A 144,179-nucleotide genomic window follows, 5' to 3' on the forward strand; every position below is an offset into this window, starting at 1 on the left:
AAAGATTCTTAAAATAGAAATTGAACTATTGAAGGCATGTTTGTTTCTTCGCAAAAACTCCTATGACACTATTTCAAGAGTTAATTTCGTGATATGAGTCTCATATCCGAATATGTTATAATCAATCCTCGTTTTTTAACAACATGATTTGTGCACTGTAAATAATAAATTCCATTATAAATAACAAAATTTATTGTAAGACTATTAACAGCGTGTGGCGCACGCCGTAAATATTAACCTTTAACAGCATATATACATATAGCTCGCCATTGAAATAACTATTTATGGCGTGCATTTTGCGCTCTAAATAATGAGTTCTATTATAAATAACAAAATTTATTGTAAGACTATTAACAGCGTGTGGCGCACGCCGTAAATATTAACCTTTAACAACATACATATAGCTCGTCGTTGAAATACTTATTTACGGCGTGCATTCTTTGCACGCCGTTGTTTGTATAAGCTATAATAATATTAACAGTGCACATGGATGGGCGCGCCATCAATACATCCATTGGCGGTATGCTTTTAATGTGCGCCGTCAATGCTCCGCCGCAGAAAGTCTTTTTTGTTGTAGTGAAAATTAAAAAAATTATGATGAATCATCACCAACAGCCATATTTTGCAAGTGAAAGCATCACGAGAAAACATTGGATGAAGATCGAACATAAACGTCTCGCATAGACATAGTGTAACGCTTCCACCAATCTAACATTTGACAATGATCAAAGCAACACCAGTTTCTGAAGATTGGTTTTGAAGGAATATAACAATTATTTGCTAAATATATGGAAAGTACATATACATGACAACGTGTGGATACATTTCACAGATGTTGTGAAATGAACGTTTGATTTTCAAAATAAAATAAGTTAAATAGAAACATTTAACCAAAACGGGTCGTCATTTGATATGAATTTATTCATTCTGAAATAAATTTTTTATTGAAATTTAGGAAATTATTAATTATATATATTTGTTTAATATGCTTAAACTCAAACAATATTCGAGCAAAATTATGAGAGTTCAGGCTCCGATGACAAAACTTGGTTAGTGTTGAGAGACCAACCGAAATGAAAAATAAGGTCATTCATAAAATTCAGAGTTCAAATAATAATATCAAGAAACTGAAGAATATTTATGGTGAATCCTCTTCATATTATTTCTCCACACGTTCTAATACACCCACCGCCGATGAAAGAAACGATATACAGGAATTGGGTAAAAACATTAGACCAACGAGGAGAGTGAATGTCTTCAAAAAAGACCATGAAATGAAAAGGACCGAATGCTTCAAATGTTGTGGATTTTCTCCAAGAAATGAAAGAATGAGAGATATTATATTATGAAAAATGAATTTGCGAATGATGCTATAACAGAAAAGTTTTTTTCAAAAGTTGAACAAAATATGGAAAAAAAGTGAGATATGAAGTTGAGAGAACAAGAAAGAAATGAGATGAAACAAGAAAATCTAATCATGAAAAAAAAATATATAACGATTCAAACATGAGTGATGTTCAACGTAAGTGTCATATGAAAACACGAGAAAAAATTCTTCGTAAACGATTCAGTTAGTAATCTATTTAGTTCATAGTTTGTTATATTTAATTATTTTTAATATTTAATTGTGTTTAAGTTTTTAAATTATGTGAATTTTTCTAATTATATGTAATTATTAATTATGTTTCAAAATTTAATTATGTGATTGTATTTTTTAATTATTTGTTTTATAAATGACAAATTATTAAATTGAACATATAATGAAGTTAACAATGTGAACATAAGTATGTCATCTCACCCTTGAACATGTTCTTATGTAACCACTAATTAACCTGAGAAAACAAATATTTTTTAAGGGATATATTTGTTATTATTTTAAATAAAAATAAATTAGTATCAAAAGTGATTTTTATAATTTTTTTGTAAAATTTATATAAAAAAAATAAAAATCATTTTTTAGAGACCGCAAACACTACGAACACTTCGTTTCACTTCTTTATTTCAAATTTTAGTTAATTTTTCCGTTACTCCAAAAAAAAAGTATAATGTATTATCCACAATGATTAACATAAACGAACAAAATCCGCTTGCAAGCTACTCAGATCTCGGCTCGCTGAAAAACTCGTTTGATGTTGTTCATTAAGCTTATTGAGCTGAGCTCAAGCTCGACGATTTTATCTAACCAGCTCGAGCTTAAGATTATTCGGCTCATAAGCTCACGAGTAGTTCGCGACCTCGTGCTCGTCTTGTTTATGTGGCTCGAGCTCGACTAGTTTGTCAGGCCTTGATTGTACAATAAAAATTTGTATTGTCCCATATCGAAATTTGAGTGTAAGAATGTGATTGAGAAACTATAAAATAAGAAGTCTAACACATTAAATCATCATATCTTAGAATGCTCAAACAACTTAAAACGAGTTTGTTTAATGAGCTCGAAAATGAGGTTGTATAATATAATATACTTTATTATTATTATTAAATATATATTATTATTATATATATATATATATTTATATATTTTATATTGCAAAAGAGAGGGGGTGGGGTGGGGACTATATCCAAACTAAGAATGTATTGAATGCTGAGACTATAACCTTACAAAGATCACGCATGAACAATGAAGATTTCATAGAATTGTGCTAAGATTCGGACATCATTTCAACATTAAATGATGCAAATCTTTTAGATTTTCCTCTGAGATATTTAATATAACTAATCGTGCAATCTTTATTTCATGACTAATTTTTGCACTCTTCCTTTTCTAAATCGGTAAAATAATTTAAAAACCAAATAAAGTCACACAGAAATAACAATACAACAAAAAGAACTCTTACATCAATGATTGAGTGCGATAATTGTCACCACATATTTAATCAACTGAAACTTATTGTTTGAGCTATAAAACAATTTATAAGATTTTAGTCATATTGTAAATACAAGTTATAACTTTTAATAAATGACCAAAGTTCAGTCTTATATTAATCCACCCCAAATTTTTTTATTTCAAATTTCAACATATCTGTGTTTAGTGTTTCCTAAATGAGTAATATATTAAAATTTCAAATGTTAATGGAGTGAACAAAAATTTTTTTTTAAAAAAGAAGATTATTAAAAATAAATAAATAAAAAAGTTACTCAAAGAACAGATAAAATGGCCTTTTGCCAGTTTAGGGATTGGAGTTCTGACTGTGTAATCGTGCTCCAATCATCAACTCAGAAAATAGGATTTCCATTTACTCTCTTTTTTGAGCGAAAACTTGTACGTCTCGTTCTGTAGCGATGGTTATTATGTACAAAATATTGGTGTTATACGAAAAATGAAAGATTATATTGATGCTAATTTTAAATCACTATGACTATATTTTGAATTTGATCATGCATAGTATAAAAATAGAATCTTAATGTCTAAAATAAAAGTAAATCTCTTGTGAGATGATCTCACGAATCTTTATCTGTGAGATGAATCAACCTTGCCGATATTCACAATAAAAAGTAATCATCTTAGCATAAAAAGTAATTTTTTTCACAGATGATCTAAATAAGATATCTGTTTCACAAAATACGATCCGTGAGACCGTCTCACACAAGTTTTTGTCCTAAAACAATAGATGTGTGATATAAATCGACCAAGTTCATAAATAAAATAAAAAATAATTATTTAAATAAAAAAAATATTTTTTCATGAATCGAATTATATATTAGATTCATATCACAAAATCGATCGTTTAGACACACTATGGTATTCTATATCCTTTTATTTGCGATAATAAAAGAATATTTGTGCAAGTATTTGTTAGCAACAATCAGAAATTAAGAATAAATAACAAATAAGAAAACACTCTACATTAGACATTGTACAATACAAAATTAACAAAGATACTGTCCGAGGGGGTGAAAAAAAAACAGTTAAAACAACAAATTTACAACCCAAAAAAGAGAAATATAAATTCCTAAAAAAAAAGGGAAAAATAAATAACTAGACGGAAAAAAAATAGAGGAAATGTCAAAGTAGTCCTTGCAGTTTCGCCCTCCACGATTTCATTCTTCGCATTTTCAGTCCCCAAAAATTGATGCTTTCATCTTTGGTACACATCGAGTTAACAACTACTTCATTTTCTTACTTGTCCGGAGCTATATCTTTCCCAGCCGTTGATCATCCTCCATTGATCGGAAATATCGCGAGCGACTTTAGTGGCGTCCGATGAAGCCCCGAGCAGGCCTCTTTTGGTGAAGCCTACCACATACAACCCGTTCTCTCCTTTCCAACCATTAGGGAAAGGGGTCTTAGGCATCCCATCTTTTGTGAAAAAATCACTACCCTAGAGTGTTAAAGAAGAACATGGTTAATTCTTGATGAACCGAAGTGGAGAATCGTCGCGTAAAACCGAAAAAAGTAAACACAACTCTTGGTTTACTTAGTTCACACTCCTGCACCAAATATATAGACACAACGCAGAATGCCAAATGTTTTATGATAGTTGCACATCATGAATAAATTGCACTGATTTTATTTTATTTTTCGAAAAGGAAAAAGGAATGAATCCATAGAGATTTCCTCGATTTGTGTAGCGAATTTAAGCAACGTTTTGTATATGTAAGATGGAAAGAGATGTATGCATGATAGCGAAATATGATGAAAAATAAAATAAAAGTTGAAGAATGTCGTATGAATTACCTCTAGCCAGCTAGGAACATTGCTCTTGTAACCAGTTGCTAATATTATTAAATCAAATTCTTTTTCTTGCCCATTCATAAATTTGGCCCCATTTTTTGTTACCTCCTTTACCCCTTCCATCACCTACAAAGTTAATATTTGTTGTTTTCCAGTCAAATTCAAGAGTTTACATCATGATACGAACTTTATTTTCCTAAGAAATTTACCTTAATCTCGCCGGATTTGATGTACGACAATGCTCCGACATCGAGTACCGGAGTTTTTCCAGTGGCGTTTTTTAGCTCGATCGGGCCGGTTTTCGGTCGCCGAAGGCCTAATCTATCTGTGTTACCAAGAGTGAAGTTTGCTACTACTAAGAGGAACTTGTCCACCATTTTTAAGGGAAGCCATTTGTTTAGAGTCATAGCTATTGTAAACGTAGATATCCCAAACATCTCCCTCGGTAGAACGTGAACCTACATTACCGGCCATAACGATATATCATATTTAGCTGAAAATTGAATTTAATAATTAAAGTCACAAATAATTTATTTTCATAGAATTAATTTTTTTAAAATTTATTCATAGTTTTGTAAATATAAATTTATGAAATGGAAAAATTATATTGTATCGTCGGACTAAATTATTGAACTCGGGCTGTAAAACCTTTGTACTTACTGAATTTCTGACCACCATGTGAGGACTTGCATTGAGCCTACAGAGGTCTAAGCTAACTTCCATGCCTGAATTTCCACAGCCAACCACCAAAACCCTCTGGTTTTGAAACTCGGAGCCTGATTTATACACGCTGGTGTGCAAAACGGGCCCCAGAAACCTCTCAATCCCATGAATCTCCGGTACATTGGGCTCGGCATTTTCCCCCGTCGCAACAATCATCCATCTCGACGAGTACAGAGAGTCTTGAGTTCGAACCCTCCAAAACCCATTCGCGGAATCAAAATCCGCGCTCAAAACGGCCTGTTTGAATTTCGGCTCGATCGAGAAGTGCTTCGCGTAAGACTCCAGGTACGAAATGAACTGGATCTTAGTGGGATATTTGGGGAAATCATTGGGGAAATTCATCAGCGGGAGCTGGCAGAATTGTTTGGGAAGATGAAGCTTGAGTCTATCGTAAGTTCTTCGCTGCCATAACGAAGCTATACAATCGCTTCTTTCAAGTATCACACAAGGGACGCCATTATCTTGGAGGCATGCTGCAACGGCTAGGCCCGAGGGCCCTGCGCCTACAATGACAGGTCCCGGAACCCATTGCCAGCGTAAACCCTCTCCAGTACCGTCTTCTTTGCGAGAACCCATGTATGAAAAAGAGTCAAACAAGTGGAAAAAGATGAGACTGGGTATTATTTCCGAGTTGCTCTGTTTCCACACTGTGAAACGCTGTGATTTTTCACCTGAGAAAGATTGACGCTGTGCATTTAAAGAATCAGACTGGTTGTTTGGTGCAATTTCAATGCATGGTGGGTGGAGTCCAGAGGGAAAACAGAGAGTTTTATAGGAGAATGGAGGCGTGAAGGTTAAGAAAATGATTTGATATTTGCTTCAGTTTCTCGAGGTTCTTCTTCTTGTTTCTGCAGGTTTTAACGGCAATTGACAAATGGGATGCAAAGAGAAGACATTAATGCATTTATGAGTTTACTGTCTCAAGAATTTATAGGGCTGGAGTTGTGACGAAGAGCTTCAGATTTTACTTGTAACTCACTCTCTCACTTTTCGATGCTCTTCACTCGCTTTTGTACAAACTATTTTTAATTAATGTAATTTTAATTTTTTTTGTAAAATCAGTTTGTTAAATCTTATTACCTGATACATAATTTAAATATAGCAAAAACTTGTATGAGACGCTATCACGAGTCGTATTTTGTGAGACAAATAACTTATTTGGGTCATCCATGAAAAAATATCATTTTTTATGCTAAGAGTATTATTTTTAATTGTGAATATCGGTAGGATTGACCCGTCTCACAGATAAAGATTCGTGGACCGTCTCACACGAGACTTACTCATTCAATATTATATTAAATATATAATAATAACTTAAATTACTTGAATATTGCTGACAAGTACACTTTAATTATAAATTATGTAATAAACATGCATGGGGATTGCAATGTTCAATTACATTCTTATTGTTCTAATTTTTTCTTATAGAGAATTTGCTCAATCAAAGTTTCTAGGCTTACAAAGAGTCCTAAATATATCAAAAAATAAAAAAGTGTCCTAAGAGATATTTTACTCATTGATAAAAAGTAACAGCTAAAATTATTATTTTTTATTGTGAATATCGGTAAGATTGATCCGTCTCAAAGATAAAAATTTGTGAGATCGTGAGAAACCAACTCTTAATAAAAACAACCTTAACCTTTTCTAATACTATTTTGAAGAGTCCTATTATAAGCAACTCCCAATGAAAGTGGGACAGAGCAAAATTATCCAATATAAACATACTCTTTTGACAAATACCATGTTAGGATTAAACTTCTAATAATTCAACTACTCGAAGAATTGCCAAATTTAATGTAAGCCACAAAATACATCATCAAATTCAATTATATAATCATAAATAAGTAGACATAGGTGACAATGGACGATAATAAGTAATCCTTAGGAGACATACACGTTGAGAGGGTTCTCCCGTAATGTACAACCCAGCTCGATTGTCCATGATACATATATGTTATATCGCCACAAAGAAACTTCAATGACGTAGATATCGTATTTTTAGAGATAATTATACACGCAACCTATATGACATCGATATTTTATAAAACTTCATAGAAAAAAATAATAATCTATCAACTTCTCGCGTTTTCAAATATTAAACACACATATTTTTTAAAACATACACGTACATGAATCTACATGCTCAAGATTTAAAAATATTAATAAATCTTTTTTCATGAGATATTTTCAACTAAATCCATATTCAAAAACTTTTTTTTTTTTTTGAACTACTTGGATATTGCAAAACAGAAAGATTGGACAAGAAATCAGTCAATATTTAAGTAGTGAGAGTACGGCGAGAGAGAGAGATTAGGCATGCAGAGAAGTTGTGTAGGGTGGGGGGTTGGCGGAGAATTAAGGCGAAGTGAAGTTAGCGTCAGTTTGGACGCACACGAAGTTGGAGTTGGAATTCCAAATTGATGTCACGTGACATCATCCTGCCGTCACCCACACTGCAAGTCACGTGCCCACTCTCTGACTTCAGAATCTACCATTTTCCATTTCAAGATTCTCTTCCACTCCACCTATTACCTATTGGATTGGATTTCAAGCCCTATCATATCATATTTTAAATTTTTTTCCCAACGGTTAAATTCTAATATAATTTATGTGATAAATGTATAATATAAAATTGAGTTTGTTTTTAATGGAAGGATTTGATTGGTATGAAGATATTTGCCTAAATTTAGTATATTCAATAAGACATCATATTGTATATAATCATGCAAAATGTATATGTAGAGACAGAGGCGGAGATACATGCAATTATACTCAGATTTTAGCTCGAGTGGTCCAATTTTTTTAAAAAAAATTTATATGTAAATTTTGTATATTTTTGTAGAATAATATGATATTAGCCCGAGTAAACCAATTTAAAATATTAAAAGATTCTATGGGTTTAAAATTCTATCTCAATTCTAAAAATATATAAAATTTACATTTAAATTTTTTTAAAAAAAATTGGACCACTCGATATTAGCCCGAGTAAATCAATTTAAAATATTAAAAGATTCTATGGTTTAAAATTTTATCTCAAACAGAATCATATTTTTGACTCCGCCAACAGGCAGAGAAACAAATTTAACCGGAATTATTACATGAATTTGGTGGTGATCTCTTGCGAATTTCCTTTGTACAAAACATGGCTCGGGTGAAAAAAAGACTGAAGGGACAGTCGCGTGCGTTTTTAGGTGAAGAAAAGGACACGTGTCGAAAATCATATTGCTGATTAGTTTCCCGTTTTGGAAAATTTTGACTGTGGGGGTCCAACATCAATGCTGGTAGTAGTCTTGGGCGAATCTCAGCCGTAGGATGACATCGGGGATCACATCACATGGAATCTAGTGTTGATCAAACGGCTGCGCCCTGCAGTTGTACCGTGCCCGATGTTGACAAATAGTTGATTTCGAGCCCCTTTTTTTTTTAATTTCAAATACTAGAATTGTATTGGAAAGAGTTGAGAGTGGTCAAGAGTGAAGTGACGCCCTCCGATAATGGATGGACTCGCAATTTACTTCATTAATCGAGATTCAAGACTTGAATTTCTTTGGCCTTGCTACGGTGCTTATGGATCTGGACAAGACGTAACGACCGGCGTTTCGAGATATTCGAACTACAAATATCGAATTCTACGATGGGTGTTATACATTCGAATTTTTGCGAGAAATGAGAAAAAATTACATAGGGGGGAGTTGGCGACCAAGTGGCGTTGCATGCGTAGCTGTTTGGTGAATGAGCGTGTTGCCAATCGAGCGGATACCTTGGAAACCACCTTGGCATATATGGAGCTGTGACGAGTTTCCAACAAGTTCTAGCCTTCTCCTCGGTGAATATGTTTTGCTTCAGCTATAAGCCTCGATGAATTTCCAATCAAATTGTGTGATTTTTAAGTGTTAATCTTTAGTCGTTACTTGATATTAATTCCAAGAAGTCAATATGTTGCAATAATATAACATGTATCATATATATTTATCTAATCAACTTAGAATTAAACTCACAGTAAGTTATTGTAGGATCGAGAGATTGTCACTTTACCAAAAGCTATGGCTGACGGTAATAGTGCAACTCAAATATTTTAAACTGCACATCAGCTCAAACACAAAAGTTCGATCATTCTTCCAACATTGACAATAACTGCTCCAAACAACTTTCCTCCCAATAATTGCACTCCTTGCAATCAATGAGAATCGAACTCACGACCTTGGCTCTGATATCAATTGTTGGATCGAGCGCTTACTGTTTTACCCAAAAGCTGTAGCTGGTGGTAATGGTGCAACTTAAATCTTTTAAGCCGCACAAAAGCTTAAACACCACAGTTCGATCGCACTTCAAACAGGGCCAATTATTTCATCCAACTGTTATTTTTCAAACACAAAAACTCTCTCGTGAGATGTCCCAAAAACTCTCTTGAGATCGTCTTACATGTTAATTTTTTAAGATATTTTTTGTTAGTTATGTTTTAAAAAAATATTGTATAATATATGCTGATTTGAGTTAAAATATTCAATCCATGAAAAAAATATTATTTTTTGCTATAAAAGTATCATTTTTTGTTAATTATGTTATCAAGAAATAATGTAATATATGCTGATTTGAGTGTCAAAAATTATATTGTGTAATATATGTTAATCTAATGAAATTTTTTATTTTTTTATGTCAAAAATATTACTTTTCACTGTAAATATGAACTCGATCGACCTATCTAAAAATATTGATATATGAAATCGTGGTGAAAGAGACCTTGTTACGATAGAAGATAATAGTTTAGAGGAAGTGAATGAACGGTTATACAAACTATGTCAAATAATGCTAAAATTAATGTTGTGCTGACAACTCGAGTCAATATTTCAATTAAATTGAGTAATTTAAGCTACTAAAATCAATTTTTAAACGCGGAAACAGCTCAAATTATTTAGTGAGTATGATATATAAATGCAACAACTCAATTTACGCGAGTTGACTTATCAGCACACATGGCAATCTCAACAGCACAAGTAAGTAAGGAGTTAAGAATTTGTTTTATGGGGGTTCGAAGGCTAATTTTTTACGTCTCTCATTTTTCTCTTTCCAGAAGGATTTCGCTTGAAGATTTAATCGGTACAACAATTTATACAAACCTACTTCAACTAACATCCCTGATGAGTTGAAACTCCTAGAACTCTTTACTTCAATTTGATATGTTCAGAAACAGAATTCTGAAAGTTATAATTGATTCTCACAATACAATAACACTCGTGTATAAAATATAAATGATAATACGAAGTGCACAACTTTGATTCTTGATCGATCCGATGAAAAACTTTGAGTGTGTGAAAGAACAACTTAAAGCTGAATCTTTTGAGAGATGTGTGATCTGAATGTTTGATGAGGTTGGATAAAACAATAACAGTTGCGATATAGGATTTCAGTCTTGATGCATTACTTATTTGTAGGTGTTGGTCTCCAAAATTAATAAATATATATGATACTCACAGATGTACTAGGTAGTCGATAATTTTGCAGATATTGTCACGTGTCATTATCATGACATCGAATAAAATAATGATCAATTTAAATTTCTTGGACACTGGTTGAAAAAGATAACCAACATATCTTCTCTCTTTTGTCATTGCTGACAACTTTATTATAAACTCGAAGATAGATTGTTTGTCTTCAGAGGATGTTGACAGAATGATCTCCGATTTAATCTGTTCTGCTCAAACAGCTTGATTCAAGTCATGCTGATTAAAAAAACCCTATCAGATCAAAAAGTTGAGCGGCATGATTTGTCTATTCAATAAAGCTTGTAACAATATAGGTTGATCATCACGCTTGTAGTCTTGATCAGTTTAGTTTAATGATTTGCATTAATATAATATTAAGTTATATCAGTTTAGTTTATGATAACCAAAACTTAGATACATATTTTATCTTAACAATTTCTCTCTTTTAGGTGATGTGATAATTAAGTTGTCTATTATTAACAAAAAAAATTATTAAAGGAGTTTATGTATTAAATTTTCTAATGTGCAAGCAAATATGATAATAAAACATGAAAGTTCTGTAAGAATTATATCTCGTGGTTTATCATTTCTTGAATGGTTGATAAGAGAAGTGGCTTGGTTTGTATGTGCCAAGGGTTTTCATGTACCCTATCAGCACAACCTCTTGCTTCTCAATTCGATAGATAAGATCGGCAGTGTGTTTATTTTGAATGTGCTTGAGTTCAGAAATTTGACTCGAGTTCATGATCACAATCTTGAGCAACTCGGTAGTTGCTCAGTGAGATTTGTTTTGAAGAGTTCAAGGTCCAAACAAGATGTCATAAGGTCTGCTCTCCGTCCAATGATTTTGTTATGCATATTGATCATTGATTGATGAACGAAATTCATTTCATCGAATTGTGGATATCTGGATCATGTCCTTGGTATTGTTCTTGAAACTTGGGAGGTGATATTGACGGAGAAATGTGGGCCAGCTCAATTCCAGGCGCTTCAGATTCTGAATGAGTTGAAGTGTTTGCGGTTCAGGATCATCTGCAACTTCCTTAGTTGGAATTTCGTTGATTTGAGAAATAAGTTGATGGTCTTCTTCTTCTTGTGCTGGTAGCTTTTGTGGAGGAGAGGTGTATCTTGGAACATATTGTAAATAATATCTTCAATGGAGAGCGGAGAAGATGTTACAAGCTGTTGTTTTCTGCTGAGGATGTGGTGGAGAGGAGTCTGAAATAGATTCAACTGCTACCACCTTTCGTAATGGGACAACTGCTGTGGTAATGGTGTCAGTGTCTCTTTGTTGCTGTGATCTTTCTCAAAAGCTGTCAGCTCGATCACTATGCTGCTGAACCTCTTATCGAACTCATTCATTGTCTCACAGACCTTCATCTTGATGTTATTGAACTTCTGAATGACTACCATCAATTTGTTCTCTTTCATATGATATTTTTCTTTACAAAGTTGATTTAGTTTCTCTCAGATTTCTATATGAGATGAAAATGTTTTAATTTTACTTAACATTTTTTAATCTAAGGTCTTGAAAAGGATAATTTTGTAACATTGTCCAGATTTTCTTTCTTCTTGTTATAGGCAGTTCATTTCATTTTTGGTTTCTCTATCATTTGAGGAGCATTGTTTGTTACAACAATAATTGTATTTGTTTTCATAGTCTTCAGTCTGTCCATCAGTGATGTCATACCACATATCATCATCTTGAATAGATAAAAGTGTCCGCATTCAAACCTTCCAATCATCATATTCTTCTTTGGAAAACATACAAATTTTTAAAAAAATAAACAATCAATATATCTCATATACTCAATCAGAATAAACCAATGTGATACCATTTGTTAGGATCGAAGATAAAAATTTAGATATAGGATGAATGAACTGTTATACAAACTATGTCAAATAATATTAAACTTAAGTTGTGTTAACATTTTAATTCAATATTCCAATCAGACTAGGTAATTTAAGCTATGAAGATCAATTTATAAGTGAGAAAATAACTTAAATTAACTATTGAGTATGATATATGTAAATGCACCAACTCAATTTATGTGAGTTGACTTATCAGCACAGATAACAATATCAACACCACAAGTAACAGTAAGTTACAACACAAGTAAAAGTAAGCAAGGAAGCAAGAATTTGTTTATGGAAATTCGAGGATAAGCTTATATATCTCTCGATCTTCTGTTTACAGAAGCTGTTTACAGAAGGATTCCATTAGAAGATTTGATCGATATAACAACTTGTATAAACCAACTTCAACTCGGTTTAACAACCCTAATAAGTTGAAACTTCTAGCACTCTTTACTTGAACTTGATATGTTCAGAAACATGTTTCTAATAGTTACAATTGGTTATCAAAATACAACAACTCTCATGTGTAAAAGATAAATGAGAATATGAAGTGAACAATATTGATCCTTAATCGATCCGATGAAAAATTAGTGGTGTGCAAGAATAGCTTAAAGATGAATATTTTGAGAGATGTTGTGTGATTTGGATGCTTGATGTAGATTGATAAAACAATAGCAGTTGCGAGAGAGATCTTCAGTCTTGATGCATTCTTTATTTATAGGTGTTTGTCCCTAACATTAATAAATATATACGGTACTCACAGATGTATTGGATAGCCGATAATTATGCAGATATTACCACGTGTCCTTATCGTGTTGCCAAATATAGTAATGGACAATTCCAATTTCATGTACACTAGCTGAAAGGGTAACCAACATATCTTTTATTTTGTTCTTACTGACAACTTTATTATAAACTCGGAGATGGTCTGGTTTTCTTCAGAAAATGTTGAGAGAATGGTCTTCGAGTTGATATTTTCTTCTCGAATAGCTTTGTTCAATCACGATGATGAACAGACTCTATCAGATTGAAATAGTTGAGTAGCTCGATTTTTCTGTTCAATAAAGCTTGTAACAGCGTAGGTTGATCAACACGCTTGTAGTATTGATCAGTTTAGTCTAATGATTTGCATTAATATATGCTTAAGTTAAATAAGTTTAATTTATTATCACCAAAACTTAGATATAAAATTTACCTTTTAACACACTTGAAATATAATCAGTGGCGGAGGAGAAGTATGGGCAAAGGTAGACAATTTCCCGGAAGGAATTTTGACCAAAATATTTAGGTAGTCTAGCCAAACAAAAATATATCCAAGTAGGAATTATAAAATTCTAATCTAATAAGGTCTCCAACCCAAAACTCTTTTTTAAAACATCTACTTCAAATCTTACTAGATATTATAAAATTCTAATCTAGTTAAAAAATATATCCAAGTAGGAATTATAAAATTCATGTGCAACCCATCTACTTCAAATCTTACTATAAAAAAGAATATTCTCGAAATATTCTTTTTTATTTGATTTATTTAACTTTTTTCTTATTAGATATTAAATGTGTATTTTTTTAAATTTAGAGATATAATTATATTTATATTTGATATAATTAATATTATATTATTAATAATTGCGATAATATTATTAAAATGTTTATCGATCTTTTATTATATTTGCATTTAAATTATCTGAATTCGAATTCGTTTTTTTATTTTAACTATGTGCTTGAATATATAAATATTATTCAATAAATTTGTGTGTTAAATGTTTAATTATAAAATTATGAGGGAATTGGAGCTGCGCTACTATTGGAGAAGGCCCCTGCGCCAAAAGGGGTTGGAGATGCTCTAACAAACATGTTAGTATTTTTAATTATTTTTCAATTTCAAGCTGTCTTCCCTCCTTTTCTTGGTGATATATTTCATTTTCATGCATGCTTTTAATTTTTGTAATTTTGAATTTGATCTTGATAGATAATATTTGATTTTGTAGCTTATTTTATTTTATTTTTATCTTGAATGTGGTTAAATCGATTGGTTTAAAAGGATTTTTATTTTAGTGTGAATATTTGTTGAGTGACGAATGATTGAAAAGTTCACAATAAAATGTATACTTGAATTTTTGTGTTAAGCTCTTGCAACTTGGATGTCTTTATTCAGCTTACAGTTTTAACATTACTGAAATAGAATAATGTAATTTTACGACTTTGTAATTGATCATATGAGCTAATGATTGAAATGAACAAAAAATAATATTTCTAAATTCTAGGATTTTATTCAGCGAATTTATTATATGTTTCCAAGTTCTTCGGCAAAGAAAAAAGTTTATATTATATTCGTTTTGATTTAAAATAATATTTTAATTTGTACATGATTATGAAACCAAAAGTAAAAAAAACTATTGATAATAAATGATTTAGACTAAATATAAGTTATCTTTTTAATTTCATGAAATTTTTGTATTTTTTGGGCAGATATTTATTTTTATTAGTATCTTGATTATAATATTTTTTTCAAACTATTTCCACTTTACAGCAATCTTAAAACAAGGTTTTTTAGGGATATAATTCATCAAAATACTTCATCGAGACAAAATTTACCCACATGGTGAAAAGCTTCTGGCTACGACCCTTGATATAATAAATCAATTCGAAACTTTACTTAAGAATTTAATAAAACAATAGACTCTTGAAATCAAAACACTAATAAACGAGAATCATGTTGCATGTTGGGAAAAAAAACACAAAAACTAGCTAGTTAGCTATTCACGGACGATCCGGTCGATCAGTCGATCCCATTCGTGAAGCAGTGCTGCAGATTGTAGATCCTATACATATATATTCTTCAAATGAATTATGAAAGCTGAGTACCACGAGCGACTCGCAAGGAACCAGCCCCCACCTGGAGATTTAAAGTTACAAGAGAATTTCGTTGGTAGAATGATTATTGACAGCTTGTATGTATGAATAATATTCTCACTACTGCCGTGCACAGTTCTCTCCATTTGTTGCGTATATGTTGGTATCATGCCATGCAAGAACTTCTTTAATTCTTTTAATTGAGTACGTTTTCCTGCAACCCTTGCTTCAATCATTTAAAATTGTTCGTTTGTTCCCAGCATTTGTTTGTATTATATACACCAGCAGGTTCGTTCAACATATGATACAATGCAATTTGATACCACCGAAAAGGAAACAAGGTTCTAGCTAGCAACGTCGATCGGCCGTTTTAGCGTCAAGAGCGCGGTTATTAACGGCTGCCAAAAGTTCTTGTGCCCCAGTTTTATAAGGGCAAAAACGTATGTGAAACGATATTACAGGTCGTATTTTGTGAGACGGATCTCTTATTTGGGTCATCTATGAAAAAATATTACTTTTTATGATAAGAGTATTACTTTTATTGTGAATATCGGTAGAGTTGACCCGTCTCACAGCTAAAGATTCATGAGACCGTCTCACAAAAGACTTACTCTTTTATAAGAGCTCCAGCTAGCTAGGGATATTACTAAATACTGATAAAAGTTGGAATGTAAAGCATTCATGAAGTATAGAAGAAGTAGACAAGAAGATGTTTAGTTAGTTAGGTTAGGTTTAGATAAATTTTTCCTTTCTGTTTTGTAAAAAAATTAGATGAAATATAAGAGAAAATATTGATCAAATAATATTATATAATATTAGCAAATGAGTTAATATATATGACATAATTATGACAAATATTTAAAATAGTACTTTGTACTAAATTAATAATGTGAAATATTTTGTAGAAGTAGATCTTTGATGAATCTTTGAAAGAAACCTAGTAATCTGACCATCATAGGTTATTTTGCTTGGAATTTTCCTACCTGGGATGTCTTTTAAGATCTGTTTTTCTTCAGATTCTCGTTTTCCACATAAATTCAAGATTCACAAGAAATTCCATCTCATTGCAATGACACGTGAGTGGACGACACATCATATTTACCACTACTATGAAAATTTACAAAATCATTATAAAACTATAGTACACAATCAATAATCATTTAAAACTTTGCATTTTTAATCATGTATATTGACTAATTAATTGTCATTTTAATCTTCTATATTGTGATATTAATGCAATATCAATATGATACCGACGTGTGTAATATCATATCAACATTCCAAATAAAAAAATGACTAAAATTCTCACTAATTGAAATACGCTTAACTAACATTTAAATTTGATAATATAGAGTAATAAAATCGTATAAAAATATGCAAGAGATACAAATTTGTTTGTATAATATATAAGTTAAATTTGCTATTCGTTGGGATGAATTTACTATTTGCAGAATGGGCTTGTGTTTTTTATTGGTAAAAATTGAACAAAAATGGCTTTTTAGGTACTTACTAAAGACAATTTCATACTTGTATATAATAGTAAAAACAATTTTTTATTTCAAATCGAGACTAACTAAAGCAAATGAGTAGGCTCTTTCGTAAGACGATCTCACGTATCTTTATTCGTGAGACGGATCAATCATATTCATATTTATAATAAAAATTAATATATTTGACATAAAAAATAATACTTTTTCGTGGGTGATCCATATAAAATATCCGTTTCACAAAATTGACCCGTGAAACCGTCTCACACGAGTTTTTGTGAAAACAAATATACTTTTTTTATAAAAAAAAATAAGTCAAACAATGTTACACTTTTTCTTACCGAAAGTATACGATGTCAAGTGTTATTATATGATTGAGCTAGTAAGAATATTGTTTCCACAAAGAGTGTATATTTAATACTGTACTACGTACCGTAATTAAAACAATCTCACTTTACTTAAAAAAATTCAAAAAGAAAGATGTCGATTATGAACATATTAAATAAAATAATTCTAGGTACACAACAATTAAATTCAGTGAGAGAATGAATCTAGAGATATGATTTTACTCGATCTCCACTGTATGAAATTATTATTGATAATTATGTGATTAAAACCAAATTCGTTTATTAATCAATAAACACATAGAAGTGTATTGTTTACTACTGATTTTATATAATACCAAATAATAAATCAACATGATGTTCTTATCAAGATTTCATTGGGGTTATATGCATTCCGAACAACAAAAACACCCAACGATGCTTTTCTTGCGATATTAATTTATATTTCCTCTCCCAAGTGATGGATATCAATTATTTGTTCAATCAAATAATTGCTAGTAATTCGAAAGCACTAATAATAGGCAAACGTAAATAAACGACAATGAATTAATTCATGTGTTTCAATAATTCAAAAACATAGTTTCGACCAAACTATGTCGTTATCTAAAAATAGAATTAGTTCACAACGAAACAATATTCAAGACGAAACATGTTGGTCATAAATAATCTTGGCTGATGCAACTTAATTGGCAAGTCATCTTGTTTCTCCAATTATGGCCGAATCCATAAAAGATACTGTCAGTTATATGATATATTCAATGCAGATCTTATTAGTCTTGTCAACGCTTGATATATTTGTCTTGTTTGAAAAAAATAATAAGTTTTTTACTAGGTTGATATTTTCAGCTCTCACAAAAAACTCAGGCTTCTGCACAACATGAAAATGTTGCTCCAGTCCAGCTATCTGTTTGTAACTTAATTCATACTTAGAAATCATCTGTATATGTAGATAGTTCTGATAGTTGACACTTGATCTGATGTCCCTTTTCTCTGCATTGTTGTGGGCTCCTAAACTTTCTCGTTTCCATCTCAAATTCCTTGGACTGAAACTGTCTTACCCATCCAGCGACAAACAAAAGTTATTTGATAAAGTTGAACGGGTGTCATCATATACCTAGCTCTTATATCATTAACCGTCAAATACCATATTTTCTAATATAAGGCAATGCTGTAGCACCCTTAGTTACTATATTATATTCCCATATGTTAGTATTTCGTTTCTTTAAGATGTGGATCACCATCTAGGTCGAGATTCTTCCTTTTTTTTTATTTGTGGGGTTTTTCTCTCTAATTCATCCATGGCAGGTCACTTGTGGTGGCAAATGCTGGAGACTGCAGAGCAGTACATTGTCGTCGTGGAAAAGCAGTTGAGATTTCGAGAGATCACAAACCTTTTTGTTTGTTAGAAAGAAAAAGAATCGAAGCTTCTGGAGAACACATATAGGATGGTTATCTCAATGGGCAACTCAATGTTGCTCGTGCCTTAGGAGACTGGCATATGGAGGGATTGAAAGGTAGAGATGGGGGTCCCCTCGGTGCAGAACCCCAACTTATGAAAATAAGTTTAACAGAAGACGATGAGTTTTTAATCATAAGCTGTGATGGTCTCTGGGACGTATTTATGAGCCAAAATGCAGTGGATTTTGCTCGTAAAAGGCTTCAAGAACACAACGATCCAATCATGTGTAGCAAGGATCTTGTTGATGAAGCTCTGAAGAGAAAGAGCAGTTTTTTTTATGTCGTCGTGTACCAGTTGTTAGGACCAATGGAATCCGGATATCTCCACACTGGTATGATATTGTCCACTTTGGGTTTTAACCCTCATGGTTTTGCTTTTGGAACCACCCAAAAGGGCTCATACCGATGGAGATATCATTCCATCTTTATTAACTCATGATCTTTCTCTAGATCTTCCAACGTGGGACTTTGGTTGCAACCCAACACTAACTTAGTTGTTCCTCGTGGAAGAGTACACCAGAACATTTCCACAGAAGGGCTGAAAGAGTTGCAGAGCTTTTTTGGTAGCTTACAGATTTGAGATGGTGGCGAAGGATTCTTATTTCATTTTTCTTACCAATAACCCCGATGATGTATTTTTCCAACTGTAAGACATGCGGCATCAAAATTTCTTTTTGGATTTTTGAAGTCATTTTCTGGTTTGCGTATTACTAATCTCAATTTCTCCAAGTAATTTAAGTGCAAAATCTGCTACTCAATTTTTTATTTATTTATCCCTGTAAATACTGAATTATATCCACCGGTTTTATGATCCAACTTTTTTTTTTACACTGATGCAAGTGCATGTACAATACTCGTGAGAAAACCATTTAGTGAAATTAACATTATAATTAATGTATTTCACATATGAAAAAAGAAGCATGAGAAGGGGGGTTGGAAAAGAACACTGCAAAAAGAAACATAAATTAATCAACTACTAATAATTTACCCAACACATTATGAACTCTTCTATATATTTAATCACTAAATTTCTCCTCATCTTTTCTGGAAATTAAACGCCCTAATGGAGAAGGCAAAGATTAAGCCAAACAGCACAGAAATCCCAACAATGATTAAAGCAACATATCCCACAAAATCGTGTTTAAATCCGAAATAACTTGTAATAAAGTGTTCAACTGTTTCATTGTCCTCTATATTTGACTTAATATCTCCGAATTGTGAAGCAACCAATCCATATAACGTCCAAGAAATTGGACAAATGTAATAATACCATCTCCACCACACCGGAATTCTCTGTTAAACAAGAAGAAAAAAAGATGGAATCGAAATTAAGCCCATTTTCAAAATGAGAAAGAAAGAAGGGGTTCTGATTTCTGAATTGAGTCGTTTTAAATAATAGCAAACGCCACATTGATAAATTCAGTATTTTAGATTTTGTCTAAGAGAAACTTGTCTTCTCTCCACACATGCATTTCAAAAGGATACTATGTATCATAAAAAGTTCATATGAATGATTGTTGATTTCGTTAATTCTTGCAAGAAAATATTGAAGAATACTTACTGTTTTGGGGATGATGAATCCTGAGAAAAGGTTCCACAGAGCATAAAACGCAGAGGAAATAATGGCCGCTATGTTGTGATTCGGGGTAACGGCGACAGTCATCATACCATAGAATGTAAAGTATAGCAAGGTGAAATACATGAAGAAAAGATACCAAAAGAACTTGGAAAATGTCCATTCAAAACCAATCATGGCGTATATAATGACTCCATAGATAAGTGTTTGAATGAGAAGATTCGGAAGTTCAATCACAACCTGTGCAGAACAAAATACATATGATCAAGAATTTGTCTTCTAATTACAGCATTTTTTAAAAATATCTTGTTTACCTGTCCAAAGGCATAGGGTAAAGCTGAGTACATTCCAGCCGCTCTTTCCCGGTAAAATACCGTTCTTTCGACAGCAACAACTGGTTGTACTGATGTAGCATTTTGTACTCCTAGAAAAAGAACAGCAGCATACATTGAACCCATTGCATTGAATATATCCTGCTTTCTTGTCCTGCAATCATATTTGTATATATCATTCAAAAAATATTCTCTTTTTGACATGCTTTCGATTTCGGTTATCTGTTTTACAGAAGATATTCTCTCTTTTTGGCACGCAATGTTGAAACAGGATTGTGACGATGTGCTAACCTTTTCGAGCCAATATCCCAGAAAATCGTGCCAAACATCAGGGCAATAAATGTAGTGAACAGCAATCTAACAGCAGTGTATGGTGGATTTCTCCAATATGACCAGTGCTGTTTCCACAGACAAGCCATGCATTGTGTCCAGAAAGATTGGGCGTAACTTGTTCGAAAGTACAAATCCTTTGAACCAGGAGCTGGTACGCTAAGTTCCTTGATCAAAGCTTTGTTTCTTCTGTGAATTTTTCTCAAAAATTTGGTTACAAGTTCAGTTCAATTTTAACTATTTATGAGCTCACAGATGATGGCAGTGAAGTTTAATTTTTTGACATGGTTTTACCTGTGAAGTTCGGAGTTCTTGTATATTTCTGTGAAATCGACTCCTAAAGCAGCTTCTTGGGCTGTTGAACTGATTTCTAACATCCATGTTGCTGGGTTGTAACCATCTTTGATATTACCCACGCCATTTATTCCCTGTAGAGACGTCATAAATAGAACCCATTCAGTTATGTTACTTTAGTAAGAGTAGAGTTTCAATTTTGAATTGTGTAGTCTGGTGACTTATCAGCTCACCTCAAAGTATTGAATTAGATGAGAAGAATGCCGTCCTAATGGACCAACATATATTTCTTCGCCCCCTCGTTTTAGCAGTAGTAACTGCGTAGATTTATGGCGCTTGATTAGTTTATCCTCGAAAACATATCAAAGAACTTCAAACTAGTCATTTTTATGCTACATCTGGTGATACACAGACCGTTGGATCATACTTCATAGAAAAAGATATACAGGAAAACGATTTACCTCATCAAAAGCATCAAATATATCGATGCTAGGTTGATGGATGGTGCAGACCACAGTTCGACCTGTGTCCACTGTGTTTCTCACAGTTCTCATCACTATAGCAGCAGCTCTAGCATCAAGGCCGGAGGTTGGCTCATCCATGAATATGATTGAAGGATTGGCCACGAGCTCGACTGCAATAGTAAGCCTCTTTCGCTGCTCGGTTGAAAGACCATTCACACCAGGCAAGCCTACAAGTGCTTCTCTCAGTGGAGTGAGTTCAACTAGTTCCATTACCTCTTCAATGAACATCTGCATTCATTGTCACTTTTAGAGTCAGATAAACTTTAGTTTAATGTTCTCTATTTTTTCGTAACATATTTTGTGGGCAGGATGAACCTTTCGTGCTGATGCATCGACCTCAGGAGGCAACCTGAGCCATGCTGAAAACTGCAAGGATTCATGAACCGTAACATGAGGTGAGTGAATGTCGGTTTGCTCACAGTATCCTGATATACGAGCAAATGTTTCTTGCTTCTTCTTATACCCAGATATAATGATTGTCCCGTCAATATATCCACCTGTTTTTCGACCCGCTAATACGTCCATTAGAGTGGTCTTTCCTGCGCCACTGATTCCCATCAGGGCTGTCAAAACTCCCGGCCTAAAAGCACCACTTATGCCTTTCAAAAGCTCTAATCGATTTTCTTGAACACCTTGAGCTTTCATTTCCTGCATGCATAAGCATTTTAGACTAAGCTAGCTTTCAAGTTTAGGCTGAGCTTAGATTTCTTGCGTAGATACTGAATGTACCTGCGGCATTTCCACTGCATAACGGATATCATCAAAAGTGATTGAAAGAGGTTCGAAGGGTAAAATCATCCCCCTCTTCCTATTTGGATCAGCTTCACCGCTGCTTCCGACTCTTGATGATACAGCTCTATATACACCGTCTTCTTTTCCTACATACGTTAGCATTTCATGTATAATTTGTCCATCGTTGAACACAAACGGCTTCCAGAAGCATTTTGCAAGCTAACAACTTACCAGATGTGCTCTTTCTTCTGGATGACAACTCTACAGAATGACCTCTTTTGCTAGCATTCCTCTCTGCTAATGTTTCTTCTGACAGAATAGCTTGAGGTCTTCCAAATGCTGCATCAGATAGTGTAATTTTTTTCAAATAAAGGAGCCAAAGGATGAAATTAAAACACATGATAACATACATATTTAAATGAAACAAGCGCTTACGGTTGAGATAGGTTAGAGCTAAGGTGACTAAGAAATTGAATAGGAAAGTATATCCGATGATTGCTCCCACACCTATCCAGTACCATCGTGCTTCTGGAAAAATCCCTCTAGACTTCAGGACTGATATGCCAACTGATTCTGTTGAGCCATCAGGAACCTGCAGCACAAATTGTCATCATTGGTTAAGTTTTTACCAAGTTAATCTTCTTGAACCCTCCTTAAGCGCCACATGATATGAAAGATTCTCACATGTCTCCAACTCTTTCCAAGAAATTCGTTCACCGCTATGGCATTTTGTCCATACATCAGAGGCGAGGTCCAGTATCCCCATATCCACCATTTCTTGATATCATCTGAGAGAAAAGTATAGTCTCTTGTGAAAAATTCGTTATCACAAGTAATATGTTGGATTCTTGAAAAGACCCCATTTTTGTACCTACCTCTGGATAAAATGAATCCTCCTAAGACAAGAACTGTGATTAATGCACATGATCCGAATGTGTTTGCAACAATAATATTTCTTCCTAATGCCCCCACGAAACGAAAGAGCGCAGAGGCCATCTGGTTGACACATATGAGCAGAAGCAAGTGTTTGAAAAACCTGTCATTTGCAAGAAACATTGAGATGATACAAGAAAAACGTCTCCTTTTTTTCATAGTAAACTGACAACTGTTTTTACCTTCCCACATCATAATCATATCCTGTGGCATAATAAGTTATAACAACCCAAATGATAACCTCAACTAATGTGACAGGAATTTTAAGGATCCATGATGGCAGAGAGTATGCCCAAGCGGGGAAAAAAAGAAGGTCCCGTTGCTTATAAAATACAGGAAGTTTCAATATACTGAGAGCAAGTTCCGAGAATCCATTGAACATAATCATGATCAGTGCGAAAAAGAGAGCTCCCATGTAGACTCCACCGTCTGTTTTTGTGTTCTTATGCATTTCAGTTCGTAGAAATACTGTCATGGATATCAAAGCCATGAGAATAAGCTGCAAACATGGAGTAAATAACTCGTTATATATTGTTATATTGAATATAAATGCTTGAAAAAAGTTTAAGGCTTAACAATCTTACTTGAGTCATCTTGAATATGTAGACGAAAGAATTTCTTTTCATAAGAAGGAATTCTCGAGATACACAAGCTTTTAGAACCTCTTTCTTGCTAACGCCGTATTTAGCAGTGGTTAAGGCAGCAGGATGGCTCTTCTCTTTATCGAAAGGAACAGCGAGCTCGTCTCCTAGCTTCCTACCGACATGAAATGACTGAAACGCTTCGGAAAATTCTTTATCAGAAACGTAAATATAAGGCTCGTTCTTATGTATCCAGTACTGCTCTTGATCTTTCTTTGATGTCACCTATGACGTAAAAAATGTACCCATTTTTTCAAGAATATTGGTTATATATAGATAAGAATGAGGAATCAAGAAAGTAGATAAGAGATATACTTCTTGCAAGAAATCTGCTACCCCTTTTCTTTCAGGACATCTGAATCCCATATGTTCGAAGAATTCTAATATGTTTTTTCGTGGCCCTTGATACACTATATGCCCATCTGATAGGAGAATTATGTCATCAAATAAGTCATAAGTTTCTGGTGCAGGCTGAAGGAGTGAGATCAAAGCAGTTCCTTGTAGAATATGGATGGATTGCCTTATCGAATCCACGATCTGGTACGTAGTTGAACTGTCTAAACCTGTCGATATCTCATCCATAAACAACGCTCTTGCTGGTCCAACCATCATCTCTCCTGAATTACATGTTTATGAAACACGTGAATTCACTAAAATTGAGCTACAAGCTTCTTAAAATTTCATTTAACTGGCTTTACCTGTTGTCAGTCTCTTTCGTTGTCCTCCTGAAATCCCTCTAACCATTTCATCTCCAACCAAAGTATCCGCGCATATCTCAAGCCCCAGTATCTGCAAAAGGTAGTCGTTATTCAAAGGCATCCTTCTTGCCGAAGGTACTTGAATTTCAAGTTGTTACCTTAAGGATGTAATCTGTCACTACGCTTGCTTCCTGCCCTTCAATAGATGAAGCCTGTATAAAACGATTAAAAAACCCGGTAAATTCTGTTGTCACGGACTAGAAATATAAATTTTCTAATTTTTCTACGAAGTTATATAACCTTCATGAAAATATCAATATCAGGATCTGGTTTAATGTTTGCCTCCTTCTCTCTTCTTGACAATTCTGCTAGCATTTCTGCAAGTTCCAGACAAAATAATTCGGTCATCCTAATCTTCCGAGATAAATTTTCCAGTTCCGGAGTACACATGGTAGTTTGACATACCGTAACGAGCTCCAACTCCTTGACATCTTGCTGAAAAAGCCAGTGTTTCTCTAACTGTCAATTCACCTATGTGCAGATCATACTGGCTTATGTAAGCAGATGTTCTTTGTGGCACAAACTCTGTCATTTCACTACCGTTGTACGTTACTTTTCCCGATGCCTGTGAATTCAGCAAGAATTTTAGGTACTTAGAGATGAAAATTAATTCTTTATCCTCCCAAATTCAACATCATTTTCTTTACTTTTAACTCCGGATCAAGTTTTCCAGCCAAAGCTAGCAGCAATGTCGTCTTGCCGGAACTTGGTGGCCCTAAAAGCAGTGTCATTCTGCATAACCCAATCAATCAAATCGATAATGATACGAATCGTAGATGGGATTCATGATACTGAAATGACAGGAAGAACTTAGCGTTGCAAACTTGTATATTGGAAATTGGAAGCTGACAAAGTTTCCAAGAATCAATTTACTCACCTTCCTGGTTTGATGATGCCACTAGCATCATGAAGAATAGGCAATGGTTTTTTTCGGCTTGGCAGAATACGAAGACAGCTCAAGAATCCCTTTACAGAAATAGAGACAAAATTCAATCAAGTGCAATAGACAAAGCTGATACGCATCAAGTTAGAGCTGAATTGACCTCTAAGATGTTGACAGTGAAGTTGAATACAGTAGGCAAAGCTCTACTGCCAACATAAGCTTCCGCATCGATGCTCAAATGCTCGAACCGGACTTCAATGGTGGGAAACTCAAGACCAACTCTGAATCAATACAAATTATCAAAATCAGCTGAATCAGAAGAAAAGAAAGAAACAAGTAATGATTTTTACTTCCTGATCACCTATCGATTCGTTCTTTGAGCTTCAACAAGAACTTCTCATTCCCTTCCTCTACTATCTTCAATAGCCTTTCGACAAGATTCTTCCTTTCTACTAATCCAAGATTCTTGATATCGATTTCTCTTGATAGGCCTTCCTTTTCTTGAAGTATTCCTCTTCGTATCCGAAGATACGTCGGAAGTTTCTCTATTGCAGCCCATTTCAATGCTTCTTCATCATCTGCTTCAAGCGAAGATCTCGAAAAAACTTCTAATCCAGTGTTCCTCCATATGTTTGAACTGCTTATACGAGCGCTGCTGACTCGAAAAATGTCGCCACCTTCCATCAATATTGATGCAGCAAGAAAAGGCGAAAACAATGGCTGATAATTTACATACTGTGACGAACTACTGTTTCCATTCTTGAATTCAAGCTACAACAGATTCCATGGTTCTTTTTATAGGTAACAGACAAGAAAATCCGAAACTAGTTGGATTTTATATGTTTCTTGAAATTATTTTTGCGAGGGAATTTGATTCTTTGAATCATATATTACGTTATATGGACCACCAAATGGTAAGTCTCGTGCCCACAAACCTTTGGACAGGAAATATATCTTGGAAAACGTAGAAATCGATTATTTAAATCAAATGTCAAAAAATAAATATATGTTACCTATTCAAAAAAATTATTTAATATTTATTTGAAAATTAAAAATAAAAAAAGCAAAAACTTATTTGAGACGATCTCACGGGTCGTATTTTGTGATACGGATATCTTATTTAGGTCATCCATGTAAAAGTATTGTTTTTTATGCTAAGAGTATTATTTTTTATTGTGAATATCGATATGATTGATCTATCTCACAGATAAATATTAGTAAAATCATCTCACAATACAACTATCGAAAAAAAAGTCAACGTAACCTGCTATATTGTATTGATAATGGATGATGATAGGATAGATGTGATGCAATCTCAAGTGGTGAGAAATAAAAAAGATTCTTGACTGGGTTAACTCAACAATTCCACGTCTTTGATATTTCAAATTTTACATGTAATATAATATAAGGAAATATTATAAATCTAAATTATTAATATTATTTTAATTATATTACATATAAAAAAATAATCTATACTATATATTACAAAATTAATTTTGGTGAAATCATTTTCAAGTTTCAAATATATCCTTTTTTTAATTAATTTATAATTTCTTTGATGCAAATTTTATTTAGAAAAAAATAATTATTTATCAAAAATTATATAAGGTACTTATTCAAATTTATCACTAAAAATATAATATACACACAGAACACATATGTCTCGATGCACTAATATAATCTACTTACATCTACTAATTAATATATATATATATATATATATAATAATAATAATAATAATAATAATATATATAATTGTAATAACAACCTCACCTCGATCGGGCCCATAAAAATTGAAGTTGTTATTGCCTCGCCTACTTTTAGGTTAGTTTGTTAAATTTTGAAAAGCAAATTAATTTGATAGAGATTCATAAAAATACAATAAATTGATTTAAAAAAATCCTAAATCAAATGGAAGTGTTTTTTTTAAAAAAAAAATAAAATTAAGCGATGCACATGTTTGGAGACACAAAAAGATTTCTTTCTTCTTAAAAATGTTTGAAAACTCTAAAAAAAAAAGTGATTATATTTTTTTTTCTACATGATTTGTGAAGGAGAAGTTTTAGATTATATTTTGAGGTTGAAAAATTCTCTTGACATATAGAAAGAATTTAGTAGGATAAGAGATTTTCAAAGAAAGTGAAGATATTTTATAAAAGAGATAATTATATTTTCGGTTTGGTAATATAATTTTTTTTTATTTTTGATCATGAAAAAAATAATTTGTATTTTATTCTTTTTACATTACCTGTTTTATTTTTCTTTTTTTTTAGTCGTGTTAACGGTACACTTGCAATTTAGTTCAGTAATTTGCATGTTTTTTTTTTCATTTTTGGTCATATTAAAGCTGAATTTGCATTTTTAGTCTTGTAACTCAGTATTTTTTTCATTTTTATTTTTTTACCAGAGTCTATCGTGTTTCTTTCCAAATAATATTTAAAAAAATCACGACACATATGCAAGTTTACTTCCAAAAATTCATGTCAGCAGCTACGTCCCCATATAAACAATTTCGGCAGACAAGACAAACTCCGATAAAAAATGGACAAAAAATGAAAAAAAAAAAAACAAAATTCAAGCTAAAAGACTAAAAATATAAATTCATCCTTAACATGACCAAAAATGAAGAAAAAAATGCAAGTTAAAAGACTATAAAATACAAAAACATCATTAACATGATAAAAAAATTGCAAGTTACGAAACTAAAAATGCAAATTTATTTTTTACAAAACCAAAAGTAAAAATCAACAAATACAACTGATTAATTCATTACTTGTTAAAAATATCGAATTCCAATGTGAAATATACTATATTTATACAAATTCTCTTTATTAGGGATATGTTTCTTTTCAAGATCACATAATATAATAGGTGAACTGCAGAAAATAATTATAAGTTACGTGAATTCTTCGCATCACACATGAATTCTCCACGCTCTTTGATTTCTTTGTCTGCTAAAGAATAAACAATTTGATCGAGAAAGAATATTTTGTGATATCCTTCAATGAAAATGGTCTGTAAGATGATTATTACGATGTCATGGATGATGAATATATATACGATCGATTCAAATCAAAACATGGGGTTTGAGTCATATATATTTGAATTTGAAATATGTGGTAATAATAATATATACGATTTATTTAATTAAATTTTTAATCTTAATTATATATTTATCTCATTACGATTTTGGTCATTTGTCAGCTTTCAGTCTTTGTCATATATCTTTGAATTTTTGATACTTTTAATCATTATTCATTGAAAATATTGATTAGACAGACATTACACACGTCAGCGGCACGTCTAAAAAAAGACCAAGATTGTAAAAAAATAATTTAAATCTCCTACAACCATTTTATTGAACCTAACCAAACTCTTGAAAATACATGTATTTAGTATAACACTTATCTCATCTCATCATGTAATCAATTTGTCCTCTACCTGTGGAGAATCTTTCTCCTTGGAAAAAGAATGAATGACTTTGTGTTCAAAATATAAAAAATAAAATAATGAATCAAGGTGTAATTGTAAAATGATTGTAAATAAAAATAAAAATATAAAGGTAAAATAAATAATTTTAAACTTGAAAATAGCATCAAGATTAGAGAAATTGGAATCAAGATTTGCCAATAAGACAAAACATCTTTAAAAAATAGATACTTGTTCTATAATTAATACTCTTCCCATTTCCCACAAAATGCAGAGAGGTCAAACATTTCGCTCGCTAAATGCCACAATAAATTAATAAATATATAAGCAGGTTTCCCAATATATATATATATATACACACACACACACGAGCGCAATTTTTTTAAATTTTTTATTATTATCAGAATTAATAAAAAAATACCAACCAAATAAAAGATACCCTAAGCACAAATTATAAGACATTTTAGGATCATTCTCTCATAATTTAATTTTTAGTTTTTGAAAATTTTTCAAGAAACAATTTCTTGTGACATGCACACAAAATATTTTATTTTATTTTCTAAAGTCACACAATATATTAAATCTCAAACATTTTTTCCGACAAAAATATTCCAACCATTTTGATTATAATATCTTAAGGCTATATTTGGTGTGTAGGATAGGATAACTAATTGGATTGATGACAAAACTTAAGGTAAAGATATATAATGTGTAGTGATGAAGAATATTTTGTTTGGTAAGATTTTAATGAGTATGATAAATTTTACATTTTTTGTTGTTGAGACAAAAATACCCTAAACTGATATTGATGACAATTTGGTATATAAAATGATATTTGTAGCAATGTTTTCAAAATCATGTGTTCAGCTATTAATAAATAAATATTTTATAAAATTTTAAATTATAGATTATGTATTTATCTGATAACTTATTTTTTTAATAAAAATTAATATGATTTTTCATTTTATCTCATTTTTTTCTCTATTTTTTCAAGCGCAGACGATGATACGTGGATTTCTATTTATTTTTTCTCTATTTTTTAAATTTTATTTAGTTTCATATGAAATTATTTATGTGATGTGTGTGCAAATAAAAAAATATATATAAACCATCAATTGTGGGTAAAATGGTAATTTACTTTATATTTTAGGAATTGGATTATCAATCCTCCCAAAACAATGAGATGTCTTTTCACCCAAATATTTTTTTTTTATCATGACTTTCTTGATTAATTGGACCAATAAAAAATGAGATAAACATGTGTTTAAAAATCTATCATTTGTTTATCACCCATACCAAACATACCCTAAGTCCCATGCCCATTGCCTCTCCAAAATCTGTAATTATTATATAAAAATTACATTAATTATTTGTAAATAAAACTGTTGAGAACTAAAAATAGTAGTTGGGAAAAAGTTTTTTTTAAAAAAAAACGTAAAATTAATTGTTGATTTATACATGTGTACTAGATCCCCATGAATCCACATAAGATTTGTCGGCTCCACAGTCAACTTTATTTGTCTTAAATTAATATATATAGATTCACGCATCCTACTCTAAACACAACATTAAACAATTTCTGCAGAAATCTCTCGTAATTTTCAAAATAAAATTATTTAGCTGACATTTTGAGAATCTTTTTTCTTTAAAAAAAGGAAAATATCATATTATGCTAAAGATTTACAGATTTTAAGTATTACTGATTATGAGTTTAGGTCCATAGGTTGTTGAAAAATGGAATTATCTAATGTATTTTAAAACCAACCTAGTTATGTTTTTTTATTTATTTAATTATTAAAGTGGGAAGAGAATATGAGTGGTAATAATTAGCCAACCACTCACACACACAAGTCACAACTTTATTGTTATTATTTTATTAATTAATGATGATTATTCTTTAAATATACCTATGATTGGCGATTATTATGTAATTAACATTAATTTAAGAAAGAAAATTGGGAAAACTTTTGGAAAGGAGAATATTTTTTGTTGCATTAGAGTTTTAGATGCCTTTATTTTAGGAGGAATCTTATTTATTACTTTATCAATAAATACCAATGACATTATGCTTTTGGAATTTAGAAACAAGAATTGAAAATCAATTTCTTGCCTTGTTCTCGAAATATGAGGTTGCGCATTTTCTCATCAATAATGCATAACAAGATATGTTGCTCGAAATACGAGGTTGGACAAGGTTAAACTTATTACAAAGGACGTTCTCCTATATCTATTTATAAAACTCGGACTCAGACCCAAACCCTGTGTTACACCCGAGCTCGAGGTTAGTCAATACTGACATTGTTTTACAATCATACAATTGAAAACAACAAGCCGCGTATATCAAAATTTAGCCAACCAGTATATATATCATAATCGACATTGTCTTTAAAACATAAAAACATCTAAATACATGAAATGAAATAATTTGCGAAAACGTCTTACAACTTGAATTAAAATAAACGCAACAATCTTCAGGGGTCGCCTTTGTCACTAGCCCCAAAATTCCTCTTGTTCCTCTTCATCAACTTGTTCTTCGGACTTATCTGGGGAAGGAGAGTAAGAATGTGACTCATATGGCTGTCACTCAACAAGTGGGGTTCATTCGAGTACATACATAACAAACACATGATCTTCGAAAAAAATTATATCTTACATAACATAGTCCGTATAACATATATCATGAGCATAAACATAAACATCAAATTGGGATAAATACTGAAATTTCTCTACTTTCCATGTTTTACTAATATCAGTCCCTAATTTTTACTCCTATAAAAGGGTTATGCCATATAACAGTTACAATCACGCCGTGTAAGGGCCATAAACTTATCGCATGTTGGGATTCCACCCATATCATGTTGAATCCTCGTGTATTTATTGAAAACTTAGAATATTATGTATTATTTAATAGTTTTGAATTTATTATTTTTACGAATTCAAAAATATTTTTTTATACATGCCTATAATTAAATAAATAATTATATGTCAAAAATCGTGGTTCTCACACTCGAACCCAATGGAAACTCCACATCATATGAACCAATATTTGCAAATGAAATTTGAGAGAATAGTTTTGACCGAACTTGGATCATCCTTGTATAATTTACAAGAGTACATGTAATGTAAGAACATATGATGGGAACTAAAAACAAGAGTAATTGAGCTCTAACTCAATAAAATTGCATTATTTTTTGTTACTATTTTTATAATGTTGTGACTTAATTCTAAAAACACATTTACTAAGTTTTGAACTATTAATATTTGTACCTAAAGATTAGAAGGTGTCTCATTAATTTTTTTAAAAGGAAGAAAATATATTTATATTTTGGACGTTTACCATGATGAATTATTTTGTCTCCATAATAAAATATCTATCTACATCTCTTACCCCGAGAGAGTTTTTTTCCTAATATATTATCTGCTCATGAATTTTCATGTGATTTCTCCTAAATTTCATATCAAGTAATTATATCAATAATTTTAAAAATAATTAAACATCACCTTTATTTTAATCATTACATTTTTTCAAGTTTTTTCTATTCGTTATACTTCAAAATTCAGGTGTATATTCTTTTTGATTAACAATTAATTCATACACTTAATTCTGTTCCTGTTGGAACTTTTTAAGTTCGCAATCATGATTTTGATGATAACAAAACTTGTTAATTGTGTTACTAATAATCTACCTTAGTGTGCAGCATCTAGGATCACTCACGGGATGTTGACATCGCAAATTGAAGACTCAAATGATCGCACAAAATGAATCAGTCTAATAGATTACGTCAATTGAGCAGTCCAGCTGATTGTCCAGTTGATAGGTGGTTCAGTAGGAGAACCTCAGAAGCCTGGCCAGCCGAAGGAGTGTTCAACTGATGAAGAAACACAGCTGATCAGTCCAACTGAACAAGAGTGAAATCAGTTCCACTGACGAGTCAGCTGATTTCACCAGCCCAACTAAAAAATCAGTTCAACTGACCAGTTCGAAGCATCAATCAGAATCTTTAAGTTATGGATGAAGACAAACTCTCTCAAGTGGAATCCAGTTGTACGTGAAGGTACAAAGCCATTATCCAGTCAAAGGACAATAATGGATGTTGCATCAGATCATTAAAGACAAAACGTTTCAGAAGGGCAGTCGAAAAGTCGAGACACAAATTCCAAGAAACGAATTCAAGATGCAACGGATACAACTTATGATTCTCACTGTACGATCAATTTTCCCGCTTATATAAAGAGAAGATCAGTGAAGACTCAAAAACAACAACCACAACAAGAACAAGAATAATAAGTGAAAAAGTTTTAAGCATATACGAGAGAAAAGAAAGGGCACGCTCATTGCACATCAGCTTTCAGAAGCAATCAGCCAAGAGGGAACTCTTCACAGTTATATCAGCTTAGATTAGAAGCCTATTTCCCTCAGTGTGTGAGAACATCCTTGTTCAGTTCTCACACACAAATACTTTCATTCACTCAAATACAGTCTTGCATAAATACGTTAAACTTGTGTATGTAGTCTTTCTCACATAGACATTAAAGAAGTGTTGACTTGAATGTGCTGCCTTCAGTCTAGTCTAGAAGTTCAGTTTAGGCAGTGGTGTAAGTCCTAGTTGAGCGGATTTGTACAAAGAGTTGTATAAATCAAAGTCTTCTAGTGGATCTTACCAGAGGCGGTAGAAGCGGTGACGTAGGAGCAGTTGAAGTCTCCAAGCATTCATAAACATATCTTGTGTATTTAACTGTTTAACTATTGTTTTCAAATTGTTTGGATCAGTTAGAGTATCCGTCAGTTCAATTGTCTCCATAACTGAACTGATGAATGCAAAAATTAATATGTCCCTTTTCGGTTATTCGGTTTACATAAGATACAATGTTTTCTAATATAACAGTCTTCTTCACGAAGGATTATTTCGAGTTTCTTCCGCTTGGTTTTCAACCAAACTCGATTTAATTCATCAGTGTTTATATTCTTAGAACACGAGCTATTGCAGCTCATTGGAGAATATTTTGTTTGAAGCATCCTAAAGATGCCCAACAAACGATCCTTCAGTTCCAAATGTAAAATAGATATAATATATATAATATAATATGTAGAGAAACCGAGTAAGACTTAAAAAAAATGGAGTTAGACCCGAAGCGTAAACGACTCAAATAAACAAAATAAGAAGACCGTAGGAAAAAATACGCAAGCAACAAAGATATTAATCAAAACCAAATCCATCGACGAAAAAGAAACATAGAAATTAGATATGATGATATGATTGCTGAATTTGATTGAAGAAAGAAGCAAGAAAAATAAAATAAAAAGATGAAAAAAATACTGAAAGATTCAAAAATCATACTGAAAGAAACTAAATATGATTGTTTTAAATGATAGATAAGTTGTGAAATAATATTTGTTATTGAATAATTTGTGAAAAATTATATGTATACACTCATTTGCAAATTTAGAATCAATATTCATAGTGTACTTAAGTTTGTTACCCACGTGCAACGCACATGATTTGCTACTAGTACATATAAATATATGACTTCTAATTGTAAATTTTCTAATATACATTTGTTCATTTAATTTAATAAATTAAATGAATAATTTTTTATTTTTTTAATTCATTATACATCTTAATTTATTTTGGACATTAATTCATATTGAATTCATCAATTTATGATAGATCTAAATTAATTGTGGCGATGAAAATCAAACCAGCAGATCCTTCGTTAAAAACAGTAGACAAATGAAAAGCAGAACTTAACATATTGATAAACCAGAAGCAGTAATCAGTTTTAACTGAATAGAAAATCAGAAGAAGCACTAAGTTTATCAAACGGATATAGAATCAGAAGCAGAAGATATGACTTAATGGGATTTAACATCTTGACGAAATCAGCCTTAAATGTTACCGTTACTTTACCTAGTACAAGTATTAATTGCAGCATTAATTACTGTACGAAGTCATTTAATACGCTTTACCGATTTTAGTATAAAACAAGACTGATTGTTCTGAAGCTTTTCTGCAGGAACTCATTTCGTTAATAAATCTGATTATATCAGAAGACAGGAGACAATATCTGATTATAGACGTTGGACTCAAGTTACTTATATATATGGAATAAACCCATATAGAAGACACAGAGATCTGACGTTTTCGAGCAAATCGCGAATCGTTAAATATCTTCTAGCTCAACTATTAGAAAAGCAGCACACACTTCATAGTATATATCAAATCTGATTGAGATTATCTTGTGCTATTGTTTCTTACACTCTTTAAGACCACTCAAATATTTATATCTTGTTGAGAAGAGTTTGTAATCTGGAAAAGAGTCTTTTCCAGAACATCACTGTATTGTATTTCAGTTGTGTTGAGAAGCTGAGAGTTTCAATAGGCAAAAGGTAAGCCCTGCTGAAGTGGGTGTATACAAGTGTTATACTGTAATATCCAAAGTCTTTTAGTGATACCTTCTGGAAACAGAAGAAGGGGAGACGTAGAAGATCTTATCTTCGAACTTCCATAAACAACTACTGTCTACTGCCTCATGTTATTTACTGTTTTCACTTACTCCATCGGATTGTTTCCACACTCATTGTTGTAATCTGCAGGAAGTATACACAACAAGACAAGCCATTATCTCTAGCAGGATTTTAGCATCTTCTTTACCTAAAAAGGTTTGAGAAAAAGGAGTTGAGTTTATTCACCCCCCTCTAAACTCTACATCGATCCCCAACAATTGGTATCGGAGTATGTTAGTCTTGTTCGAGAAAATCTACAACAGATGGCACACTTCAGCAAGGTCCCTATGTTCTCTAAAGAAGACTTTGACGACTGGAAGATTAGAATGCAAGCTCACCTTGCAGTGCATGATGATGACATATGGTATGTCATCACAGATGGTCCACTGAAGATATTAAAGCCTAACACAGATGTTGCTGTTACCGATGGTGCACCACAGATGGTTGAAAAACCAAGAAGTGAATGGACCAGTGAAGATAAGAAGAAGGCCAATCTTGATAATGTTGCAAAGGACATACTGTATAAAACTCTTGATAAGAACACCTTTAGCAAGATCAAAATGTGTTCTACTGCAAAAGAAATATGGGAGAAGCTCATTCAAATATGTGAAGGAAATGAGCAGACGAAAGAAAATAAAATGTCTGTAGCAATGCAGAAGTTTGAGAATTTAAAAATGAAAGCTGGTGAAATTCTAAATGAGTTTGATGAACGTTTCAGCAGCTTGGTCAATGAGCTGGCGGCTCTGGGTAAAGAGCATAACAATAGAGAAATAGCACTCAAGATGATGAGAGCTCTACCCAGAGAATGGGATGTAAAGACTATGACCATAAGAGTCTCTAAAGACTTGAACAAGTTGGAGTTACACGACTTGTTTGCTGATTTAAAGGCCTATGAGTTTGAACTAGAAGTGAGAAGCGGAGAAGAGTCCTCATTAAATCAACCTACCAAGGCTCTTGCTGCTACAGTTACTGCTGCTACCCCTACTGCAGTTATTCCAAGTGCATCACTTACTATTGCTGTTGAAAGTACCTCTGACAGAACTGCTGAACAACTTAGCAACGATGCAATGTCTTTATTTGTGAAGAAATTCTCAAGATTCATGAAGAAAAATCACAGAGCCTACCAGAATCCTAATCGGAATTTTAGAAAGGAATCATCATCTGGTGATATGGAATGTTTTAACTGCGGAAAGATTGGGCACTTCATTGCTGATTGCCCAAAGCCCAAGAAAGATGATTAAAAGAAGAAGGACCACAAGCGAAATGATAAGAAGTCCAGAAGAGATCGTAAAGCTATGGTCGCTGAGGAAAGCAAGTCCAAGTGGGCGGAATCTAGCTCTGAATCTTCTGAAACAGAAAGTCAATCCAGTGACAGCGATGCAGAAGAGACTAAATGTCTCATGGCAGATACTGAATCAACCTCGACATCTGGAGAGGTATTTGACTTTGACTCTAATGAATTCACACGAACTGATTTGGTTAATGCACTGCATGACATGATGGAAGAGTACCCGAGACTTTCTCAATCATTAAAGGAAGTTAAGAGTGAAAATCAAAAATTAAAAGATCATATCAGTAAGTTTACTTGCTTGCAAGAAAACAGCTGTAATGATCTAAAAGTTGAGATAAATAAGTTGAAAGCCGAGAATGAAAGAGTAAATGCAGAATACCAGACTATGAGATCTGAGAATCAAAAGCTTTCACTACTGGTAAATGCATGGAACAAATCTTCTATTTCTTTGGAGAAGATGCATGAGTTACAAAGACTATTGGAGACAAGAGTGGTCTCGGTTTCAGTAACAATGAATGCACTTCTGAAATGACAAAGGGAAATTCATTCACTTTGTTAAGTCCAGTGTGGTATATGAACCAGAAGTACCAACTGTTAGAGTTGAAAAGCCTGTAAATCATACGAACAGAAGGAACCATTATGGTCTGGGTTATATTAAACCTAAGAGCAGAATTAACCAGAGTGCTGGATCTAGTAGAAGATTCAACTCAGGAGAACAACCCTCTATGAAGGTTAGAAACTACCAGTACTATAATTGTAGACCTGTTCAGAAGAGATACAGACCAGACAACAAAAACAGAAGGAAGAACAACTTTCTAAAACGCATACTATTAGAAATAACAGACCTCCCATTGCACACACCCCTGTGGATACTCGAAGTACAAAATCTCCAAAGATTGTACAAGTGCGGATTCCTAAGCGACTGATAAGGCTTGGACCCACATAGACTGGGTACCATTTACTAAAATTTGTGTTTGCAAGAAGATAAGAAGAAAACCAAGATCAGCAGCTCTATATGGTATCTGGACAGTGGATGTGCCAGACATATGACTGGACAGAAGAATCTACTATCAGAAGTAATGAGTTGTACTGGACCAAAAATAACCTTTGAGGACAACTCAAAAGGTAAAACCGTGGGTAAGGTTAAGATTATCAATGGTAATATTATCATAAATGATGTGCTCTTAGTTGAAAATCTTTGTTTTAACCTGATCAGTATCAGTCAACTGTGTGACAATGGTTATTTAGTAGCTTTTCAGAAGCACACTTGCACAGTTAAAGATGCAAATGACTCTATGGTATTAACTGGGAAGAGGGAAGACAACACCTACAGAGTATCATGGAATATAAATCATGTTAATGTTCCCACATGTTTAGTTGCATCTCTCAGTGATAAACAATGGTTATGGCACAAAAGATTAAATCATCTAAATTTCAAGTCGATTAGTAATCTCAAGAAACAGAATTTAGTTCATGGTTTACCTGAAATTAGCTTTGTTAAGAATCATGTTTGCACTGCATGTCAACGTGATAAACAAGTAAGATCTAGCTTCAAGAATAAAGGTAGTAAATCAACATCAAGATGTTTAGAATTATTGCATATGGATTTATTCGGTCTAATCCCTATCATGAGCTTAGGGGGAATGAAGTATACTCTTGTTGTTGTTGATGACTTTTCTAGATTTTCTTGGGTAATATTTCTTGCTGGAAAAGATCAAACCAGTAGCCTCCTGATCAAGCTTCTGAAAAAGATTCAAAATGAAAAATCAGTTTCCATCATTAAAATCAGAAGTGATCGGGGTACTGAGTTTACTAACAGAGTTCTTGAGTCATACTTGGATGAACAGGGAATACATCATGAATATTCAGCTGCCAGAACGCCTCAACAAAATGGAGTCGCTGAGAGAAGAAACAGAACTCTTAAAGAAGCAGCTAGAACAATGCTAGCAGATACAGACATCTCTCAGCGCTTCTGGGCAGAAGCAATCAATACAGCTTGCTATACTCAAAATAGGACTATGATAAACAAAAGACATAATCAGACTCCATATGAAATATGGAAAGGGAGTAAGCCTGATGTATCTTATTTTCATGTATTTGGTTGCAGATGCTTTGTGCACAATAATAGTAAAAATTAGTTGTCTGCATTTGATTCAAAATCAGATGCTGGACTATTTCTTGGATATTCAGCAGTAAGCAAAGCATTTAGGATTTTCAATAACAGAACTCTCAATGTTGAAGAATCTATTCATGTTATATTCGATGAAGATAGTAGTACTCCTGAAATTTCTAACAAATCAAATCTGAGCAACAGGTTAGACAGGATTCATCCGGAATTGGACAGTGAAGATGACACAGAACCAAGAGTTAAGGATACTCAAAATCCATAACCAGACATCCCTGTGGTGGAACCAGTAGAACAGACACAGGATGTGCCAGAACCAGTAGTTGATATTTCAGCACCTACTACTGCTTTGACTGAACATGATCCAAACTCCTTAAATCAGGAAGAAATTTCTTTAAACCCTTTTATTTGGAGAAAATCTCACCCTCCATCCTTGGTTATTGGAAATCCAGCAGCCCATTGAGAACTAGAAGACAAATGCTTAATGAATATATGCATGCTGCTTTCATTTCTCAGGATGAACCAAAGAAAATTGAAGAAGCTCTTCTGGATCCCAGCTGGATTGAAGCAATGCAAGAAGAGCTAAATCAATTTAAAAGAAATGAAGTATGGTTTCTGGTACCTAGGCCAACTCATCAAGCAGTCATTGGTACTCGATGGGTATTCAGAAACAAACTAAATGAAGAAGACAATGTAGTCAGAAATAAAGCAAGACTGGTGGCTCAAGTTTTCAGACAAGAAGAAGGAATAGATTATGATGAGACCTTTGCACCAGTAGCAAGGCTTGAAGCTATCAGAATATTTTTAGCTTTTGCTGCCTTCAAAAATATTAAAGTCTATCAGATGGATGTGAAGAGTGATTTTCTAAACAGACTACTGCAAGAAGAGGTTTACGTCGAACAACCACCAGGTTTTATCGATCACTTCTCACCTCACCATGTCTTTAAATTACATAAAGCACTATATGGTTTGAAACAGGCACCTAGAGCATGGTATGACACTCTTTCACAATTTCTGGTTAATCATGACTTTACTATCAGCACTGTTGATAAAACTTTATTCACATTCACCAAAAATAAGCATATTCTTTTAGTTCAGATTTATGTTGATGACATCATCTTTGGGTCAACCAACCCCAAGCTGTGTGAAAAGTTTGCTAAGTTAATGCAGGATCAGTTCGAAATGAGCATGATGGGAGAATTAACATTCTTCCTAGGATTGCAGATCAAGCAACTGGAAGCAAGAATCTTTATAAATCAGGCTAAGTATACTAAAGAACTACTGAAGAAGTATGGCATGGAAACATGCTCTGCTTCTTCTACTCCAATGAGCTCATCTATTAAACTTGATAAAGATGAAAGTGGAATTTCAGTAGAAGTAACTCAGTATCATGGTCTTATTGGCTCATTATTATATCTTACTGCCAGCAGACCAGATATTATGTTTGTTGTCTGTATTTGTGCAAGATTTCAGTCTAACCCTAAGCAATCACACTATATTACTGCGAAACGCATTCTGAAATATTTAAAGGGTACTCAAAATATCGGCTTATGGTATCCTAAGGACTCATCTTTCAATCTTATTGGATATTCAGATGCTGACTATGCATGTTGTAAACTGGACAGAAAAAAGCACCAGTGGTCTTTGTCAATTTTTTGGTGATAGGTTGATCTCATGGTTTAGTAAAAAGCAGACTTTCATAGCTACGTCTACTGCAGAAGCAGAATACCTTGCTGCTGGAAGCTGCTGTTCTCAATTGCTTTGGATACAACAACTAATGGAATATGGAGTTCAAGCTTCTGAATCACCCATATTCTGTGATAATACCAGTGCTATATCTATTAGCATAATCCAGTACTACATTCCAGAACGAAGCACATAGATATCAGACATCATTTTAACAGAGACCATGCGCAGAAGAAGAACATTCGTCTGGAATATGTCCTTACTGATCAGCAAGCAGCAGATATCTTTACTAAACCTCTGCCTGAGAATAAGTTTTCTTACTTTCGAAATATATTAGGTATAATTGATTTAACTTGATTTTATTAATGTTATTATAAATTTTGTGTTAACTATGTTCTATTTGCAGAAGAATAAGAAGACAATTTAAGATAAACACTGTTATTTCATCTTGAGTGTAATCGAAACCAGGTTACAGTACACAATTGAGTATCTACAGAATCCTGCCACTCAGAAATCCAGTTATTCAACTCATGACTCCTAATCCTTTTAAAGGACTATGTGCTGGAAATTTTCTCAAGAAGATGTCACTCCTTCCAAAGCATCATCTGAAGCAGAACTCTGTCAGTAGCAAGCTCAGAGACGTGATCAACCTCAAACTCCCGTTTGTACTTTCTTGCTCTTGCCCTTTGAGCAGTAGTAGTAGTCAAGCAATTCTGATACACATGTTGTAGCTCTTGCACTTTGAACCATACGGTCATAACTTTTATCCAGACATATTCTTCTATGGTTCTCTTCAAAGCTTCCAGATGTGGTAATGACTCTTGTGTTACCAAGACATGAGTGCTGCTACAGGCATCCGAATTACTTGAGTCCGACATATCGAATTACTGCTTTCTTAACACTTGTCATATTATTTATAGACATGTTGCATTTAATGATGAAGAAGTTGAAGAATCAAGTCAACCAAACCGTTCTACTGAATTACACAGATTGAGTAATTTTATAAAGTCTTGAGAAGCTGAAGAGACGGTGATTTGACTACACGATTACCTAGATTGATCTATTTTCTCAGAAATCGTATCATCGCATTTATTTATTGCATGAATTTAGGGGGAACTTTATTATGACTATGATTGATTTTCTGATTATGTGTCAGAAGCAGAAAGAATGTTTGTCTTTTTCATAAAACAAGTGTCTACTGGTTTTTGTATCAATCTGCTGAAAATATTTCAGCATCTTATGACTTTCAGTAAATATTATCATAAAATGACAAACCCTCTTCTGGTCTCTTTTTCAGTAACCATCTGGACAGCCCGCTCTTTTATTTTTTCAAATTTGAAATAATTAGTGTCTCTCTGACACGCTCTGCATAACTTTTCAAATACTCAACCGTAAACATATTGACACGTGTCCTTGTGTTTACATTAACGGCTGTACATTGTTGAAAACTTCCTCTTCTTATTTTATCTTTACCTTTACTATTACAGATTACTTGCAATCTCGCTACTGCTTTCTCTCGTATTTCTCTCTACTGCAGCAATCTACCTAATTCGTTTCTACTTACAGAAATGGCCGGAGCATATACCCTCAACGCCTATCAAGTTAACTTTGATTCAATTCTCAAAATCAAAGATGAGAATCTCGTCAAAATGTTCCAAACCATTGACAAATCCGGACTCAGGAAATTTCTGGAAGCACCTGCTATAATTTACAAGACTGCACTTCTAGACTTCTACGCCAAGGCAACTGTTCACGAAGGAAAAATCATTCATTCTCAGGGAAATGCATCTATCTCCATTGATGCCGCACTATTGGGATCAACATTTTTCCTTCCATATTCAGGTATCTCTGAACTTTCTGATGTTTCTAAGCAGGAGATGTCAACTACTCTCAGCACTTTCTCAGCTTCCGGAGAAGAACTTTCTCCATCTTGCTTCAAGAAACTTCAGAAAATGGAATATCAAGTGCCTGCTGATATTGTCGCAAAGGCACTGTTGGTCAAGGCCGGTACGTTTGATAAGCTGACCAAGGAGAAAGTTCAAGTGATGGTTGCTATTACTTCAGGAATTAAGATGGATTGGAGTAGATTTCTGTTTCGAATGATGAAGGAGATGATCACAAGGAAGAGTTATGGATTTGCGGTTCAGATCAGCATAATGCTTAAGGATGCTGGTTTTGCGTTTACAACTGAACAGGATGCTGATCATGTAACAATGATTGATGCTGACAACGTACTCGCGTTAAGACCAAAGCCAACTGTGGCTGAATTTGTTGCATTGAAAAAGGAAATTGGGGATGCTGAGGTTAAAGGACCCCTTACAAAGCTTAAGAGGAAGAGAGTGGTAATTATAACTGATTCTGATAAAACAGATTCTAAGGAGTCTGCTGCTTCTGTTTTAGAATCTCTGCCTGCTACTCCTGGCAAGAAGAAGAAGCCTCGCACTGTTCTCCGCATCAAGAGAACAGCTGATATTGCTGACGTGGACATTGTCCCATTGCGACAAGTGTTTCCAGAAGTCACCTCATCTGTACCAGAAGTTGTCAATCGACCAGCAGCAACTTCTACTGCTACAACATCCATCACTGCACCAACATTTAGACCCACTTCTGGGGTTGTTATTCGAGAACCTGTTTCAGGATCTTCTGCTTTTCGACCGATATTTCCTATTTCATCCTCTATAAGGGCAAAGGGAACCTGATTGAAGAGCCAAAATTTCATGGAGCCAAGTCATCCGTTTTGACTAGTATTGATCTTCACATGTTAGAGATCGAAAATTTTGCTAAGAGAGCCATAAAATTCTTTGATGAATGTCATAAAGTTCGAGTTTTTCATCTGTTCTCCTACTTCAAGACGTCAGGTGCTTATGGAAAAATGATGAAAGTTGAGAAGAGAGTGTTTGAGTTTGCAAAGACAGAAAATGTGATTGACGCCATGCGTCGATGAAGCTACATCTTTGAGCAACTAAAATATCAAAAGCTGTAATTGGTTTTGAAAAATCTCGAATCAAATTTTGATCCAATGATTCCCACTGCTGCTCAAGACAGACAGGTTATCTACACTTTGACTGAGCGATTGAGACAGATGAGTGAGCGAATTCTTGCTCAAGAACAGGCTTTTGGAGAGCCAACTCAATATCATGAAGGTTTTGTTCCCGATTTTTCTCAGAATCAGACAGTTGAGGATTGGACCCCAGCTTCACCAGAAGCTCAAGTTCCTAGTACTCCTGCAACGACAAAGCAGCCTACTCCTTCCTCATCTCTTCTATCGGTTCATGAACTGGCTTCAGTGGAAGAAGTCATTCAATCAATTGTTCCTACATCTTCTTCTACACCAGCAGGAGATCAAGATGTTTATTTGGTTCAGCCGCCTTCTCCTCCAGCGGATCAAACAATGACAGAATCAGATGCTGCTCCATATCAATTATTGCCAAATCTGGAGAACTTTTCTGCTGAATACAAAGCAGAAATGGAAGCTCTTTTGAAACAGCAATCTGCATCTATTTCTAAACAGCCACTGGAACCCTCTGAAAATGTTCAACCTGAAGGGAACACAGTCCCTGATCCTACTGCTGCTGAAGAGACTGTTCCTTCTGGTACTGAGAACACCACTGTAGAACAACACGTTCCTACTGCTCCAGAAGTAAGCATTGCTAAACCTGGCCCCTCTGCTGATCCAACAGATGTTATCCCTTCTTCTGCTCAGCCCGCAGTTCAAACCTCTACTGCATTGGTACTATCTACTCATGGACAAACTGCTCGTGATGATCATCTTGCTGAGATAAGGCACCGTATGCTTGAAAGGACTCCGTCACCAGAACTAGAACCATTCAATATCGAAAGTGAGATAGATATTCTACAGAAGAATCTTAACAATCTCTTTGATATAGTCAGGGAACTATCTCGTGAACATGCCTCAGAAGTCAGTGGTTCTAAGTTCTTTCGAGAACGTATAACAAAGGAAATATTTAACACGGCAGAATCTGTGAGCAAGATGCACGCTGAAACTATTGTTTTCAGACAAACCATTTCCAAAGGTTACGGTACAATCGTGCTCGGTAACACTGATATTCTTCAACGACTCACTGATCATGATGCACTTATTCGTTCCTTCTCCACCACCATGGAATCTATGGATGCCAAGATTGAGTCCCAATCTCAATCTCTCACTGCTCTTAATGAACGAGTTTCTACTCAGGCTCCATATCTGGAAATGTTGTCGAATAGAATTCTCAAAACTTGTCTGGACGCATGGATAATTTAATTGCTCGGGTCATTGCCAATGATGCCAAAAAAGGGGGAAGCAGAACAAGAAGGAAGAGAACAAAAAGAAAGGAGAACCAGAGACAACGCAGAATCATCAGCCAGACGAGGAGACCAGGATATTCAGAATGAAGAAATCACATACAGGGATATTGGAACTGATGATTAAAATTCCTGCTACTTTAAATTTTTGCTCCTTAATTATCTTAATCTAATCGTAATCTGCTTTATATTGCTTTTTCTGATATTGTCTAGGTTTTGCCATCACCACAAAGGGGGAAATTGATAGACCTAAATTAATTGTGGCGATGAAAATCAAACCAGCAGATCCTTCGTTAAAAACAGTAGACAAATGAAAAGCAGAACTTAGCGTATTGATAAACCAGAAGCAGTAATCAGTTTTAACTGAATAGAAAATCAGAAGAAGCACTAAGTTTATCAAACGGATATAGAATCAGAAGCAGAAGATATGACTTTAACGGGACTTAACGTCTTGACGAAATCAGCTTTAAATGTTACCGTTACTTTACCTAGTACAAGTATTAATTGCAGCATTAATTACTGTACGAAGTCATTTAATACGCTTTACCGATTTTAGTATAAAACAGGACTGATTGTTCTGAAGCTTTTCTGCAGGAACCCATTTCGGTAATAAATCTGATTATATCAGAAGACAGGAGACAATCTCTGATTATAGACGTTGGACTCAAGTTACCTATATATATGAATAAACCCATATAGAAGACACAGAGAGATGAATTATTTTCAATCCTATCTATCCAACGTTTTCGAGCAAATCGCGAATCGTTAAATATCTTCTAGCTCAACTATTAGAAAAGCAGCACACGCTTCATAGTATATATCAAATCTGATTGAGATTATCTTGTGCTATTGTTTCTTACACTCTTTAAGATCACTCAAATATTTATATCTTGTTGAGAAGAGTTTGTAATATGGAAAAGAGTCTTTTCCAGAACATCACTGTATTGTATTTCAATTGTGTTGAGAAGCTGAGAGTTTCAGTAGGCAAAAAGTAAGCCCTGCTGAAGTGGGTGTGTACAAGTGTTGTACTGTAATATCCAAAGTATTTTAGTGATACCTTCTGGAAACAGAAGAAGGGAGAGACGTAGAAGATCTTATCTTCGAACTTCTATAAACAACTACTGTCTACTGCCTCCTGTTATTTACTGTTTTCACTTACTCCATCGGATTGTTTCCGCACTCATTGTTGTAATCTGCAGGAAGTATACACAACAAGACAATCTATTATCTCTAGCAGGATTTTAGCATCTCACTTACGTAAAAAGGTTTGAGAAAAAGGAGTTGAGTTTATTCACCCCCCCTCTAAACTCTACATCGATCCCCTAACAATTTACCAATAATTTTTCTTTATTGCTACTAAAATGAGTTTATTTCTTCCTGGTGCTAATGAATATTTTATATTTCTATTTTTCATTTATTTTACATATAAAAACATCAGTTTTATAAAAAATTGATTTTTAAATATAAACTAAAAAACATCATACAAGATGTATGTATTGAAATATGTTAAATATTATTTGTAAGAATATTTTTTTAATGTAAACATATTAATTGAATTATTCCGTGATTGTGATTTTGCAACAATTTCTTTATTTTTTTAATTGTGGTTTTGTTACTTGTACCTCTCATCGCGCGAAGTAGGAAACTTGCTGCCGTGTATGGATGTAAGCCGCTTTAATTTTTAAAATATAACTAACATAATTTGTGAGTTCTCCAATTTTATTTTTCAGTTTTTTAATACTATTTTAAACATATAATATTATTTTTTAAGAATTTTTAAATTTTTATATATTTAATTTAAATTATTTTTATTAATTAATATCTATAAATTTGTGAAACTCTTGATATTTTTATATATATGGTAAAAAAGACTAAAAGTTGAAAATTTCTAATAAATTTTTTAATATTTCACATATAAGTAATAATTTTTGTGAATTCTTCAACTCCATATGTTTCCAACTTTCTTAGACTATTATAATTACATTAGAATATTATAAAATAATTTTTTCAAGGATTTAAGAATTTTTTATGTATTTAAATTAATTTTATTAGTTAATATCAAAACATTTATGAAGCTGTTGATATTTTATGTAGATGATAAAAAATGACAAATGTTAACAAATTTCAATAAATTGATTTAAGTAATAACTAAATAAATAGTAGCTCAATAATTCAGTAATTTAACTTATGATTCATTATGTGTTATGTTAATTTATTACTGTATATGATGAAATTATATACATAAAAAATAAATTTTCATCTTTTATACATATTAATTAATTTTCTCATTATATATGATGAATTTATATACATAAAAAATACTCTCCACATTTCAAAATAAAACATTTTATTTACTATTACTCACTTACTAAGTTAATTAAGTTATATTTATCAATTCATTGTGCATTATTACTACGATTGCAACTTAATAGAGTATAGGTGAGGGCATAGGACTGTCACCATAACAATTAGTATTTGTGTTTAAATTATTATTATTAATTAAAATTATTTTTGTTCAATGAAATTATTTGATTAAATGAAATATATTTGATTGAGAGAAATGATTTCTCATGTAAAATAACATTCATATTGGATTTGTTAGGTGCAATAATTTTTCATGTTAAGTATAACAATCGAAACTTGACATTTGAGTTGCTTTACGATTTTAAAATATTTTAGTTAACATTGAACCGTTATCACCGATTATAACTTTTGGTAAAGCGACAAGTGTATGATCCTATAATTGATATATATCAGAGCCAAAGTCATAAGATCGATTATCATAGATTGCAAGGAGTGTAAAATATTGAGAGTGAGATTGTTGGAGTGCAATAATTGTCCTTGTTGGATACATCGATCGAACCATGACCATTGAATTGCTATACCATTTAAAATATTTTAGTTTTACCGTTACTATCAGTTATAACTTTGGTAAAACGACAAATATCTGTTCCTACAATTGGTATAATAGTTAATGTTACGTGTTCAATTCTCATTGATTGCAAATAATTTAATTGTTGGGGTACAATAATTGTCAATGCTGGATAGAATAATCGAAACGTGACGCTTAAGCTATTATATAATTTTAAAATATTTGAATTAACGTTTAAGGATTGATATCACAAGTTATTACTTTTGGTAAAACGACACACTCTATCATACAAGATTTTTTTTAAAGATTTGACATTATTCAAAATATTGTTTTACTATATATTATATTTTAACGATTACATATATTTTGTGTGATGTGTGTATATATATATATATTCTAAATTAGTTTTTGAATTATGTGCATATATGCATATAAGCATATTTTTACATATTTTATGATGTTCTGATTTAAATATAAAAATAAAATTTAGTAACTTTTGAAATATTAATATTTGTACCTAAAAATAAGGACCTATTCAATTAGCGTTTGCCGGAAATTAATATATCTTGGTCGAATTAATGAGTATTTCGAAAAGAAATTTTTCGTGTTCTTTTGCGGATATGATCTTTCACACACACGTATCCTAAAAGATTTTTAATACTATATAATATTACAATTCAAAAATATAGTCATCGAAAGCGTTTGTAGTCCAACGGTTAGGATAATTGCCTTCCAAGCAATAGACCCGGGTTCGACTCCCGGCAAACGCATCATTTTTCTTTTTATACAGCTTATATATATTTATTTATTTATTTATTTTTTTTACTTTCCATGTAATTCCGTCAATATTCCAATTATGGTGCAAACGATATTTGTTCTCCATTTTGGATTCGTGTGGGTTGGCTCCCAATCATTTTGCTTTGGATCGGCTTTACTGTCTGGGCATGTAACTTGCTTTGACCCTCCGTCTGGTTCTACAAAAGATCAATGGGTATGTGTGTATTTCTTCAATATCCATTGGATGAAGATTATAAATTTTGGAAGTTGTCACACCAAATTATATATGGTGCAAGATATGCAGGGACGGAGCCAGAATCTGCTGGAAATTGAACCGGAGAGAGCCTGAATCTGCTGAAACGGGTACACGTTAGCTCCGACTCCTCCAATCCCCGTCCACCTCATGTTTTTCACTGTAGCCAAGGATTTTGGCGTGAAATATATTTGGTGTCGATCTCCCACGCCTAAATCTTTGGTTATCAGAGGATGGAGGGATGAAGATTAGAGGTGATTGGGGCTCAGGCTTGAATCAGTTTCAACGGATCTCATGTTCTCTCCGCCTAATATGATGATTTCTGGTGAAAGCCCCCCCTTTTCTCCGGTATTTTTCGAAACTTTTGCTTATAAAAGAAAAAAACAGTACAATTGCCCAATTTGAGCTTGATTGATTGTCATTGTGGAATTTGTGTTTGGATTTGCGTGAATGAGAATATTTGTGGATTCTAGGATTCGTTCGCAATTTTTTCCTCACCAAGTAGTAAATTTTCAAGAAATTTAAGAGCTTTTTCAAGAAATAACACCTGAAATTTGTCGTTGTTCTAAAGAAAAGTTTGTGCACATGATTCTATGGTTATAACGAATGTGCTTTATCCATTGGATGGAGATGAGGATTTGGCAGGATACATGAGACTTCTAAGAACACGTCAAACCTGTCGTGGATTCAAATCTTGTTGTCAAGCTAGGCACTTATTGACTGTAGTGAATGTTCAGTCGATATGGCATCATCAAGTGGCACCCAAGATTCGCAGCTGAAAACTCTCGTAGGGATACAATGAAAAATACTTGATCTCAATAACGAAACCGGTCTTAAGAGTTGGATGAAACATCGAGCTTTGAGGTCTCTGTCACTATGAGAAGGATCCTATGCTTAAACCAAGAATTAGCGTTGTAGAATTTTCAAATTCAATATGATAACCGTGCTCTCTGTCAAGAAATCTTGGTGTTTTAATTTTCCTGCTGGCATATTGTTGTATCGTTCTCTTTGATATGACATATGAAACATGTATAAAAACCGGCTGGTGTCGACGTAAAACATCATGCCTGTGTCGCGTTGTAACTCATTTCTAATTTCCACCTGTCTAATGGATTTGTGGGCTGTTGATTTAATGTGAATCAGCAGAAGCATTATGAACTAGATGGAGAAGGCTATGTATGTACTCTGCCCACAAGCATTGCCTGATTTCATTGTTCTTTGTTTTTAAAAATGGTTTTCCCATGTGTATATTGACACTGTTTTTTCATGAAACACACACAGTAGGGTCGTCTTTTAAAAAACTGCCCTTAAATTCCTAACATGACAGCATTAACAAAGAGAGGATATATCTGAAAAGAGTAAATTGCAATGCCTATTAAAGTGATGAGAAGTCTCATGAAGCTTGATACAATGATTAGGTCTGAGCCAATTAGTGGGTGAATTTTTGGCTTGCTTATTCTGTAAGATAAATAGATATACTTTGTGATAAAGGAGATAGTCGTTTGTTATGTGTGTCTATATATATATATATATATATATATATTCCTAATTTTCGGAAATCCAAAAGATTTCATCCCTATTACTTGACATCTTCCCTGTATATAATATAAAACAATAGAATGTCATAGAAATCATTTTTGGTGTGAAATTTCAAATAATTCTGACTACATGGAAAATAAATAAATAAAATATATTGATAACTTCCATTTCATTTATGTATATTTGAGATAAATATTGTTAAAAGGATTCTTCACTATAAATAATATGTGCTTAAAAAAATTGATCGACTTTTGCGGAAAGAACCAAGTAATTCTTCTGTGCGCTTGTAGGCGTATTATATAATAGGAAAATGCGTTTCCCACTGTGATTGAGCTTAAAAATAGTAGGTTTTTTGAAGTTTAATCTCGTGCTAACACTTCTTAAATTTGTAAAGCTTGAAATTTTTATGACTTTTGACTCTGTTCTTCCACCAAAAAGTACGAAGCAATAAAGTTGTGTGTTGGTCAAGAAACATAATTTTTTGAAACGCGTAACGAAAAGAATACCTTAAGCTGGGAGACGAAATGCAGCGTTATCCCCACCACAACATTTGCTTGTATTCCGACCCACCTAGTCTTCTTCTCTCGGAAACAGACTCACTCAAATAATCGTTTCGAACGCGATTTCGAAGAAGGTTAGTCAGCGCCATGTGATCTACCTCTGTTTTAATTATCAATTCATGTGTATTTTCTACTTCTTGTATGTATTTTTTTACAGAATTTTTCGAGAAAGATTGGTTTTTTAATTATTATTTAAAATCCCATTTCTTGATAAATATGGCCTCTTCTAAGCGTAAGAATCGGATTAAAACAAGAGAAGGATGCTCTCCTTTACCAGAAAAAAAAGACATGGCTGAGAGCATTGCTGATATAAACTAAACTTTATTTGTTATAGATAATAACTCTGATAATTAAACTGGTAAAGTTAAACTTATAATTTATATTCTTTAATGTATTGAATTTATTAGTAGTTAATTAATAAAAAGTGAGTAAACTAATTATTTAATCTTAATAATTTGTTTATTGTAAATTATTTTATAGCAAAATTTGAAACAGATGGATTTGATCCGGCTTTTGTTCTTTGTGCAGAAATTAGAACTACAGCCTATGATAAAATAGAGAGCTACAGACAATGTAAGTTTCCTTCGCGATATGATTGAGTTTGACATAAAAGATCACCATTTTCCCACTACTTCCCTATATTTCCAAAAATAAATAACAATAATTATTGAATAAATTTTTTTGACCCAACTTTTGCATGGCTAACGTCTGGGAGGAGGACCCCATGCCATGTTCGTCCCTATATAAATTGTTGAATGCATTCTTGATAAAACCTAGAGTAAGTCTCTTGTGAGACAGTCTCACGAATCTTTATCTTTGAAACGGGTCAATGCTACCGATATTCACAATAAAAAGTAATACTTTTAGCATAAAAAATAATATTTTTTCATGGATACCCAAAAGAAATATCTGTCTCACAAAATACAATCCGTAAGACCGTATAACACAAGTTTTTGCCTAAAACCTAATACTAAAATAAGCTATTATTGTCTGAAACTTCAGGAGGTATTCCACTCATGAAAACCTATAAAATATAACGTAACCTTTTAAATAATGAATTCATTCGTTATGTGGTTTTATTATAATTACAAACAAAATGGAAATTACAATACTAAAAATAAGTAACTTCAATAAACGACAACGAGACTAATTTATTTACAAATTACATACAAAGTATCGAATATATTATGATATCATAAAAGTCTAAAAAACTTTGTCATGATAATTAATAAAATGATCATAACAAAAAATGTCAATTTTCACATACATACAGTTTTGTCATTCTATATCATTACAGTTTCTTGAATTGACCGGAAGCCACAATAAAGTTAAAATTTAACAACTTATCATTAGAGTTTCTTGAATTGACCCGGACAAAAATTTGTGTGAGAAGGTCTCACGGGTCGTATTTGTGAGACGGATCTCTTATTTGAGTCATCCATAAAATAATTATTTTTTTATGCTAATAGTATTACTTTTTATTGTGAATATGGGTAGGGTTCCGTTTCACACCTGAAGCCACGGTAATGTTAAAATTTAACAAGTATAAAAACTTTCTCATGACTATAATATTCAATTCGAATGTGAACAAAAAAACGTCGATTTCACATACAGTTTTGTGAATCAAGTGCATTGGATGTTCAAGTTTATAATCATTTACATGTTCAATTTCCAACCTAGCTAGCTACACCACCATTAGAAATACAAATTCACGATGGGATCCAAGTGTTCGATCTTTGTGAATAAATCAAAGGTGGAAATCGAAATTCGCGTGTTCGCGCCTCCGGCAAGGCCAGACAGGTACAAGAAGATCATCAGAGTAAAACCTGGAGAAACTATGCTGTTGAGGACTACGAAATTATGCTGTCAGGCCACAAACCTTGATGAATATCCAATATCCCTGATGGTTTTCTTAGACAATATATATTCCGGGGTGACTTTTTATATCCAGGATATCGAGAAATACGCTAAAATCCTTGGCTATGTCGAAGATAATGGCCGTCTCCGTCTCAAAGGCATCAGATTCAAGTTCCCCAGCCTCTGCATGTTCAAGTACGCGAAATCTGTCTTAATTCTTCTTAATTTTATTTTGAACAGTACTGTTGGTCTTCTATCTCTTGAAAGTATTTGTAGATCATGTCAAGCATATTCCGATTTTCTCGGTGGTGGCAGAAGTGCACGTGGCCGGAATTTCTTCTGCTGATACACTTTTGCCCGCATCGATATTTCTTGTTACTAATTGGTGTATGTGAAATCACTCGGAGTCGAACCCCTAAAAGTAAAATGAATTCAAAGCTTTGATTAATTTCACTAATTCAGCATGTTTTTTTTTAAATATATATATAAATGTCAGGAGAAACAGGAGTTACTAAGACTTGTATCCTGGTCTCAACATTAAGCTCAATGGGAATTGGGAGAACCGGCTCATCAGACTACTTGTGAAATCGAACTACGTTGCGTTAATGTGGTATACATGTGTAATAGTGAAGTGAAATATGTCAAATCTATGTAGGCGTTTTGTTCTTATATCCCGCTTGTAATAATTTACCCCGATCCAACTTGTTTAATATTGTAATGATCCGGCATGTTTTGTGGAGAATTAATTTCAACTAGCACGTGTAATGTATATATATATATAGTACAAAGAATAGCAACATTCCTACTTTCAATGGAACCACTCGGCCAAATATCACGTCCTTGCAACTTAATGCATGTGACAATGAACAAACAAACATAAACATCTTAACTAATATAACTCCTCGTAAGGGAGAATAAGGATAAAGGGAGAGAAAATGGTGTATCCAAGAATTGAAATTACCTTGTTTGATAAGGTTCGGAGACGTCTAACCTGGAGTGTGAAAATTTATGTTCGGCAAAAACTTGTGTGAGACGATCTCATGGGTCATATTTTGTGAGACATATATCTTATTTTGATATTCCATGAAAAAGTATTACTTTTTATGCTAAAAGTATTATTTTTTATTGTGAACATCGGTAGGACTGATCCATCTCACAGATAAAGATTCATAAAATCTTCTCACAAGATATCTATTCTTTTACGTTCGCCAGCGAATCCAAACAACTTATTTCGAGGGTTGGTAATAAAATGTTGGTGTAAGAGTATTTAATTTTATCGTAAACGTCGTCCAATTATTATCATTGATCCAAATACGTAGGATTCGATGTCAGTAGGATGAAAATATTAGCGTTGGATTTACATAAGCCCACCATGCCTAACAATCATTGAATAGAGTTGGAGATTAGATCTTGACAAGCCCAAGCCTGGCCCATTCTCCTTCTTGCATAAAACATTGGCATACACAATAAATCCAGTAACCCTAATCGTGGAAGTCAACAATGATCCGCCGCTCCTGCCCCTTCCTCCATTTTGTTGAAAATTTGTTTGGAGTGTTGTATGAATCCTTTGTCCCAGCTATGTTAAGCTCAATGAGTGAATATTTGGATGAACGGAAGAGAACCGGAGAGAGCCTGAATCTGCTGAAACTGGTCCAAGTTATCCTCGACTCCTCCAATCACTGTTCCTCTTATGTTTTCCACTGCAGCCAAGGATTTTGGCGTGAAATTTTTTTAATCTTGAATCAAGTGCGTGTTTGGTATCAATCTCCCACGCCAGATTCTTTGGCTATCAGAGGATGGAGGGATGGAGATTAGAGGTGATTTGGGGCTAAGGATTGAATCAGTTTCAACGAATATCATGTTCTCTCCGCCTCTTATTCTCTTGTATGGATGACTATTTTCGGCGAAGCCCTCGTCTTTGGTACGTGTTCTCGATAACTTCTCTTGAAGAATTAAGAAAACGAAAACCCGATTTGGGATTAATTGGTTATCAGGTTAGAACTTGTGTTTGGATTATCGTGAATGAGTTGTTCGATGGATTGATTTTTCCATGACTGTTTTTTCTGGCATTCGGGGATTCGTTCGAAAGAGTAACTTAGATATCTTACTTTTTTTACTGGTAAACTTTCAAGTAATTTAATAGTAATCTCAACTGCATAATGGTGTACTTTGGAAAATTGGAAGTTTTGATGGAAAAACTTCAACTTTTCAAGAAATAACACTTGACATTCGTCGAATTGTTCACTCTACAGAATAAAACCGCTACACATGACTCTATTATCACAATTTCCGTTGGATGGTGATACAGATTTGGGAAGAAAGCTTGAGATTTCTGATGCCCATCTTTTAATTGGGATTTGATGAAAGTATGAGTTCGAATCTTGTTCAAGGTTGTGTTAATTTTAGGCAGTCGCTGAATGTTCATTCAATACAGCAGATGACGACCAGTCATCCATGGGCACACAAGATACGCAGCACAAAACTTCAGTATTGAGGGATGCAATGAAGGAAGGGTACTTGATCTCGGTAGTTGCTAAAGAAACCAGTACAAGACTTGGAAACATTTAGCTTCGATGAGAAGGCTGCTCTCCATAATCCAGAGTTAGCTCTGTAGAATTTTTAAATTCGATCTATACTACCATTCACCCTGTCAGGAAATCTTGGTATGTGAAATACTCTATTGCACTAGTGTGATTAATTTTTTCCTACTGGCCTATTGTCGGATCATTCTCTTTGATTGGATGTCTGAAACATGTGTAAAAACCTGTTTTTCAGTCTACTATGGGTGTGTGGCATAGCAACATTTTTCCTATGTCCACATGTCTAATGGGTTTGTGCCTGTTGATGTTGGGTGAATAAGCAGAATAAGTGTTTTTGTGATTTAAACTTAGATACTAATAAGGATGCCATTGTATAGGATGGACCGGTTTCGAACCGCTAGGTATTTAAAAATTCAAATATAGATATTAATTGATTAAAAAAAGTTTAAAAAAACATGGTTTCTGAATAACAAAGCTCATCGAACAGTTGTGGATTCAAGTAAAATACTAATCAAAGTGACTCTAGAAGGTTTAGAACGAAGCTCAAATATTATTCTAATCTTACAAATCTATTTAATTTCCAATATCAACATATGCAGATAAATCATACATTACGGTACCGTTTGATAAGTGAGATATGATAAAAAAAAATAAGTGAGATATGATAAAAAGACGATGTATTATCAAAATGGTGGTGTAACGAGCAAGCATTTGAATCCAGATGCATTTACCAAGCATCAATCTTGCTGCATGAAGATTTTGACGAATCAGTTGTGGTTGCAAATAATATCTAAGGAGGAATGTTATAAAATAACTTCTTATCATAGATGATTACAGATCGTCGACCATGATAAATATTGCAATATAATACCCTGTAAAAAATTTGAATCTCTATTTTTCCACCGGGGAATCTTTAGAATTCTCATTGTTTAGCTTTCAATTCGCCTCCGACCATCAAATGAAATGTGAATAACATGTCATCCTCTCTTCGTTTGAAAGAAGGGACGCTTCCGGTTGATTAAACTCAATAAAAATTACACCCGAGTATTAAATCATTCTATCTTCTCTCTTGAATCATCTCTATATTTTTTTTTTTTTGTTCTCTTATGATTTATAACAACATAATAAATATTATATCAAACTCAATAAATTTTATAACAAATTAGGTAAAGTGAACTAACGAGGTCATCTCTTCGGATCACAACCTCCGAGTTCCCTAACAACCTCAATTTTGTTGCCTTCAAAACATTGCCCTCTTCCAGAAAAATTAGTTCTAAACCATCCAAACGTTTTTGAGACATATCGAGTTGCCGCATTCGTAAGCGCTTAACTTGGATGTCGTTCACATCGATCTCACGTAAATTCACACCGTCAATCTGTCTTTCTCTTAACATAGTTTGTTGAATCAAAATCTTTATTGGAAAAATACGAGTGTAGATATGAAGAAATAAAAGTTTAGTAAATGATTTTAGTAAGAAACGTGTATGAAATGAAATTAATTCAAATTTGATAATAAAAATACGCTTGAAATAAAAGATATTAAAAAAATATTTTTAATTTCCTTTAATTTATTTAGACTAACTATCGTTACTATAGGATTTATAATTATTATTTCTAATGATCATAATATTGTCTATTGAGTCGAGGAAAGTTGAATTATAAAATCATCATATTTTTCTAAAGTTTGTATTTTTCCCCAAGCAACGGAAGAAAATAACGATGATGATCATCTACTCATTCTCTAAGTTGCGGACGATCGAAAACCGAAAATTAGGATGAAATTTTGCATCACTAGAGGATACATTTTCGTATTATAACCACTATGTTTCTCGGATTTAGCGCGAGAATGAGCAATAGTAAGAAACAAAAGATGACAAATGAAGTTGTCTGGAAAAAATTTGTATGCTTTAAAGCATGTCGTATAGATGAACTTCGGTGGATGAAATGTGTAATAGACGATTGATCGAAACTTGAAGATCTCATGGTGAAGTTAAAATTAAATGTAAGTCAAAGATTTCAATTGTCAATGAACAAACTGGTCCTAATTGAGTTGTTGGCACCCTCATGGAAATCCACAATCATCCACTTTCGACTCTTTCAAATGTACATTTGCTACACTAAAAGAATTAATGATCATCTTAAACAATAAACATAGTCAAACAAACAACATGAAAATAATGTTCATATCAAATATCATCTGAACTTAGCAGTTAAATAATTTTAAGATAAGCTTCCATATTTTGAAGATAAGGGTCGAGTAAACAACGATTTCACAGTGAAAAATTAAAATATAGAAAAGAATAGATAAATATAATTATCATAAAAAAAAATTGATCCATCTAATTATTGATATCAATAAAGCCACACTCTACCATACTTACATACAATAATCAACACCATTTTTTTAATTTCGGCGTTGCGAGAAAGTCACTACAATCGTAGATCCATTAGAAACCTGAATCGAAGAAAAAAACTTCAACAAATCAATAAAGAGATAGAATTAATCGAATCAGACATTGGTAAAAGTTTCACCGGAGCTTGGGCAACATCGACGGAGATTGGGCGACCGGGTGGAGAGTGAGTTCTGGGACCAACGATCTACAGTGTGTGAAAAGACAAAGAATATCTCGTTTGCAGTTGTGTTCTGAATCTTAAGCTTTTTTTTTTTACAAAATGAGGTATTTGTCAACTCAACAACGCCCACCATGGCACAAATCATTGTTGTTGTGTAACGTATCATTTCTCTATATTATAAATGAAATAGATGAAACCGCGCCTACCAATTTGATTCCTAAAATCTCCATGCATCAGATATTTGTACCAGCCAATCGATACAATCCAAGAGTCACACTAAAACTGCAAAAACGTCTCGTAAAGATTTTTACAAAAGAAATGAAAAGGCTAGCATACCACGGACAAAGTAAGAAGAAGATAACATATTTTCTTACATATTATGAAACATAAATATTTGTATGGAAAATCAATAAATATTTCGTCGAGACAAATATGAAATATACCATGTTCAAGATTGACGGCTATGTGACATTTATGGTTGCGTGATTATCCCAACTTTGGCCATTTTCTTTATTTTTTTATTATCATAAAAAATGTGTAAATTCTGCAACAAACATTGATACAAATGGGAGACAATATCTCTCTATTCATATTATATTCACCTCATTTTAACCAATGGTTAAGATTGTGCCAGAACATATTTGATCCTATGACTAATAAATATCATCTAAAACTCTCTAAACTATTCCACTATATATCTTATTAATTAATCAATGCAAGGAATTATGAATCTAGAATATATATGCAACACTAATCATTTAGTCAAAAATTTGTGTGGAACGGTATCACTGGTCGTATTTCGTGAGATAAATATCTTATTTGGATCATCCATGAAAAAATATTATTTTTTATGCTAAGAATATTACTTTTTATTGTGAATATCGATATGATTGATCTATCTCACAGATCAAGATTCGTGAGACCGCTCAATCATTTAAATAAATATTCTAGAATATGCACATTAATTATTCTAGATCATGGACTTACCATATTTTAACACAATTCATTTTTACACCTCCTTTGGTTGACGGTGGATTTATTAATTAATTGAAAAAAAAGAGTTTATTTGTGTCCATGCAATTCCACCATTTCTCCGGTGAGTTTGGTTTGTGTAATTAAAAGACGAGACCAATACAAACAAGGGAAATAAATATAATAATGACATTAAAATAATAAAAGTTAATAAAATAATATAATAGTAGCTCAAACAAAGGATTTTCTCATGTCACGGAGTTGTAATAAAAAAAATTTGACATAAAAACTGAAGAGGGATTGAATTTTAATATTGGTGACTTTAAGACCATTTACCTTTAATATTTGACAAAAACTTATGTGAGACGATTTTACAGGGTCTTATTTTGTGAGACGAATATCTTATTTAAGTCATCCATAAAAAAATATTATTTTTTATGTTAAAAATTATACTTTTTATTGTGAATATTGGTAAAGTTGACGTCACATATAAAAATTTCTGAGATCGTACCTAATATTAATATTTTGTGATATAAAAGAATGTTGGATTTTTAGGGAGGAAATTGATGGGAGAATGAATGAGTTCAAATTTGGTACGCCTTGACTTTTCAATCATCCTCGTGTCATTGATGATTCCCCATTTCCTGCCAGCAGCCCATTCTTATTCAGTACAAACGAACCATTTTTCTATGATTTATTATCCAATCATGGATCTCAACTGTAAGAATATGTAGGAAAGGGATGGGATATCTTGGTACCTAAAATTAAAATGTGCCAAATTATCTAGTAAATCAATTTCATTTAATAGATTTTTGCATCGATTAACTCATAAAAAAATAAGCAAAAATTTATGTGAGACGGTCTCACGGATATCTTATTTGGGTCATCCATGAAAGAGTATTACTTTTTAAGCTAAAATTATTACTTTTTATTGTGAATATCGGTAGGATTGACCCGTCTCACAGATAAAGATTCGTTGGACTATCTCAATTCTCACAAGAGACATATTCAAAAAAATATTATAAAATTTATTAGATATAAATCGAATCAACTCGTCTCATGAATATAAATATGTTAAATCATCTTACAAAATCTGAAAACTAATTCTCATCAAATGGAATAAAATATATAATATGTAGAATAGGTCTCATGTGGGACCGTCTCACGGATCTTAATCTGTGAGACGAGTCAACCCTACCGATATTTACAATAAAAAATAATACTCTTAGTATAAAAAGTAAGAGTGGGTCTCATGTGAAACCGTCTCACGGATTCTAATCTGTGAGACGGGTCAACTCTACCGATATTCATAATAAACGGATGACCCAAATAAGATATCCGTCTCACAAATACGATCCATGAGACCGTCTCACACAAGTTTTTGTCAAGAAGTAATACTTTTTCTATGGATGAACCAAGTAAAAAATCCGTCTCACAAAATATGATCCGTGAGATCGTCTCACACAACTTTTTGACTAACACGTAAATGGATATTTCGATATAAAGATTTTTTTTTTCGAAAAAAAATTAGAGCTAGGAAGTGAAATGGTAATTGTACACAAAGTTCATATGGGCCCCACCACAACACAGCATTCCGCATTTGGTTGTATATTATTGACGCAGAGTCCCCTCCATTCTCTCGGAATCACTCTCTCGATCTCTCCCCCCACACTCTCTGGAATCATACTTTCAAACGTAAATTTCTTCGCCTTAATCGAATAAGGTTAGTGCTTTATGATCTGCCTCCGTTTCGCTTGAAAGTTTATGATGCATCTTTTCTATTTTTGTATGTATTTTCTGTTTGAAATTTGGTGCCTGTATCCGAACTTCGGCCATTTTTGTTTGTTTGCTTATTTTGGTGACGCGGGTCTTTGATTTTATTGAGCAGAAAGATACGTGATTAATATTTATCCTTTGGAAAAAGATTCGGTTTTTTTTTTTTAAAAATCACATTTCGTGATAAATCTGACTTTATCTGAGCGAGAATACTATCCATTCGGCACCCGAGATCCAGAAAATGTTGCGATGGAAGTTGGATTAATTGGGACTGAGCGTGGATTACCTTGATGTGTTGTTTCCCTGTCCAAAACAAAGCCTTTCTTGTAACTCTGTAGTGGGATTAGCTATTGCTTGGATTTGGTTCTTTTTTGAGTTTTGTGGTTTATATTTATATTAGTTTCAAGATCTTAAGTTTCTCATATATCTGAGCCATGTTAGATTTTTCTGTCAACAGAGTTTAAGGATATTGAAAATGAGCGTATCCGAGGCGAGCACGCCCTTGGTTCCACCCTCTTCTTCTCGCAAGCTTCCTGATTTTAAACAGTCGGTGAAATTGAAGTATGTGAAGCTTGGATATCATTACCTGATAACCCATGGAATGTTCCTGTTTTTAACCCCTTTGTTGGTTGTTATTTTTGCCCAATTGTCCACATTTTCTCTCCAAGACCTCTATGTTCTTTGGGACCATTTGAGATTCAATCTTATATCCGTGATCGTGTGCTCGGCCCTCTTGGTTTTTCTATCGACCGTGTATTTCCTTACACGTCCTCGACCCGTGTATCTTGTGAACTTCTCTTGTTATAAGCCGGATGATGATAGGAAATGTACTAGGAAGATCTTCATGGAGAGATCAGGGTTGACTGGTGCTTTTACTGAGGGGAATCTTGAATTCCAAAGGAAAATTCTTGAGAGGTCTGGACTTGGAGAGTCGACTTATCTCCCGGAGGCTGTGTTAAGGGTTCCGCCTAATCCATGTATGGCGGAAGCAAGAAAAGAAGCTGAAACTGTGATGTTTGGTGCTATTGATGAGCTTATGGCCAAAACCTCTATGAAGCCGAAGGACATTGGAATTTTGATTGTGAACTGCAGTCTTTTCAATCCGACGCCGTCTTTGTCTGCCATGATTGTTAACCATTACAAGCTTAGGGGAAACATAGTCAGTTACAATCTTGGTGGGATGGGTTGCAGCGCTGGATTAATCTCGATTGATCTGGCTAAGGATCTTCTCCAAGTCCATCCCAATACTTATGCTCTAGTGATCAGCATGGAGAATATTACCCTTAATTGGTATTTCGGAAACGAGAAATCCATGCTTGTTTCCAACTGTCTCTTCAGAATGGGAGGGGCTGCCATTTTGCTGTCAAACAAAAGATCAGATCGCTGGCGGTCCAAGTATAGATTGGTCCACACTGTCCGAACCCACAAAGGATCAGATGACAAATGTTTTTCTTGTGTCACTCAAATGGAGGATTCCAATTCGAAAGTCGGAGTTGCTTTGTCGAAGGATTTGATGGCAGTGGCAGGTGATGCCTTGAAGACCAACATCACAACGTTAGGTCCCCTCGTGCTACCGATGTCTGAGCAGTTGCTTTTCTTCTCGACTTTGGTGGGGAAAAAGCTATTCAAGATGAAGCTTAAGCCATATATCCCAGATTTCAAACTGGCATTCGAGCATTTCTGCATACATGCCGGCGGAAGGGCTGTGCTGGATGAACTCGAGAAAAACCTTCAGCTTTCTGACTGGCACATGGAACCTTCAAGGATGACTCTGTACCGATTCGGTAACACCTCTAGCAGCTCTCTCTGGTACGAGTTGGCATATTCAGAAGCCAAAGGAAGGATCAAGAAGGGAGACAGGGCGTGGCAAATAGCCTTCGGTTCTGGATTTAAATGCAACAGCGCAGTGTGGAAAGCTCTTAGGACCATAAATCCAGCAAAGGAAAAGAGTCCTTGGATAGATGAAATCCACCAGTTTCCTGTCGAGGTTCCTAAGATGTCATCTATTTAATTTTTCTCTATTGTAATCGGTTTCCTTAAGCTGCAGTTACCTTCTCGTTTTCTTGTCTATTTATTCGTTGCGAACTTATCGGTGGATTATGCTGTTGCCATTGCAAAGCTTGAGGGAGGGGAGTATTATTTGTAGTTCAATTTAGATGAATTTAGTTACCAAGTTTCTGGTACTCCAAGTAATTGATGAGCATTCTTGTTTGAGAGTTGGAACTGTATTTTCGACTTGGGAACAAGTTTAGGCATCCTATTTTGACTAATTATTGGTTGCTGCTGCTTCTTCTTCTTGTTTTTTTTTTTGGACTTAATTAGTTGTGGCTTCTATTCATATATTATGATCTAAATGTAAGTTTCTAATGATATGTTATGAAACACGTTGGCATTTTTATCCAATAATAATTTCAATGAAAATATCAAATTATATTTTAAATCATTTATTCAAAACATAATTATTAGTGGATTTGTTTTTCACGAAAATTCATGTGAGACGATCTCACAGGTCAATTTTGTGAAACATATATTCTATATGGACATCCACGAAAAAATGTTAATTTTTATTTTTGTGAAACATATATTCTATATGGGCATCCACGAAAAAGTATTAATTTTTATGTCAAATATATTAATTTTTATTGTAAATATGAATAAAATTGATCCGTATAACAAATAAATATTCGTGAGACCGTCTTATGAAATATTTGCTCAATTGTTTTTCCCTTGGAATACCCGAATGCTTAAAAGCGTGATTTCGGTTAAAAAGAACTTAACCAAGAAACAAATTGTTTCAAGACGTGGAATTCTCCAAATTTGTTTTCTTTATTAGTATTATTAATTTTCATTTGTGACAAAGGGTATGTTTGTTTAATGGTTCATTTAACGAAGACGACAACACATGCTTCCAGTACACAATATCCAAAACATCAAACGCGGCATCTGATCTGGATCCGGAATCCCTTGCTAGCGTGTGGAACCCACTAGCTCTTTATTTATTATATTTTCTAAAAAGAAAAAAAAAACACATTCATCATTTATTGGAAATAACAAACTCATTAATGCTTTTTTAATTATAATAACAATAATTATAACCACCAAAGCATGAAAATACACTATTAAATTTTGGTTGGCCCTTTGGAATCGATGTAAATTCGAGTTTTATAATTAAAATAAGAGTATGTTTCTAATGAGATTATCTCACGAATTTTTATCTGTGAGACGGGTCAATCATACCGATATTTACAATAAAAAGCAATACTCTTAGCATAAAAAATAATACTTTTTCATGGATGACCCAAATAAGAGATCCGTCTCACAAAATACGACTCGTGAGACTGTCACATACAATTTTTTGCCTTAAAATAATTTCACTTATATATTCATTTTTCTTTTACATACATATACATATATATATATTTGATATATATATAATATATATCAAAGAGAATTGATATAATATTCATTTTGTGATATATATATATTTCACTTAATATAAAATATGTCTCAAATTTATTCAAAAACGTGTAAATCTCAAGATGGACAACCTAAATTCATATTATAAAATTACAAGCAATATCTATATATGCCAAGTACGTGATTATTCACTCTCTTACAACAATCCACATGTATTGATTGTTACGAGATGCAATTTGCCGTTTGGTACAATGTTTTTGGAAATGGTCAAATTGGAGTCCAAGTCCCAAATAGCCCAATCCCCCCTCTTACTCCATGAAAATTTCGATTGATCCGTTGAGACTTATTAACAAGGTTCTAAAAAGCATCGTAGATGTCGAGCTCCAAGCTTTTCAAACTTAAGCGAGATTAGCACATGCTTAAGCATGAAAAAACGTTTTTTTATCTTTAGTCTAATTATAATTATCTCAAAATAATAACTAAATAAAATAATACATAAATATGATAAATTTAAGTCTGATGCATTAATTTTCATATTTATAAAAGTATAAAAATCTTAAAATTACAACCTTTATTTGTTTTTACAACTAGACCATATTAAAAAATGCTAAATATTTGTCAAATAATTATCAGACATGCTCAATCATAATTAAAATTAAAAATAAACATCTAAATTATAAACTTAATTTATTATTTTAAAATAAAAAAACATACATTCAAAATAAAAAAATTTAAAAATAAATAGATGCGATTAAATGTGATTAAGCACACTTAATTAAATATCTTTATTACGCTTAATTCGGTCAAACTGCAGTTTAACATTTTTTTCGATCTTCAAGCTTAAGCGGACTTTTTTAGAACATTGCTTATTAAAGATTGCCATTGGTAAACTGATTTTTAAATATTTAGTATATTTTTCAAATATAGCTAAAGGACCATTCTATTCATACAAGTGTTATTAAGAAATATAAAAAGCTGATTTTTTCAAAAATTAAAATTCAATATTTATTTTTTAGTGATTACAAATATTTGATGATAAAATTTGAAAGACCAAATGAAAATAGAAAGAAACTACAAGGATTTCGGTGGGATTAATTTTGACAGCAAGCCATTCCGCGTTCTTGATTGCATATGTATTTGTGAAACACCCATGCATTCATTCACAGTCTTGTTCTTCTTCTTCTTCATTTTCACTCACAGTGATTGAGTAATAAATAATCACTGGCGAAGAGAGAATATAGGAGGAGAAAGAAACAGAAACAGAGCAAGAGTGAGCTTTTTCCTTTTCCTTTTTTTTAAATTCTTACGCTCCCCATTCCCGGCGGGATTTGCCGCCGGAAAATATTGAAAATCCCATTTTAAATCAACCCATTTCTTGATTTTTGTTGAGTAATTTTGTAATGTTTAAACTTGAACCAACCGGCATTTCTGGTGATTTTTGTGTGTGGCTATGAGAAGATTCATGTTATGAGTTTGTACTTGTTCTTGATAAAGATTTTTTTTATGTATTATATATTATTGGCTTTACGGGTGCAATGGCTAACATACTGTTGTTTGCATTATCGCTCTCGGAATGTCTCATTTCCGTTTTTCCCAAGAATGCTTGGCATGAAGGAAAGGGGATATATGAAACTGGAGAAAAGAAAGAAAGACTACCATTTAAGGCTCAAGAAATGTGTTCTGACATTGTCTGGTTTCGTAAAATTTTTTGTTGATCTTGGATAGATTGTTAATCTTGTGAGAATTTTGGACTTTGCCAAAGGATGTTGCGTGTCTGATTTCTGCAATTTTAATTCAAGCAAGCGTGTCTGGTATACTCATTTTTACTTTTTTACTGATTTAACCACATCATGTGCGTGGAGGTTAGCTAAAACTTGGGTTTACATACGGATGGTCTGTTTCAATCTTAAAAAGTGTGAACGAAGAGACTCCTTTTCGTTCTTGATTATTTTATCTACTTGTCTGTTCTTTATGAGTGAATATGGCAGTTTTTTTTAGCATACTGGCATTTATTTATCGGCTTACTTTCCTCAATGTCAACAGACACGATGGATCACTTAAAAACTCCACTTAAGGGAATTGTTAGTGATGCTAAAGGGAGGCTCGCATGCTACAAAAAGGACTGGATTGATACTTATGGCTCTGGTGTAAGGTGATTTCCAGAAATGAAATATTTCAGGCACCATTTTCGTTATTCGGTTATATGATTTTGATTGCCATTGTACATGTCAGGATTCTGGCTCCGACGGCATACATTTTCTTTGCTTCTGCACTACCCGTAATTGTCTTTGGGGAGCAACTGAGTAGAGAAACAGGTTAATCTTGTTTCTTTTTGCTAAGCCGATTATACATCTCTGATCTCTTGGTAGTGCTGTTGTATCGTTTTATTCAGTGGCGGAGCCAAAAGAGATGGGTGACTTTTATATTTTTATGCATTTTATATATCCAAATTATGTAAATATTGTTTCGCCTTCCTAAAAGTTGCGAGCTTTAGGTTCATCACCACTCTTCTGGTATCTATTGCATGTTGAATTGAACAATGCTAAAAAATTTAGCGCATGAAACTTTATTTGTTCGTGCACTAGATGGGAGCTTGAGTACCTCTGAGACCCTAGCTTCCACAGCAATCTGTGGGATCATCCATTCCGTTTTTGGTGGACAGCCATTATTGATCTTAGGAGTTGCAGAGCCAACCATTATAATGTACACCTACTTGTACCATTTTGCCAAGAAAAGCATAGGCAGGGAACTATATTTAGCCTGGGCTGGATGGTATGCAAAATTATTCGTCTTTTGAGATCTACTTGAACACGAAGTGCTTTCTTTCTCATAATCTGCACGTAATTTTCTTTTTCTTGCAGGGTCTGTGTCTGGACAGCATTGATTCTCTTTCTTCTTGCCATATTCAATGCATGCACTATCATAACTCGATTTACCAGAGTGGCGGGGGAACTTTTTGGCATGTTGATCAGTGTTCTATTCATTCAAGAGGCCATCAAGGTACCATTTCTTGGCTTGTGCAATGATGCTCGGATAACAAAAAAATGTAGCTTGATTATGTTTAACTCGCAGGGTTTGGTGAGTGAATTTCAGATCCCAAAAGGCGAAAATGAAACTGAAGAGAAGTACCAATTTCAGTGGCTCTACTGCAATGGTTTACTCTCAGTTATATTTTCTTTTGGTTTGCTAATTACTGCTTTAAAAAGCAGAAAAGCTCGGTCATGGCGTTACGGAACAGGTCTGTAAGATAACCCAAGCGATGAATTCTCTCAACGAATGAAATTGTAAATCTATAACTTGACTCTTGCCCAATATAAACAGGATGGATTCGAAGTTTCATTGCCGATTACGGGGTTCCACTGATGGTTGTGTTATGGTCCTTATTATCTTACAGTGTGCCAGGCAAGGTTCCTTCTGGAGTTCCAAGAAGACTCTTCTGTCCTCTTCCTTCAGACCTTAAATCATTGTATCACTGGACAGTTGTTAAGGTTGTTTTTAGGTGCATCTGTTAAGTTTGATCATGTCAGTTCTACATTGGTCTAGAAACATTTGATACGAAATAGGGACATTATTTCATCATTTGGAAATGCAGGATATGGGCAAGATTCCAGTAGGATATATCTTTGCTGCCATGATACCAGCTCTGATGATCGCAGGACTATACTTTTTTGATCACAGTGTAGCTTCACAGATGGCGCAACAAAAAGAATTCAACCTGAAAAATCCACCTGCCTACCATTATGACATCCTGTTACTCGGATTCATGGTAACTTGACATCATAGGCTTCTTAATGTATCATATCCATTAATATGGGTCCTAAAAATGGTGACTTCATGTGATTATAGACTTTAATTTGTGGATTACTTGGAATTCCACCTTCCAATGGCGTCCTTCCACAATCTCCTATGCATACTAGGAGTCTTGCAGTCCTCAAGAAACAGGTGGGAGATGTGATTCTGAAGAAATCCGTTGCTCACTTTTGGAATATACGAGTATAAATAATTCATTGGACAATAATATTCTTCGATCTGCAGTTGATTCGTAAGAAAATGGTGAAGATTGCGAAGGAGTGCATGAAACAGCAAGCCAGCCACTCAGAGATATACGGTCGACTCCATTCTGTATTCATTGAAATGGACAGAAATCCCTGTGTAAGTTTGCTTTTTCTAGCATCTTTTCTTGTAAAGTGTGCATCATAGTTCGAGGTCCGGTAATTATTCTGTTGATTTGATATAATATTATTGCAGAATACTGTAGACAATGAATTGACAAACTTGAAGGAAGCTGTCTTGAAATATGATGACAAAGGAAACGAAAAAGGACGCTTTGATCCTGAAATATGTGTCGATCTTCATCTTCCTGTACGAGTAAACGAGCAAAGAGTGAGCAACTTGCTGCAATCAATACTCGTTGGGTTAACTGTATGTATCATGCCTGTGATCAAGATGATACCTACCTCTGTTCTATGGGGTTATTTTGCTTACATGGCCATCGATAGTCTCCCTGGAAATCAGTTTTGGGAAAGGATTCAGTTCCTATTCATCCCTCCTGGCCGACGTTTCAAGTAAGCATTCCATAAAATTCGAGAAATTTAGATACCTTTTATTGCATTAATCATGATCCTTCAATTGGCAGAGTTCTTGAAGATTTCCATGCTTCATTTTTGGAGACTGTACCGTTCAAGTACATCTTCATGTTTACGCTCTTCCAACTTGTGTATCTTTTGACTTGCTTCGGGATCACATGGATACCGATCGCTGGAATTTTGTTTCCACTCCCATTCTTCCTCTTGATATGCATTAGAGAACACCTTCTTCCGAAGGTGTTTCCAATCGATCATCTTCAAGAACTTGATGCTGCTGAATACGAAGAATTTATTGGCCGTCCGGTTAGAGCAAGGAGTCTATCTCTCAAGGCACGCTCTTTTCATTACATGACACATGCATACATCTCTTTGGTTTTTTACCGTTTCTTTTACATTACATTACATGTGTGAATCTTGGAGTACTATCATTAAACAGGATAGAGATTTACCCGATATTGACGAAGACGATGCGAGACCTGATGTATCTTCTGCTGAGATATTGGATGACATGACAACGCGTAGAGGTGAACTGAAGCATCGGTCTGTCAGTTTCAACGAGAGGCACCAACAGGTCGGGATCTAGTGAAAACAATACGCCACCCATTTTAGACAACTAACTGGATACTGAGTATAACTTTAGAAAGTATGCATGGTTTTAATGTTGATTCCAGGTCTTCCCAGAAGTAGATTCTTCGGGGCAGTAAGGGAGACGCACTCTTGTCAAGACTCAAAATTTCCTCAAGAACACGATTCTCACTGCATCATGGGAGTACTTCTGACAACAGGAAAGATCGCAAAAAATGGACGCTTTCGTGAATGGATACGAGGAAAAAATCACACGCGCATTTCTTGAGATAGCAAGAGTTCCATCAGCTCCAATTAATTCATTCTTTTTGTTCCTAGTGCAGTTCAATGGCTTCAGTCTTACCAAAATTAAGTTAAAATCATACATTTCTTTGTTTCATTTTTCTTTTCTTTTTTTTTTTTAACAAAAAAAATGAATTGGTGTCATTGATTATTGATTATATCTAACAAAAATATAAATTAATTATATCTATTATAGTTATAAATTATAGAACTTAAATTTAGAATATATTTGTAAATTAATATTTATGCAGATATGTATGCTTCATTTGTATGATTTAGTATTTATTTAATTAACGAAACTATCAAACAAAAAATTCATTTACGAATTATGAATATCGAATTTTATTTTATTGATTAAAAGAAAATTATAATGTTGTGAAATCATATTACTTAAATAAAATGATAAACAAAGAATTCTATTTGTATATCGAAATATCAAAAGCTAAAGTGAAATTGTTGATAGAATACTATTGTTTTAAACATGTATTTTAAGTAATACAATAAATATAAAAAAAAATTAAGACCACCTTAAAATATGGTCCTGAGTCGACCGAATATATTGGAAATTTTAAGGTCAATTTGTTAAATTAATTACATTTCGAATAATTTTACACATAAAGTGGAGCCATCATCTTTCGGTCGCTTATCATTTTGATTCAATATTATCTTTTATATATATATCTTTCTTTTATTTATATTTGATACTCACGGGAAATTTAGGGTCCGATCCACGCAAGCGTCACTAATCCAGACACGGGCTTCAAAATTACCCTGGGCCTGAAATCACAAATAAGACCGTTAGGAGGGGGCCAGGAGAGTATCTTGGCGTAGCCCCTCCGACGCTCAAGTCAGAGACTGAGGATATATGGGGGGAGCAGCTAAGGGCGCTGCTGAAAACAATATAGTGAATCCAATAATCATACGCTCCAACCTGGTATTTATAGAAGAATACCTGGGCTTGTCATGGGCCATTCACCTGTGGGCCTTAATGATGGGCCGGGAATTTGGGCCGGATCTTGATGGGTTCATCCCTGGGTATCACCAGTCTCCCCCTCCCGAGTCGAACTGAATCGTAGGTTCAAAGTTCGATTGATTGCGTTGTTCTCGGTTTACAACACGTGAGTTGTGCATTTTCTTCCAGGCCTCCGTCAGTCTCCAAAAAGTTGAAAACAAATCAAATATCAATCCTAGCACCGCTTCATCATCACCTCGCCGCCTGCACGCTAGCCCCAACAGCGTGCGTCCGCCCTTGCGCGCGCTCGCCCGGCGCCCTCGCCCCGCGCGGCAGCACAGCTCCCGCGCGCCGCGCCCTCACCGAGCTCGTCCGGCGCCCTGCCGAAGCACTCGCCCCCTCGCGCACCACGCTCGCCTGCTCGCCTGGGCGCCGGCTCGCCCGCGTGCCACAGGCTCGCCCTCAAGCCCTCGGCCATGCCTTTGCCCTAGCGCCTGCTCGCCAGCGCCACGCCACGCCAGCTCGCCCGCACCCCGCAGCTCGCCCGCCACTCCAACTCGCCCGAGCACCAGCTCGCCCCTAGCCCCTCGCCTGCCGCTCTCGCCCTCGCCCGCCGAGCGTCTGCTCGCCGCGCGCCCGAGCACCACACGCCAGCTCGCCCGCGCCCGGCAGCTCGCCCGCCACTCCAGCTCGCCCGAGCACCAGCTCGCCCCTAGCCCCTTGCCTGCCGCTCTCGCCCTCGCCCGCCGAGCGTCTGCTCGCCGCGCGCCCGAGCTCCGCACGCCAGCTCTCCCGCGCCCGGCAGCTCGCCCAATACGTTGAGAAATTTGATATATTCCCTTGCGAATGATTGTGTGATTTCTGAAAAAATTATGGGGGCGTTGCCCCCACACCCCCGGGAAATTTAGGGTCCGATCCACGCAAGCGTCACTAATCCAGACACGGGCTTCAAAATTACCCTGGGCCTGAAATCACAAATAAGACCGTTAGGAGGGGGCCAGGAGAGTATCTTGGCGTAGCCCCTCCGACGCTCAAGTCAGAGACTGAGGATATATGGGGGGAGCAGCTAAGGGCGCTGCTGAAAACAATATAGTGAATCCAATAATCATACGCTCCAACCTGGTATTTATAGAAGAATACCTGGGCTTGTCATGGGCCATTCACCTGTGGGCCTTAATGATGGGCCGGGAATTTGGGCCGGATCTTGATGGGTTCATCCCTGGGTATCAATATTATATAGTTAAACTTAATTAAATAAACCAAAAATATTATTATTATTATTATTAATTTGATCCTATTTCACACCTATAGTAGTATTTCAATAATCTCATCAGAAAGCACTTTTAACTGTAATTTCTTTGTTGTGAGAAGATGCAAAATGTGATTGCTCTTGCATTGTATGATATATAGGTGATGGTGCACCTAAATGTTCGTCTATCGGTTGAGATCTAGCCGGAGAAGAAGGATGTAACAGGGACTTGATGCGCTTCATCCCAAAAGCGGCACCAAACTTGAAGAAGTACTTCAGGGCAACAAAGATTCCAAGAAATCGTAGTTTGGGATCGTGACATCTTCTGATATTCCACCAAGTATTGGAAATGCTGGTAATTCCCAGGCTTGCGGTGTTGGTATATTGGGAAAAAGTTCTGGTATTGCATCAAGAACCGGGGGGCCTGCAAGATTACTGATTCCGATCCCATCTCCTGTTTCATAATCACCCCACGGCCTCGTGTGCGGGAACGAGGGGAGCCTCGGGAGACGATGATGCATCGGAGATTGCATCAAGCATGCTACGTGTGACATGGTACAACCTTGGGTCATAGACATCATCTGTGCCCGCGAAATCGAAATCTTGGTAGATGATCAACTTTTACAAAATTTCAAACTTTTTGATGAGTGAAATACCTGAAGTTGATACTGCAAGTTTTTATGTATTCAACGGCATCATCCAATACCGATGCCTTGTCCCTCTGAAAATGAACAGATAAACGAATCACACATGCAAGAACAACAATTTGAATCATTTATCAAACAAAGTACGCACCGTGCTACAATTGGGAACGAGTTCTTGAAGACGTTTCATCTTTTCCTGGAGCCGCCGCCTTCTTATCTGCCCAAAGGAAAGAAAATTCCAACAATATTAATTTGTATGTCCTAAATGAAGACAAATATGATCAAATTACCACTCTGTGGACCCATGAAATCCATGGAAAAAGATAACGGAGATTGATACACATATATATATTATATATTATATATATACGTACAGAGAGAAGAGAGGGAATGAACGCTGACCGACCCTCTCAGTGAAGTTATGGACTTGAGCAGAACGCGCCTTCTTCTGTTTTCTGCACACTCCACTTGCCATAGGATCCTCTTTTGGTTCATCTTCCTGCAAATTAATCACTTAAGCACAACGATGCATTTTATCCTTTAATAGTTGAGATTTCTTGCTCTTTAACTTGTATCTAATAATTCCAATGCGAGACTCCATGCATTTCCATCAAATGAAATGGGAATGAGCATCATATATCATCACTAGTAATTAACCATTTTACTAGATGATCGTTTTATTTATCTGATTTCCTGAGATTCTGTTCAAATTTTTAATGCAAAAAAGAATATATAGATAAAACTAACGCTATCAATCCCTTGACTCTGCATCGGATGATCGTCTTCTTCTGATAAGAGCAGTGTCCCCTCGTGGGATTTTTCATTGCTCATTCTAACGTGGAAAATTATTGCTCAACTGGTTGTGCTCCTTTATTCGTTGCATATATATAGGGATAGAATTGAATGAGGAGGATCACGACACTAGAGTTATGACCATTGTCACACTTCCCTTTTTAATAAAATATATAACACAAAGTAAGCCAATATTTTAGATTGGAATACAAAATGCATGCGTCGTGATACTCTATATATATAGGACCAACCTAGCAGTAGGTAGAAATATCGGGAAACGATTTTGGAAATTGGCCCCCTTGGGGTGCGGATGGGGGTAGCCAGTTGCCACGTGGTGAACCCAGTTGGGCTGTGTTTCAGTGAACACTGTGTTCAAATATAAGCCATAAAGCTATTGTAAATTATTGTTATGCATGGCTCGATATTTTTCTCAGAGCAGAGTAGGTATTTTGTGAGACGCTCTCACGAATTTTTATCTGTGAGATGAAACTCTACCGATATTCACAATAAAAAGTAATATTCTCAGCATAAAAAATAATATTTTTTCATGGATGACCCAAATAAGATATCTGTCTCACAAAATACGACCCGTGAGACCGTCTCACATAAATTTTTGTTTTTTTCTTAAAATCATCCGACGAGGTTTTATATATAATTGTATCATTAATATATATTTTAAATAAATTTTAATATAAATTTGATTCAACACAAATTTATTATATTTAATTTTCCACGGGTTAAAATTGAAAAGAATATTTTATTCTTAATCAATTAATATTTTATTTTACATTTCTAGACTAATTTGAATTGACTTGATCATTCAAAAGATTTGTTTTCCTAAATAAAGATAATTTTATTCTTGGGAATTATTCATGATAATTTGTGAACTCATCTATAAGATATAATATACTAACTTTGAATAGAGTTTTATTCCTATTAAAACTCTGGTTTCCTTGTTTATAAATGGAGAGGATATATGAAAATCTAGGTCAAGAAGAGTAACATATATTGAGATCGAAGATTGAGAGAAGGGTGTGGAGGCTACTAGAGAAGAGTTGCTTATGGCTACTGGAGTCTTGCCGAACCTGATTAAATTCAGTATTGTGTGTGACTGACTCACATAATCACCGTGTTGCTGTCCAATGTTGACAACACTCGAAGAACAACACTGACGCAGAGTGTTGATCGAAGATTCATTTGGTTTTGAGCAATACGTTTTTGTTTTATAAATCTAGTTTTAATATTGGTTTATTTTGATGCATCTTAATTTTTTGGAGTGTCAAAGAATTTAGTTTTGTTATTTTGCACTAGTATCGGTTTGTGTAAACGTTTTACATATTTGTCTAGTGAAGTTTTGCCATGAGGTATCGCACAAGTATTCGTACTTGTGCATGATTGAAATCTGATGTTTATTTATTAAAGTTCACAAGTGTGTTAAAAATTAATTTCCGCTGTATGTTGTGTGGTGGTGTTGACAACACTCGAACACAACACCAAATTCTGATATATTCATTATATTTATTTTTTGTACATTTACGATCAAAAGACCTTTAAAAAATAATTACTATTAGTGAAAATAATTACAATCAGTAAATGACAAAAGAAGACACAAATATTTAAGACATGCTCGATAGAAGAGGATAAAATGAAAATGAAATGAACATTTCCTTGTAGTCATGATAATGAAATGAACATTTATTTCCTTTATAGACACGCACACACAGAGATTTGGTTTTAGAGAAAAATATGTTTAAATTAACTTTAGTGTCATAGTCTAATATTTAAGTTAAATTACAAAAAAAATAAATATCTCAAAGTACAAAACAATTTCATTTTTATTTGATAAAAAATCATAAAAATATATTTTATAAATTTGTAACTCTTACATATACACACACGTAGGGATGCTCGCCCATTATATAATACCTATTTTTTCTTTCAACCAAGTCAATTATTGTAACACACTAATATCTAACTCGAGCGATGTACGAAATGAAATTAATCACTATGCTAAATTATATAGGTTTTTAAAATACAAAAAAAATGATTATAAATCATACAATTAAGAAACAAATTTTTCACATCACATATTCTGAAATTTTTTTTAAAATACAACATTTGTCATTGAATTTTTTTTTCTACTATCACTATCACATATCAAAATTTTTAGATCTTTAGGATTTGTTACTCTGGATACAACGACATACAACTGACCATGACTAAAAACTGGTTTTTTCAAAAGAAGTCCTACATGAGATAAATATTGTCCCTGACTTTTGTTGATTGTCATTGCATATGATACAATCAAATGAAATTGTCTTTGTTGAAATTTGAAAGGAAGTCTTGTATCAAAAAGAGTCAATGACAATCTCGGGAATAATAACTTTATGACCTGAATTAGGTCTGGTTAGAATCTTTCCTTCCAAAACATGATTTCCAAGTCTTGTCAAAATCAACCTAGTTCCATTGCATAGTCCAAAAGAATGATCTATGTTCCGCAACAACATAACCAGAGTTCCTACCTTCAAGTTTAACTCGTGATTTGGTACTCCAGAACATCTGATTGCGTTTAAGAACTCAGGGGTATGCACATCATTTAATAAATCAATATTTTTATCTGAATGACACGCTGTATCAGAACTTAGATACAATTTTCCATCTGAATGATTCATAGAAATCATGTATTCATTTACTGATTGAACGATATCAAGAGTCGGGGCCAATATAGCTCTTTGCTGGAAATAAGTTGCATCACTAACAGTATTTCCAAACAACGGATATGTGCTCTCAACAATTGTTGCAATAGGATCATTGTAATCTTTCAGCAAAAGTTCGTTAGGAATATCAATTGTTGCATAATCATCATTTTCTTTTCTAATTTTTCCATCCCCTAAATTAGCAATCCAATCTGAATTTTTTTTTTTTCATTTCAGCATATTCTTGATCAGAACCCAAATTCTGCAACATCATGTTTTTCGTCAATATCAAAACTTTGCAATGTCTCCAAAGGTACGATGAATTAATAGTGGCAAGAACAATATCCTGCCTACTACCTTTTGGAATAACAGGAGTGGCAAGAACAATATCATGTCTACTATCTTTTGGAATAACATGCAATATTTGTCGAAAATCACCACCGAAAACAACTGTTTTTCCTCCAAAAGGCATATGAAGACTTGAAGGATTGACGAATCTCATTATATCTTTCATACATTTATCCAGAGCTTCAAAACAAACTTTTGTGTCATTGGAGCCTCATCCCAAATGATAAGTTTCGATTTTACTATAAGTTCTGCAAGAGGACTTCCTTGCTTGAAATTGCATGTTGATTCCTCAGTAGGATTAAATATAATTGAAAAGCGAGAATGAGCAGTTCTTCCACCAGGGAGCAGAATAGATGCTATACCACTGTATGCCACGTTCAAAACAATTTCTCCATTTTACCTCCTTTATATTTCCAATGTCTGCACTTTTTAATTTTGAAAAAACGTCTGATTCCTGTAGAACAATGAATATAATGCTGCCTGTATGAGAATCTAAATGTTGCATGAAAAATAAAATTCTTACAAGATTAAAGAAATATCAATTTAGTTGACTCTCAAAAGTTTCTCCACAATATTTTTCAATGTCATTGGGGTCTACTGTGACTTTCATGACATTATAGGTCCTAAAGAATCCCTGAATCTAATTGGTTCGTACTTGTATTTTAAACAGAACTTTGCGATCCACTAAATCCTCACTTTCTTTAGGGATTTTTCTGAATTTGATAACTGAAATATAAAATAAATTTGGCCTAACTTATATTAAATCAAAACAGAAGTAAAAAATATATATACAAAAACCTCTTCCTTGACATCAATCCTCAAATCCAGTGATGTCTTCCCTATAAGTCCCACACATTCTCGATCCCAAATTAAGAAAACAGTGTTTCCAGTGTTGTCAACAACTCTAACATGAATCTTAAATCTGTTTTAAAAATGAATAATAATCTTTAAAGAATATATTAGGTAAAAAAAAACATAATTTAATTGAAGATTATTGATCAAACCTTAAATTTTCATTCAGATCGAAACGATCACACCTTTCACAATAAAATTTATCACCCACGGGAGTCACTCTCTTGGGACATTTTTTACATGACAAATATGACCATTCACGAGGAGATTCCACACCTATGATTTTTGCGAAAACCCAAAAACTTCCGACCTAAAAAATAACATGGAAAATGATAATAAATTTAAAATTTGTCATTACAATTTTTTTTGTAATGAGTATATTAAGACATTTTCGTACCTGGTTATCTTCAGAAATTTGTTCTTGAAAGCTCCTCTAAAATTGTGTTATTTGATGCCGATGAAATGTTGCTGTTTGTTTTGGTGTATTGATTTCCATGACCAACCTAAACACATATCCAAATAGTTAATTTCCATGAAGACTTATATTCTTGTTTTTTATTTAATACATAATAAAAAAAATGATTTAAAGTAAAATAAAAAAAATCAAGAAATATCCTTTTTCGAAATTCAGTAACCTCATCCAAATCTCTATTGACCTATCAAGTTTGTGATATGGTATACATTTGATACTCGTATTTCACCCCGAAATCGTTTTGCTCGACACATTTGAAGAATAACAATAACAGGTTTTTTACCAACATTTTCCACATAGGCTGTGATTTTTTCCACAAAATCTCCCCATAAAGTACATGGTAACATATTATTCCTGAATAAAATGGACATACATATGAGATCGTTAGTGAAAAAGGTATAAATATTAAAATTATTTTATTAATATTTACTCGTTGTCTTCTAAAACAATGTCAATGAGCTTTCGTGGACGTCCTTCGATTTCTTTATTTTGTGGGGAATCTATTGTCACCAATTGTCCAATGACATCTTCCAAACAAAACTCAATGTGCAAGAATATAATTTTATTTCAAATGAAGAAGAAAATGAAACTATAAATTGCCATACCAAAAAGGGTTGTGTCATCCACTACATCTGATGCAGTGGATAGCGCATGAAAAGACTTGAATTCATACATCAAATTGGGAAATGTATCTTCGAAAATTTCACAGAATTTAGTGTTTGCAATAAAAATAATCTTGTATTTGTTTTTTGTGGTCTTGAATGTCATTTCATTTTATGCCACCACCATATTTTTTATGGAGAAAATATTCCCTTTTTCTGAGAATTGGTTTCAACCTTTGCATCACCTCATCCTTTTTTATGCTACCATGTATGCGAGAACCCTGTAATATATAAGAAACTTTCATAATAGCTAATACATAATAATTTAAATTGATAGCAAATATGGAAATAAATATTATTACTTCTCGATCATGGAAAACATATTCTAAACAAAATGTGTTCTTTTGAAATACAGGTACTTGATAGCATCGAACCAATCTGACTTTAAGGGACCATTGTGTTTTCGAAGGGTTCACCTCAAAGATAGAGCTGAACAATGGAGGCATTTTTGAATTTGAGATTTTGGAATCGTGAAATTGATTTTGACAGAATATGTAAACATGAATTTGTGTAATATTGGATCAAATACTTCTAGTACTTTCTTCATTTATTTCAGTCTTTTGGGCTGCCTTATTTGAATTAGACTTAAAGTACATTGCTTAAATAATTTATTGATTTATTCTTGAAAAAAGATATTTTGTCATTATTTAGGATTTAATACTCACCTAATCTATTTAAGAATGAGACAGACAAGTCATTTATTCTTAATCAGAAAAGCTCAAATTACGGTAGTTTGAACAAAAATTGATAAATTATAATCTACAACTTGTATTTCCATTTTTAAGTAATCAATTTGGCGGGATATTTCTATATTTGACAGAAACTGTGCTTTTATATATAGATATATAGATATTAAAATCTATTAAACTACTTTGAGAAATGAGTGCACCTCAAATTATATCATATAAGCTAAAAAAAAGTCATTCTCGATTTTTCAATCAATGTTTAGATTTGTATTAAAATCAATCATATCAAAAAAATTTGTTTACTTTCATGTTTTATATAAAACTGAACCGATAGACCGATTTTATTAATATAAAAGTTATGTAATAAGTTTTGTTAATTTAATTTAATATGAGTGTTTTTTTGTATATAATCTTTTTAAAATTTTATTTTATTTATAATGTTATATTAAGCAAGAACCCTTATACTAACATAATTGTTGTTTTTACGAAAATGCGCCTATCAATAAATTCAATATTGACATATTATCTTATACAAATCAATATCCATATTTTTATAGCATTTAAAGAATAATCTAACACAAAAGTATCTTTTGGTTATTTTGACCACAAAAACACCTCTTAAGCAGTGTTTTTGATGACAATAGAACTCGTGACGAACACTTTTCGATACGTATCGAAGAAATACTCGAACTTATACAATAATCTGCAAACTATAGTTAGTTAAACAAGCCACTATGGGCAAACCATGTGTGATAAACTCGCGAGAGAAAATGTTAATAGAGAAAATCAAATCAATTATAATTGGTTAAACGTTCACATGCTCCCATCAACTTGAACACTAACGAGTGCTCTATGTTTTTTTTTTCTCGCTTTTGACTTCTCCGTTATTAAACAACGACCAACAACATCCTTATATATTGTATCTATCTCCTCTCACGCGTACATGTTAGGATGACCCATAGCGTTTTGTTATTTTTCACATCAAGGATATATTTTACAATCTACCTCGTTTGAAATCCTATTCTAGGGGTGAGAGGACTCGAACCTGAGTCACTATAAGGGGTAAACAAGGTGAGACCATTAAAGCTAAAGCTCGGTCTCAACAATGCTCCATGTTGAAATTATCTTGAGAGAGTATTTGATCGAGCTTTTGCTTATCTTAAGTGATTCTTCTGGATATTATTTTGAAATGTGTGAGAAACAAAATAAGAAATATTTGAAACTAAAAGTTTAAAACTAATATAATCTAAAATTTTAATGTTTGGAGAAAAATTACTTCTAATATTAATTTTCAGTAAAATGACATTAATGTTTTTAAACTATACATCATTTCTCTTTTTAATTATATAAATTTTGGTACTCACACTATTGACAATGTATTTATATAATGTTATTATATTTTGTATCAAAATTAATTTATCTTTTATAACATGGATGTTTGAAAACTTATATAAGATTAACAAAAGAACACATGAAAAATTTGTATAAACGCACAAAATATATGGAAAGAAAATTTTGGAAATGCAAATAACAAAAATAAGCATTTTACCAAATTTTCAAAAAAAATTACAAAAATTAAGAGCTACTTTGGATTATGATAGATTTTTTAAAGATACAAACATCAAATTGTAACTTTAAACCATTAACAAAAAAAAATAAGATGGAAAAATTATGTCAATCTTGCTTCTCGTTTTTTTGTTAAAAATTTCAGAAGCCGACATTCACAAACATTTGAAAGCACTTCCACCCGATTAGAATCTAAGAAAAACCTGTCTCCTGCATTTGTTTTATCTCATTGCATCCCATTCTATTCTGCTTCCTAAAATCTCCTCCAAACACTCCCATAGTTTGTAATTCAAGTTTTTAGAGAAAGATGGGGATATTTAGGAAATATTATTCTCAATCATCTATTCTATTTTATTAAAGTAGGCATACCTAGGAAGGACGCCAGCTTTTTCTTCCAACTTTATCCTTATATGATACTAATATTACTCTTTTGTTTTGTTTTGTTTTTTAAAAAAATTTCAACACACACTTTTATTTTTATTTTTTTAATTTCAACAATTCAAATATCAATTTAGTTCCTCCATAATTTGTCAAATTTCACTTTAGTCCATCGATAATGATAAAAAAGACTGTACACACACGCATCGTGGGTGCATTGTAACTAGTATATTATAAAGTGTGACAACAGGTTTAGACAATTATTCCATGTGAATTGCTCTTTGTATGCAACAGATCCATTACCCTGGTGGGTCAATAGTCTCAAAGTGGGCCTTTAAAGCCCAAAATTCATATTATATTTATTGTGCTCACATTTTCAAGTCCGGGGTTTCGAATCACGTGAGCCCGCTCCAACTTTTGATCCAACGGACCAGATAATCGCGTCGGCTCAAAGCTAATTAACGGAGCTCATATTCAAAAACCCAAATCAAGGCTTCACTTTATAGGGAAAAATCAATACGCAAATAATCAAAGCAAAACAAATCTCTCCACCTCTCTCTCGCTTAAGGTTGCTATAATCAAATGGTAAGCATTTTGTTCCGTGATTCGATGTTTTTTTTTTTTAATTTGTATGATTGTTGTTTTTTCTTCGATTTAGTGAACGATATCATTTTTTGTGTATTTTTTTAATATATATATATAATACGATGTTTTCTGTGTGTTTTAGGCGTTGCCGAATCAACAGACAGTGGATTACCCTAACTTCAAGCTTGTAATCGTTGGAGATGGTGGCACTGGTAATTTTAATTCTTGTTTAAGTCTAAGAAATCGAGATTGTTACTAAGCTCGAATAGTTGTTACTAAGCTCGAAACTTTATTCGCCACTCTTATTTTTTCTGAGAAATTTAACTTTACAATTGTTTGTCTACGGTTGCATGATTTACAGTTTTAATCTTCGCTTTTCTTTGTGGAGAAGATTGATCCGTTTTTTTCATTTCAGAGCTATTTATCAAATTCTGTTTTCCTTTGTCTTGAGTCTCGTGGCTGTATGAAACGGGAAACCCATTTCGTGATTAGCTTTTAAGTTTTATTCGGAAACAATTTTATTTACCGACATTTGATTTTACTCGAAACTATGAATTCTTATAGCATTTTGCATATGTTGGTGCCTCTCTTTCTGGGTTCCACTAAGTTTTATTTTTAGCCGCAAACTCGGATGGCATCTCTTACAATTTATCAAGTTTGAATTGGTGTCATGGATTGTTTTTGTTTTTTTTAATCATCAGGTCAAAATTGCAGTTTAGGCCCTTACTAATTTTTACAATTATGGTACGACCCTAATTCAAATATAATCAAATCATATTGTGATATGTAATAATTTCAAATTGTAGTACCACCCGTCATTAATTTGTACAATTATGATATCACATCTATTTGAATATAATCAAATTAATTTTAAAAAAGATTGTACAAGCACGTAATACGTGTGAAAAGTCATTAGTATAAATAATGTATGTGCTATGGATTAAGCTGAGTTGCTTGTGCTGTTGCAGGAAAAACCACATTTGTGAAAAGGCATCTTACCGGTGAATTTGAGAAGAAATACGAGCGTAAGACTGTTTAATAAGATATTTACTTGAAAACCAGTTTACTGTATTTTTGTGTATGAGTGTTTTGTGAAGAGGTACTCTTTTTGTGCAGCCACCATCGGTGTTGAAGTTCATCCATTGGATTTCTTCACAAACTGTGGGAAAATTAGATTTTATTGTTGGGACACAGCCGGCCAGGAGAAATTTGGTGGCCTTAGGGATGGATACTAGTAAGTGATTTTTATTGGCACCTTTTATTTTTTTGATGAAAATCTCATGGCTGTAATGATTGATGTTCACTTATGGCATTTGAGATCTCACTCATCTCTATTTTCGTCTGAACGAACATGTTAGCTGTCTTGCCTGTGTTCTCATCTAAAGTTTCATATATTCTACTTTTATATAAATGATTTGTGCTATAGCTAAAGTGTATTAGATTTAGTTGGTGGTATGGTTTATAGACAGATGTCAATGAATAAAATACGAGTAATTAAAATTTGACAGATATAGATGGTGTGATTATGTGTGTGGATTCTATAGGTTTTCATCTCCTGTAAATGTGCTAGTTTTGTATGATATTTTCCGATACCATGAGCGCGCGCCATTATAAAACAGAAAAATTATAACACATGTTCTGATAAGAATTTATTAGTATTGTTCTACCCCGAAAATTATCGGATATTGATTTTCAACCACTGCAGTATCCATGGACAATGCGCCATCATTATGTTTGACGTAACAGCTCGGTTGACTTATAAGAATGTCCCTACATGGCACCGAGATCTTTGCAGGTTTGTACATACTGTTAATTTTTTTTTGCATTTCCTTGCAGTTTATTAGGTACAAGCTTGACGCTGGCATGTGGCTGAATCTTTTTTTGCCAATTTCAGGGTCTGTGAGAATATCCCAATTGTGCTTTGTGGGAACAAGGTTGATGTCAAGAACAGGCAGGTAAAGGCAAAGCAGGTTACCTTCCACCGTAAGAAGAACTTGCAGTACTACGAAATATCAGCCAAGAGTAATTACAACTTCGAGAAGCCTTTCCTGTACCTTGCTAGAAAACTTGCTGGGTAAGTGCCGATGTTACTTGTTACTTACTACTCCTCGTTCATCTCTTCTCCGAACTTTCAAGTCCAATGAGTCTTTTGGTTGAAATGCAATTTGTGTTGTTGAATCCAACTTTGTTTCTGGTTGTAGGGATACTAATTTACATTTCGTTGAGTCCCCGGCACTTGCTCCTCCTGAAGTACAAATTGATTTGGATGTGCAGCGACAGTAAGTCTCTCTTTACATTCACCAACAAAGTATAAATAGTCACTGCACACGCACGTTCTATCCTACTTGCTACACAGCACACAGCACAATACAAACTGGTTACACAAACAAGAGGAATGGGCCAACCTCCTTATCCCGCACTCACCCATAAATCACAACAAATTCACTGCATTTCCCCTCCTTGTTCGCTGCTTTAATCTCCGTTGTTTTTTGCAGACATGAAGCAGAGCTTGTTGCAGCTGCTAGTCAGCCCCTTCCAGATGATGATGATGAGAATTTTGACTAAATTTATGACGGGGACTTTCTTGAATTCTGTCAGTGTTTGACAACCATTCATGGGTTGAGTTTTGGTCTGCCCTTCTTTACATTTTTTATTTATTTTTTCATTTTAGCTAAAAAACACTTGTTTTTATGTTTTAGATGGTGTTGAATGTTACTGTTTTCTCCTTCATTTCAATTTGACGACGGGATTTATGCTAGTTTTAATTGGATGACTATGTTACAACTTGGCATTTACTAATTTTTATGTCTATTTACGTTTATTAAAAGATTAATTCAACCATGACTTCACACCAAATGTCTAGAACTCACCACCACATTTTCCTTGCTCATCCAACTCCTCAACATTTCAATTGACACTTAGCTCTGATACAATCTATATTTTTATATGGCAACCCTACTCCAGTTTAGTTACTAATGGACGATTTGATCATTTTTAATTGGTCAAATAAAATAATTGAACCGCTTAAAAAGATCATTGTTTCATATACTAATCAAAGTATTATACATATCCATTATTGATAACAAGAGCATTGAATCAATTATAAACGTGTCATGCAGAAAATTCTTATATGTAACACCCCGTCCTAAAGACTTGAAAATTTTGAAGTGTTTAATAGTCAAAATTTTAAAAAATAAAAATAAAAATAATAATAATAATAATAATAACAATAACAATAATAATAATAAATAAATAAATAAATAAATAAAACTGTTTCGTGTTGCAAATTAAAAGATTTGCCACATAAATAATTCGTTTTAGACATTAATTAAAAAGGTTAGAATGAAATAAATAAAAATGCTTCTAAATAAAATTTAATGAATTTTATTATCCTACAGATGAAATTTTACAATACAAACACATAAGATATGCTTCTAAAATAATATAATCTGAATAATCAAATAAATAAATCAAAACAATATATATAAATATATTAAATAAAATTTAAAAATTAAAATAGGAAGGAACATAGGGAAACATAGAAAATCATCTCCAAAAATTCTCGAATTGTTTATACAACTAATCTTTTCACACCGAGAAACAAACATGTTTAGATGGTGTAGTAAAATCATCAACCGATTTTTCTCAAAAAATCAAAAATCACGAAAAACATTTTTTGAAAAATTCTAACCTGTGTTTCAGGTGCTAGTTTTTTTAATCTAACTATTGTTGAGTAGGTCTCTTGTGAGACGGTCTCACGAATCTTTATCTGTGAGACGAGTCAACCTTACCGATATTTACAATAAAAAGTGATATTCTTAGCATAAAAATTAATATTTTTTCATGGATGACGCAAATAAGAGATGTGTATCACAAAATACGACTCTTGAGACCGTCTCACACAAGTTTTTGCCAATCTTGTTTGTATGTTTAGGTCATATTGGATGTTTTTTTTTCATAGGTTTTGGGGATCTTACTCCCCCATTTCCATGTTTCCTCCAATTTGCTTCTGGAATCAACGGTTCATACTTGTGAGCTTTAATATTTGCAGTTGGATTTACATTTGTTTTGAATAATGAAATTACAATTTGGCATTTACTTCTTTTTACATCGATTTGTTCATCAAACATTAATTCAACCATGTGTGGATGCCATCAGATTTTAGTGAGAAATTTTGGGAGTCGGGTTGATTCCATCAAATTTCAAAATTGTCTTTTCTTAAAGTTCTAATATGATGAGCATTAACTTTTGTTCTCAGCTCATTCACTAGTTCACTTTCAAATTTCAAAATTTCAGCATAAAAACAAATTAATGGAAATGTTGAGGATGTGTTTAATTAGATCGATTGAAGAGTGAATGGATCACCTGTCAAAACATGATTAATTTAATTTTGTAGAATATAAAGTTTTGGAAATTAAATAGTAATATGCATTACAATGTGACAGGTGGTTGGTTAGACTCACTTTTATTATTGCAAGTCGTAATACAATTTCATTATGGATAAAAAAAATGATTACCTCAAACTTTTACTATTACTTCTCTCTTTTTTAAAAAAATATATCTTCCTCGTTCGAGGAATTTTCCCAAGGAAGCACTCTATTCTGCAATTTTGCAACAGATTAAAAAATGTTTTGTTTATATGTTCAATAGTTCAAAATGCAACCAAAAGGAAGATGAGAAATAAAATCAAGAACACAGCCTAAAATGATTGAAAAATTACTTTAAAAAAGCCATCCAAATGACACTGCAAGTTTAAGATTGATATTCCTTATAAGTTAGTTTGTGTAGCGTTAGCATAGTGGGAATAATCTGTTGTATAGGAAATTCACTAGTATGTAACAAGCAATCTATCCTTCATCATCCAACAGAACATGGAGAAAATAAAAGACACCAAATGGATACCAATCTATTCCCCCTTCGGCCCGAAATAAAGTTGGTATTCTACCTTTCACGTAGCTTACTGATTAAGCCGCGTTTCATTCACAGAGAACACTTTGGACATATCATACCAATGAGGCAAGCCTTTGATGATGGTTAAACCAGCTTTAATGTTCACTGCACAAATCAAAACAAAAATGATGTGTCTAATCTTCGCATCCAGCTTCTGAATGCTGTAACTTCATCTCTGGGAAGTTCAACCTTTTTCTTTTTAATATTCTCCAAACAAACTGTCAGACAACGACCTTTACGCCTGTCATCCAGGGATCAATAGATGATTAGCAGTGAATGTTAATTATGAAGTTTTGAAATCCATATTAGTTGCTAACATGTGGGCCATCCTGGACGAGCATTCATAATCTCATTGGCATAAACAGTGCATTTAACAAACAAATATTTATTACACACCATTTAATACAACCTTTATTCAATAGTTTTATGCACCACACAGTTCAAACTAGAACCTCAAAGAATCCTCCTCTTGCTCTTCCAGATTCAAGGACGCTACATCGAAATAAACAATTGTATATATAAATATATACTAATAGAAAAGCATGGAAGTAATAATGCTATTTAAAATGCATGATCATGTGTGCATGCGGATGATGCAAATTTCTCAAGGGCAAAGGGAGGTCATAATTCTATGTATATTTCGAATATAAGGGGAGAGAAATCACTGCTCAAAGTGACCAAATTGACATCTAAAGAGATGTGTAGCATTTTGGTACATAGGATTGTTCACTGAATCGTCACATCTAATAATGGTAAATAAAATGGTATTGTTGCACTCTGGCCCATAGGATCAGTTGGAGGCTCGCCAATGCCGCAATATTACAAGAAGCAAGGTGAAGCTCATTGGTCTCCAACAAGTATCAACACCTATTACAGGTATGATAAAAAAGTTGGTGCTTCAAAATATTCAAGGTCAACATGTCGTGGACCCAACTATTTTTGGGCCTAGATCTAAACAGCTCAGGACTCACAAGCCATAGAAGTGTCCAGAAAGAGGGAAGAGAATAAAAATGTGAGGGAGAGACCTGTAATTCATTCTATTTATTTTGTTGCTTGAGAGCTGTAACTAGCTTGGGCTAGGGAGAAGAAATTGCTAGCTGTTAGCTAGGGATTTTGTTCAGAGTTCATCTCTAGGCAAACATTTCTATTTTGGCCACACGACTTCAAACATGAATGCAAATAATAATATCATTAACGCTAAGGATATGAAATGATTGTCATAAGATTGATTGCCCTGTGCTAAGTTGCATGCACATCACGAGCCCCAAAACTAGAAGCCAGTTAGCCACACTGCACAAGGACCTTCTGAAGTTGCTAGCAAGCTGCAAATTCTTTTCTTTCTTGAGAAACTGTCAACTGCACAACTTCCTTCATTCCTCTATTACTAAAACAAAAAAGAATTAGATAAAAGAGCTGAAGATAGAGAAACATACTTTATTGCGCAAGAATTACTTTCATTTGATGCTTTCAGTAGCAGATTCTGAAGTAGCCAATTTACAGCTTAAGTAAGCCAGCGCCAATGTTGATGTACACATGATGAAGATCATGATTCATGAGTGGCAAGGCTGGAAGGATATTTAGATGGCCCGGCCTTAAAATTTTTATGTAGACTAATATGTCTGTTACCAATAAATAGCAGTAAATCAATGCATCTGTTTGGAAAAGCTGGCAAATCCTGGCACCATCTTTAAACCTTTTCAAGTAGATGGTGCATGCCTCCAATTGTAGTGCTGAATAATGGAGGGATTAAACATAGATAATTAACATCCTTAAAAGTGTTGTCGAGGTACGCAGAAGAAATCAAACTTATATGATTAATATAGATCAATAAAGAACACCAAACAGTAGAATAATAGGTTAACTCAACGTAAAAAAAGGCAAAAACAATTTGCTAACACCAATATTTGGAAAAACTGATGAATTGACAAGAATCCATGTCAAGACGCCACTGACCTGCATGAATTCAGCATGAAATGTTTGCACTCTGGGAATCTAGATGCAACTTTTACAGTCTGATTTCAGGCGACAGTGCATTCCCAATTGCTTCTGAAATATGAATTTACATGCTGGAGTTAATGGAATGTCTAAACATTAAAGGAAAGAAGTAGATACAAGATGGAATTCGTACGAGAAATCTGAAACCGACTTGATAGAATAAAAGCGCACATTATCTCTCACACATTCATGTGACTATAACCCACTTATGGGTAGGAAAAATGAACTGAACTTGTTACCTATCTAAAAGAGCTGTAACAAATAAATAATGAATCATAACTAAATGCTGATATGATATGATCAATCGATTACCGATAAGAATGATATGATCAATGGATTTACCATCTACACAGCATAAAAACTAGAACATCAGTAACTCCAAGCTGTTGGCTCATGCACTTGAAGTTTTAGCAGGGATGTTCTGTTTCAACTTCAACTTTCCACTGATAAGAAGATCGTAAGTCGCATCATCAGGAGTGAGACCTCTATCAAGCATTTCATCATGCAATCTAAAAGCCTCTATCAAATTTCCATCCCTGAAATATCCAGCAATCAACGTATTATAAATAAGTATGTTAGGCGATATGCTCTTTTTCTTCATCTCTTCCAGGATTTTGGCAGCATTTTCCACCTGTTCTTTGTTACAAAGACCATTCACTAGAACCGAGTATGTGATAACATCCGGATGAATGTTCTTGACAAGCATTTCTTGATAGAAATCTGAAGCGAGAATTATATTTCCCTCCTTTAGGAGCCCATCTATCAAAGTGGTATAAGTTTCCAAATCACCCTTAATTTCCTGATTCTTCATTTTATCATACAAGTCAAGTGCTGATTCCATATTACAAAGGTTTTTGAAGCCATTGATCATGATGTTGTAAATAACTTTATTTGGGGATAGACCGGCTTGGAAAATTTCATCGAAAAGCTCGGACGCACTATTCATGTCACTTCTTTTGCTATATGCATTTATGAGTGCACCATATGCGGTTATATCCATGTCAACACCTTTCGCCCGCATTTCATTTAACATTTTCAAAGCAAGATCCGCCTTTTTGTGCTTGCAAAATCCATCAATTAAAGTGGTATAAGTTATAACGTTGGGTATAATTCCTGTTTCCAACATCTCCTGATAAACATTCACTGCAGAATCAACATTACCTTCCTTTATAAACCCATCAATTATGCTATTATAAGTCATGCACATGGGACTAAAACCAGACTCCACAAACTTTTGCATTCTATCTTTTGCTTCAGTTGTTCGGCCTGCTTTGCATAAACCACTGACCAATGTGTTGTACGTGAAATCAGAGGGGGAAATTCCCAAGTGCACCATTCGGTTAAACATTTCAATAGCCTTTTCAGTTTCATATTTCTTGAAATACCCATCAACCAATATACTATATGTGACAACATTTGCTTTCAAATTCTTTACTCCCATTTCAGAAAGTAAGGCTATAGCCACATCCATGTTCCCCTTTTTGCAGTACCCCAGAATCATGTTGTTATAGGAAACCACAGTCGGTTCAACTCCCTGATCAATCATCTTGCACCAAATTTTATGCGCTTCATCTACCCAAAACCCTTTACAGAACCAAGGAAATTAGATTATTGTACGTAAAAGAATTGGCAATTCGAGCTTCAATAGCCTCATCAAAGAGCTTGAGTGCTTCGTCCAGCATTTGAGCCTTCAGGTACCCTTTAATTAAAGAATTTACAATATATACAGTGGGAAGAATACCGGCCAATTTCATTTGGAAATATAAATCTCGTGCTTTCCCCATATTTCCATTCCTACAACATCCTTCTATGAGGACTGCATAGGTGACTTTGTTAGGAATAAGCCCATCCTCAACAATTTTATCAAACAACGCCAAAGCAGTATTCAAATCTCCCTGCTGATAATAGCCCTTCATCAAGCTAGTAGCAACAACCAGATTCAGGGAATGCCCACTGCTAATCATATCATCCTTCAACCTTAACGCCTCTATCATGTTCCTCTGCTTCACACATGTACAAATTACATTCGTAAACATACCCTCGGAGGGAATCCAACCCTTTTCCTTCACCTCACTCAACAAGGCAGAGGCGGCAGTGGAATCCAATTTCATACAAGAAGCACGAATAGCTGCAGAATAAAGAGGTTTGGTCAGATTAATACCTCTACCCTTTGCCTCCAGAAAGTATTTATCAGCTTCGTCAGCCTTACCCTCTTTAAGGAAGGCACGCATCATCTCATTCACGGTGCCACAATCATAACTTGTATTCTTTACACACAAGTCGTTAAACAATTCCCGTGCAGCTTCAATCTTGTTTGCTTTGATCAATTTTCTCAACAAGTTATTTAAAACAAATATAAATGGCGTTATACCATTACAAACCAACGAATGGTAGCAATCCATCGCATCTTTTAACCTCCCTTCTCTAATACATCCATCCAACAGGTAACTAAAAACACGCGGCTCCAGCTCAAAACTAAACCTCTCAGCACAATCGATCAAGTGATCAACAAGCGCACTGGATGAGGTGGGAGAATCATCAGACAAGTAACAATTCAGCAAATTCCTAGCTACAGTATAATGTCCCTGGGAACTCATTAGTATATGGAGCAATATGCATAAAGTGTCCGGTATTCCACGCGCGAAATCACTCTGTTTCTCGACCCATTTGAAATAATTGAGCGCATAAACGGGATCATTTCTGTGAGCTAGAAGGGTTTCTATGACATGGGTTTGGCTCAAGTTAGATTTTACTGAAATGGAGGCTTGAAAAGTTTGGATTTTGATCGAGTTTTGTGGCTCCAGGGTTGAATGTGGCTTAGCAGGGTCGAGCTGTGAAACAAGTGCTGGATCTGTAGTGGAGATGGAAGAAGATGATGATGAAAAAGATTTGCAGCGAATTAATGAAATCAGTGATTTTTGAAGAAAAGATGAAGTTGAGGATTTCATTTTCTTGGGCTGTTCTCTGTGCACCAGATTTGCGATTGCGGCATAAAAAACCCCCTAGCGACAGGGTTCGGGGCACATGAATGAATAATCCACTATTAAATATTTTAATTTTCCTTTTCAATTAGAAAGCAAAGTGATAAAACTAGGTTTATCGAATGACATCTTGCTAATACGTTTTAGTCCAATAATTTATTCAATGCGAGTGTGTGCATTGAAGGGGCGGATTCTACGGTCATAACAAAAAGAAAATGACCATATCGATTGAGTTAGTCCATCTCATCATATCTAATCCGTTGAACGACGGTTCGACGGATTGTAAGTATCTCGTTCTGCTTGCTCGTTTTGACACAGCTAAGCTCAAATTATAAATTATTATATAATAGACAATCTTATTTCATACATTTGATTATTAATCGCATCATCTTGAAGAAGCAGAATTAATTTTGTAAATCATCATTATTCATTAGGGAATATATGAATGGAAGCTGCATTAAGTCGTCCAGCAAATTGTACGCGAGCTTCAATTGCAAACTGAGAAGAATTAACAAATACAATATTGTTATTAAATAATAAATAAAATCGAAAAAGGGTGCGTGGGTGGCTCTCGTATTGTATATATAGAATTAGAATAATACTAACCTACCGTTTGGTTCATGGTAAGAGATATATAGTATGGAAATAAGTAATATTTTGTAATAATAAAATAAATAGAAAATGATAGTTAATATAGTGTTTGATTTAATTGATTTGATTGATTAAACTTGAAATAATATGATATTACCATTTTGTCATTGTTGAAAATATTAATAATATTATTTATTAAGGGTAATATCGTAATTTTATATTATTGATTTGATTGACGTGAGATAAATTATTACGAATTTGATTGATGTGAAATAAATAATTAATAATTTGAATTGATCGAGATAAATAATAATTGTACAAAACAAGTGATATGATAGGACTATTTATATTAGTACTTATAAGTACTTGAACCAAACAGTACCTAAAGGTACAACCAATATATCGTTACAACGTTATTTACAATCATTATATCGCGATATTTTATTGTTATATAACAAGATTTTCTATTCAATATATACTGAGATTTTGACAAATTGAATTTTTACATTGAATTTTTTGTTATACAAATTAATGTATAAATATAGATGAAGATGCAGCGTTTCTTGTGAAATTAACACCCCCTGGCCCCACCCCGCCCAAGATTCTTAAACAATCGCCCGGGATAAAAAGGTCATTTCACTGCGAGGCTAGGTTTTTCCGAGGATTAAACATTTCAGTGGAGGAGCGGTTTGCTTGTTCAGCTGCACTGCACCGATTGCCAAGTTGCTCGAAACCCTAATCTACAATCTGATTATCTTCCTTGAGATTCGATAATCTGGAACTGTTTATTCGTTCGATTGTTCCGTTTCTGCTTCGCCTCGTGGGATTTCGAGGTTCAAATCGTGTTGTCATTAGTACTTTAGCCGTCGGTTGTTCTAGATCACCACTTTTGTTTTTCGATTTAGAGTAATTGTCCCTTATTCGTTTTTTTGGGTACTGATTTGGTTGTATGGAGTGATAGCCTGAGCTTTGGGTTTTCTTTTCAGTGATAAATTTTAGTTGTGTTGTAATTGGCTCTTGGAGCTATTAATCGTTACTGCGATTGGGGTTTTCAGTCTCAATTTCTGGTAAGGAAGCGGGCTTGTTTTTTAATTTCAGTGTCCCTGTTGTTTCTTTGTATGGTATTTTGATACGCTGGGCATATTTTTCTGTGTGGAAGTTTTGAGGATATTGCGGTGGTTTGGTGTTAGATAGGACATGAGGAATGTATTCTACAACATGGGCTCGTAAGATCTGATAATGTTGAATAGGGGGGACGCATCTGTGCCTTAAATCTAATGGTATTTTTCATAGATCTGCTAACTTTTGTTCTCTCTGTTGAACACCTGTAGACATTGTTGATTTAGCTAAGTTTGCGAAGTTGGAGCATGGAGAAAACGAATAAGAAAAGACCTCTTGTGTTTTTAGATGTCTCAATTGATGGAGACGTTTACGAGAGGATGGTGTTCGAGGTATTGTTGGTTTTTTTAACTCAATATCAATCAGCCCATGCATTTTCAATTCAAGTTTAACTCCATCCTTTATCTTTCAATTATTCTCTCACAAGAAAGTATATTTTTAACTTCTGCCATTGTCTTCTGCGGGAATGCAGCTTTTCACTGATGTTGCTCCGAAGACAGCTGAAAACTTTCGTGCTCTTTGTACTGGTAAGCTTTCCATTCCGTTTTTGATTTAACTTATTACACTGGTGATCATAGTTGCTTTTAAATTCTATGCGCTCTATATTTTTTTTCTTCGATCTCTAGATATATTTTTCCCACTATTTATGTGCTTGTTAAATTTTCTCTTTAGATGTTGAAAATCCAAGTCTAGTTTGGTGGTTCTTTGTTCGGTTTTAGAAGGATGATATCATCTCCTCGAATGTCCAAATCTAATAGTATGAAGTAGTTTGAACATAAGAACTTTGGTCTGTTCATGGATATAAATCCTATTATAACACGATCTATTGCCCTTTTGATCTCGCATGTTTCAAATTATCGTTTGTTTCAGGAGAAAAAGGTGTCAGCCCTAAAACTGGGAAGCCTCTCCATTACAAGGGAACCTTTTTCCATCGTATTGTCAAAGGATATGCAGCTCAGGTATGCTTACTTTTTTATTTGTCCTTTTAGTCTTCTGAATAACGAGCTTAATCCGATAATTCTGTGGTTGTGTAGTTTTGCTAAGTATAAGTTAGAAGTGGCCTTTATCTTTTAGCCAAATATGTTTGTTTATCGTGTGACAGGGCTGAAGGTCATGACTGTCTTTCTTGTGATATTGTTTGAGGTTGTATTTTATGGGTTGTCCATTTTTAGAAAACACTCTCTCCTAGCTTAAATAGCTTGGATTTGTCTAATTGTTTTTGTTTACTGAAAATTGATTGACATTCTATAAATGTTTTGCAGGGTGGGGACTTTCTTCGGCAAGATGGTATGTTGTGCCAGTGAATGTTTCAATATCCCAGTTTCTCTTTTGGATGGTTAAAGTTGAATCTTGTATCACTTTGCAGGCAATTTTGGAGAAAGTATATACGATGGAAGATTTCCAGGTGAAAAACAATTCTTTTCTCATCATCTAATTTATTACGTTGTTTATCTTTTGGCTTAGATTGAATGACCTTCTGCAAAATACACACATATCTGTCATTCTCGAATCCAATGTGTGATTCATTCAATTATATTAAGTAAAAAAGACAAAAGCAGGCCCATTCATATATTTCTTTATTTTCATATTCTTTTTATCTTGAGAGCAAGTGGGTTTCCTTTTGTATTGCCTATGAAGGTTGGGGCTGACTTTGATCTTATTCTCGCTGCATTGGAGCTTCAATTCAAATGATATTGACGAATGGTAGGGAATCTAAATGTTTTGCCTGCCTTATATGTCCTCTATATTTGTTTCGAATTGTGGTAAATTCACTTTTGTTTGGCTTTCATTTCATTTGTTTTTAACAACAAACCATTAACCATGGTTAATTTCAGTAATCATGGGCCCCTTTTTACTCGTGTCCTATTTTTTTATTTGATTTTTTGCATTTTTTGTGATAAATAGTTTTCGGTGTGATGAGCAATGTTGAGTGTATGAATTTGAAGTAATGTGTGTCTTTCTGATCGCAATCAATGGGACTTTGGATTAGTAAATTTTAATGTGTTTCTTTGCATTTTTTTATGTTCATTACTGGTGAACTTGTCCAGCACTTCCTTACCTATATGTTGAAGAATGATACATATTTTTTTCATTGTTGAGTCTGGCTTGAGGTGCTGAGGCATAACAAGCTTAGATGTTGGCAATATTCATTTTATGGTGAAGCAATTCTTTTTGAATTATTCGGTAATATATGTGAATTTTCTACTTGAATTTTCTACTTGATTGAACTGGGTTTCGTTCTTATTTGTTAGCTTCTTGGAAGCCTGTGTTCATATGATGACAGGGAAGCTTATTCAAAAATGATGAATATGCTGTTTGTGGAGTTTTGATTGTTGTAATGTTTAAGTTAGTTCGCCCTGGCATTTCTTTCAAGGCTCAAAGCTGTATCACTACTTTTTGCTGTACTTCTGACAATTGTGTTAGAATAATATGCGCACAATTTTCTCGAAACCTTGGATCTGTTGTTGCTCTTGATTGGCAATTGAGGTTGATAAATATCGTCCTTTATAATAGTGATAGCTATTTTATTTGTAGGAAGGTGGGGCTGCAAAATTGATCGAATGGTGCAGCATTTAACATTTCATCATTTATTTGTGTGCGAAATTCTAATGGAACATTTAGTAGATTTAAAAATATGAGCCACTGTGTATGTTATTGTTGCTCTGTTTTCTGTGGTTGGTTTGACTGGAGAGTTAACGATGCACTGCTATCTGGTTTTGTTTTCGTGCATGCATTCAAGAAACTTGGAATTTGATTGCAGCTTAGGATTTGAGAAGCACGTGTAATTAGCATGTGAATTATTCTGACAGTAACTATTCTTGATCTAGTATTAACAAAGTTGGAACTTTTTATGTTTCCAGATGAATTTCCGAAGCTGAAACATGATGGACCGGGTTTATTATCTATGGCAATTGCTGATCGTGATGAACGTGGCTCATTGTTCAGTATCACCTTAAAAGCTGATCATCATCTTGACAGGTTTGATTTTTCTAAGTCTGTTAGCTCTTCAATTATTTATTATTATTTAATTTCCTTCTATAGAAATTTGCCCAATCACAGCAATTATGTCTGTCATTCTTGTGTCATTATTAAAAAATCTTTCTTATTTTGAGATGTCTATTTTATTTTTATGCCCGCTCTTATGACGTGTCATTCAGAAATATCCTTTTACCTGTTGCCTCTCCAGCAAAAGTGAGAGTCTTGGTTATTTTCGTGCGTCTTATCCTTTTTCGCTGTCGATTCTCTGGAGAAGATTTGAGGTGAAAAATGAGTTGTCAACTTCCTTTGTAGTCATAGTTATAAAAGACGAACTAGACTCTCCCAGGTGCAGCCAGGCACGACCCCTGCACCTGGTGGCACCCTAAGGCCCGGAAGGCGGTTCAGTTAGACTTGCACAGTTGCACTTTACATGTGCTTTGGGATACGGCTCACACCTTACATGCGCTATGAGAAAAGCTCAAGGTGTCTATGGGATCCTGTTTGACGGAGAAAATGCTTCACTTTTTTTGTCAAAATGAACAAATAAGTAAATAAAACATGGTTTTGAAGTGCTAAAAAATGAATAAAATAAAATCATATAACTCTCCAACCCTAGTCATCAGTGCAACATTTCTTTTTGCTGAATCCACGTCGCGAAACCAATTACGAAATGTCTATCTATTCCCTCTCCCATTTCTAAAATTGCAATCACGCTCCTCTGTTGAATTTATATCTGAACCTGAAATTTAACAAGTTTTCGAGTTCTTATTTTACGAGATTGGAACTCGAAACTCCATTAGAAGACCAAAGGTAACAATAGTTAAGTGTCACGACAAAGCAGAGAATAAAATTTAAAGACTGCGGGGAAGGGTTATGTAAATAGGTGAGAGATTGGTACTACTTTATTTTGATGTGCTACGAGACTTATAAATATACAAATTATTTAAGTGTTGAAATTTTAAATAAAAACTGTGAACTTTTTTCTAACCTACCACCACCTTATTTTATTTTTCTACTTTTTTGTCTATAATTGACATTTTATCCTGTTTGATATTTAGATGATTGAACTGTTGTACCTTGTTTAATTATAATTCCACTAGATAATTAATCTGATGTAAAATGCCAGACAACAATTCATACATGCTTATTATTTTGGTAGTAAGCTATTAAATATTTGATTTTTTATGTTTAATATTTTACATAGTAAACATAAGATACTATACAACATAATTTTCTTTGTAATCTGAAAATTCAGGTATTTTTATCTTTGTGAGCTTTGGTTTAATAAAACAGGTGCATTGCCTTGCTCCTTTTTCCTAGGCCCTAGAACACCTTTGCGCCTTAATGCCCCTCGGGCTTTTAAATATTACTTTTAGTACAGGTACTGTAATTTATAGAATTCTAAGAGTTAGGTAGATTAATTACTTTGTCACTCGGATGTTTTAAATATAAAATTATTTTTTCGATTTCTGTTTGATCTGCTTAGTTTTTCGTTCCACTCCGAGCATAGTTCATACATGGGCGTCCCTAGATTCTGCGCAGCCAGGCACTGCCCATGCGCGCACCTGCGCCTCCGCGGGCTGTCCATGCGCCTGGGTTGCAGGTGCGCTTAAGACTTTGACACTGTGTGCTTGAAGAGAACTCGGGCCGATTGTTTCAATAAATAAAAAGAAAGCATAAGCCCAGCCCAAACAAATTGAAGCCCATTAACCAAAAGGCACACAATTGTTGACTGTGAAATTCTTGGTTGCTTTTTGAACATGTGCTGTGTCTCCATTTTATTTATTTCCCACAACTACTCTCTTTTATTACAACAAACTAAGTACTGTCCCAGAAAATTACAGCGGCCATATTCTATTCTCAATTTTTTCTTCTGCAATATAATTCCAACAACGTATTTAATTTCTACAATTCCATTCTCTCTTTTAACTTCTGCCATTTACTTCCTACAGCATACTTAATTTCTAAATAACTTCAAATCCTTCGTGGCACTTTTGATAATGCTATGCATTTACTAATGAACCTTTTACATTATTATTTAGTATTTTCTGAATTTTTTTTTTTTGCAATGTTATATTTTCGTAATATTAACTTTACATATGTATATAAAAAAACCATGTTTGATGCGCCTTACTTTGATAAGGCTCGCACCTTGCCTTGTGTGCCTCAGGCTCTACGACACCATGCGCCTTAAATTACTATGACTCATAGATTTGCCTCATCAATACTTTTTATGAACCAGTTCTTTCAGATATATGTGCCCCTATAGCATGAAATAGGTGAACGCCCTTGGTTGCGCATCGATGAATGCTGATATGCAAATTTTTTCCCTGGTCCTCAACATGTTTATGATCTTTTATCCACAGGAAATGTATTGTCTTTGGTGAGCTTGTGGATGGGAATGATGTGTTGAAGAAGATTGAGAATGCTGGGGACGAAGATGGGAGACCTGCCGTTACTGTGAAAATTATTAATTCTGGAGAAATAAATGATGGTTTGTATCTAAAAACTTTTAATGAATATTCTTTTTGCCCGGGTAAAAATGTTCTGGTACATATTTATAATAGTGTCGCTGTGTTATGTTGTATATGTTAGTTTTCTTTTTCCCTTTTGTTTTTTCCTCTTTCTTAGAACTATTGAGTTTGTAGTTGCCTTCATAAGCCTCTCTCACTCTCCCCCACCTCCCCCCCACCCCCCGCCTTCCTTTTTTCCCCTTTTAATTGCTTCTTAATGCTTTCGTATGATTTTTACATGTATTGCATGCCTACAGATAAAAGGAATGGGAATAAATTGAAAATAGTGGACACCATGGAGGCAAACAATCACGAAGTAAAGCGCAAGGGGAAACACAAAAAATCTTCAAAAAGGAGGAAAAGGAGAAGACGCCATTATTCGTCCGAATCAGGTAGTTCAACAGATACTGACTTGGAGTCTTCAGAATCTGATAGTGATTCCGACTCAGATGCATCCTCTTTAAGTGACACTAGCTCTTCTAGTGATGAAAAACGTAAGAAAAGGAAGAGATCTAAGAGGGATAGACATAAACGTGGAAAGGGGAAGGATAGGCGACGTGAAAAACGACGCAGAAGACGAGATAAAAAGTCCAAACGTAGAGCTAAAAGGTAGCAACTATATAAACATGTCATATTTTAGTTGTCCTCTGATATTTCATAGATACTTATAAATAATTCCCAGTTGTTTGAATTCATATTTTAGTTGTCCTCTGATATTTCATAGATGCTTAATCAAATCCTCCCAGCTATTCGAATTCAATGTGGCAAATAAAGATATAATTTTTCTATTTGAGTTGCATTAGCAATGCAATTTGACTAAAAGTGACAAAATTTCAGATTGCTGGTCACCATATTTTGCGAAGCCAAGAAACTATATAATGTTGGTTCATGAGTGCAGATAATATCTGTGAATCTTGGCCTCACATCCCTATAATTTGAAACTCAAATTTTGTGGAAATACTGTAGGGATGATGTCTCAGATAGTGAAAGCAACAGTAGAAGTGGAAGTAGCTCTGAAGAAAATAATGATGATTCGGTTGGAGCTTTTGATAAGAAGCAGAAAAGTGCTGGTACGATAGTCATTACTAATTATTTGATTTTTTCATTTCTTTCCTTGTCATTTTTATTAGTTATGTTCTGCAATCTTCCTTGTTGCATTCCACAAAAGGAAATCAATCTTATCTTGTTGAGAATTGGGAAACCACAACTGTAGATCATAGGAAGGTGAATGCAGCTGACATGTTCGACGCGGAGGAGGGTGAATTCCCCGAGGAGAATGGAGAACATCAAAACAATGGTGTTGGAATCGAAATGGGACCAGACAGAATGGCTGACAGACACCCTGATGTAGTAGCCGATGTTCCTGGCAAATCTAGGTGCATAATCCCTTTCTATGGTGTTACCTCTTTATTATTCTTTGTCCTCCAATTACCCGAGGTTTATTGCTTGTTGATGCACAGGAGCCGAAGCTCAAGTCCTAGAAGAGCCCTGAGTAAGAGTATGAGCTTGAGTCCTCAGAGAACTGATGGAAGAAGTCCTGGTGTTGGTGCAAAGCATAACAGGAACAGGAGCCCATGTGTTAGTCGAAGTCCCCAGGTGCAGCAGATCTCTGATAAGGGCAGAAGTATGAGTCCAGTTAGAAGTGGAAGCAGAAGTATGAGTCCAGTTAGAAGTCCCCCAAGAAGGCAGGACAGAAATCTAAGTGTGAGCCCTCCAGCTAGGTCTCGTTCACCAAATAGCCATAGTAGAAGTGCCACAGTTTCTCCTCCCAGAATAAGAGTTACGCGGAGCCCGCTCAGAACTTCATCCAGGAGGTCATCATTGAGGTCGGCGAGTCGCAGTCCTGTGAGACCTTCTCGACGCAGTGTAAGCAGGAGCTCAGGCAAACCTTCTCGAAGGAGCTTAAGCAAAAGCCCAGTTAGATTATCCCAGAGAAGTGTTAGCAGAAGCTCAGGTAGGGCCCCCTCCAGAAGAAGCCCTAGTCGTAGTCCAGTAAGGGCACCTATCAGGACTAGGCGCCGAAGCTACTCAAGGAGTCCTGTAATATCAGGCCGGAGAGCAAGATCACCTGTTTCTAATCGTGGTGGGAGTTCTTCAAGAAGCCCTTCTGCTGATGGATCACCTAAACGGATCAGAAGAGGTAGGGGTTTTAGTGATCGATACGCTTACGTACGGCGTTACAGGAGTCGCTCCCGCTCTCCTGATCGTTCTCCCATAAGGTCATATCGATATGATGGTAGAAGTGAGCGTGATCGGTAAGAAACAATCAGATCTCTCCTCCCCCATTGACTTAAGCCCAGAATTTCTTGATATTGTATTTAGTAACTTAATGCCTCTGTTTTTGTTATTTGTTAGATATCCAAATTTTAGAAGATCCCCAAGGCGTTATAGGAGCCCACCTCGTGGAAGAACTCCTTTGAGGTACATGATATTTGTCTCCGACTATTATTTTGGTTTCAAGAATAATCTTGTTTTGAAATAGTCAGAAAGCTTATTTAAGGATAAGTCGCAGCTTATGAAATTATTTGAACATTTCATTGAGACTTCTGAACTTGAAACTGCCTCAAAATTATGTTGGCTGTTTCTTTCTTGCATTTTGCGTATTATTCATTGAAGCTCATTCTTACATGGCATCTTACAGATACAGGGGCAGAAGAAGCAGGTCTCGTAGCTCCAGCGTGTCTCGCAGTCCAATACGCTACCGCAACCGACGTTACAGCCGAAGCCCCATTCGAAGCCGCTCTCCGGTGGAGAGGTATCGTGGGTCCCCACGTGGTGAGAGGCGACGATCACCTTCACGTAGCCGAAGCCCATCTGCATCACAATCCCCTCGTGAATCACAATCTCCCAGGCGTGCTACAAAAGGGAACTCAAGGTCATCATCTGGTAGCCCTCCTAGAAAGACAGGTTTGGTTTCTTATGGAGACGTGTCACCCAATTCTAGTCATGAATAACCACATATCCACAAAGATTGTTATGGTATCGTAAATCTGCCAAAAGCTGGGTAAATCTTTTGCGACATTTTCCTTCTCCGTGGATGTTCGCCCATGCTGGAACATTGGTATGGAGTTCTATGGACAATATCAGCTTGTGGTAACCGATAATTAATCTTGACCAATGTAAAACCTAATGTTTGGATCTTGTTTGGGAGTGTTTTTAGTTCGGAAGTTAGACCTCTATGCCGTCGTTTGGAACTCTCGATTGTTGTTTTTGGACAACGGTTCTTTTCCCATTTTATTAGTTACTAATACGATAAAGATGTTTCCTAAGTATATTATGGGGGTCTTAACTCTATGCTCCAGAAATGCTTCAACATATTTAGTGAAGCAATATTAAATATTTCGAATCAAATTTAAATATTATCGATTGATCTGAGAATGGCAGAAACAAAAAATTCAAACCGTTATCAATCGATACGAGTTATTGGCAATACGAGTACAAAATTCGCCCTAAGAAACTTGGTGGATCCTGCTGCGCATTTTCTGCTCTTCTAAGGATGGGGGGTATTGGTTTGAGGTAGGTAATATCCAACTATGTGAAACCCTCCAACTAGATTTCAGATCCATACATACCTAGGCACATTAACAACATGGCTACCCGATATAAGATCTGGTGTGTATTTGGCCAATGTACTGGTATTGATGGTGTCAAGTACGGTAAATGTATGGTAGGTGAAAATACAGAAAAGCCATCAGGCCCGAGAAGTTGAACTTTGCCAAGTTAGTTGAAACTCATTCGGTTTGCTTGCCTAGAAGCTCGACACAAATTTAACTCTAGTCGATGAATCATGTTGACATCACTCATGATCGTTCAAATAATTTATCCACGGCTCCCTATCTACTGTATGATTAGCTGTCCATGTACATCAAAGTTGGTGGAAAGTAAATTGATGGAAGCACGTGGGCCCCAATCCCAAGATGCCTCATTGTGATTTTATGGTCAAAAGCTTTGCTTCTTGGGCGTACCATTCCACCATTAATGCTCATTTAGCTAAGAACGATCAGTACCTACTTCGAATATAGCATATGAGCAATCTGAAAATCTACTTTACATATATACTTTGCCAATTACAACACCAAAATTCGAGATAAAAAATGTTTTTTGAATAAGTAATTTATTCGATTAAAAATTGACTCGTCGAACATCCATTCATACAATAACTCTTTATCTGACGTCCATGTTATTACTTGTTCAGAACTTCACATCTATTTTCCCTGCATCATGAACTGAAATCATGTGGTACACGATCCGAACCGACTGATGTTGAAGCTTGAAAGTCTGTGTTAGTACTTCAAATTTTGATTCTAACTCAAAACCTTTTTTTTAATGAGTCCGTGATTCTGGCGTAATATTAGGGTTGAGGTTTGGCAAAGGTCGGACAATTTCAAAAGTAATCCGAGTTTCGGCTTTTAATTAAGCCAAAGGTCATAATGTGGGACTCTCGTAAGCGAACTTTACTACATTCGAGCTCTTTTTTTTTTAATATATTAATGGAGACAAAACACGATAATTATAATTTTAGTTTTCCAAAATAATTTATATTGTTTAACCACCTTGAATAGCAAGCGGGTTCGGAATATCAGATGTTAAAAAGATGGTTTGGTCGTGTTCGAAGTACAAAAGGCCACCCAATGCAGCTCGAGTGTGGAAACTGGAAAGGGTAAAGCAAAAAACTAAAAGAAAAATTTAAAACATTTTTAATATGACATTCAAAATGAAATGATTACTTTTGATTCTTCGAAGCGGTAAAAACCCAGAAAATATGAACACAAAAAATGGTAAAAGAACAAAATTTAAGTGAATTGTAGATTTACATAGACAGACCAGTATAAAGGTGGGGGGAGAAAAAACCTACACCCTTTTTGGTTGTGTTCAATCTAGAACCTCATCAGGTCCAGGTTGGTAAAGAAAAGCTTAAACCCCACTTATCATCTTTCACACCTGTAAATTTATGTCCTTTTTCAATTTAAAAAACAGATCTTTATGCTATATATCTGCAATTTTCATGCTACACGTGTTCTGGTGTTTCATTAAACAACAGTTTGTGCTTGTAAAGTTTTTGATTCTTTAGAACCTTGTCCACTGGAAAGTGAGAAACATCTCTTCTTACTTGGTGTGAAGGTGTGAATGTACACTTGTTGTATGCATTTCTTTTTCTTTTTGTTAAAAGGGTTTGTTTTCTTGTTATATTCTTGGTTGAATGGTGGCAAGTTCTAATCTTTCCCATTGTGACCCCTGGTATTGATTCTTGAATGTGCATTGCATAACCAATAAGTATTCTGTGGCTGGCTCAGGCGTCATTTATTGAATTTTCATGTTTCTTGATGTGGTCATGAAGATCACAACTTTTTATTAATGTTGTTCCGCTGTTTTCTTGCTTCTTTGGCCCATGTTCGTGTTTCGTTCTCATGGATTCTTATCTCCTTTTGATTTTTATATCGTTCACCGGCGGATGCTAAAACTAGCCTGTTGATATTTTATTTTGTATTCCATTTTCACCCTTGAAATGAGCAAAAATAAGTATCTATTTTTTTCTAAAATTTCTCATTCATTGCAGGAGCTGTTTTTAACAACTTATACTCGAATTCTTGGACGTTCACATTTGAAAAAGAAGAAATATGAGCTTCAAAGGCTCTGCTGGGGGTCTGTTAGTCTCTCATTTCCTTTGTTCAAATATCATACGAGATGTAAATATGTTAAGTGTTCTGTCATTTAAACGGATATGGGTGCTATGTTTTAAATTTTGTTTCTTGAATGTTTTAGGTAGCCAAACATCTAGAATGGCGTATGAATTTGGAAGGACTCATGTTGTCAGGCCAAAAGGACAACATCAAGCTACAATAGTTTGGCTACATGGCCTTGGTGATAAAGGCTCAAGGTATGAAACCTGTTTAGCTGTCAACAAGAAAACATTTTCACATTATTTTGGTTCCATGGACTCTGTATATAGTTGAAATAAGCGACAAGCAAATTCATTTTATTCAAAGAAAGTTCATTGTCACAAATACTTGTAATTTACGAGTGCGAAATCATTGAATGCGTGCTCAACTACTATTTCTTGGACATGACTATGGCAAGAATACTTATTTCAACTTTACCAGATACCTTATATACATTGACTAACATCAATCTGGCATGTGACGTGTGTGTAGGTGAAAGAATGCCAATTTTTTGTCTTGTGTTCTAGTATATTCTCATTAGGACAAATGGTTGGATGCTTCAAAATGATGCCTTCTACTTGTCCTTTATTGCATTCTTAATATAATCGAGTTGATTTCAACTGCATGAAGTAATTTGGAAGATCTAGAGCTGGGACCACTTCCCCGATAGTGACGGCCTTAAGAATAATAATATGTAGTGAAGAAACTTGATTAAATTCAGGTGTTATACATGTGTTAGGGAATTTTATTTTCAATTATTATGGGGCCATGACCTCGACAACATATAGTTGCTTTATCGTTTTCAATGGCATCTTCTTGCAAATGTGGTCCCAAATCTATATAGACAACTGAATCTTGTTTTAATTATGTTTAGTCATGTGAGCTTAACGAGAAACCTATTACAACTTTTCGGTTTGATTATAAAGGTTATCATATGATGCCAAATGGCTATATTTTACCAAGTTATGTTCACTCCCGTTATCTTTCTGCAGCTGGTCACAGCTTCTGGAAAGTCTTCCCCTTCCAAATGTGAGGACTAATATGGATTTTCACTCACTTGGTAGCTCTGGGAAACTGCTTCGTCTAACTTGCATATGGTTAATAAATTCATGATCTTGTTTTATAACTAACTCCATGCAGATAAAGTGGATATGTCCGACCGCGCCTACGCGTCCAGTGTCTCTATTTGGGGGATTTCCTAGCACTGCTTGTAAGATATTTACTTGTGTAACTCACGATTTTGTTTATCTTTATAAACTCAAATATTGGTATTGTGCTTCGAGTGCTAATAGTGCCAGAGAACGAACTTGTCTTTTCCAGGGTTTGATGCACAAGATATCTCGGCTGATGTCCTTGATGATATACCAGGATTGGACGCATCAGCAGCACATGTTGCGAATCTCTTGTTGACCGAGCCTGCTGATAGTAAGTTTGTGGTTTAATGCATTTTATTCACGCTTAAAAAAAATTACTATCAATGGATGTATCAGCACAAGATTTTGTAGTTTCGTCTAATGGTCGAAAGTGAGAGAAGAAAAATATAATTCCTGTGTTAAAATTATGTCTTTTGCGGTTTTCTTTATGGTTTTTTAAATTAGAGTGTGCTTAACAAGGCCAAAGCCTCGATTTTAGTTTTTATTTTGCCTTTCTGCTATATAATTCACAGGTCAAGGAATCTTAAGTTTTTGTCCTAATGTATATCGTTTCTTGATATATCTCATCTTGATAATTTTCTGTAGTCAAGATAGGTGTTGGAGGCTTTAGCATGGGTGCTGCAACTGCACTTTACTCAGCCACATGCCACGTTTTTCGGCAATACGGAAACAGGCACCCATACTTGATTAACCTGAGCTCGATTGTCTGTCTCAGTGGCTGGCTTCCATGTTCAAGGTAGGAAATTTATCCCTTATGCTCCCAATTCATTTACACTGCAAAAGAATGTCATTTTTTTCGTTGCTGCTGCACTTAGCTACTTATTGTTCTCCAGGACACTGAGGAACTGGATGGAAACATCGAATGAAACTATTAGGCGTGCGGCATCACTGCCCATTTTGCTTTGTCATGGCACTGGTAAATACATCTTCATGTGCTCCTACAATCGTAGATGCTGCTTTCATCTAACTTCTAGTCTAACATAGATCAACAATGCAACGTGGTTCAGCGGAAAACAAGATTCGTATTGAATTCTCAAGTTAAAATTCGTCTGTTTAACGTATAACAGCTATTCTGTTTCTTGGTTATTTTTGTGTTTCAGGGGACGATGTTGTGGCTTATAAACACGGAGAAAAATCAGCTTGTACCTTAAATTCGGCTGGATTTCAAAATCTTACGTTTAAAACATACGAGGGGTAACCATATATTCGGAAACTTTGCCGACAGCTCATTTCCATGATGCAAATACTTCGATTTTTATTTATTTTTGTTTTCTTGTTCCTCATATCAACTCAGGCTTGGGCATTACACAATTCCTGAAGAGATGGATGAAGTTTGTCGCTGGTTAACCGTAACATTGGGGCTTCAAGGGTCATAGTTTCGAGATTTTGGGAAGCAACTTTGGGTATACATGGGAAGAAATAAGGTTGAAATATAATGAGGATAAGAAGCAGGAATTTTAGCAGAGATTGGATGAGTATATGGCATACAAATAACATAGTACGAGGCTACATTATAATATCTTTTTGCTGTTTGTTTGGAATAAACAGTGTATTCCATCAATATCTTGATGTATTCTGAGGCTTTTGGACTAAATTTAGAACACACCAAATGGGGTTTTGAGTAATAACAATTAACAATCATCCAGTCAAAGTGGATGATTTTTATGTTGGAATGCAATTTTTGTTCGCTTTTTTTATATGTATATTGTCATTTTGTCAAGTTAATTTTACCTTTTTGAAAAAAGAAAATGTGATCAACTAATTATTTGTTTTTTATTGGTGAGGGGCAGTAGACTTTTAAAGATTAAGGTCGTGAGACTCGGTTATTCTTACAAAAGAACACGACGTCCTTTTAAATATTGATCAAACTCGAATGTAAGAAGGTTATTTCAAATATTTGGTACTACTAGATTGATCTTCTGCTATATTGTCTTCCAGAACTTAAAAACTTTAAAAAGCAGCTAAAAACTATCATTCTTGAAAACGTTTGGAAAAAGTAGGATTCTTCGGACCATTTGGCTTGTTATTATTGTCAGCGTATAGTGCGAAGTATGAGCTTTTCAGACCTGTTGCAACAGATCATGCGAGCTCAAGATTGCTGCCAATAATCAATGAACACTTTTTATAGACTAAACAAGATTATATGTTTCTATTTTGAGCTCGAGTGTCAAGATTTACCTTGAAATCGTGTTGCTCATTTGTTGCCACCTCGATCTTGAGGATCTTTCAATTGCTGAACCGGGGATGCGAAAACTGATTTAGTAAGCCTACTGGTGAGTTTGAACCAAATTCTTGAACTAGGTCATGAGGAGGAGACACTCGTTTCTTGTTTTGGGAGCTTACTTTACGTTATTGAGAGATATGGGAGGGTACTCAAGTGTCTCTGGATGGTTATCTTTCAAGATGTTATGTATCTGGCACACCTAAACAACCACTAATCAAGTTCAGTCCCTTTACAATCAGGCACTGAGGAGATTTGCGAACCATGCCAATTTGGAGAACTCTCACGAGAATAATGACTACTTCCAGAGGGAAATAGAAGTGCTGAGCTATTTGTCCATTCTATATAGTTAGGTACTCCAGAACGTTTCCTCAGATTTCTGACATGGTACCGATAATTCAAATTCGTCCTTTGGTTCTGCATTACCGAGTTCAAGTTCCTGATTAGACGAAAGTCGATTAAGAATTTTCTTGGCGGTTTCTGGGACACAGTCATTGTTTTCTAAGCGGAGACTAGGGTCAGGCGACGTGAGGTACTCTTCGTAAGACGACCTTCTTTGCTATGTAACGCAAAAAAGAAAAAAAAAAAGGGGGGGGGGGGGGGGGGGTATCAGGGAGTAACTCAAGTTGTAGAAACAAGGAAATGGCAATCGCTATTGTAATACTGGAAGAAAATATATCTTACTTTGAAAAATGGAGGTGACAGCGGAGTCAAATTCTGATCAGTGCCAAGATAAGTATTATGACTATCCTTTGTAGGTGCCGCAGTATCAAAGCTATCAAAAGAGGAGTCTGTTCTTTGGTTATTCTCTTCTCCACTCAAGGGGTCCTTCATAATGCCTTTCTCTGGGAGAAACAGAGAACATCAAGATCAATTCTGGCAAGGTTGGTAAATTATTTTTGGGGGTTAATGAAAAAATGGAGAGTTTGATTTCGATAAAGCTTAATTATATCACCATTTCACTAATATTAAATTTGCTTCCAAAATTTATTTTTGATTTTGTAGAACCTCAGATAATCATTCTTCGGTCCCTTAAGTGCCAGCACAAGTGAAGGCACCAGTTACATCAGCCAAAGGCATTAGTTAGCCAAATAATGTCAACTGTAAATGATACTGATTTTTTTTTGTCACAATAAGATCTTAGCACGAAGCATACCTCCCTTTTGGCCATAGACATTTTGACACCCTTCACAACGGCATCCATCCGAACATCCCACTTCAGACTTTTCAAAAAAAAAGAAAAGAAGCAAAAACAAACTTCTTCGCCATCAACATTTGGAAGTAATTAATTTACAGTTGAAATCCCCTTGTCCCTCTAGACTATAAACAAATATATAACAAAATAAATGTAGACAAAACCAAAGAAGAAAGACAACACAACATAATGCATCCATGAATCTTGCAGGACCTAGCATTTTTCACTGTACGAAAAACTATAATTGATGAGTAATAACATTACCTAGCATTTTGAGACACGTCGACTTGTTGCAATTGCATCCTGTTATGTGATTTGCAGAAGATGGTGACAAAAGGATTCCATCTTCCTGAATATATCTTAATCATTCAATCAGTATATCACAAATATGCAGCATGATTATAAACTGCAGATGGCTCAATGCTATGCTGGACCATTTTAGGTGCAAATGCATTGCGAGATTCAATTAGTTCTCGTGCCTCAAGAACTTCATCATCACATTCATTTACGTTGAGGCAACCTTGGCAAGAACAAGTTTCCGAACAATATAAACCAACAGCAAAGCACTTGCAGTAACTGGAAGGTAACAAATTACAAATATGTATTACAGAAAGTTCTTAAAAAAGAAAAGCGAAGTTTAAAAGGTGTGACTCTTGTTACAACCTTCATCCTGTGCAGATATGGTTGCCCACGACGGTTCAGTAAAATTTGTCCTGCTTTACATTAACATCATCCCAAATTATATCTTGAATGAAGACAGTCAAAAGATATTCAACAAAGAACAAATCCGCTATACACCTTGTTAAGAGGAGTCCTCTGGCAATTGGGATTGACTCGCGGTGATATTAGTCGATGGCGAAAGGATTGAACCAGAAAATTCTCTGTGCATGCGGCAACACATTGAAAGGCCGTGCGGGAGACAGGTTGCTAGTTTTACTAAACTTAGGCGAATACTGAGATCCAGGGAAAAAAACATGTAAGATCACGCTACCTCCCTTAGCATATAGAGTCCATGCAAGTTTTTCTTCTTCCTTTTTTTTTTCTTTTTAATGCTAAAATAATAAATAACAGTGTTTTTAATATATTAAATTAATTGTAAATAAAGCGTGAATGCTTTATTTATATAATTTATAAAATATGGAAATATTTTCTTTTTTAAAAAATTATAGAAATATTTTATTTATCTAGTTAAGAAAAATGTCTATATTAATCACTAATAAAAAAATAAAAATATTGGTGGAAAACAAGTCACGGGAAATTGTACGCCATTTGAGTTTCGTGCTACGAATTTGTATATGGATCCTCCCACGTTTTGTCATTGGACCAAGCCCAGAGTTATTAAGTTCTTTATTTATTGGACCCGACCCGACTTGTTGTAGTAAGAAAAAAATGATTTTTTTAGTTCATTAATATATTTAATTTTGAGTTTTGGACAATTAAATTTTCAAATTTTAATTTTGACACCCTAACGTTTAATTTTTTATTATTTTGGTACAATTACTATCGTGAGATATGACAAGTTAGTAATTTTTTATATCACGTCACCATTTTCTCGTGTTTCATGTGCATTTTCCAGTGGTACTTAGACCAAAATAGCTGTAAATTAAAAATTGGTTTATAAAAACTAAATTTTGAAAACTTAAAAGATAAAAACCCAAAAATATAAAAACAAAACTATTTTTCATAGTATTAAAATAAACTTCAAATCCTAAACATCAAATTCTAAAATATATAATAATAACATTAACAACAACAATACTATATTATTATTGAATTGAAACATCTTCAAATATTCAAAGTTCAGCATCCATTCCATCCACACTGGAAACATCAATACACGTTTTTTCGAAATTTTTTTTTTATGAAAGTTCAGATATCGCCATCGTTAGCCGTTGGATCGGCTTTCTAAAAGCGTTCTTGTAAGTTCGGCTGCATCGGTTGCACGCGAAAGGAGAAAGGCATGTGAGCTTCGTAGTCGGGAACATGAGCTTGTTGATGATGATCGTACACACCGTGGTTCTCCATCACATGTTGTTCATCCATAGGGTTCAATTGGAGTTGGCCCTGTTATACATGAACATTCAAAATTATATATATGGATAATCAATCCTATTATCAAATTATCTATGTTTTACGGGAAAATTGAAATTTTGGTATTGTATATTTGCTTATTGTGTGTTATTTTCTCTATGTTGCCAAATTTCATTTTAGTATTTTTTTCAGACGTGACACTGACATGTATAATGTTATATCAGTATTCAATTGGAAAAATGAATAAAATTGTCAAAAATTGAAAGATACATGAAATTACGAAGATTGCAATTTTCTCGTATTTTATATTTTCGTATAGTCTTGGCAATAAAACTTAACTGTAATTATCCCGATTAGTTAAATCCTAAACTATAATTAAAAAAAAAATATCATGATACCTCAATACGAGGAGAAACATTAATTTGGTAGAAAAAATTTGAATGGAAGTGATATTGGAAAGAACTAACATACCAACTTAAATTGGAGACTCTGATTCTCGTCCTCCATCATTTCTGTCTGAACCATTCGAAGAAAAAAACAAATCATTGAAGAATAATAATTAAATAAGCACAAAAGTAGTAAGTATATTTCATAAAAAAATTCAATTTTTTAAATTTGATTTATAGAAATTCATGATTATTGTGCTAAAGATCAAAATGAATAGAAGATAAATGACACTTGAATAATAACGTAAGAGGAAAAATATCGAAAACTGGACAATGCCATGAGTATTTGTACATGTTTCCTCATCATCCGCACAAATTCCATCTGTCACAATCAAAATAAAAAAAAAATTCAGATTCTTAATAATTATGAAGAACATGAAGCAAGGAACTAAAATCTAATGATTAAGAAAATAGCTAGACACCATTATATTAATAAAGAAGAATTGATTTTTAATAAGTTATTACGATATCGATCACTTATTAATTTACTAAAAATCATCGTACGTAGATGAAATTTTGCAGTTTAAATCTTTTAAACTATACATAATAGTAATATTTACTACTCAACAATTATTCCTCATCCAATAATTGTATTAAAATGACTAATTAATTTGTAGGTCGATGAAATAAAAAGAAACATATGTAAAATTTAAGTTTATTTATTACCTGTTTGATTTTGAGAGCAGAAGTCCCATTTTCAAGGGCATCCTCCAACACCATCAGTTCTCTGTAGTTCAAACTTGTGACATCTTCTCCTTTCAGATGCCTATCAAAAAAATTAATTTATAAGTTGAGGATAAATATGAATTATGATCGATTAAGAGAGAAAAATTAATTATGAGATTCTTGAACCTGAGTTCAATCTGCATGCTGTCATTCTCCTTCTTGATTCTGGTGATTTCATTGTCCAATTGCTGTGTATATATATGCATTTATTTCAAATAAACAATTGTCAAACTCAAATGCGAGTAAATTCATGTGAAATCCATCATAAGATAGCTTAAATCAACTCGTCAAATTAATTAATACTAACCACATAAGTAGTAAAAAACAAGTTTGTTGGTTCCAAAAATAAGTTAAATAAATCCTTAATTCAATGAAAAAATAGATCTATTAAGCATGTGTTTAAAATCTAAAGCACAGGTACCCCAAAAACATATACGACAAGGGTGCGTGTGTACAAGATTTGAAAATATAAGAGTTAACATATTTTTTTCGACAGAGGTTTTAGCAATGTCTGGTTTTCACAGAAGTAGTGTATCTATTTACTTCTTTATAATTATAAGTAGTTTTTCTCCTCATATGTAATTTTTTGCGTCGCGACAATTTTGAATAAATCCCTAGTTCTACTAAAATGCCTAGGGTGATCTACTTTCAAATCGCTAGCCATAAGTTAACTAGTTATAAAAATGTTGAAGTTCCCTTCTTAATTTTTACTATTTCAACCTTAGAACCAGAGGGCAAAAAGAAGTTGGATCATCAAATAGCTCGTTTGCACAAAAGAGGGAGCTCAAATGTTATATATACAAGATCTATATATTAGGGCATTTTCAAAACATTAAATTTCCTTTAATGTGCTAGGAAACTGAAGTGACATCCGTAGGTTGTTTCCTTAATCTTGCAACATAAAGATTTGCCATTTTTCTTACCAGATCTGTCAACAGATGTAACATTTCAGGCAGTTCATTCTCGTGTTTCATGGTCAAAATACTACCAAAACATGAGTTGAAAATGAGATCAGAAATTATAAAAGAGAACAAGTCCAGATCTAGAACAAGCAAATCTCCTAACAACTACTTGTAATTCATCTTTCAACAAATTCAACGTTTTGAGGAATTTTACATTAATTTCAGCAAAAAAAACTTTACTTCCTAGGTTTTTTTTCTTATATAATATAATTAATTACCTCATGTTTAGCATCCCAAAGCCTTTTCCCAGAGAGCTTATGATACTGATCCAACATGTCAACAAACCTTCAAATCAAGAATCAAGAAAACCCTAATCACAATTTCCTCGGATCCCAAAGAAAAAGAAAACAAAACAAATTGGAACCTAAAAACACACACGAGCTAGCTATTTATTCATTTCTTGATTTTCGGAGAAAACCATTAATGAACGAACTAAAAACATACGTTGTCGAAGGGCTGCAAAACTCATGCATCTTGCCAGAATTAGCAAGAATTATCACAGAAACCTGAGCATCGCAAAGAACACTAATCTCCTTGGCCTTCTTCATGAGCCCATTTCTCCTTTTCGAGTAAGTAACCTGTCTGTTGCTCGAGTTCTCGATCCTCTTGATCTCAATCTTGCCTCTTCCCATAGTTTTTCTATCTTCAACAAAAAATCGTAGCAGAGGCAAACTGTCCTGAAAAACTATTAATAACCAAATGAATGGCTGTGAATCGATGAAAAGAGTTGGGCCAAAACATTAGTGGGTGCCGGGGGTGGGGGGGGTTGGCTTAATGGCATTTTCCTTACAAGGGTTGGGAGATGAGAAACTTTACAAGGCTCAGACAAATAAGGTATATATTGATATTGCCAAGCCAACTCACTTAATAAATCTTGTGTATGAAATTTTTGATTCTGTTACAATTAAGTTTGATCCGAGGTTGCATCATCTAATTATCCTTTGGTTTCTTGGCTCTTTTGTAATAAAATTAGTGTCTTTTAATCTTTTGTTGCAGAAAGATCACATTCAACTTGATTTCGGAATATTGTAGATCAATAGCTAGGGACTAGTAGCATCATATGTCATCTCCAATCAATTAAAAAATGGATATGTTTATCCCCAATCATTAAAAAAAAAAGAATACGAATTTTTTGGTTTTGCTTAAATCTTTCCGTGTCAAATTGAACTTCACTTTCTTATTCTTACTAGAAAACGTGGCACATTCGAAGCATGTCTACAAAATATAGAAATAGATTCAATAGAATTTTATAGAAACAATAGAATCGATTTAGATATTTGGTATATATTTTTTGGATGATTTTGATTAAGAAGAAGGAGATTGATGGTTATTTAGCTAGTATTTGAGTTGAAGGGTTTGTGGATAATGGCAAATTAAGGGCATTTTCGGATTACCTAATATTAAAATAATATTTTGAAAGAAGTAGGTCTCTTGTGAAACGGTCTCACGAATATTTATTTGTGAGACGGGTCAACTCTACCGATATTCACAATAAAAAATAATACTCTTAGCATAAAAAGTAAAATTTTTTCATGGATGATCCAAATAAGATATCCGTCTCACAAAATACGACCCGTGAGACCGTCTCACACAAGTTTTTGTCTGGATTAGATTGACCAAAATTTGTCGTTTTCTTTTCTATGATAACAGAATAGCTTTCGGCGTTATCGTAACGATATCGGTGGAAATTTTGAACCTGGCGTAAGGTATTGGCACTAGGGGACAGTTAAGAAACTAAGATATCCTTTTATATGTTAGGATCAAAGTTTTCTATTATTTTTGCCTTTGAAAGTAACCTAGGATAAATATTTTTGCCTTTGAAAGTAACCTAGGATAAATATTTTTAAAAAAAATATATAGCTTATAAAGGTTACAATGCTCGAAACCCTCTTAAATAAGCTAATAAATTTTTTTAACCAAACACCCTCCTAATTGGAAGTTGCAACTATTATTTTCAAAGATAAATAATTATGCTCGATACTATCTTTATTAATTCTCACCGAAATTAACTTTGTTTTATTTAAAATATTAATAATTAGAATAAAATTAGAAGTTGGCCTTTGAAGTCATGAGTTTTCAAGCATTTAAGTGGGATTGCGCACACGTGCCTTAGAAAAATTATAATTTTCAAATTGATTGTCAGCCAGTTAATATTATAACTATTAAGTAATAAAAATATAAAAATTTTATAAAATTCAGTATTAAAAAATCAAATCAATGAATTTTTTAGGGTTACAAAGAATGACTGATGGCGAAAAAGATGAGATGGGACTGGAAATTCTTACACTGCCTTAGAGGCATGATTTTTTTTGAGTCAAACTGCCAAAACTAGATTGACTTTGGTAATGGTCAAGAACTCACGGTTACTTACGAGAGTTATGATTTTATATTATAATGGTGTGATTTATTTATTTTGTTCAATTTTTATAAAATTTGAATTTTTGCTCTTATATATGGATGAAGACCTTTTTATATGTTACCCTTATGACACAAGGTTGATTATAATAATTGTCTTTGCTGAAATATTGATCGAACTGTGATGCTTGAACTGCTATACAGTTTAAACGATTTTAGTTGCAGCGTCACCACCAGCTACAACTTTTGGTAAATTGATAATCGCTCGATCCTACAATTGGTATCAGAGCCAATATCATGTGTTTGATTCTCATTGACTGCAAGAAATGCAATTATTAGGAGAGAGATCGTTGGATGCAATAATTGTCTCTGTTGTAAGCGATCGAACCGTGGTACTTGAGTTGTTGTACAGTTTAAAATATTTTAGTTGCACTGTTACTACCAGTTATAGCTTTTGATAAAACGACTAACGCTTGGTCGTACGCAGAAATAATAAGTAAGCACGATAAATTGTTGTTTCAAAAAGATATAACAAAATTTCAATATATTTTAAATATATATATTTTTTATTTTGTAACATATAAAGCCTTTTTCTTAACATGTGTAGGATTTTTTTTTTCCCTCTTGAAGGTGAATGTACTATATATTTTGCTTGGCATTGTTGGGCTTTGGATTGTACGTGGGTCAAGAACAACAAATGATGTAATCCAAGCCCCATCTAGTTTGAGGTCAAATTGGGTTTTTATTTTGCTTTTCACACTAGTATTTATTTATTTATTTTTAGCTGAATTTTATTATAATTGAGTGTCGAACTTTAAAATCCATCACAAATTTGAATCTTGATGTCAAATAGACTATAAATCATCGGTTATTTTTTATTTAATTTTTTGAAAATTTTTTTTCCAAAATATTTTGGTCGGGACTCAACCCAACTCGTGAAGAAATGTTGGATCCAAAATAATCTAGAGTCGAGTTGGATCAAACGGGAACCTCTTTCAACTCGTATTTTCCTCGACTCCGATATGATATCTTCCTTGAGAGAAACCGGACTATCATACTATGGTTATGATTTCGGTACATTCAATATACTTGAGAATCAGATTTCCGTTTGCTTTTGAATTCGATAAAAAAAAAAACAAATTACCGAAAAATTATAAGTTTATATCCGGTCAACTGATTTCCTAGACATGTGAAATTTTAAAATTTAGAATACTATGTTACAACGTAATACTAACGTATTGCCACATGCGTGATATGTACAATATATTTTTATAATTAATTTGATTTATATTCAAGTAAAAATAATATCGTAATGATAAGTAACAAAGAAAGATATCGCAATTTAAAATGAATATATTTAAATATGGTCATACTACTTGACCATCAATTGGATAAATTATTAATGAGAGTGTAAACTTGTAATTTGAAATAATTTAATTTTTTCTTTTAAAAAAGATAGATGTACTAATATGCAGTTTCAAATAATAAATTTTTTTTTTCAAAAAAGAAAAAAAAAACAGATTATGATATCAATTTTGTCTCTATTATACAGATTCTTTGATAAGAGTTGAACATTTGAATTACGTTATGTTTACGGTAAAAACTTGTGTGAGACGGTCTCATAGGTCGTATTTTGTGAGCCAGTTCTTATTTGGGTCATCCATGAAAAAGTATTATTTTTTATGCTAAGAGTATTACTTTTTATTGTAAATATCGGTAGGGTTGACCCATCTCATAGATAAAGATTCGTGAGATTGTCTCACAAGAGATCTACTCTAACTTTTAATAGGGCACACCTACAATTGTGTCATATCCAATGTAACATTCCCATATAATTTATTCGATTGTCCAATTCATCATACAAATACGGTTGAGTTTTGTAAAAGAGAAATAGTGACAATTATTGTACCCAAAAATCTCTAACAAGATGTCAACAAAATTGGCTGCTAATTTTGAGTTCCTTTTAAAATTTTACACGTTCTCCCAACCTGTATATTTCTTGACTGGATAATCTGAACATGAACCCAAAAAGTAGGGGCGATGAGATATAAAATCAATGAAATTATTTATTTATTATGTAATAAACAAATAAAATTTAGTCAATACAAGACTAAAGACCACCTTTTCCATCAATTAATACCAAATTTCGGAACAAACTTCCAACACAAAATAAAGTTGAAACTTTCACGGAATGGAAGTCGTGCTATAGAAAAGGGCGACTTTTGCACTTTTTTGTTATTTTTTAGAACAATTATTTCTTTCTTAAATGTTGCCACATTTCAATTAACCCCACTGGTGAAATGTCGGCCCGAGCATTCTCAGCCGTTGATGGGAAATCGCCCGCAATCTCCCACAGTCAAATCCTAGATTATTAAAGTGTGTACGTATACCTAACGATGGTGATGGAGATTGTGGACCTTTATTTTCCAATTTAAACATTTAAATCCGAATTGAGCCGAGATATCAAGAAATTATTATCATAAAAAAGTTCGAGTTCGAGTTCGAGTTTAATTTTGAAATTTTTGGACATTCATGTTTGTGAACGCAAAAACATATACTCGAAAAATGTTACATATGTGATACATATTATCCCGCATGATAAAAATTAAAGATTAAAATGAGTTTATAATGAATTACAATGAAAAACAACTTGAGTTAATTATTTTCTTAAGTAGTTGTTATAGGAGCTCATTATGCAGCCACGCATGCACGAGCCCGGACTCGGGACGTGTATATATATATTTCCTTGTAAAGATTACAAAACAAATTTATATGTTATTTATCATAGAACTTATAGTTTTTTTTATTTTAGGAAAATAACATAATATTAAAAAAGTAAAGATATTTTAACAATCAATATTTTTGTGGCTGATGTAGTTATTTGAAATAACTCATACTTGATGATGATAATGATAATAATAATAATAGTAGTATAGACACGTGTTTTTTTATTTCTTAATACAAATTAAATATATCAAATGATTACCAAAAGATATTACTAGCAACAAGCATAAATTGTTAATTATATGTATATATAAACACTGTATCAAATGCACACTACAACAATTCAAAATATTTCGGAATCGAATTTGACTCGAAAAAGTTTGATGTTCAAGTTTGCTATTCAATTTTTTTTTTTTTTTTGAGACGATTCAATTCATTTACGCACCTAGCTGATACCCGCATGAAAGGAACTATTTAAAAATATCCTACGTAGTCGTGAAATCTTCCTCAAATTTAGCACACAAAAAATTTTGAGACGATAACATGAAAAAGACCACGAGACTCCTCGAGCTCATTAATGCCCCACCCTACCGCCCCGTCATGTTCCTATGGCAAAAAAGTTTTGTTGAATTTACTAGTACTATTCAATCTGTCTTCCACAATATTTCTTAATATTTCTATGCATGCACTTAACAAATATTGTTTTGATATCTACAAAGAATATAAAGAGTCATTAATTTCTTCGCCTCTTTCAAGTATTACTTGTAGAGCTAATTTGACAATTGATATTTGCAATAATATAAAATTAAAATCTTATCTTGTAGTTACATATCATTGGATTATGAAACTTGAATTATTCAAAAAAATTTGTATCTTTAGACAAATTAGAATTGTCACACACAAGATATACTATATCTAGATATTTTTAAAATCTTGCTAAGATTTACATCATACAAAGAAAAATAATATCAATCACATTAGTAATGTGCATGCCAATAATGTTGTGATTAAGTACTTTTAAAAGGTAATTTGTTTCATGTTAGATCAGAATGTCATATTATTAACTTATGTATTAAATGTATCTTTGAAATTTTTTGAAAGAAAAATTGGCACTACAAGAAAAAAGGCGAAAGACAACGGTTTTTAACCGTTGTCGTAGGTCAAAAAAACTGTTGTTAAAGCTACTGTTGTTAAATGGTGCGCTCAAAGACAACGGTGAAAAACTGTTGTCGTAGACATCAAAGACGACGGTAAAAAACTGTTGTCGTAGGTCTTGTAAAACCGTTGTTAAAGGCACTGTGGTTAAAAGGGTGCGGTCAAAGACAACGGTGAAAAACCGTTGTCGTAGACGTTTAAAGACGACGGTGGAAAAACCGTTGTCGAAGCATTGAAAAATCGTTGTAAAACAAAAATGTTGCGACGGTTTTTCTAAACAATTTTTGTTTGTCCGTCGCTCGTTAGCGACGATTTTTATTATGATCACCGTCGCTAATTAGCGACAGTTTGTTTATGTTTTCCGTCGCTATTTTTTTCCGTAAAATAAAAAAAAATTACGGTTATAATTTTATAAACCTAACAAAATAAACTAACAATCTTACTAAATTAATATATTTATAATCTTTAACTTAAAATTTAAGTTTAAGGAAAATCGTGGACAAAACGTGGAAGAAAAAAAAAATTGAGAAGTTAAACTAACTAAGGAAATGACTTAGGGGTGTGAAGGAAATGACTAAGGACGCGGATATTTATAGACACTTGTACGACGGTTTTTGAAAAAAACCGTCGCTAGTAGCGACGGATTTTGCATAAACAGTCGCTAAAGGAAATCGGCGACGGTGTGCTAAAAACCATCGCGAAATTTAGCGACGAACAGGCGGGAACTGTCGATAAAGTTAGCGACGGGCTTTTAAAACCGTCGCTAAATTAAATTTAGCGACGGTATTGTATAAAACAGTCGCTAAATATTAACCGAATTTTTTAAAAAAATTAGAAACTACGACAATCTTTTTTCAAAAATCGTTGTCTTTAACCAAATAAAACACTAAGAAACGACAACGTTTTAAAAAACCGTTGTCGTAGTTAAAAAACCATCCGAAAGACAACGGTTTTCACAAACCGTTGTCTTTGACCCTTAACAAAATCTTATATAGACAATGGTTTTTGAAAAAACGTTGTTGTAGCTTAAAAAAACCATCCAAAAGACAACGGTTTTCAAAAACCGTTGTCGTAGTCTAAAAAAAAATCGCTCATAGACAACGGTTGTTAAAACCGTTGTTGTAGCAAAAAAAAAAGCTCTTAGACAACAGTTTTTAAAAACCGTTGTTGTAACAAAAAAAAACGCTCATAGACAACAGTTTTTAAGCGGGGTTTTTTGTTAAAACCGTTGTCAAAAGAAAATAGACAACGGTTTTAATAAAAACCGTTGTCGTATTAGTGTTGTTGATTGAAGCTTTTCTTGTAGTGTGGTTACAATAATAAAGTCCAACGAGATATAGATCTATTTAAGCTAGTATTTTCAGACTCCAGAAAATTTTTATGTTCTAGAATGATGGAGAGTAAATTCGTAACTTTATCTTGTCATAGGGACAATTGCAAAAGATTTCCTAACTGTTCAATGTTTAAGCGTTACTTCCGAATAATCATTTTCAAAATGAGTTATGTCAGGGTTGTGGGATATTTAGAAAGAGAGTTGAATAAACACTCCGAACTTTTTTCTCTTCTGCATATGAAAATGTGCGTAAGATTTTTTGAGGAGTCAAAAGCCAGTCTCCGTCTTTTGAGGAAGTGCACCAGACAACCAAAAGTGCCGAAACAATCCACAACACTTGATGATATTAAAAGCAGCAAAAAATGTGACACAAGGTCTGTTTCTGGAAGTTCGAACGATAAAATCTTTCTACGTCTCTCCTTATTCTATTTTCAAAAGGTATCCATAGAAGACTTTGATAGGAACACACTTGTACAACTACTGAAACTCCTAGTATTAAAACTCAACACTTTATGAAATCTGGTTCTGGGAGATACTCTTTCCTCATATTACAAACACTTCAAACTTTACATTATAAAATAAAATAAAAGAGTGTGCACAATGGTAGCACAAATGATCTTCTGAATCTGATAAAACTTTTGAGCATATGTTGGTTTTTCTTAAGCTTTCAGTATTTATGAGAAGCTTGAGCGTGTTAATGATTGAAGTTGTCTTGAGTTATTTGTGAACCATCAAAAAGCTTTTTTATAACTGATCTATAATGTTTAAAACCAAACATTTTTTTTTCATTTAGTGTTCATGTCTTCAAAAATAGACTTGTTATTTGTTTTATAATTAAAAAAGTAGTGAGCAATAAATGATCTGTACGGTTCATTTAATGACATTTAATGAAGTTTACTATTGAACGACAATTTTAAATAGAGATATCATTTGATAGATAGTACAAACAAAACAAATATCATTAGTCTCTTTTAAAGATTATTTGATTTGATATAGTTTGATATGTTATTATAAGAGACTAACATAATGGTTAATGCTTCTGGTTTTGAACTACTGAATTCTAAGTGCGCTAATTAGTCTGATATTGAATGTCTACTAGTATTTCTTCTTAAGGTATTCTAGTTTTTCTTAAGTTGCACATCACTATAAAAACAACATATCACCACAACTAAGGTTATGGTTTTCCTTAAGCGACACATCACCACAATTAAGATATTCTTAACACGGAATAATCATCAGCGAACAAAAAAATAATTCAAACATGTATGTGATTATTCATGTGGATAAATTTTTGAGTTGAATTAATTATACTTAGAACTTTTTAATCACTAATTATTATTAGAATTAAAAATGATGTATCACATAAATTTTTATAAATTTAATAGTATTATAATAAGGATGGAAAAATATTTTAATAATTTTAATGAATTTGGATTTTTTTCTGAAAGGAAAAATTTTGGAAATTGAAAAATGAGAGATGATAGTTTGTACGAGTCAAAATTTCCTAGAATTGATTTTATAGTATCTTTTATTGAATGAAAAACAAATAACTTTTCGAATTGGAAAGGGGAATTTTTGTGAAATGAGTTTGCTATTTTCAATTTCAAATGAAAAATAACATTATTTGAAATGTTTCTTCGATCTGGCTCCACAAGCTGATGGAATTTGTCCATAATGTGATTCTTCGTGGGCCTAAGGCACGAAATGGGCTTTAGATAAAGTACACATAACCTAAACAAATATAAGATTGATTAGACTAAAATGTGAGGACCGAAAATAAATTTAGAGGGGGGTGAATAAATTTATCTCAATAATTATTTCAGTTAGATAGTAACAGTGAAATTTTATTCTTGTCAGTTGGGTTCTCAGTAAGTTAATCAGCATGAACTTTGCAGAAGTAGACTGATTAAGACTATTTGAACAAATGACTTATCGAGAAAATCAGCTGAGTTCTACTAAATAGTATTTACTGTAGGTAAAGTGAGAAGTAAATATGCACAAAATTGTTTCTGATTGTTCGGAAACTTCAATACTCATACGTTATCTTTTTTTCTCACAGAAGAATTGCACTAAAAAACTTTGATAATTACAAAAAATTTGAAATCACTCACTTCAATAGGACTTAACACTGCCTAAGTGAAACTCTTAGTAAACTTCAATCTAAAATGATTTGAGCAGTAAGGCTTCTCACTTTCAATTATTCAGATTTCACAAGGAAATTCTAAGAACAAATTTAATTCTTACTATCATCAGATACTAACTTATCAACATGTGTTGGCTTTTCAGTTTAGCTTGCAAAAAGGTTTTTTCAGAGAAGATCAGTTAGTTTTCAATGGTTCGGAGATCGATTATGTAATTGTGTAACCTTCAGAGCTTGTTCAAATGATCAATTTATGGTTTAATCAGCAACGATAATCTTTTCAAAATAATATATCAGTTTCTAGATACAAGTTTCGTTGTTGTCATGTCATCGTCCTTTCTGATATGTCATCGTCGTGTGCAGAAACCTAACACCATGTTAAGATTCAGTGACTATTGGTACGAAAATTTTATCCGTTTATTTCAGCTGAGCTCTGATCCTTTATCAATGATTATACTGATTCTTCATGGAATGTTTGAATTTAGATTGACTGATTGACTTAGATAGATTGTCAGTTGGGCTTCATTAGTATCCTTGAATCGGTTTTGCTATCAGTATCATTCTTATGTTATATCAGTCTGGCTCTGTAATGAGTTAGACTCTTTAGAAAACTTCTTCTAATAAATATTCAGTTTTTTTCTTTGAATTCAGTTAGATTAGACTTTATAATTATCCATAGAATTGACATCCTTGTTAAATCACCCGAACTTAAAATGTTCTAACAAAATATCCGAGCATTCAATTTACTTACGATGATGCTTCTCATGGGTAGAAATGGAGTCATATTCTTTTTTAGTGGCCCTTATTTTTTGAACCAGATTGTTGAGTCGTTTATGCCGCAAACATGGAAATGAAGGTGCTATTATTGACATAAATGACGTGTTAAGTAATAGGTGGATATCATTAAAAAAAAAAAACAACTTGAATCATCAAGAAATTGCGTGTCATGGAATAGAGACTGATTGACCAAATGACTCAAGGAAACAAGTGTGATAAAGATACTTGAAAACCACATGCTTTACAAGACTGATGTGACCTATTTGAATTCCAAATTTCATCTTAATTTGATAAAAAAATTATTAAGAATAGATTAAGACTTGGTGGAACAAAATTGATGTTATTGTCTTAGCTAGTTAGACTAAATATTTTCACTACAAAAAAAAAAAAAAAACTTTGCGACGTAATTAACGACGGTTTAACTAAATATTTTCACTAAAAAAACCTTTGCGACGGACTTAGGGACGGATAAACCGTCGCTAATGACACTTAGCGACGGTTTATAGCAACGTCGCTAAAGCCATCATCTCTAAATTTTGCGACAGTTTCTCGTATTTTGCGATGGATTTAGCGACGGTTAAGAGAAAATATGTCGCTAAAATAGCGACAGTCTTCAAAAACAGTCGCTACTTAGCGACAATTCTTTAAAAATCGTCGCTACTTAGTGACGGTTATTCTCACATTCCATCGCTAATTGTTTCGTTTTTATAAAAAAAATTGTTTTATAATTTTTTTAAATAAAATTTATTTTAAAAATTAGTTATACAAATATTTAAATAATTTACTCAACTGTCGCAAATTAGCGACATGTCTCGACGGTTCCCATGCAATGTCGCTAATGAGCAACAGTTTATCATAAGTTGTCGCTAATTAGCGGCGTTTTTTATGAATATTTTTTTGCGACGGTTTTTTTTATAAACCGTCACAAATTTAGAGACGGTTTTGAAAAATGATTTTTATTATTTTTTTTGAAGTGTTTTGTTTGGTATTTTATTTTTTGGTATGTTTGTGTTTGATATTTTTAGCTTATGAAGATTAATACTATAATTTACTTTTATATATTTGATTTTTAGAAAATATTAATATTGTTTTGCATCTTTTTTATATAAATGTTATGGTCTATTTAAATAGATAGGATGCGAATTTTATTTTATTTTGAATTGGATATGGTTACTTGTAATTATCATATAATATTTATTTTAATTTCAAATTAATATATGTAGGACAATAGAGCAGTCTTTCTTACAATATTAAATTCTCAATATTATTTCCCAAACATATTTTATATTGAAGGATTTATAATACATTTTGAAATTAATGCTTGTCAAAATATCAATGCCCCAATTTTATATTTTTCATTATTATATCCAACTTCTTTCGAATTATATCATTCAGAAAATTAAAACTACTTTCCGAATAATCAACTAAATAACCAAAATGTTAGTAATAATAGTTTAAATAAAATTCCACCTACCATTTTAATTATATGCATGTGGTTAGTCTTGTTGCAAATGTAATTAATATTGCCAGCTCTAGCTAGCCATTGTTCCACTTGTTTTACATCAAAGATTTCTACGTGTACTATTTTTTATTCTCAAATTTTTATTTTATTTTATTTTTTTTTGTATTAGATCCAAACTAAATTGAAATGGAGTTAGATCGGACCTTCAACACGGGGCGAACATCTGCATTATTTATTCGTAATAATCGAACTTGAGATTTCATATGACAAAAATCAAATTATTTGCCACTTTGATATCTATTCAATAAATGTAGTAACAAATTACTTCGATCATACGACGTATAAATAATAGTCGCGACGGAAAAAATATTATTTATCACCTCAAAATCAGCATCAAACCTCATATATATGTAAAATAAATAATCATTTATAATCAAAATTTGAACACAGAACCTCGTACGTTTTTTTATGTGTATTTTGTTGTGTCTGATATACAAGTAATCTTGATTTTTATGGGTTTTAAGATAATAAATTTTTGAAAACATCCTTATACGAATGGACAAAAGCAATATAAAAATACATGAAATAACTGAATAAAGAATACAAAGATTTATGTTTATATAACTAGGGAAAAAACAAAAAGATTAAAATGAATAATCTACCCTTAAGAGCTAACAATAATATATTCTAACAGAAATTATGTAGGTGATTTTTTCGAAAGCAATGCGTTTCATGTTATATTTTTTGTTTTGAAACTTGATTATTTTTACGGCGTTATTTTCTGACATCTTGTCAGCATTTTGATAAAAAAATACTAAAATTGAAAAAAAAAATGCAAAGTTAAGGGTTTTATGCTTGTTGTGATCTCGTTAAGATGTGGTTGTATTGATGAATTTCTATAACAACTCCAGTTTATCTTTACGAAAATAATAATGAAATAGCGATTACAATATTGTGTATAGTCACGTTTACGCGGACTTGGACCGGACCGAAACGTGACATGGACCTTCATACTTGATAGATAAATATAGATACATGTCTTGTCAATTAAGAAGATAAGTCTACGTTGTTCTAGAAAAAAAATTAGGCTTTAATTTGTGAGGCTTTAGCCAAATTGGCTATATTTTAGGTCAATCATGACTTTCGTTTTCTTTATATTTAAAATGAAGATAGCTTTCATTATCCAATAAATCTCATGCATGCATACTTTTATTAGCTAAAATTAATTTTTTTTAGCTAATTTCCGTGTTGATTTCAAATACTTCAACATTAAATATAGGTATCTTGTGAGACGATCTCACGAATCTTTATCTGTGAGACGGGTCAACCCTACCGATATTCACAATAAAAAGTAATTTTTTTTATGGATGACTCAAATTAGAAATTCGTCTCACAAAATACGATCCATGAGATCGTCTCACATAAATTTTTGCCAACCATTAATCGGTCAGTAAAAGAAATAGAAACTCAATTTTTGACAACACGTAAGATAACATTATTTTCATTAAAAAAGTCAACAGAAGTGACCTTTTTTTTTCGTTTTCTTTTGGCGTGCTGTAAACACGATAATAATGGGCCCAAGCAGTTGGTTGATCTTTGATTGTTGAGATCTGTCAATTTAGTGGACATTAAATATTTGATAATATTTTTTTTGTTATCATTATTTATATTCTTAATATGACGTGGAAGTATATTATTTTTTATTATTTTGATCATCTAACTTATCAAATTTCGGTCTTAATATTTTGATTTTTCGCAAATTTATTCATTTTTCATCTGAGATACTGATGATGTAACATTACGCACGTCAGTTGCAATTCAGAAAAAGACAAAAATTACGAGAAAACAAATATAACAAACTAATACTAAAATTTGATAATATATATGATATATAAAAATCGCAATGAGACAAATATAATAATTTTTTTAGGGTTTGTTGAATCTGATCTTTACTGATTTTAGATGAAAAACGATGAACACGATGCGAAGTGATTTTTGACTTTCAGTGACATTTCAGAAGAATAATAATAATAATAATAATAATATAAATAATGATAACAAAAACAATATTTTATATATTTGGTGCAAATATATTTATCTCCCATGCAAAAATAATAACATAAAAATTCGACAAGTGTCAAATTCATTAAATACACATGGAAGGTGAACGCACAATCCGTCAAAATAAGATAAATGCTAGAGGATCGACCGCTCCAGCTTTGCATTATGGATTACGTTAAAGTTGTTTTTGGTCAATAATTCTACCCTAAATATATAGTTAACTAGAGATGATAATTGCCTATTTAATCGAAAGGGTAGTTGCCTTTCAATTTAATCTAAGTATTAAATTCTGTCGTTATTAAAAAAATTGTTTAAAAAAAGAGATGTGTAATATGTTAGAAAATTCGAACTAAAATAACTAAATAAGAGAGATTGTAAATTGTTATATATATTGGATTTTAGATAGACGAAGAGGTAAATGTAATTGATCAAAAATGTTTTTTTTTTTTTTTTTTTTTGCTTTCTAAAATGTGTAAACAATAGTATTATAGTCAATTATCAAAATTAAATTACTTTGGGAAGTCAACTTCCAGTTCGAGAGTCCTCTCCAGTTATTTGATTGATTAGCTCGTACTCAATCAAATAATTGATTTAATTAAGTTAGTTATATATCAATAATGTAAGGTTGATAATGAGCCTACCACTTTGGATATCAGGTCTCTTTAATACAAGTACTTATGGCCTGAACGGTCTTGGATTCGAAACCTGAGGAGCCATGTACTCTACTGTCAGAAGTGGAGAATTTTGTGAGTAAGATTCTATGAGCTATCATGACGATCGTGATTGCAAAATCCAAAAAAGACAGGCTCATGGGGCTTATAAATAATTTTTTTTTTAGTATATGTCAATTAACCATTGTATATTTCTCGGGCTCGAGCTTAACCTGGAGCTAAAACTTTAAAAGTAGGGCATTTCGAGCTTAAATATTATTTTCTAAAAAAAAAATACCTTGAACTTTTTAAATTTGAATATCAAACAATGAAAATTATGGAAAATTTTAAGGTAAAATGTTAGTTTAATTAATATTTTTGAAAACTATGTAAATAAATTTCTCGAGCTCGAGTATCTATATAGATGGAACCAGAATCTTGATTCAATGTAGACAACAATATACTATATTAATTAATAAAGAAAAAATATAAAATATATTGATTTCTGGATCTTCAAGTACCCTAACATCTCCAATGTTTTGTTCTTCTAGCTTTGGGTATTTTTTCAAAAAGAAATCTATGCATAGTAGATGTATCATTTTCTAATAAAATAAACAAAAAAAGCAAGATAAGGAAAAAAACAAGCATTGCCTTGACTTATTTGTTTGTGATAAGTTTTATTAATTTCAACACTAGGCAAACAATTTTCAAATAAAAAAAATTATATTTAATTGTGATAAGTTTTATTAATTTATTTTTCAAATGAAATATGTGGGACAATATTTTTGGCATGAACTTGTAACCAATTATAATTAGAATATCAAATCATAAATAATAAAGGCAAGAGATAAATTTATTACCTCCTAAATTAGTCTTCATTTGATTAGGCGTGACAAGAGTCATCAATTGATCATTTTAACGTATGAAATCATCCACCCTAATGCATACCTTGCTATCAAAATAAATATCATTACCAATCATAATTAAATGTTGTAAACAAAATCCTCAACCTCCCGAAATCCTATGCTATTTTTTTATATAAAAAAGATTTGTTTATTTTTTTTTTCCTAAGCCCGTGCGGGGATGTGCGCACGTTGAACCTACCGAAGCTCCACCCCTGAGTACCGGAACAAAAAATAAGCTCAAGCTCGAGAGCGGACTCTGGCTCAAACACAACCGAGTTTGAGTTGAACTTTGTCTAAGACGCTCGCGAGGTACTCATTTAATCATAATCGAGTTTGAGTTGAGTTGAGTTGAGCTCAAGACGATTCGAAATCTAATTTAATTTATAAAAACAAGATTTAATTATTTTAAAGGAATTTAAAAGATCTAGAATAATTATCTAATTTAATTAAGTTATAAAAACAAAATTTAATTATTTTAAAAAAATCAAAAGCTCTAAATAAATATCTAATAAGGAGAATGTTTACTCATTTGCCTTTTGCCATCATGGGACTTTGGGTTATAGGGTGCAAAACTTTGAATATTAGTCTTGCAAAATTAATTAAATAATGCTCAGAACATATACATATTGTCTCTTTAAAATGTTGTTTGATATTCACATTTTTTTTAAAATCGATGTAAAAAATAATAAAATAATTTATAATAATCATTTATGTGGTAAATTTTTCAAGCAACATTTAAGTTATAATATAACGTTTCTCTTTTTTATTCCCTCCATAAATATGAGTATTTATTTATTGTTATTCGAACAATTGTACTCACGAAATCTAAAATTTCAAAAAGATCAAATATATATATAAATTTTATTTATTTATTTATTATTTATCTATCATCCTAGATCAAATGATATTTGTACTAAGTTGGGTGGTTCAATTGGCTGCCATTCTCCGCAGACAATAAATATGGATTATTGTCAGGAAAATTAAAAACTAAAAGAAAAATAGCAATATATTAGTTGGCCTAATATTAGCTACACACAAATGTATTAAAATTTACCGGCATTAATTAATTAAAGCTCTAAAATAATTATTGCCATAGCCAACTAGCTAGATATATCGACTACCACAACTTTGAGGTGGTTACGTACATACAAAATCAAGGGGAAAAGCGAAAGAAATATCACATATATAAATTACATAATCTTTGATTTATTATATCATATTTTGCATACATTAAATGATAGGAAAACTTGTTAAACTTTGGTTTTAGTGTACTAGATTTTAATTTTGGTTATGTTGGTTCAATTTATCGTGTGGTGTTGGATATGTTATCATTTTTCGATTCCACATGAGTAATTTTTGTCGTTATATCTTCGATTTTCGGTGTCACGTCATCACTCCGACGAAATAGAATCAAATGTCGACAAACCAAATCATTGTGATCAAAATTGTCAAATTTTACCTCTTTGTCAAATTAATATATGTGATCAAAATTGTAATTTTACCTAAATGTTATTACAATGTTCTTATAAAATATTTATAAAAAAAAAATATGCCGCCTGTCCGATTAATTCCCTCGTGATCTCAACCTTATAGAAAAATAATATTGTACATCGAATCATATAAAAAATGTAACAACTTCAATTCGAAACCATATAAAATCAAATTTCTTTTATATTTCCATCAGTGTGCCCGATAAAACTATGGTTAATATAAGGACCAAGCCATAGTTTATTTATTCAGACAGGTTAAACTTAAATTATATTTATTTATTCAGACAGGTTAAACTTAAATTATAATATATATTTTTTATCATACTGGGCTATACTTGACAGATCAATGACAAATCTAGAAGTTCATGAAATATATATACATAATATTTATAGGGACAATAATAACACATTTGTGCATGTACCTCTAAATGTATCACACACTTATATATATATATATATATATATATAAAATAAAAACTTGTGTGAGACGGTCTAATGAATCGTATTTTGTGAGACAGATCTGTTATTTGGATCATCCATGAAAAAGTATTAATTTTATGCTAAAATTATTATTTTTTGTTGTGAATATCGGTAGTGTTGACTCATCTCTTATTTTTTGTTGTGAATATCAGTAGTGTTGACTCATCTCACAGATAAAGATTCGTGAGACTGTAGACGAATGGACGCTAATTAGGATAATATTTGAAATGGGATTCATCGTTTCGCCAGCAGGGAAAAAAGATGCCAGCTGACTAATTTCGAACTACCTACAATAAATGCAAGAATTAATGGTTGAAAACCATCCAACTGCCGAAACCCTAACGCATTTACTCCTCCTTTCCCATACAACTATGTTTTCAAACTATATATCATCTTCTATCCCTCAATCAGTCCACAAGTCGTGACGAGCCCGGGACTTCCATCTTCTTCACCATGGCTAGAGCCGAACAACACATGCTGTCCACGGAAATAGTGAACCGGGGCATCGAGTCATCCGGGCCCGACGCCGGATCCAAGACCTTCTCCGTCAGGGTGCGGCGGCGGCTTCCGGAGTTCGTGAACTCTGTGAACCTCAAGTACGTGAAGTTGGGGTACCATTACTTGATCAACCATGGGGTTTACCTGGCCACTATTCCGTTGATGCTGCTAGTGTTCGGGGCGGAGGTGGGCAGCCTTAGCACGGAGGATCTGTGGCGGAGGGTCTGGGACAGCACCGTGAAGTATGATCTCGCCGCCGTGCTGGGGTTCGTGGCGCTGTTCGTGTTCACCCTCTGCGTGTACTTCATGACCCGCCCGCGTGCCATATATCTTGTTGATTTCGCTTGCTACAAACCCCAAGATGATTTGAAGGTATATATATATTCATTAATTATTTATCTTTAATATATATTGTTCCATCTTCTTCGACGAGTTCATTAGAAGCTTAATTAAATGCTAATTAATGGGATGAAATGTTTAGATTTTTATAATTAATTAAAGTGTGAAGCATTAATTAGATCTGCCTTAATTACAGAACAAATTAGAGATAGATTTCAACGTGTCTAAGTGATGCGATTGAATATTATTAAATCTTATTATAATTGAGACAATTTAAGACAAAAAGTTTGTAATTCCATTTATTGATTATTTATCCATGGATCGATCAACTAAAAATGGATTAAAGAGATTTAGGGACGGAATTTCTAATAGAGTAGGTCTTTCGTAAGGCTGGCTCACAAATGACACGGATCTACATTACCCATATTCACAATAAAAAGTAATACTCTTAGCATAAAAAGTAATATTTTTTTTGGATGACTCAAATAAGATATCTGACTCACAATATACAACCCGCGAGATCGTCTCACATAAGTTTTTGTCATTCTAATAATCCGTAGCTATTGATTGTTTCTTTAAATTTTATCGTGATATTTATGTAATATATATGCATGATTAATTTCTATATTTCAAATTTTTGTCATCAATCAAACTTATGGTTTCCTTATCTTCTTTTCTTATAAAAAAAAATTCAAATTTACTAAGGGTTGTGCTACATGTATAAATGGTGTTAATATTGGGTTACAAAGTGTATTTGAAATTAAAAAACGATCATAAGTTAGTTGTTGAAAGAGTTTTCCTAATAAAGTGTAGGGATAATTTTTTAATTTCAAATGTATTTTGTAACTCACATCGTAGATATAGCATTTTTCATTTTCTAATTCTTGATCTGTCAAATTTGAAGATACTTCAATGTGGTAAAAATCTTCATTTTTTGTATCTAATAATTTTGAAATGTTGATTATTTTTAGATAAAACCTTCTAACAAAATAATTGATTAGCATATGATATTAATTAGGGGTATCTACTACTTTGTCTAGATTTATTTTTAGTCAAATAGCAGTTTGAATGGATTTTTAAAACTAATCAAAAGGAAAATTAATTTGGTGAAGGTTTATGTAAAATGAAATTTCAAAACTAATCAAACTAATTTGTATTGAAAACAAGTGCTATAGTATTTACATTTACATTCGATTGATAATAGAAATATATGATTAAACTGATAAACATAATTTTTTGGGGGAAATTTTATGCATTTTTTTTCTTTATTATATTTATATTATCATATTCAATCTTGTAATATATTTTTCAATTTTTGATAATTTAAATCATTTTTTTATCGAAATTGTTGATATGAATAATACATCAGTCGAAAGGACTAAAATTACAAAAATACAAATATAACAGATTAAAACTACAATTTAACGATACAGAATATCAAAATCTTTAAACACACACAGCGAAAAAACAAATTTTTTTTTTGAATCATCATAGGAGAAATGTAAGCTTTTAAATTTTAAAATTCTATCTATTGTCTTTTAAGATAATAACGTTGGCATGAATGTATGCCTGCATGCAGATGACAAAGGATCAATTCATCGAACTTGCGAGAAGTTCAGGAAAATTTGACGAGGAAAGCCTGGAATTCCAGAAGCGAATCCTTCATTCCTCCGGCATCGGCGATGAGACCTACGTCCCCAAATCCATCGGTTCGCCGGAGAACATCGTCACCATGAAAGAAGGGCGAGCAGAAGCATCCACAGTCATGTTCGGCGCTCTGGATGAGCTCTTCGAGAAGTCTAAAGTCCGGCCAAAAGACATCGGCGTCCTGGTCGTCAATTGCAGCATCTTCAACCCCACGCCATCTCTCTCCGCCATGATAATAAACCACTACAAGCTAAGGGGAAACATTCTGAGCTTCAATCTGGGGGGGATGGGTTGCAGCGCTGGGATCATTGCCATAGATTTGGGGCGCGACATGCTTCTGTCGAACCCTAATAATTATGCTGTGGTGGTGAGTACGGAGATGGTGGCGTACAACTGGTATCCTGGGAAGGATAGATCGATGCTGATCCCTAATTGTTACTCCAGAATGGGTTGCTCCGCCGTGCTCCTCTCCAATCGCCGCCGTGACTACCGCCGTTCCAAGTACCGGCTGGAGCATATAGTTCGCACCCATAAGGGAGCTGACGATCGGAGCTTCGGGTATGTATTTATTCATTCATTTTTATCGCATACCGAGTTTTTTCTTTTTTGTTTTGTGTTGCAATATAATTGAGTGTCGATCGTCTTCATTCTATGTAATGATATGTATATTACATGCTACTATTACTCTCACTTTAATCATAATCTCGTGCTTATAGTTTGTGAACGATTTTATGTACTTATCATCATTCATTCCCTTCTTGTCAGGAGCATCCGACAAGAAGAAGACAGCGAGAGATTCAGAGGAATAAAAATCAGCAAAGACTTGATTGAAATAGGCGCAGATGCCCTCAAAGCCAACATCACCACGCTCGGTCCTCTCGTCCTCCCATTCTCCGAGCAGCTCCTCTTCTTCTCCACCCTAATCTGGAGAATCCTCTCCCGCAACGGTGGAAATTCCAAGCCCACGAAGCCATACATCCCCGATTACAAGCTTGCGTTCGAGCACTTCTGCGTGCACGCAGCGAGCAAGACTGTGCTTGATGAGCTGCAGAGGAACTTGGGACTCAGCGACAAGAATCTCGAGGCGTCTCGTGCCATGCTGCACAGGTTTGGTAACACATCGAGCAGTAGCATTTGGTACGAGCTGGCGTACCTGGAGGCAAAGGGACAAGTGAAGGGTGGCGACCGTGTATGGCAGCTCGCGTTCGGGTCTGGTTTGAAATGTAACAGTGCTGTCTGGAAGTCCCTGAGGGGGATCAAGAAGCCTGGGAGGAACCCGTGGATGGACTGTATCGATAGGTATCCTCAGCCTGGATTGTAGGCTGGTTTGGTCCCTTTCCCTGGTAAGAATTTTTGGCCAATTTCAAGAATTGAGTGGATCAGCGTCTTGGATTGGTTGATTTGATTGTTGCATTTGTTTTAGGTGCCAATTATAGGATTGGTTGATTTGATTGTTGCATTTGTTCTCTTGTTATTCTCTAATTGCTTGAATTCTGTGTCAAAGTTTGAGGTTATTTTCAGACAATGATGGCTATAAATTAGTTGAGATTTGTTCTGCATTTTCATGTATTTTGTGTTTTGTCTTTACAGGTACATGACGAGCAACGTGTTACCAGCAAATTTGAGGTTTTACATATAACATTAGTAGCTACACTTTGGAGCTATGTTTTAAGTTTTGTGTTTGGTTGGAATAATAGAAATAAAAAAATCACAAATTATAATATGATCATGAAAGCGATGTGGTAGGATGAAATGGATTGCTAATACAATATTTGAGAAGTGACTAGGTTGGGACACAATATATATGTTATTGAAAGGTGAATTGTCATTATACCTTCTGATTATTGCATTTTTATGGTCAAAATTGTACATTATTTCCCTCTGGCGAACGAAATATATATATATATATATATATATATATATATATATATATATATATATATATATATATATATATATCATGTGGTTTGCTAATATTCCGAGCCTATTGGGTTTGAATAAATAGAAACTAATTATATATAAACCAATCATCCATTCTCTAAATGAAGGCAATTACATGTGAACTCTTAGTCAAAGTAAGATTGAGATTGAATTTGATCTTGGAGATTATTTGACGAGTAGATTTTAAATAACACTTCATAACAATTATTATTACTACGTAATTTGGATTGAGATTTCAAATCTATGATTTTTTAAGACAAAATAATCATTCATGATCATATTTACAATAATAAAGTGAAAATTTTGACATAAAAAATAATATTCATAAAATATTTGTATCACAAAATTGACTCGTCAGAACATGTCAAAAAGATGGCATTTGTTTCCGCAATTTCACTTTCAAAATACAGGGAAACATGAATATTTTGTACCAAATTCTCAATGAAGTAACATTCTTCCCTGCACCACAAGCAAAGCACAATTAATTACATTTTTGTAACACAAATACCAAAAGGGAATATGAGTGACCATGAAATGTAATGGAAATGCTAAAGTAAGAAACATATACGTACTCAATAAACCCAAAAAAAATCAATGAATAAAACTTTAATTTATAAAAATATAAAAATTTTGAGAGTTCTTCATCACAGTGAAGCCAGACTTCAACCAAAAATACAGGAGAGATCAAGGGATAAAATAATTTCCTCTCCATATGCTATTTTATTTAGTTTGCTTGTTCATTACATACAAGCGAGTCTTATTCAAGGAGAGCACAAATTTTCATCGTCATCACACATTAGTCTCGATATCAAACTAGTTCGGACAGATTTTTTTCAGGCTAACCAGTCGTCATCCATGACTTCAATTTCCTCAATGTCCATGCTGCATTGTCACAAAGACAGAAATTGCAAAGGCATTCAAATTGTAAGAGATCTTAAATGATAATAAAAGAAAAGGAATCCAAAAATGGCAGGCCGATATCAGGTATAAACCAGATATTTTTTTGGCAATATAGTGTTGCACACAGTACTACACAAATTCTCTGGTCATATTAAACAAGGAAAGATCGAGGGACAAAATATTTTTTTAGGCATTCCTATAAAACAAGGAATGTCACAGGAAACAATGTAGTAATAATTGGTAAAAAGATTTCGGAATCAAATTGTGCCTGGCCTAAACAGGGATAGGGCTAAGAACCTTTATGACTAGATCAACCTCATAGGTTATATGTCCATATCCAATCGATCCAAAATGAAAGTAAATGAAGATAATTCCAACAAATTTCAGGTGAACATAAAATTATTTCTCAAGATCAATTCTTACCAAGGCAAAGCAGGCTCTTGCAAGTATTCATCTGAGCAACAATCGTTCAGATCGTGCAAGCAGCTCTCGTTTGCATTTAGCCAGGCAGGATATTCCATAACTTCATCCTCTGGCTTAATTTCCTTCAAGAACTTGAGCCACCAAGCAGATGTCACTAAATTCATAGTGTCATTCCATTCCATCTGGTACTGCTCCCCAATCGACCTGATCTCTGCCATCTCCTTGTCATCCAAAGCTGGACGCAAGCCAGAATCACCGAATTCGGTCACCTCAGCCGAAACCACAGTAGGTGGCACCGCCATGCTTGGAATTTCCTCGGTGGCAGGGGAAGAAGATGTTGAAGCGGAAGAAGAGGAGTAAACTGATGAAGATTTGCTTATACCATTACAAGGGTTGTCCAAAAGGTTGAAATCTTGAAGATTGAGGTTGAGACCTAGCGTTTGGCTTGGTAGAATAAAATTGAGATTTTCTTGGATAAGTGATGGAGGTGCAATTGTCGATACAGGCCAAGAATAAAGGGAACACAAGCCTTGTGAGCAATATAAATGGCCTAGATTCTTGACCGGAAAATTGCTGGAAGTAGAAGAATTAGACGCATAAATTCTTGGATTCCTCCTAGACATTAATTTGGCCTCCTGTTCTAAGGAAAGTTGATTAGATAAGGGCCCCAATGGCGGCATTTCAGAACCTGATTCGAACTGCTGCTGTTGCTGTTGTTTTTCACTTGCTTGTTTCATTGCCGCTCTATGAAATTTAAGAGCAGCAACAATTTCTCTTCGGGCTTCAGCCATATTTAGCAGCCTTTCTTGATAAGGCCGGCTTGTGTGAAGCCTTCTCCTCACTTGTTTTTTATGCTGTTGTGGAGATTTTTCTTGTTTATGATTAGAAAATCCATAACCAATCCCAGTTGAATTTTGGTTGCTGGAAACCAGTTCTCCCTCAACCGGTTCTCCCTCTGAATTCTCAACCACCTTATTATTCAATGAATCTTTGGTTCTTGAAGAGGTCAATTCCTTAACAAGGGTACGAATGTAAGCACCAGACAGATGGGGTTCTTCCAAATTTTCATTATAATCTACTTCCACCACTCCATCTTTTGTTTTCGGAGAAGATTTTCCCCTCATTTTTTGTGCTAAATTTGGTTTTCTAGTAAAGAAGTTTATATGGAAATGAAGGGTTGGAAAGGGGAAAAGGTGGTTCTGAAAATAATTTTATGCACTTATATGGGGGCCAAAGCGCAGAATGCAGATAGGGTAGAGGTCAAGATGAAAGGAGTGCTCGTGGGTGCTATAAATAGCTGGTGACATGGTCTAGGGTTTTTAAATCTTTTGGAGTTTTCCCTGTTTTGGAAAACTACCAGGATTTTAACTCCTCGTTTTACTGGCAGTAGGTGGAGATTTCACAATTCAATTTGACCTTCTCTTTCGTTTTAAACAAAAGAATATTTATACTAATTATAACCATGAATTGCCCCGTGAATATGACGATAAGCAACTCAGACTTCAATGGTCGCTAGAGGGCATTGGTCACATAAATTACTAGCTTACTAGCCCAAGATTAAGATGGGTAAACAGGTACAACCCCAAGCATTTCATCATATTACTAGCTTAAAGGCAACCCCATGAACACAAACTATCTGGTCTCAATCAGATGATACATTTTCTTCTTCATCCTTGGATGACTATTAAACTTGTAACACGTTTAAATTTCTTTATACACACGCCAGGCAGTTCCATAGATAAGCCAATTTGCATAGGACACCTAGTTTTTTCCATTAAAAGCATTTGACAAGTCCTAAACTTGGCTTTATCCTTATCTTAGTTGCTTACATGATCACTACAAACCGACCCCGATATTTTATCTTACTCTGCCCTAATTCTCAGGAGCCTAAACTAAGTCACAAGGAGAAGGGAAATTTGGGCATTTGACAAGGTTTGTTGGACAAAAGCTCGGATACCTGGGTTTCCCAAAGAAAAATTAAACGAGAAAATTTGATAGAATATTATATCATAGTTTATTTTCCATGTTTTCATTTGAAACTTGCTTAGAATGTTTCTTCATCCTTTAAACACTCCAAATGCATGCTTCACGATCAAGCTCCATACCTTATTCGAAGAATTGAGCCTTGACATGACTCTCGGCACAAGCCCTATGCCTTGCCGGACCTTGAATTTAAGCACACGTTTTTAGTCTTTTAATAACGCAAATACGAACTTAAAACTTATTATATAGCAACTACAAATGTTACCACATGTATGAAATTGGGTGTCATAGTAACCGGAATTTCCAAATTTATTACTATTACCTTCCCCAATTATTTTTGTTATAAAGTCATCTTCTATATCATTTATCTAATCATGGAAGTGTAAATTGTTATATTATGTGTGTTCAAAATTTAAAAGAAGACCCAAGAATCATGCATTCTGATCAATTCAATTTCTGGTATACACCATACGCAAAGGGACCAGGCTGTGAAAGTTTCAGCACAAAGTGGTTACAGAAACTGACGGGAGAATTCAATTAGTGTGGATTCTTAAATAGAGCACTTTTTGATATTGGATTGTGATGCATAAATTTCAATTCTCAGACATGTACTATTAAGTATGTCTTTTATATATATGTTTTATGAGTAGCTCTCTCGTTAGACGGTCTCATTGATTTTTATTCGTAAGACGAGTTGACCCGATCCATAATCATCACGAAAGTAATATTTTTAACATAAAAAACGATACTTTTTCACGATACGGATTGGGTCGGAGACTTGTCTTATGTTTTGTAATGCAATGATAAACACAAATATAATATTCCCTGCAGCGTACAGTGTCGCTTTCTATGTAAAAAAACAGGGAAATTTATATGTTGTTTCACATTTAAATATTATATAAATGATTTGATTCTCCAACATTGAATATTTTAAAATTGTCATTCCGCAACATTATTATAGTCGGATCAAACTTAGAACTTGGACCTATAATATAGAACAATATAATATATAATATGTAAAAATTTATATGATATATATAATAAAAACACAGCCTGGAAAAAAACACAGACGCTCCATACCTTACTCTCCTCGCTTTAAATTTCAAGCTCCTTTTTCGCTAAACCTCTTTCAGCTCATTGGCTTTTGAGAGCCTTGCACACCCTCTTTCAGCAGCAGGCTGTAACGAAATTATGTTCCCACGTGATAAAAAGTATTTATATCTACAGAATCAGTGTGAGATTAACCTTTGTCTAAAAGTTGAGACAGAAAAATTAATGCTCAACTAATTAAGTTTCAAACCAGTTATCGTTTTTTACATGAACGTGTGGTGTCTCTATTGTGTCTCATTTATCTACGAGCTATTTAATTCGTGTTCAATAATTTCACTACCAGTGAATTTTGATCCCTCTCATTTTCTTGTGGTAAATTACCTTGAGCGAAATAAATTCATATTAAATGCACAATTAGATTGAACAAAATATCACTTCAAAGTCGAGACAATAGTTAAAATTTTCATCATACATCGTACTTACAGAATTTAACTATTGTCTCCTAAAATACAATAACTTGTTACAGTAGTAGCACCACAAATTAATGAAATTATAAGAACTACGAACTAAAACATTTAACTCTCGTTATGGATACAATGAAAATGAATGAAGAAGATACGTGAATTCAATATTATGCAATGGTATGAACTTCAAGAATCATGGGGTGATCTATATATTTTTCAAGATTTGTGGTACCAATTCCTGAAATGTTTCAATTTCTAGACCCATCTGTTAATTGTCTGGTTGGATAAATAATCTGGGAGTTGTATATATAGGCTTGGACAATCCTCCCCCCTTGACCTAGCTTTTGGGGTTGAGTTAGATCCAAGTTCCAATCTTAACATGGTATCAGAGCCCGAGTTCCACCGTTATGTGTTGGACTGCTATAATTAGGCCACTCATTCTGCCCATAATTGGGTCATTTGTAAACTCCACGCTCCAGATATTCATTCATGGGCATGAGAAGGGTGTGTTAATTGTCCCACATCGATTGGATAAATAACCTGGGAGTTGTATATATGGGCTTGGACAATCCTCCCACTTGAGCTAGCTTTTGGGGTTGAGTTAGGTACAAGTTCCAATCTTAACACCATCCCAGAATTTCCTCCTAATTTCATACAGAAATCTCTTAAACAAATTTATTGGTTCATCCAGATTTTACTTTCGGTGATTGCCTCCATCTTTGCTTTTATATGCTAGGCTACATGTGCAAATGAATTGAGTCGGCTTATTAACTTTTCAAATCCGCTCGAGAACTAGTTGATTCAAATTTGAAATTATCGAACATGTTTTAACTTTTTTTTCGAGTTAAAGTCGAGCTCATATTATTTTGTACGATAGTCCGCGACTTGCTTGCGAACTTTAATTATCAATTAATATAATATGATTATATATTAAATACAGAACATTTTGAATATTTATTTTAGAGCAATAGTTTGAATAGCTCGCGAACAAGTTTAAACATTTCGAATCGAATTTGAACTCAAGCTCCAATTTGAACACAATCAAGCCAAAAAATTTAAAGTATTCGAGCTCAAATATATCTTATTCAAGTCGAATTCAAACCTTAAAATTTTCTTAATATTCGAGTCAATTCGATTTGCTTACACCTCTATGCTAGACTCATTATAATTCAACAACTTGATACTAGTGATACACCATCATATATGCATTTTTCTTAGGAAGAATTACATCTACTTCCTTGATGTTTATCATAGTCACAAAAAAAATTCAAGTATTAAAAAATGTTACATTTACTCGTTTAAGGTTTGTGAAAAACAACAAATAAATCCATTAAGTTCTGAAATTACAAAATACTCATCAAATTTGTATTTATCTTATATTTTAGACCCTTTAAGTTTGCATTTATCTTATATTTTTAGAGGGTTAAGGGTAAGAAATATACAAACCTGAACAGGTGTTATGTAATGTTAGAATTTACTGGATTTATTTGATACTTTTTTCAAGCAATATTTAAATATAGTCGAGTTTTTTTAACATAACAAATCTCGGGATAGATATATATAATTCACTTTTTTTAAAGATTATGGGTGTGGAAATTTCTTTAACCTATGATTAAACATAAATTTCTTCCTTACTGAGATTAATTTATACCACTGCACCACGAGTGAGATTGACATAATCACATCATGTTATATTTTGGCAAAATTTAACATTGTTAATCATTTGCAGATAGCATAACCATCGTAAGGATTGAAAAAAGGAAATTCATTGAAGAGGCTATGGCTTCTGACTCCGGTAAAATGATCTGTCCAATCGACTGGACAAATAGCTACAGTATTGCTCAGAAGCAGAGTTCCACAGTGATTCAATCCAAAAACCAAATTTCTTATCACACAATTTTTTCATAATAATTTACTATTTCAGTCCTTGAGTATGTATTACTTTGAATTGACACTCACAAATGTTAGTTAAAAGTGTCAAAATAGTTACAAATTCAAGTAATAAGGTGAAGTGTACCTATTAACTAGTTCAACCATTAATTTGGATTTTAAAAGAAACTATTATATACTTGCTTGCATGTATATAATCAATCAATCATGAAATTGAATCTTTTTTCCACAAAAATGAATCACATTATATTGCTACAACATGCTTGAAATCAAGGGGACAATTAAGAGAGATTACTCCAAATTTGCTAATTTAGGGAACATTTCATTTCATATTTCATGTACTTTGTTATAAATTGTTTAAAACACCCGTGAAGATAATTTTAAAGACACGAATTCATTATACAAAAGAAGATAAAATAATATTTTCGACCAAAATCCCATTTCCCCAATTCACAAATTTGAGGCATGTGGTGTAAACAGTTGGACTAGTGGTACATTAAATATCAAGAATCAACACCGGAAAACATATCAAGATACAGACATGAAATGTTGAAATTGCTGAATAAAAATCGAACCAAACATAAAAAAGAGAGCAAAATTAGTAAAATAGTGGAGCTAAAATCATGAACAACAGATGTTAATACTAAATTAATTAATAATATAAATGGATAGGAAACAGGCCTGGTTGCTTTCTGGATAACATCCAAACACAAAGCGTCATCCTGATGCGGCGGCAACTTCCACCAATCCCCTTCGTCCGCCCGCAGATGTCTCAGATTGGCTCGCCGAATCGCATTTTTCCATTAAATTTTACGCAGCGCGCACTAAATATTAAAAAAAATCGGCCACGGGTATTCGATTTCATACCAGTAGCGTCGAGAAAGCGAATTTATTTCGTGATTAAAAGCAAAAATATTTATTCAGATTGGCAAACGTTTGGGAGATTTTTTGAGAAAGTTACCAACAGCTAGCTTCACTTTCAACCTAAAACTCGTTCTTTTTATTTTATTATTTATTATATTATATATATTAACATAAATTTATCTACTTATATAATTATTAAAGGAAAAATATTTTTTAATCCACTTATTTTTCTATTTTGAGTTCGATAAACTAAATTTCAAATTTTGATTTTGTTACATTAGTTTGATTTTTTTCTTTTGCTCTAAATTTTTTTTAGAAGTATTGACGTGACACTGAAAATGTTGATGTTACATCGAAAAATATTAATGTAACATCAAAAAATTACTGAATTGATCGATGTCACGTTAACAGGTAGATCAAAATAATCAAACATTGAAAATAATGTACCTAAATAAAAAATTGAAAGTTAATAAACTTAAACTCAAAATTAGATAAATTATTTTTCCATTAAATAGTAAATCTTGACAAAAACCTATATTAAATTTTAATATTAAATATATTTTTCACAAAAATTGTAATTTTAGTATTGCATATTTGATTCTTTGCTATTTTTGTCATTTATGTTTTTCGATTTTAATCTTATTAAGTTATTTTTGTTTTTTTAAAAAAAAATTTATAAGTTTAGTTTTTTTTCCGATAAGATGTTGGGCTCAAAAAAACGAATGATGAAGAAATAAAACATCAATCTTGATAACGTAGATGATCAAAATTTTAAAAATACAATATATAAAATAAAAATCATAATTTCCCCTTTGTTGAAAGCATATATGTGGCGTCAAATTTTATATTTGATTTATTTTTAATTTTTAATGATAAAATAATAGTGCTACGGAAAGGATATTTTGAAAATTTTGTTTACTTAATAACATAACCATATAAATTGCATGTACATAAATTTCTACTCATGATTGTTTAGTTTCTTAATACTTCTCAAAATTAAGATTTTAGTGTTAAATGGATATTAATTTTTCTGAGAATTTCTCGTATTTTGATCTAATCAATTCATTTTTATGTTTCGAATCCATCAGATGGTTTGATGAGAGGAATGAAAGTATGGATGTAATCGAGTCGAGTCGAGCCGAGTCGAACTCTTGAATGTTTGAGCTTGGTTCGTTTATAATCGAGCCGAGCTCGAGCTTTATTTAAAGAATATATGTATGGCTCACGAGCTTATTCAAGCCTTTATCGAGCCTAAACAAGCTTAATAAATATAAATTATACATTTAAATTTTCATTAAATTAATTAAAAAGTAAATTATATATTTAAAGAAAAATATATTATTCTTATTAAAATTTGTAAATTTATTATAATAAATAAATTTAATAGAATTTTCTATATATTTCATAAATAATATGCAAAATCAATAAATCAAAT

The 144,179-nt window shown here is 33.5% G+C and overlaps 12 protein-coding genes, 2 long non-coding RNA genes, 1 other non-coding gene and 1 pseudogene across 23 annotated transcripts; 9 read left to right on the forward strand and 7 right to left on the reverse strand.

Moving 5' to 3' along the window:
* Positions 1 to 3,889: 3,889 nt before the first annotated feature.
* On the reverse strand, positions 3,890 to 6,247 carry LOC142527059 (putative indole-3-pyruvate monooxygenase YUCCA4). The gene is made up of 4 exons (XM_075631769.1): positions 5,333 to 6,247; positions 4,882 to 5,130; positions 4,676 to 4,798; positions 3,890 to 4,319 (listed from the first exon to the last, which is right to left on the reverse strand). Exons 1-4 carry the CDS (start codon positions 5,969 to 5,971, stop codon positions 4,110 to 4,112), a joined length of 1,221 nt encoding a protein of 406 aa, XP_075487884.1. The 5' UTR covers positions 5,972 to 6,247; the 3' UTR covers positions 3,890 to 4,109.
* A 9,338-nt stretch (positions 6,248 to 15,585) lies between these two features.
* Positions 15,586 to 19,568, forward strand: LOC142527085 (putative protein phosphatase 2C 22; annotated as a pseudogene).
* Positions 19,569 to 19,825: 257 nt separating this feature from the next.
* Positions 19,826 to 26,799, reverse strand: LOC142527416 (pleiotropic drug resistance protein 1-like). Its single transcript, XM_075632217.1, has 24 exons — positions 26,242 to 26,799; positions 26,041 to 26,161; positions 25,875 to 25,963; positions 25,645 to 25,729; positions 25,403 to 25,562; positions 25,238 to 25,314; positions 25,096 to 25,149; positions 24,938 to 25,028; positions 24,555 to 24,856; positions 24,183 to 24,464; positions 23,781 to 24,097; positions 23,541 to 23,701; positions 23,350 to 23,453; positions 23,101 to 23,257; positions 22,897 to 23,004; positions 22,663 to 22,811; positions 22,249 to 22,581; positions 21,871 to 22,161; positions 21,643 to 21,726; positions 21,410 to 21,543; positions 21,077 to 21,304; positions 20,768 to 20,939; positions 20,439 to 20,693; positions 19,826 to 20,170 (listed from the first exon to the last, which is right to left on the reverse strand). The coding sequence occupies exons 1-24, from the start codon at positions 26,562 to 26,564 to the stop codon at positions 19,913 to 19,915; spliced, it is 4,335 nt and encodes a 1,444-aa protein (XP_075488332.1). The 5' UTR covers positions 26,565 to 26,799; the 3' UTR covers positions 19,826 to 19,912.
* A 21,989-nt stretch (positions 26,800 to 48,788) lies between these two features.
* Positions 48,789 to 48,860, forward strand: TRNAG-UCC (transfer RNA glycine (anticodon UCC)). The gene has a single exon. It is a non-coding gene; the product is annotated as a tRNA-Gly (tRNA).
* Positions 48,861 to 49,400: 540 nt separating this feature from the next.
* Positions 49,401 to 50,528, reverse strand: LOC142527961 (uncharacterized). The gene is made up of 2 exons (XR_012815567.1): positions 49,706 to 50,528; positions 49,401 to 49,667 (listed from the first exon to the last, which is right to left on the reverse strand). It is a non-coding gene; the product is annotated as an uncharacterized LOC142527961 (long non-coding RNA).
* Positions 50,529 to 54,510: 3,982 nt separating this feature from the next.
* Positions 54,511 to 55,790, forward strand: LOC142527901 (uncharacterized). The gene is made up of 2 exons (XR_012815554.1): positions 54,511 to 54,997; positions 55,071 to 55,790. It is a non-coding gene; the product is annotated as an uncharacterized LOC142527901 (long non-coding RNA).
* Positions 55,791 to 60,749: 4,959 nt separating this feature from the next.
* Positions 60,750 to 63,208, forward strand: LOC142527898 (3-ketoacyl-CoA synthase 11-like). The gene is made up of 2 exons (XM_075632894.1): positions 60,750 to 60,885; positions 61,396 to 63,208. The coding sequence occupies exon 2, from the start codon at positions 61,414 to 61,416 to the stop codon at positions 62,947 to 62,949; it is 1,536 nt and encodes a 511-aa protein (XP_075489009.1). The 5' UTR covers positions 60,750 to 60,885; positions 61,396 to 61,413; the 3' UTR covers positions 62,950 to 63,208.
* Positions 63,209 to 65,515: 2,307 nt separating this feature from the next.
* On the forward strand, positions 65,516 to 69,919 carry LOC142527897 (putative boron transporter 7). Of its 2 annotated transcripts, XM_075632893.1 has the most exons (14): positions 65,516 to 65,625; positions 66,399 to 66,507; positions 66,588 to 66,670; positions 66,941 to 67,127; positions 67,217 to 67,355; positions 67,428 to 67,593; positions 67,677 to 67,843; positions 67,948 to 68,121; positions 68,202 to 68,297; positions 68,391 to 68,507; positions 68,604 to 68,920; positions 68,992 to 69,271; positions 69,378 to 69,512; positions 69,613 to 69,919. In XM_075632893.1, exons 2-14 carry the CDS (start codon positions 66,404 to 66,406, stop codon positions 69,643 to 69,645), a joined length of 1,998 nt encoding a protein of 665 aa, XP_075489008.1. In that variant the 5' UTR covers positions 65,516 to 65,625; positions 66,399 to 66,403; the 3' UTR covers positions 69,646 to 69,919. The 2 variants fall into 2 exon arrangements, with proteins under 2 accessions (XP_075489008.1, XP_075489007.1); XM_075632892.1 differs by lacking the exon at positions 65,516 to 65,625 and having other exon boundaries at positions 66,389 to 66,507.
* A 5,874-nt stretch (positions 69,920 to 75,793) lies between these two features.
* On the reverse strand, positions 75,794 to 76,643 carry LOC142527090 (uncharacterized). Its single transcript, XM_075631805.1, has 2 exons — positions 76,499 to 76,643; positions 75,794 to 76,353 (listed from the first exon to the last, which is right to left on the reverse strand). The coding sequence occupies exons 1-2, from the start codon at positions 76,641 to 76,643 to the stop codon at positions 75,794 to 75,796; spliced, it is 705 nt and encodes a 234-aa protein (XP_075487920.1).
* A 4,858-nt stretch (positions 76,644 to 81,501) lies between these two features.
* On the forward strand, positions 81,502 to 84,501 carry LOC142527935 (GTP-binding nuclear protein Ran1B). The gene is made up of 8 exons (XM_075632936.1): positions 81,502 to 81,690; positions 81,833 to 81,902; positions 82,659 to 82,715; positions 82,807 to 82,924; positions 83,396 to 83,485; positions 83,585 to 83,764; positions 83,892 to 83,969; positions 84,186 to 84,501. The coding sequence occupies exons 1-8, from the start codon at positions 81,688 to 81,690 to the stop codon at positions 84,253 to 84,255; spliced, it is 666 nt and encodes a 221-aa protein (XP_075489051.1). The 5' UTR covers positions 81,502 to 81,687; the 3' UTR covers positions 84,256 to 84,501.
* Positions 84,502 to 86,562: 2,061 nt separating this feature from the next.
* On the reverse strand, positions 86,563 to 91,583 carry LOC142528100 (uncharacterized). Its single transcript, XM_075633171.1, is given in 4 exon segments — positions 86,563 to 88,370; positions 88,594 to 88,686; positions 88,978 to 90,232; positions 90,234 to 91,583. Coding segments are annotated over 2 exon segments (2,556 nt in total). The 3' UTR covers positions 86,563 to 88,370; positions 88,594 to 88,686; positions 88,978 to 89,026.
* A 1,198-nt stretch (positions 91,584 to 92,781) lies between these two features.
* On the forward strand, positions 92,782 to 102,123 carry LOC142528116 (uncharacterized). 6 transcript variants are annotated; one of them, XM_075633194.1, is made up of 14 exons: positions 92,782 to 92,928; positions 93,537 to 93,658; positions 93,799 to 93,853; positions 94,197 to 94,285; positions 94,589 to 94,613; positions 94,693 to 94,731; positions 96,188 to 96,305; positions 98,672 to 98,799; positions 99,076 to 99,427; positions 99,785 to 99,888; positions 99,987 to 100,194; positions 100,279 to 101,073; positions 101,174 to 101,239; positions 101,460 to 102,123. In XM_075633194.1, the coding sequence occupies exons 2-14, from the start codon at positions 93,575 to 93,577 to the stop codon at positions 101,770 to 101,772; spliced, it is 2,376 nt and encodes a 791-aa protein (XP_075489309.1). In that variant the 5' UTR covers positions 92,782 to 92,928; positions 93,537 to 93,574; the 3' UTR covers positions 101,773 to 102,123. The 6 variants fall into 6 exon arrangements, with proteins under 6 accessions (XP_075489309.1, XP_075489308.1, XP_075489311.1 ...); XM_075633193.1 differs by having other exon boundaries at positions 92,847 to 93,040; positions 93,539 to 93,658; XM_075633196.1 differs by having other exon boundaries at positions 92,850 to 93,040; positions 93,539 to 93,658; positions 100,032 to 100,194.
* Positions 102,124 to 103,535: 1,412 nt separating this feature from the next.
* On the forward strand, positions 103,536 to 107,325 carry LOC142528039 (uncharacterized). 2 transcript variants are annotated; one of them, XM_075633079.1, is made up of 10 exons: positions 103,536 to 103,716; positions 104,376 to 104,461; positions 104,582 to 104,696; positions 105,471 to 105,507; positions 105,619 to 105,688; positions 105,799 to 105,903; positions 106,218 to 106,368; positions 106,466 to 106,548; positions 106,733 to 106,826; positions 106,927 to 107,325. In XM_075633079.1, the coding sequence occupies exons 2-10, from the start codon at positions 104,437 to 104,439 to the stop codon at positions 107,006 to 107,008; spliced, it is 762 nt and encodes a 253-aa protein (XP_075489194.1). In that variant the 5' UTR covers positions 103,536 to 103,716; positions 104,376 to 104,436; the 3' UTR covers positions 107,009 to 107,325. The 2 variants fall into 2 exon arrangements, with proteins under 2 accessions (XP_075489194.1, XP_075489195.1); XM_075633080.1 differs by lacking the exon at positions 103,536 to 103,716 and adding an exon at positions 103,935 to 104,056 and having other exon boundaries at positions 104,376 to 104,465.
* A 3,386-nt stretch (positions 107,326 to 110,711) lies between these two features.
* LOC142526928 (floral homeotic protein GLOBOSA-like) lies at positions 110,712 to 113,988 on the reverse strand. Its single transcript, XM_075631595.1, has 7 exons — positions 113,658 to 113,988; positions 113,432 to 113,498; positions 112,378 to 112,439; positions 112,192 to 112,291; positions 111,818 to 111,847; positions 111,551 to 111,595; positions 110,712 to 111,112 (listed from the first exon to the last, which is right to left on the reverse strand). Exons 1-7 carry the CDS (start codon positions 113,843 to 113,845, stop codon positions 110,954 to 110,956), a joined length of 651 nt encoding a protein of 216 aa, XP_075487710.1. The 5' UTR covers positions 113,846 to 113,988; the 3' UTR covers positions 110,712 to 110,953.
* A 17,149-nt stretch (positions 113,989 to 131,137) lies between these two features.
* Positions 131,138 to 135,060, forward strand: LOC142526320 (3-ketoacyl-CoA synthase 10-like). Its single transcript, XM_075630624.1, has 4 exons — positions 131,138 to 131,615; positions 133,162 to 133,787; positions 133,995 to 134,572; positions 134,820 to 135,060. The coding sequence occupies exons 1-3, from the start codon at positions 131,199 to 131,201 to the stop codon at positions 134,548 to 134,550; spliced, it is 1,599 nt and encodes a 532-aa protein (XP_075486739.1). The 5' UTR covers positions 131,138 to 131,198; the 3' UTR covers positions 134,551 to 134,572; positions 134,820 to 135,060.
* A 707-nt stretch (positions 135,061 to 135,767) lies between these two features.
* Positions 135,768 to 142,876, reverse strand: LOC142526947 (protein AAL-toxin resistant 7-like). Of its 2 annotated transcripts, XM_075631638.1 has the most exons (4): positions 142,562 to 142,876; positions 139,557 to 139,654; positions 136,494 to 138,658; positions 135,768 to 136,052 (listed from the first exon to the last, which is right to left on the reverse strand). In XM_075631638.1, the coding sequence occupies exons 3-4, from the start codon at positions 137,615 to 137,617 to the stop codon at positions 136,004 to 136,006; spliced, it is 1,173 nt and encodes a 390-aa protein (XP_075487753.1). In that variant the 5' UTR covers positions 137,618 to 138,658; positions 139,557 to 139,654; positions 142,562 to 142,876; the 3' UTR covers positions 135,768 to 136,003. The 2 variants fall into 2 exon arrangements, with proteins under 2 accessions (XP_075487753.1, XP_075487752.1); XM_075631637.1 differs by having other exon boundaries at positions 136,494 to 142,876.
* Positions 142,877 to 144,179: the final 1,303 nt, after the last annotated feature.

This window comes from Primulina tabacum, chromosome 15 (assembly GCF_025594145.1).
Source record: "Primulina tabacum isolate GXHZ01 chromosome 15, ASM2559414v2, whole genome shotgun sequence".
Classification (NCBI taxonomy): domain Eukaryota; kingdom Viridiplantae; phylum Streptophyta; class Magnoliopsida; order Lamiales; family Gesneriaceae; genus Primulina; species Primulina tabacum.

Coding starts and splice junctions, on each gene's coding strand:
- LOC142527935 (XM_075632936.1), top strand. Junction 81,903..82,658: donor CGTTGGAGATGGTGGCACTG/GTAATTTTAATT, acceptor GTGCTGTTGCAG/GAAAAACCACATTTGTGAAA. Junction 83,970..84,185: donor GATTTGGATGTGCAGCGACA/GTAAGTCTCTCT, acceptor TGTTTTTTGCAG/ACATGAAGCAGAGCTTGTTG.
- LOC142528116 (XM_075633194.1), top strand. CDS start 93,575: ATGGAGAAAACGAATAAGAAAAGACCTCTTGTGTTTTTAGATGTCTCA. Junction 94,286..94,588: donor TCAAAGGATATGCAGCTCAG/GTATGCTTACTT, acceptor AATGTTTTGCAG/GGTGGGGACTTTCTTCGGCA. Junction 101,074..101,173: donor GGTAGAAGTGAGCGTGATCG/GTAAGAAACAAT, acceptor GTTATTTGTTAG/ATATCCAAATTTTAGAAGAT.
- LOC142527898 (XM_075632894.1), top strand. CDS start 61,414: ATGAGCGTATCCGAGGCGAGCACGCCCTTGGTTCCACCCTCTTCTTCT.
- LOC142527090 (XM_075631805.1), bottom strand. CDS start 76,643: ATGAGATTCGTCAATCCTTCAAGTCTTCATATGCCTTTTGGAGGAAAA. Junction 76,354..76,498: donor CACTCCTGTTATTCCAAAAG/GTAGTAGGCAGG, acceptor AAAAAAATTCAG/ATTGGATTGCTAATTTAGGG.
- LOC142528039 (XM_075633079.1), top strand. CDS start 104,437: ATGAGCTTCAAAGGCTCTGCTGGGG. Junction 104,697..105,470: donor CTTGGTGATAAAGGCTCAAG/GTATGAAACCTG, acceptor ATCTTTCTGCAG/CTGGTCACAGCTTCTGGAAA. Junction 105,689..105,798: donor GGGATTTCCTAGCACTGCTT/GTAAGATATTTA, acceptor TGTCTTTTCCAG/GGTTTGATGCACAAGATATC.
- LOC142527059 (XM_075631769.1), bottom strand. CDS start 5,971: ATGGGTTCTCGCAAAGAAGACGGTACTGGAGAGGGTTTACGCTGGCAA. Junction 5,131..5,332: donor ACATGGTGGTCAGAAATTCA/GTAAGTACAAAG, acceptor CCGGTAATGTAG/GTTCACGTTCTACCGAGGGA. Junction 4,799..4,881: donor TCAAATCCGGCGAGATTAAG/GTAAATTTCTTA, acceptor TTAACTTTGTAG/GTGATGGAAGGGGTAAAGGA.
- LOC142526947 (XM_075631638.1), bottom strand. CDS start 137,617: ATGAGGGGAAAATCTTCTCCGAAAACAAAAGATGGAGTGGTGGAAGTA. Junction 136,053..136,493: donor CAAGAGCCTGCTTTGCCTTG/GTAAGAATTGAT, acceptor GTGACAATGCAG/CATGGACATTGAGGAAATTG.
- LOC142527897 (XM_075632892.1), top strand. CDS start 66,389: ATGTCAACAGACACGATGGATCACTTAAAAACTCCACTTAAGGGAATT. Junction 66,671..66,940: donor GCAACTGAGTAGAGAAACAG/GTTAATCTTGTT, acceptor TTCGTGCACTAG/ATGGGAGCTTGAGTACCTCT. Junction 67,128..67,216: donor TATTTAGCCTGGGCTGGATG/GTATGCAAAATT, acceptor TTTTTCTTGCAG/GGTCTGTGTCTGGACAGCAT.
- LOC142526320 (XM_075630624.1), top strand. CDS start 131,199: ATGGCTAGAGCCGAACAACACATGCTGTCCACGGAAATAGTGAACCGG. Junction 131,616..133,161: donor AACCCCAAGATGATTTGAAG/GTATATATATAT, acceptor GCCTGCATGCAG/ATGACAAAGGATCAATTCAT. Junction 133,788..133,994: donor GCTGACGATCGGAGCTTCGG/GTATGTATTTAT, acceptor CCTTCTTGTCAG/GAGCATCCGACAAGAAGAAG.
- LOC142527416 (XM_075632217.1), bottom strand. CDS start 26,564: ATGGAAGGTGGCGACATTTTTCGAGTCAGCAGCGCTCGTATAAGCAGT. Junction 25,730..25,874: donor GGCATCATCAAACCAGGAAG/GTGAGTAAATTG, acceptor TGGGTTATGCAG/AATGACACTGCTTTTAGGGC. Junction 23,454..23,540: donor AGGATTCATTTTATCCAGAG/GTAGGTACAAAA, acceptor CTTTTCTCTCAG/ATGATATCAAGAAATGGTGG.
- LOC142526928 (XM_075631595.1), bottom strand. CDS start 113,845: ATGGGAAGAGGCAAGATTGAGATCAAGAGGATCGAGAACTCGAGCAAC. Junction 111,596..111,817: donor TGCGGATGATGAGGAAACAT/GTACAAATACTC, acceptor CGAATGGTTCAG/ACAGAAATGATGGAGGACGA. Junction 111,113..111,550: donor AGAGTCTCCAATTTAAGTTG/GTATGTTAGTTC, acceptor CATGTATAACAG/GGCCAACTCCAATTGAACCC.